This window comes from Meleagris gallopavo, chromosome 1, assembly GCF_905368555.1.
Source record: "Meleagris gallopavo chromosome 1, MGAL_WU_HG_1.1, whole genome shotgun sequence".
Classification (NCBI taxonomy): Eukaryota; Metazoa; Chordata; class Aves; order Galliformes; family Phasianidae; genus Meleagris; species Meleagris gallopavo.
Window position 1 is genome coordinate 11,023,308 of NC_139404.1, and position 144,179 is coordinate 11,167,486.

Genomic DNA, 144,179 nt, shown 5'->3' on the forward strand with positions numbered 1-144,179 from the left:
AGAAGTCCAGCCACCCCACTACATAGAGATAACTATGTCTTCATTTGTGAATACTTTGATGTACAATTTGCAGTGTAATTTGGCATCAAGACAGTAATTTCATTGTCGTTACCAGTTTAAAAAACTTCTCTCCAGTCAGTAGGAACTTCATATTTATCATCAATTTGCTAGTGAGATACAAATGAAACATTATTAATGGCATCATTAAAAAAGTAAAAATCTCAGTGAATGGTAGAATTAATCATAGAATCATAGAATGGCCTGGGTTGAAATGATCATCTAGTTTCTGCTAGATGCAACCTGCTGTGAGCAGGGTTGCCAACCACTAGACCAGGCTAGCCAGGGGGATATCCAGCCTGGGATATCCCTTAATTTCCTGCATTGCTGTGCCTCCTGGTTGACCACATCAAGCAACAGATAGAAAAATATAACTCAAAAGTACTTGAATTCTGATATTATCTGTACTCAGCTAGTTACTTTTAGGAAACTTGTGGAAACACCTGAAAACCCTCTTATTCCTATTAATTTGGTTAATAGGAGATCCAGAGTGATTAGAAAGAAAGGGGAAAAAGTAGATCATACAAACTGATTCTTCACACAGTGTTGACTAATTAGAAAAGCAAATTGAAAACATAATCCCAGGGTCTTAGTCCTCGTCTCACCTCTGTTGTTGACTGCTCTGTTTTCAAATACTTGCTAATAAGAACAGGATTTATAGTCCTCAGGAGGTTATTTAGCATTTCCTAAACTTTGCTAAATCTGTCTTCTTATTGCAGAATTTTGTTCAATACAATGTTTTCTAAGCTTTCTAACACTTTGAAAAGATTCCTAATTCCTCTAACAGTACTGAGTAATCTCTTCCGCTGCCATGCATGCTCTTCTAATCATCAAGTGGGGAAAAAATACAGAATGAGACAAGAAAAGGGGAAAATGAAATACAGGTTGGAAATAAAAATACTGGTAAGAAGAATGGGGTGAAAAAGTGCAGAGAGCAGTTACAGTATCTGGACTGTGACAGAACTATCAAAAAAAAAAAAAAAAGGAGGTAGCAGGAAAAATCAAGTAATTTCTAAGCATATGCATCTTTGAAAGTGGGGAATTAATATAAAAATTAAAAATTCTCACTGTCTGGGGGCTTAGGTCTTCAGTACTCATGTTTCCTACAGAGCAATTTCTAATAGACCACGAATAAGTGATATGCTTCTGTTAAATATATATTGTGTGCCTCGTATTTCTTTGAGAAGCAGTAACAGAACATGAGGAGATTGAATGGCTGCGATACAGGCATAGTATGTTGGGTTCAACAGTCAAAGCAGAGACAGAACGTCTGTAAATCTGTTTTAGATCGTTTGTTCGCTTTGTTAGAGATGTTCTGTGAATCTTCAGCAATTCATTAGCAGCACTGGTTTTAATTAAAATGCTAATAGAATTAAGGAAACTATTTTGTACACGTAAAATCTAATGTTATTATTAGATGAGTGGTCACATCTGTATTGATTTGTGCTGGGACAGTCCATCTGTAAGCTCCCCAAGTCATAGATCAATGAGGCACTATACTTACAGCTCATGTAAGAACTAAACAAGGATATGTATTTACAGGCAACGCTCCAGAACATGACTATTTCAGATCATTGCCGTGTTGTTATGTCATCATGTGACACTTAAGGCTGCTTTGAAAATAGCCAATCTTTTAATGAGGTAGCTATAGCAAGCAATTTGTAACACATAGGAGATTTGAAATTTTCTTAATATAATTTTTTTCAGTTTCACTTGTACCCACCAAATGTCAACTACATTCTGATTTAAGGACCATAAAATACAGACAGCAGCAGTTTGAAAAGACTGCATGTTTATGTCAGATGTATTACAGACAAATGTGTGTGCTGCTAAATTTCAACTCGGCCTCCACAGAGAGCACTGTACTATTTTGTGACCATGATGCACAGGGACTAGATGGACTGAAACATCAAGACTGTAACTATTTCAGAATATGAGATGAAATTCTAAGCAGAGGGACTAATATGATGTCCAAGAACCTTATCCTACTTAAGATTATCCAGGTACACTCTACTTTTAAACCATTAATCTTTGTTTTTACTCATAGCCAAAAAAAAAAATAGACAATCAGCTTACAGAAGACTGCTTGTCACTATGACCAGAATCGATCTGGCTAAAAATCTCGTAAATATATCCAATTTCTAACTTTAAGATCTTAGAGAAATCCCAAATAAATAAAAATAACATATGGAAAACTGTATTTGTCTAGCACCACCAGTCTTCTTTTTGTATTTTACTATCCCTAACAAGTAAATATCTACTCAGTTATTTCAGCAAGTACACAGTGTTCTACCAAGAGACACTGGCATCTTAGAAGTATTAAGGTAACCTAACCACAAAGCATATGTTAATGGGATATATTTCTATGTTTGGATACCAGCAAGAGTATCTCTCTCCTTTTCTGTGAAAAATACCTTGGTTGAAAGAATGTGTTTGCATAGGCTCACATTATTATAACCCTAGTGACTGTGTAAATACACAAGTGACCAGTTGGTACCATAAAGAAAGTCTACTTGGGAAAGATACTGGAGCACCACTGGTGTATCTGGGGAGGCTTGGAGGGGTTGCGAATGGAGAAAGGAGGATTTAGGCTTTCACAGAAGTACTAACTCGCTTTGAAGTGCTGATCTCTGTCCTCTGGTCAACAGGACCAAGAAAATATCATGGGAGGGTTGGGAGTGGTAGGAAAAGGTTCTGCATCAGAAAGTGTTGGGCATGGAACAGTGCCAATACAGAATCTAAGCATGAACTTGAGTAACATATTCCAACTACTCTATATCTTTAACTCAAAATCATGAGCAATATTCCAGGAAATTCATAGGTCTTTAACAATTTATGTATGTCAAAATACTGGTTGTTGAGCCTCAGGTCTCCTTTTGGTGGATATCAACATATTCTAATATTTCCTAAAATTAATTGTTCCCATTTTGTATCCTGCCATTTTTATACCACTTGCACCAATTATTTTCCCATTTTACACCTTTCTTGCATAGTGGAGGCCTAGTGATTTTGTAGGAAAGAAACAAGAGACATTTCTTTGATTTTTTTCCTATATTACAATAGTGAAATTTGTAAATGTAAAAAGAGTTCAAGTCCTACTCCAGCATCCAGCTGCCAACTGGGAAATTTGTTGGCACTAGGAGCTTATATTTACCAAGGAGAGTAACTATGGGCCTCCTGGAACTTCAAAACCAATCAGTTCCATTTCAGAAAGAAATTGCACAAGCAACCACTTCCCACATAAAAATCCCTACACAGAAATATTATTGGTTAATTGGAAAAATAAATATAATAGTTTCTTAAAAATCTGTTTTACAAAAAAGTAAAAAATTAAAATCAATAATAATATCTAATTCAGAAAGCTTTTCTTTCTTTTTTTTTTTTCTTACGTCTCTACTGAAAGCAAAATTCAGTTATTGAACATAGTTATTTATTTTATGTTCCATTTATTCCCATGCAGTTTTAAAACTACCATCAAAAATAAACTATCCATTTCCATTCTGCTTCCCAACACCCACCTGAAGTTGGCACACAGGGTGAAAGGAGCTTCTTAATTGTTGTTGATTATCAAACAATTAATGACCAAATAAATCAGTAGGCAGTGCCAATTTAATAACCTACTGAGAGGTGAAAGTACACAAAGGTTTGTAGAGTTAAGCTCATACCTGGGAGTGATCAGTGACATTTTAAATTAAATATTTCTCTCTTGAGAACTTCTTTAGGCCAACTAAAAGCCTAAGGAAAGGATTTATTAACACACTTGTCATTAAAACCAGCGTTTTCTCAATGCACTAGAATTACTGGAAAGTTCATGTGGCAAAACGTGAAAGAGGTCAAAGTCTTCCTGTCCTGTCAGCAAGGTTAGGACTCTCCTCTTTTTCTAGACAAATGCCCTAAGAATTAGGTTTCCAGTGATGTTTTCTGCTTTCTCAGCCTTACAAACTCTTATAAATGATTGCAAAAATACTATTGAAATGATGGCAGAATTCATCACCGGCACAACAGAACTATTTGTCATTACAAGAAGACAGATATGTACATTCCCAAATTGTGAGCATTTGGGGAATAGAGCAGTCTGACACAGCTTCCATTACAGTGAACGGCAATAGCTTTAATAACTAACCACACAAGGGGAAAAAATGAAGCTGTCTGATGAGATGATGTAGTATTTGACAATATTTCCATTTTTAGGTTGTGACAAAGCATGAAAATGCCAAGTTCAAGGACAAAATGATACAGATGATCATAACTCTTAGTATACTAAACCTCAAACTGATGCAAACCGCATATTTCTGGATTTCTCCATTGTAAAATTATTGCACATTTCATTATCTCAGGATATTCACTATTGCCATCATTCTTAGTGAAATCTATTGTGCTACTGTAGCTCCTTAATTGTGAAAATGGGCAATAGATTTGAGCGGAGCTGCTTGTACGTATGATAGTTTTTAGCTCTGCCCTATGGAAAAAAAATGCAGGCACTTTCTGGAAACGCCCTTGGCAGAAGTTTGGCTCCTCTGTTCCAACATTTCCAGAAAGTGCCTCGAAGTAAAATATCAGCTTTGGAATTGTTTTCTCTCATATAGTGCTTTAGGAAGGGTTTAGGAAGCCACAGGGTCCCAGAGATGGGATTTTAAAGTGCTGAAGGTAGCTGGAGGCTATGCAGAAAGCACAGGGCTGGGCTGGAGCAGGGGAATTGCTGCTGGACTGCCCTTGGATGATGCAGGTTGAGTCCAACACCGCAGAGGGTGAATTCCTGTAAGTTCTCAGCCAGAAAATGTAGCTGAGATGCGTCTGTAGCATGATCTAAAGCCAAGTGAAAACTGAGACTTTCAAGCAGGTCATGTTTTGAAATATAAGAACATATCACGCAATTTTAACCAAATTTCCTCTGTTATGTGTATAAACAACAGCTGCTGAACAAACAGAGCCTTCTAAGAATTATTTGTTTCTTAATCCCTCAGTTTAGAATTAATTCTTCTGGGAAAAAAATGTCACAGCCAACACATTTTTACCCTATGATACTTATTTTGCAAAATGAAGATCAACAGTTACAGCTCCCAGAAGCAATGAGCACAGCAACTACTTAACAATTTGTTCTTGGCAGGATCTGACCATGTACCAATACCCTGCAGATTAATGTTTTTATAAAGGAAAAAAATGCAACATTCAGCAGGGAAAGAGATTACTGCTGGCTGGAGTGCAAAGCAGAACATTGCTTCCTCTGTTCACTTCCAGCATAGCATCTCTCACCAAGGCTCAGCTACCCCTCCTCTTCCAGAAACCTGCATGACCAAACACTCTTTGAGCATCCCAGCTGCTGTCTTGGAAAGCACTCTGAGGGAGAACTTGTTTTACTTGCAAACAGGATAAACGTGTAGGACTGCGAAGACAAAGATATGCAACCTCCCATTACCTCAGCTTACTCTACCATTCCTTTGAGGACTTTGGCCTCAATTTCAATTTGCTGATGTCAGATGCAAAACAAGCACATACCAGAGAGATTTTTGCATTCCACCTGTTTTGATGATGCATTTTATCTCCATATTCACAGAACAGATGAATGGAGATACGTAAGAAGGCAAACATTGGGTCTGATCCAAAGTGTCGGTTCTGTAGGACAACCCATGGCAGTAGCTCTCTGGCTTTAGTTCCTTCCCACTGGGCAGCAGCAAGACCCAGTGCAAACCCCATTGCACATCAGAAGGATGTACAAAGTGTGAGTGACTTTGTCTCTGCACCAAGTCATGAGGCACAAGACAGAAAATAACGAGGTTTAATTCATCACTCTGCAGTACAGGCTGTCAACAAGCATTAGCTCTAATAATTACTTCAACCCAGGGTTTTCATGTGGGAAACACTATTTAAAATAGTAAGCTATGAAATAGTAGGTTGAAAAAATCTAATTCTGCATGTATTATGATACAGCATCACCTCCTACTGCAGTGCTGCCTCAGTGAATAGCACCAAGCCTATGGATCGTCTGAGGAAATGAAATCAATTTATTCATATATACTCAGCAAGGTTGAGAATTTCATAAAGGTTTTTCATTAGTTTATATTTATACAAAGATTAAAAGTCCTTTTCCAGCCTTACTTCAACTACACAGAGAGGATAGTGCAGACATTTTTATGTTTTTCCGAGTTTATTTTCATTTTAAACTTCACCCAGAGAGGTTTCCACGACCCTGCTGAGGGTCATCCCTCCCTAAGGGACGCTCCATTGGGCACGAACTCCTGCAATGGAACTCTGGTTTCGTGGAGATGACCCAAAGCAGTGTTAACCCCACGCTGACCAGTGAACCGAAGAGATGCACCTGAGGCTGAGTAGTGTGGATGGATAAAGAACCCAGCAGGGAATTCATAGAGAGACTGAAGGAGTTTAGGAAGAGAGGCTTAAAGTGCATGAGAGGGTAAATAAACCATAGCCAAGGCTTTCAGACTGTTCACAGCCATCAGGTGTTTACTGTTGGTTACAGGGAAATCAGGCTGGACCTTGGACTCACTGATGGTGAGAAGAACAAGGGGCAGCTATTTCTGCCAGCTGCTGTTTAGCACACACAGACTGGTTACTGCTTGTTTTTCAAATGATGGGGTTTTCTCTGCTGAATGTGCTTGATATGGATTACCACAGAGGTAGTATCAGGAATAAAAGCCACCAAGAGTACAACTGAGGATAGCTAACCTTGAAGGTGGTTGTCCTTGCAGAGTGAAAAATTTATGACAGCATCTTCAAGAGATTTTTTATAAATATATCGAACATGATCACAACTGAAACTATGTTGAATGGTAATAAGCCTCACTTTCAAAAGAGTGACAGCATCATTTTTTTTAAGCAGAGATTTATGTGAGTTCTGTTCATTCTGTGCAAGGACTCTTAGTGGGCTTGTTAGATGGGTTGATGGTTGAGTAGATGGTCCTTGTGGTCTCTTCCAGCCTTAATGATTCTATGATTCTATGATGGCAAAGCTGTATTTGCAACCTCAGACCTAGTCCATGCTGTAGTTTATGTCACCCAGCAGTAAGAAATACCGAGAGGATTCAGTAATAAAGTAAAGTTCTGTGGATGCCATCGGGCCTTCCTGAAAAGTTCTCAGGAGCATTTGCATTGAAGCTCTCAGTATATTTTGGATTAACACTGTGAAAACTCTACTGGTCCATATCAAAGTGACAACAGTGCTTCTTGTTTCATTTTGGGCCAGCCAGTCCCTACATAAGATGTCCAAAAGGCATGGTTCTGCATAGCAGAATGATGTCACATCTAAAGACCCCTTCTGATTTCTAATGGTTTCCACCCTTCATAGTGCCTGAAATTCCCTGGCAGACTTCGTCCTTTAGGAATATTAATGTTTCTGGCTCTACACAGCAGTCAGAAACCCCACAGCCCTTGGAAAGAGTAAAGGGAGATCTCTGCATATCTGTGGTAGTGACACTGAAATCAGTTTGTGTTTTCCTTTTGCTTTATAGTATCACTAATTAAAAACTTGTGGCTACGCTTAATGGATCTCTTTTTTTTTTCACCTGAAAATGCAAGGTTTAACTCTCTTAACAGAAAAAAGTGTCATGAAGAATTCTGTTTTACAATAGCATATTTAATACTTCTCTAATGAGCAAATTTCTTGCAGTTCGTGGTTTTCATTTCCTCTCTAATGCCTCAGCAGAACAGATCTTCTCAATCAAATGAATTTTTATCCCTGCTCCACCCTCCTATTAATTACAAATCATAACTGAGCACTGAAAAAGAAACCCGATTTGCTCTAATTAGAAAGAGGAGAGAAAATCAAAGCAGCTGGAATGTTTCAGGTGCTGAAAAAAAAGGCTGCAAGGCAGAATTTTAATCCTGAGGAAGTGATCTGGAGCACAGCTTGTCCATGTTCCTGAGAACTGGGGGTCTTGCTGAGTAAAGGCATTTTGCTCCTGGCTTAGTGCATGTGACAGCCCTCCTGGGTCCCTAATGCTGTGCTTTGGATGTGGTGCTCCATACAGATTGAAGAAAGATGCCATCCCCCTAATACTTTTATTATAGAGTGAAGGAGTTAATTGTTTCCAGCTTCCTGTTATTATCTAATGCATTACAAATACAGCTATAATTGAAGTATTCATGACTATTGAACAAATAGCCACCTATCCCAAATTCTGGGCAAGCTCTGAGTGTACCATAAAGTACAAATGTAATGCATTATATAAGGACCACAAGCAAACAGCTGCTAACTTCTTAATGAGCCAAACAGCCATAAGAATGGCAAACCGTATTTTGCACAGGGAATGGAGGAGGAATATTTAAGTACTTAAGAGCTTTGGGCAGTGGTGGCCAGCCAGCCACTTCCCTACCAGTATGACATAAACAGTAAGGGAAGCAACTTGGGCATTAGGAAAAACTGCAGAGGAGCTTATGTTTATATTCTAGATAGACACAACATGCTACATGCTGAAATAGTCTCATGTTTGTGAATATTGAAGAGACATGTCTAAGGCACACCTCTGAGATGCTGGGTGTATCACATTGACCATGGCACAGGTGTGAAACTTGGTTGAAGGACGTTGCTAACCAAGGAGAGCAGGTAAAGCTGCCTCCATGCATAACTTCATCTTAAAAGAGTGCCTTTCCTCTCTGCTCCCCTGACACCACTGCAGTCACTGTAGGAGTTCCTGTTAATGGAAACAGGAGATAAATGAATCTTCTGAGCCACTTCACAGACATAGACAGATGGGCTTTGTTTAGGATTTTAAAGTCCCAAAATGAACATCCAACTCAAAGGCAGCCAGTGCAGACAGTAGAGGAGGAGGTCATTCACTCAGACTAGCGCAGCTGAGGGATAATGCTGCCACAGCTGTAGCTCCAAAATGGGTTTTATCCAAACATTACAAGGCTGGGCTCATCCCCATGCAGGCAGTGCTTTTGAGGAGTGGCTGTTACTACAGCTTTCAGTTTTCCATGAGACACACCATAGATGCAGAAGCATAAAGGACCATGTTGTGCATCCTTACACATTATTGTAAAGCCCACTGAAGTCAAATGAAAGGAAAGAGAAATCCAGGTACTTCTGTCCCACAGATCTGGGTATTTCCATCCCACAGATCTCAACTCTCCTCAGCTCCAGCACAGCTGGCATAACATGTGCAATAGTATCACAATCTGAACCACTGGAAATTTCTGTGTTTTTCTGGTTCTTCTTATTATCTTGTGGCTCATCTCATCTACCTAAATAGCAGTAAGTTTCAACCTGAGACAGAACAACAAGCAAAATTTAAGAGGAAAAGACATAAATGTAGCAATAAAAAGACAATAATTGTGTCTTAAATCTGTGATGCAGCCTTTGTTACATCCAGTACTTCTCTCAGTGTTTTGCAGCAATACAACAGATTTGGTTATCTATTGGTTGAAAAAAAAGTTTTTAAAAGTCCCTTCCTAATGCAGATAGAATTGCAATCTGTCTGTGCAAATTGAGTGAACAATTGAAGAGTCTTCAGTTGATATTTGTAATAGGTATGCTCATAGGGAAAAATCAACACAATTTTAAATGGAAAAATGAGTCACTCGTGGTAGCCTGAGGGCAGGAGGCATGGACACCATGTTAGTGCACACTTTATGCCCATGCAATATTAATGCGATTGCCATGACAACCGTGACATCCTCTGAAATTATACACCTTTACAATTACAGAATGTCTTCTGAAGGAAAAACACATCTATAGCTAGCAGGAAAGCTGCTGTTCTCCAAAGTCCATTTTTATAAACATTCATACATTTCCTCAACTATTCTTCCCTTTAAAAGCTATCAGGATAAATTAAGTTCTAGTTTGTGTCTGACCAAAGCTTAACCCTGGCTGTCCTTTTTTCCATAGTAAAACATAAATGTATGCTTTAAATTTACACGATAATTATTCGACAGCAAAAAGTTGTAGTAGAAAAACAAAGGAAAAGAAAGCAACAAAAATAGTAAGTTTGGTCTTCCAAATGGAGCACAGTATTCAGCTCAAAATAGACTGTAGCAAACTGGAGAAGAAACTGCTGCCCGAATTGTGTCTTATACAAACTGACTGGTTGGCGTGTCAAAACCAGTCATGGCTGCATACCCCCCACCTTTGCTCTGTCAGGGCTAAGGCAGGATGCATCCTCTACGCGTCTGTAGTGTGAGAATGTTTTTCAGTGAAAAAATAATATGAATCACACTGAGAATAATATCGGAAACTGTGTATGGGCCTGAATAGCAGCCACAGAGTAATCACTCAGTAAAGTAATATAAAGGCTACCAGACACCAAGTCATGAGAATGTTATCCTTTCCATAATGTATTTAATAAGATCAGAATGACATAAGCATGCTTTAGCAACCACGTCTCACTTCTAGCAAAATGCCTCATGTGGATTACATACACTGCAGGCCTCTTTTTATAGTCTCATTACAATTCCTTTCCAATTGAAACCAGGCTATAACTCAAACACCCATTCCTCTGCTCACTTCACTATGAAGTAAAAGCATACAATACCTTAGGTTTATCAGAAAGAAAGAAAAAATCTGTAAAGCAGGAAACAGTGAAAATAAACTGTGTGTCTTAAGTTCTCAGCAGAACCAGGGGTAGAAATATAGGAGATTTATTTTAGCAAAAAAGTTGCAGATTAATTTTAAACAAAAAAAAAAAAAAGAAGAAAAAAAAAGAAAAAAAGAACATAAAGAACAGAGGGCTCTTTGAACCATTCTACCCACTTAAAGCCATGTGAGGAAATCCAAATCCTTTCACAGGGTGAGAGATTGGTTAGAGACTTTTCACTACTATCTATCTACACCACGCCATGGTGGGACATACCCGTGGATGCCTTTATTCCCTTTATTCTCATCTGCCTAGCCCATTTTATACTGTTACTGCATATTCAGAATGATATTTACAGATGTGAATCAAGATTCCCACTCTAATACACTGGCAGAGCGTTCCTGCACCTATATACTTCCTTACAGACCAAGCAGACTGCGGGAGGACCAGTGATCCAGGGATGCTCTCCCTCCAGAGCAGAAGGGTCTGGCTACAGCACAGAAAGAGCTGGCAGGTCCTGATGGGCAATAAAAAGTAAGGACACTGATGTCAGTAACAGCCTCAGCATGATGGGGTAACCCTAGTTACTAATGAGAACCACCTAGCATCCTTATGTTACACTCAAGTGAAACAGTCTCTGTCATGTGTCTGTCTTGTGAGCCAAGTTAAAACTGTAGGAGATGGGCTCAGTGCAACTATGTGACCCCAGCTGGAGGAATATAGAAAACACTGCCTTTCAATTCATTCCTGATGTCATCAAACTTACAGCAGATGTGAATTTGGCACAGTGACACAAATTCCTGAATGTAACTGGGATATCCTTCTGACAGTGTCTGACTATTGCACTGACTATTGGGCTAAATGATGCTGAGGAGAGAAGGGGAGTTTTGGGGAGAGACACTCAGTGAATGCTCAGACCTCTGCCTGGTAAGAATGGCAGCGCTGTGTGAGTGATAGAATGTGCTCTGAGTATAAGGATCTTCATCACTTTTAAGCTTTCTGATAACAAATTATAAAAATAAACATACATGGAAGGTACAACAGACTAAAGGTCTCTCTCTGCAGACCTCCTTCCCCTGGTCAAAATAATGAAATAAATATGTCAGTATAACTATATCTGAAAATCCTTAGGGCAGATTTTATCCTGCACCTGGTTAAAACCTATTATGTATATACGTGTATTAAAAGGACCTGCAAAGCATGTAAGGCAATTTTCTTTGGAAAGTACTACAATTTGTTAAACAGGTCAGACTTCTTAGGAGCACTGTGATTTTATTTGTCACGCTGACTCCTATGACTGTGGGTAACCATCCTTGACCCAACCATGGTAACAAACATTGGACCATCTTGTTTCATAGCTGTCTCTTGAATATACATTTATATACATTCATGAAATGACTTCTGAAGTAGAGAAGAACAAACAATATTTTTAGGGCAAATTTCAGCCAAATCTTCTCAAACTGGCAGCAACACCTAAGGCAAACATCACAAAACCTTTAATTCCAGATGGATCAAACCAGTCGGGAGGACCGAGTGATTACAGAGGGCACCTCCCCAACTCCCAGCTCCCAGCCAAGCTTCAGCCACAGAATTATTCCTCTCCAATTTACCCTGGGAATTTGCTGTTGCTGATGCTGCTAATGATAATGATTATCACACCAAGAAATACTGCAAAGAACAAGATTGAGAGTACTTTGAAATCATGCAACAAGCCGCACCATCACCCTGAAGAAGTCCCATGGTCTAATCAGAAAGCAAGTATCAGGAGATCACAAACACACTGTTGTATGTGAGCAGTACAGCAATACAGGTCAGTGTGATTAGCAAGGATCCCAGCACACCAGCATGCCATCTATTATAAATTAAACCAATGGAATTCCTCTGATGTTCTGGAAAAAAAAAGCCAACATCCGGTTGGGTTTGTATTATTCTGAACTGCTGTTTCATATTTAATTATAAAAATCCTAAAGCAACACAAAAGCTTGAAGCAACAAAGGCAGTGCCTGCTGTGCGCCAGCTGTCTGCAGTGACAGAGCATGACGGATAGTGCCGGCCTCTGGGGGGTCTACAGACTAAAGCAGTCACTGAGCAACCAAAAATATCGCCTTCTTCACGCATTACAATCTTTGTTGCATGTATACTGTCCCACTGTGCCCATTTCCATCACTGGGAAATAATTATCATGGTGGGGACTGATCCCGCGTTCAATGACTCTAGTGGGAGGAAGAAGAGGTTGCTCACCATGAGAAAGACATGACAGGGTTGGAATTTTAATGCAAATGCATCTTTGGGAAAGGCTGAAAAGTGAACTGCACCGAGCTTGCCGCGCTCCTCCTTTGCTGGGCAGCACTGCAGCCCGGAGACTGATCTGCAGTGGACGATTTTGCTCAGGATTCAAATTCATCCCTGGATTTGTGTTTTGGGGGCACAGAAGAAACGTATCTAAAATGATATTTTTTGTCTTCTTCTGGACAAAGTGAGTTTATTCCAACAAATTATCACCATTAAATGCGTATGAAGGGAGATGGAAGTAGAGGAAAAAAACTGAAGAAAGTAGTACGCAGAAGCACACTGCTAGAACCCCGGCAGCAGTAGTTAATATTTTAGAGGAAGATGAAAGAAATGTGTAATAATGTGGACTTACCCAATACCCAACTCAGGGGGGATTTTTGTTTCTGCCTTTCACTGCTGAAGATGAATTCCTCAGATATATGTCTCTATGTTCATTCCCTCCCCCTCTTCAACTCATATCCCCCCACGAAACACACACATTTCTGCCTTTGAGTTTCCTGTGCAGAAAGAGTCTGAGTGCAAAGGAGATGAAGAAGGGGGTCCAGCACAGAATATCAGAATATCACCCAGACCTTATCCATTTCATTTCCAGGCTCCCCTTCAGCTGTTTATCACATTTTCCATCTGTTTCAAGAGAGGCTCTCTCTTATTTTGGAAAATCAGACGTGCTAAAATCATGCTAAAAATATTTCAATTGCAAAATATGATGCTTCATAAAGCATCAGAAGGCCAGAAATAATTCACAGGGAAGCTTTCAAACTGCTCAGAGAGCACTTCTGTATAAAACTACATGCTGAATCATAAAAACACGAGGAGAGAGAGGACTTCCCAAAGATATTTACACCATACTGAAACTTTCTGTATGTATATTTAGAAATTTGGAGAAAAAGGAGAAATAGAGTTTTTAAAACACGCTTTCCTAATTCATACAGATTCCTGAGTGGATGTTTGTATGTTTGACTCATATTTTTATTTATAAGTTTTCATGTAAAAGCAAGAAATTTCAGGTAGTTTTAAAAGGAACTTTGATGCCAGAGCAAACAGGTGACAATGGCACACTGCTATGTCACTGTGTGTCTGTACTGTGCCAGCACCACTGCTCCCTTCCATTACCATCATCAAGGTGCCACGGGGACATGCAAAAGGGCCCTTTCTGCTCTGCCCTGCCAGCCTGACTCACTGCTGCTTTGTAAAAACCCAGCACTTGAGTTTGTGAGTAATGCACTAAATCATAATTTCTCTATATGCTTTAACGTGATAATTTCTCCACGTTCTTAGAGTAGGATGCCATTTTCATCTGATACAAAATCTGGAAACAGACTGTAGCTACCGACAGCCACACGTATGCTGTAGCATCACTTCTCAAAGGCAGGAATAGTGTTGCTTCTCCTGAAGCAGGATAGTGTGAGGGTTTACAAAGGCATGGTAAATGGCAGGAGCTGAAAAATGGGGCTATGGGCAACCTGATCTTGTGCCTGATTTAGTGGTTGACAACCCATCCATAGCAGGGGGCTGGAACTAGATGATCTTTGAGGTCTTTTCTAACTCAACCTGTTCTGTGATTCTATGATTTTTGACCATTATTTCATGATTCAGTGACAATGCCTCTCCACTGCCTACTTTACACTGTATGTTATTTCAAATGACAGCTCATGGACAATGTTGCATTGCAAGAATCAGCTCAATAAAGCATTTTCAGCCAGTTTCTCAGCTGACAGGATGCAATAAATAAGCAATTACTATAATGCAACCTGACCAAACTACCTACCTGAGCAACTTGGCTCATCACGTATTTCAGAGACCCAAAATGATGAGCTTAAGGTTTAAATTTGTAATTTTAAACCCTTAGAACCATACAACCATTAAGATTGGAAAAGATGACTAAGATCACTTAGCCCAAGTATCAACCCATCTCCACCTAACTAACTGCCTACTAACTCACACCCCTCAGTGCCACATCTATCTTCTTGTCAAACACCTCCAGGGACAGTGACTCCACCACCTCCCTGGACAGCCTGTTCCAATGCATCACCTTGCTACAACATTCACCAGTAATGCCACAAAGTTGTATATACCGCCCCAGGAAGCGAGTTGCCATCATGGCAACCACATCTAAACTGAGAGCAAATGGGTTAAAACCAACGAGAAATAAAGCAGCCCACTGGCCCTTGCTACCTGCATTAGGACTGTGCAGTAATTTTTTTTCATTCAGCATGGTTTGCCTTCCTAGGGGAGAAGCTCCAAAATTTCCCTTCCAGACTTCCCACACACGATCTGTACTCAGTTTTACAATTCCAGGCAGGTGCACAGAGCCAAGAGTCTCAGTGTTTGTTACTGGTAGCTGCTGCACTCCGTGCTGTAATTCAGCTCAAGCAGCCACACTAGGCTTCTGCAATTCATAATAAATTATAACAATGAAGTGCTTGTTTATGGATAATCATCTGTAAGAACTGCTGACAGTGGCATGAAAAAAGCCTCTGTTGTGTCCTCCCAGAGTGGAGGAGCTCAGAAGGAGCTGCAGACACAGCCCCAGGTGCTGGCATCTCATCATGCTCTGAGCCCTGGCTGCCCCAGCAGGGCCAAAGCAACCTGTTGTCACACAGCTCAACATGTATTGGGAATTCTCTGTCTGATGGGCTGGATCAAACCCACGGATCCACCACACTTTCCCCTCAACAAAACAGTGGATAAGGACAGAAAATATTTCCTCTGTAATGTGCCACTCATGTCATGGAAGCAGTTGCTTTGCAATGATCGGTGATTTTCCAAGAACACAGACAACAGCAATATGATCAGACCTACAGGGCAAAACCTGTTACTTGTGACTCTTAAACTCATTTTCAGTGCCGGTTCTCTAATCTCCATCAAGGAGAGCAGCTCTATTCCACACTGCAGCCTTGAATAATGGCTTTAAATATCCTTTGTTCTAAAGGTGTGCAAAGAACTCAAAGCAGAAAGGAAGTCTGCTGAATGAAGAAGTAGAACAGATAAGAAAAAGAAAGCCTCCTCAATTTCCTTTATTGCATTCAGTGGTGCAGAAGTTGTGTTGTCTTGCTTCTGCCATGCATTTGTGGTTGCTGTGAAATAAATATTGATTGGAGAATCATTCATAAAAGCCCAAAATGTGCAAATTGGTAGATATGCCCATTTCAGGAAATGTCTGATATAGAATACTCCAAAGAGCTCTTGATCTTTGCTTCTTGTCTCCCTTCGCCCACAGGCATAAGCAGCTGTAAATCACACTCTAAGGAAACAAGAGATCAATGGTGCAAAGAGATGTTAACTTTAAAAGCTGTTCCATGTTTCTTGTTGTCCGTTGTCAAGCACAGCAAATATTTGTCTAGAGTATTGGCTTTTAGCTGGTTAAAGTATAGAGCCAGATCCAACAACATACCCTACCTCCTTTGTGCCACCCCCAAGATGAAAAGCAGCCATAAACTGCTGAAATGAAAAACTTGCTCTGAAAAAATGCTTACCCTGTATCAGCAGAATGATGTAAACCAGCACGAACATACCAGTCCATGTAGCCATAAAAGTCTGTCTCTGCCAGTAATAGACAGTTGTTTTCCTCAGTGTTAAGCTTTAAATGGAAAATGTGTTGTTTGGCTAATAATGAAATTTCCATTTTTCATAAAATATTGAGGTATGTCTTTAAGATTGCATATTTTAGTAGTTGTTCATGCTTTCCAAAGGTCACATATCACATTTCCTAATCTGTTATGATTGAGCTTAAACACTGGGGGAATCATTCCTGAAATGGTTCTATCTGTGTCTCTCTACTTCCTGAAGCAAATCAAATCCCAAGTAGAACTGAACTCCGTGGCCACATACATTAATGTTTCAAAAACGACTTCTGTGCTTATTTTCCTAATAGAACGTAAATAATTACTCTGTTGTCAAATGTTACATTCAAAGCATACAAAAGTCAATTCAAGTCTTATGAATAATGTTAATGTTTAAAAACAAATTGCTTATTGGAGAACAAAGGTGTTGCCATATGTCTGTGTTTTTTGATGCAGCCATTGAACTCTTACTACAAATAATATTATTTAATGTGGCAAACATTTTTTTGCTTTTGACTTTACTTTCAACTACAAATACATGTCACAGAGATTGTGGAAGGCTATTTACGCATTTTATCCTGTCACCTCTCTTACTGCTACACAGTATATCCCCTAGCACACACTCAACAAATCTAGGAAGTGCACACAGAATTTGGGTGCTCCTCAGATGTTTTCATTATGGCTCTTTGCACTTCACCTGAGATTACACCTACTCAGACAAACCCAAAAGCATTGGTAGGTAGAAGAGCTGCCTAATGCCTTCCCTTGCTTCTAGGAAACAAACAGTTCTCAAAATTGTGATTTCATACAATGGCTCAGGTTGGAAAAGACATTAAAGATCATCAAGTCCAACAACAATCTAACCATACTACATGAACTCTAACAACCCACCACTAAATCATGTCCCTGACCACCACAACCGAATGGTTTTTAAACACATCCAGGGATGGTGACTCAACCACCTCACTGGGGAGCCTATTCCAGTGCTTAACAACCCTTCCTGTAAAGAAGTTTTTCCTGATATTATGAAGCAAACAGAAAGGGAAGTCTCTAGCAGTCTTTCTGAGATGTGCAGCATGTTCTTGCCTGGTGATGCTGGAAACTGATTTAATACACTCAGCTTTAAAAATACAACACCTCATGGAGTTATGTTGCAGTTAATGGAATTTTGAGGTTGTTTATCTGAAATAAAAGATACAGATATAAGTTGTCCTAAAGGTGGAGTCACACAGATATTGGAAACTTCAGGTTTGAGCTTTCTGCTCTGTAAATTGGCTGTTTTCAATAGGATTTTTTTATTTTGAGTAGGACAGTGAAAGTCCTCCCTATCTGAACATATTGTTTTTGCCTATGGATGTTGGATTCATTCTAGATGGTACGTTCACGTGACACCTGTGTGGATGGTATAAGATACACTGAAACAAGACAACCTTTCTGATTTGAATAGACAGTGATGTGTTGCCATAGTGACTCTTCTCACTCTTCAGTTTCCCGCTTGTAGAAAAGTAGTAACTTTATTGATGTCTTTTAATGAAGCACTTTAGATACATGGATACATTCTGTATAACAGACTTGTAACACATTTATTTATAAAGAATTTAAGGACAACATTCCATTGAGTCTTGATTACATACTTTCACTAAGGTAAAACATAGGAACTTTATAGGAAAAGATCTGCACCAGTATGTGAAGGAACTTCTTCATAGTAAGGGTGATGGAGCACTGGAACAGGCTGCCCAGGGAAGCTGCGGATTCTCCTTCTCTGGAGATATTCAAGACCCATCTGCACACCTAACTGTGCAGCCTGCTGTAGGGGGCCTGCTTTGCAGGGGGTTGGACTCCACGATCTCTAGAGGTCCCTTCCAGCCCCTACAATTCTGTGATTCTGTGAAAGCACTTCACAGATGTGTTAAAAAGCAGAATGCAAAAAATCTGGCTGAATATTATTAATGAAATGAGAGCAATTCTTCCTTTTAATGGCAGTACTAAGGTCCACAAGTCCATGGGACCTGATGGGGTGCATCCACGGGTGCTGAGGGAGCTGGCGGAGGTCATTGCCGAACCGCTCTCCATCATTTTTGAGAGGTCTTGGATAACAGGAGAGGTCCCTGGAGGATAGCCAATGTCACTCCGGTCTTCAAAAAGGGCAAGAAGGAAGATCCGGGTAATTATGGGCCTGTCAGCCTCACCTCCGTCCCTGGAAAGGTGATGGAACAGCTTGTGCTGGATACCATCTCCAGACAACTGGGAGAAAAGGAGGTTATCAGGAGTAGTCAGCATGGGTTCACCAAGGGAAGGTCGTGCTCGACCAACTTGGTGGCCTTCTACGATGTTGTCACATGCTGGGTGGATGGGGGAAGAGCGGTAGATGTAATTTACCTTGATTTTAGAAAGGCATTTGATACTGTCTCCCACGACATCCTTATAACAAAGCTGAGGAAGTGTGGGATAGACAAGTGGACAGTGAGGTGGGTTGAGAACTGGCTGACTGCCAGAGCGCAGAGGGTCGTCGTTGGTGGTGCAGAGTCTGGCTGGAGACCTGTAACCAGTGGTGTCCCCCAGGGGTCTGTGCTGGGTCCGGTCTTGTTCAACATCTTCATCAATGACCTTGATGAGGGGATAGCGGCCACCCTCAGCAAGTTTGCTGATGATATGGAGTTGGGAGGATTGGCTGACACGCCTGAAGGCTGTGCTGCCATTCAGCGAGACCTGGACAGGCTGGAGAGCTGGGCAGTAAGAAACCGGATGAGATTCAACAAAAGCAAGTATAGGGTCTTACACCTAGGGAGGAATAATTGCATGCACCAATACAGGCTGGGGGATGAGCTGCTGGAGAGGAGCTCTGCAGAGAGGGACCTGGGCGTCCTGGTGGACGACAGGTTGGCCATGAGCCAGCAGTGTGCCCTCGTGGCCAAAAAGGCCAATGGCATTCTGGGGTGCATTAAGAAGAGCGTGTCCAGCAGGTCAAGGGAGGTGATCCTCCCCCTCTACTCTGCCCTGGTAAGGCCTCATCTGGAGTACTGTGTCCAGTTCTGGGCTCCCCAGTACAAAAAAGACAGGGATCTCTTGGAAAGAGTCCAGCAGAGGGCCACAAAGATGGTGAAGGGCCTGGAGCATCTCCCCTATGAAGAAAGGCTAAGTAAACTGGGTCTGTTTAGCCTTGAGAAATGACGACTGAGAGGGGACCTGATCCAGGTTTATAAATATCTGAGGTGTGGTGGCCATACCGGTGAGGCCAGTCTCTTTTCAGTGGTACGTGGAGACAGGACGAGGGGAAACGGACATAAGCTGCAGCATAGGAAGTTTCACACGAATGTGCGTAAGAACTTCTTTACGGTGAGGGTGACGGAGCACTGGAACAGGCTGCCCAGGGAGGTTGTGGAGTCTCGTTCTCTGAAGATATTCAAGTCTCGCCTGGACGCCTACCTGTGCGACCTGGTGTAGGGAACCTGCTTTGGCAGGGAGGTTGGTCTCGATGATCTCTAGAGGTCCCTTCCAACCCCTACAATTCTGTGATTCTGTGATTATTGCCTCCTCTTAAATGTACGTATTGTCAAAGTACTTGAACATCATTTTTTAGATAGTAAATAGATATATCAGTTGAAAAAGTAAACATGAAAAACTATGTGATTCTTTAGCACTGAAATTTAATCTCTTTTGTTAGGAGTCAGTGTGCCATTAGTCAATCCAGTATGCAATCATGAACACACTTAAACAGATCTAACCAAGAAAATGAAAAAACAACTGAAATTTGGAATATAAGTTTTAACTGAAAATCCTTCTCCTAATATAAAAATGCCCCTGGCTGCTAATGTAACCTATTTAATAGTCCCTCTGAAGCAAAAAGTTTGCTGCTAAAACCGTTATAGTTATTTTCTAATAGACAGGATCCTGAGCAACTTGAACTGAACAGATGCCACACTTCCTTTATTAGGAAAATAGTGCTTTTTTTTTCTGTGCTCTCTCTCTGCTGTTCCTACATAGTAAATAAGAATTCCAAAAGCCCAAATCAAGTACAAATGTGCGTAACTTACATTATCATTAAGCCTCATTAAATTAACTGAATAAATGAATGGAATAAGGATGTGCAAAACCATCATTTTATTAGCTGTATTGGCATAAGGAACACGATGTTGAATGCATGTATTTTATCACTTACTTCATCACTTCAGGGAAAAGAGCATACGAATATATATATGCTTTTTGCCAAGATGACAGCAGCTGCCTGAGAAAAAAGCACAGACAGCCCTGCCTTCCTAACTGCTCAGCCTGACAGCTAACTGAGGTCATTTCATTCAAAAATAGGACTGTGAAGCAAGAAAATGACTGCTTTTATTCCGAGGACCTATACCGTGGTTTATAAAGGTGACATCATTTAGCAACTAAGACTGAAGTGCTTTCCTGTTACGTAGCACACTTCCCTTAGAGATGTATTTATACAGTCCATCTTCCCAGCCTTGCAGGAAGAGGATGTTTATTTTTAGCAACATCCTTGTATGTTTTTACCAGTGAACAGGTCTATAAGAAAACAGTACAACTGCTAAATCTCACTGATCCAACTGTTTTTTGAAACAGAAAAACAAAGTTAAATAGACTAAAGGGATGGATTTATGTAATGCAATCAAGCACCAAAGACTTGAAAGAGCAATATAATCATCTTATGCTCTTTTCTTAATTACTTTAAAAAAAAAAAAAATGCAAAGAATATAAAGTTTTTCTAAACAGAATGATTCAAACTGAGAGTTACAAAAGCACTACAAAATATAGGCCATGCATTAAACTCCTGTGGTAGAAACCTACTGCACAAAGTCTGTCTTCAGAAACCTCTTTGCATTCTTCTGTTCTATAATTTTATAAAGACAGGTTAGGCTCAGCAACATTCCAAACCATAGGGATAGTTAAGCACTAAATATGTTGTCTATATTACAGGTCAGAGAACCAGACCTTAGAAATTACTGAGCAATAACAATGCAATTCTGGAGAGTACAGCTGAAATATTATCTCATACTCACTTGTTCTACCACAGATTCTGCATGCAAATTGAAGTCAAAAATTATTATAATGAATTATACGAGGAAATGGTTATTGAGAGATTCCACTGAAGTCAGTTTCAATCTTTGTTTTCAGTAGCAGATTAATAACCCTACGTGATTTCCACTAGTAGAAAAGAACTTCTAGTTCTTCTTCTAGAAAATGTTCTGACCACAAGACAGTAAGTTACAATACTGCAGGATATACCATGATGAATGCCTGCTTTTCTAAAGGGCATTCACATTCCTCTCAAGATCAGCCTAATCCCTCAAACTTATTTCCTACAGGAAAATCTTGTCTGAGTGGTAAATCATGATGTCACTGAAAGAACTGCACACGCTGCCGACTCTCAGTTGTCACCCTTTTTGAGGAATGACTTCTTACACGTTGTGAGTAACCGTGGAACTGGATTTTACTCACGTATTGTCTCTCCACAACGCTCTTCCAAGTCGTTCACCTCAAATGATTATCTATGGAAACAAAGCCAAGAGAATTTTATATTCTTGGTTAGAGTGGACAAGTTGTCTTGGAAATGAGGCAACTCCAATTCAGGATGAGTTTGCCTGCTTTAGGATAAACGTGAAAGACTGTAATACAAACAGTCCAATACTGGTACTTCTCTAAATATTCTCATAAAGCCAATGCTGCATGGTTTCATACTTTGTACCCCACTGCCTAGAGGTGCGACCATTAAAGCATCAGCAGGGCAATAGTGACTGAGAACTGCACTTTTAAAAGTGTCAGAACTGTAAACCTATGATACAGATGATAGTTGAGCACAAAACACTTTAAACACAACCTAGCAAGTGCTTAAAAGTGTGTCAAAATCTTATTTGATCAGACATGCAGCAAGGAACTCAGGAGATGCACAGCCAGCCAGAGACCGCCTGTATGCCCATGTGATAATCATATTGAGACTGCTATCGAAGAGAGACGTACTAGTAAGGATTATATATTGCTTTTGAAGGGTTTATTCTTTATCTTTCCTTGTTACAAAGAACTGACAGTCTCCTTCCATCTGCTTCCTCTCCAGAACATTAAAAAAAGCATTCACAACAGAGACGTTAAAGTCTTATTTTTCAGCTACGACAAATCCCATAGCCACTGGCATCCCCAGCTGCTTCCTCTTCCCCAAGATCTACTTACTGCCTTTCCTGTTACTTACCTCTGCTAATAAAAAATATTATTAAAAAAACAAACAAAAAAAACTCCACAAAATCAAATGCATTACTTGGCAAGTATATTTATTGTGGCAGTACATAAATAACTAGAGGGGAAAAAATAAGCAAATGGAAAACATACAGTGGCTCACAGTTTCATTAATCTACTCAGCTTTTACCAAAATCTGTGTTTCATGAGCTAATAGCCCAAGATGAGAAATTTCAGACAGCCTATGTTTAAAAATAATCTAAAAAAGCCCCCACACCCTCAAGGAGTCCCAAAACAGAAAAAGAAAACATGAATGACATTTCTAAACTCTGAAGGAAACATTTAATTACTGTGGTCCAAAATAACCACTGTATTACCAAGACTGTAAGTACCTGTGCTTTTTTTCTTCCTGATATATTGAACATAATTGTAGTGCCATAGACGACAGAAAAGAGAGCAACAAAAAATAATAACAGGAAGAAAACACAAACGACAAACAAACATCTGTAAATGTGACCAATGAAATGCTTATATCTAGAATACGGACATGAGAACATACCAATACAAGGAAGGATATTTGCAGCATTTTCTATCTATCAGAGATCACAGCTCTGGAAAAGAGGCAGAGTTATGATGGAGTTTGTAACAAAGACAGTATGATTTTTTGTCGAAGTATTACAGAATAGCATGGCCACAAAACTACCTGCGCTTTGAGCTGAAAAACCTCCATTGTGCAGCAGCCATTCATGGCCAGCTGAGATCTGAAGCAAAAATCCATTAAGCAAAACCAATCAAATGCCCCACAGAAGCGTCGAGTACAATTTTTTGGCTTTTACTGCTCCATTATCTGTACCTTTTGGTGTAAGAACCAAATTCACCTTTGTGATTTAAATTGCATGTTGATTATGCTGTTGCACGAGTATGTTGCCCTCCGTGCTGTCTGACAACAACAAGAAAATCAGATTTAAAAGACTAACAGATACAGGAAGGTTAATGATGGCAGATGGTTAGCTTCTCACCACACTTCTTTCACCTCCCTCTTTCAAAGAATTCAGCATAGAGGGGCAAAACAATGGCTGCGCCATTAGAGACCTGCTTAGAATACAAGTAAGGAGACAGGCCAATATAATGGCTAACTATGTACCTTATTTAGGCATAATGAAATGGCAGTATTTCTACCAAGTTGTTCTGTTTAAAGCTTAAAAGCTTTATGCTTTGTATTAACTACAGCATTTTACCTCCAGAAAACTATTCTTAAGAAAATCTGCATCAGAAGTCCAGTTTACTCCTCCTGGGCCCACCTAAGAACATGGAAGTGCCCTGAGGAGCTATGAAAGTTAGGTAAGAAGAGCCCTGATTTCCTAAGGACCCCCTTCTGAACTCAGTAGTAAAAACTCCTGGCTCCGGAGCTGAATCCCAGTACAAATGGTTGTCAATTAGGCAAATAAAACTGTTAGTGGGGACCTTTAATTAAAATCAGATCAGGCAAGGGACTTGTGGAGACGCAGCACTGCTTTCCCGCAGAAATGCAGAGTTCTGCTAAGTAAAATCTTGCTCTTCTGTTTTATTGATGGTCTTTCCTCCATATTAATGAATTACTCTAGAATGAGTGCTATAATTCTGATTTTCATTTATCTTTCTCTGGTCTCATAGCATGGAGTTTTCCTGTCTTTCAATCTGTGTTATTTTTAAAAAAGCATATATAAAATTGCTCAGAAACCTACAGTCCACTCTAGCAATATTTATACTTGAGGAATGGAAAATTTTGAAGCTTGCTGAGATGACTCTAACTGGTATTTTTTGGTAGGACACTCATTTTGTATTCTTCTCCCATCCATACTAAAAAAAAGAAAAGTTTTTTTTTTAAAAAGTAAAAAACAGCTTTCCACTTCTAAATTCTTTTCACTAATAAATAGCACAGCAATTTGAGATACACAAGGAGAACTGGAAACTGATACAGGAAAGAACTGCACAAACTGTTCAAGGACTAAGAACACACATTGTAAAGAAAGTCTCATATGCTGAATCCACACAGCTCAACAGAGAAACTTCTAAAGGATGAGATTAGTCTTTAAGCAAGCTCTGTATGTAACCTCCCTGTTTGCTGGTAATTTCAAAAATAGTTCATAAATTAATTTCAAAATAACGTTATAGATTGTTGTAAATAAGGCAATATTTGGAAAATAAAATGTCTAAAAGGATGATTCTGTTACTATTTAAAGGTGATGAGAGAGGACATAGCTGTAAACTTATGCAACCTAATACAGCTGGCTAGGATGATCAGGACATAGGCAAGTAAGTTCAGCATCGGCTTTGATTCAGAGCTCGGAGCTAAACAAATGTTTTACTCTGAGATCTCCTATGGAAATTGCTTGACTTTGTACAAAAACTTGTTGCAAAAAAAGATTAGGTTTGGTAACTGATACATACAGATTCTAATCCTTGTGGAGATGAGAAGTCATTATCAAGCAAAATAAAATAAATGTAACAAGGAAAAGTGGAGGTCATTATTTCAAGAGTATTTACTGGCCCAGTCATTAGGACATTTCTCTTATTCAAACGCACTTCAGAAATCAGACTACGTAAAGCTCAGTATCCCAGCTGCCAGCTGAATAGCCTTGCAGCTGGATTACAGAAACACACAGGTGGATGAGCCATCATCTCCTCAGTTGTGTAAAGTACAATGAGAAGTGCTACCACCAAAACTCCAGCAAAGATCCAGTTCATAGTTTCTGAAAATGCAGGCATAATGTGATCATGCATGCAGGTGTTACTGGAAGCATACAGAAACCTGTAACCTAATCTTCAAAATCTAAATTTTGCAAATTACTTCTTTAGTGATCATGCCTTCCTTAGTTCTTACAAGTTCCACTGTTTAAAACACAATGAACTACCCTGCATTTGTTAAAGGCTGAGAGCGCCCGTATGCCAGCAGACAAGTCACCACAGATTGCAACAAAGGGCCATAAAGTTCCTCAAGAACTGCAACTTCACAGAAAACATAAATTCTTCACCACCCTCCATTACAGCCCATGGTAGCACTATATTTCAGCATTGGTCTCAGGAAGGCTCACACTGAGGCCTCTGACTGCTCCACTAACCCTCCTTTCACAGAATTGGTGGGGGAAAAATGAGGGATAGGATACTGTATTTCACTTATCTCCACGCTTTAAATATTAGAATGTTATACAACTCATTTAATAGCCTTTGGATTTATCATTTAGATCATCTTTGTAATTCTATACCACTAAAAATTCTAGTTGTGAAAAAAACTTGTATAAGACTAGCACACAATACAGCATTAGCAATTTACTTTCTGGCATGGCTTTTAGCTAGAAGAAAACCTATCTTCAAGGGCTAAGAATCTGGATAGGACACAATGTTCCAAGATACAGCGTATAAAACACCAACTTTCTCCTGCTGCCATCACTTCCTGTAAAATTGCATTAAGCCTTGAAAGCATTCAAAGACCCATCAAGAATCAGAAGAGCAGCTCCCCCCACAATCTCCACTCACTTATCAGGGGAGCATCCTCTCACTTCCCCTGCAGCAGATGAAGGGGCCTCTTATGCACTTTGTGTACTGCCTGTTTGCTGAGTTGCTTTTTGTTCCTGACTGCACAGTTCTGGCAAGCTGGAGAGAAGCCCTAAACAAGTATCAGTGCCAGCAGTGACACGTCCCTCACATGTAGCAGGCAGCTCAAAACTTTTCAGGCTCAAAAATACCCTGAACATTAGACTGCAATGCAGAAAGGGGCATTTCTTCAATATTTGTAAGATCAGTTTCCTTGGCTTTAAAGCACGTGCATCTGACAACCTCATCTGGGAAACAGGTACGTAGCTGAGAAACTCTACATACCTCAGCCTATCCCCTCACACTCAGAAGTTCACCCAACAAAAGCAGATGCAACTTTATGTCACATCACTCTCCCAAAGCTGCTTTCTTCAAATATTAGATGCAGCTGTGAAGTTCATTGCAGAGTACTTTCCTTACAGTTCCCCCAGAACTTCAGTCTCCTATGCCTCAATGATTACATCTTGAAAATGTTCTCTTAGTCTCAGCAGACGATATAGTTTATGACTTTCTTCCATCCTTTAGAGTCAGGAATCCAAAGACTGATAATTTCATAGAGAATTAAGCTGAAGACATTTAAGCCAAAGCAACGTAACTCAGCTAGGAAAGATACTGGCAGAATCTAAAAGCCACTTTAGAATTCAACCAAATGCACTCACATTTCGATGCATAGTATCTAACAAATTATGTATTTTCATTACCATTAACACGTTTACTAGAATGGAGAATTAAAACTGTATTGTTATAAAGACACTTATTTGTAAAAGGTATGGGCTGTGTCACACTGCACAATCATCTGATCTGGCTGCGTCTGACTTCAGAAACTAAACTACACTCATAAATCCTTGTCTTGCTCAGGTTTGTTTCCAAGACTTTTGTTCATGCTTTTGAAAATACACATATGTGCAGTTTTAAGCACACTGATCATTCATTGGACTCCTTCAGTACTATTGCAGACATTCCACAGTCATTATGCAGAGTCTTCACACGACCAATGCATGAGCATGAAAGCATACAGGCAAAATTCCTTCCCAAAATTCTCTATTAATGGACAGAAAGAGAAGGAAGGAGAATAAAGAAGTGAGCTGGAAACAGCTAGTTTTGTGGGGCTGCAGTGACTTCTGCTGACAACATACTTGGTCTTAACCACCTTTTGTTCTGCCTGTCAAAGAAGCTTCTTTTCAAGTACCCTGTAGATGCAGAACTGGAAATATTGTTTTCCACTTCTGCAACTTGATTTCTGTTTTTCAGAGCCCATAACATCAACTAAGTTTTTTGCGAAAAATGCAGACACACTCTGATATAGGTAATGTCTGGTAAAGAAGTTGCTCAACATCCAGTCTCATCCTCCTTGTGAGTGCACTCTCACAAGCTCTGAGCTATCCAAGGATGAGCTTTTTAAAACTTCTTGTTGTACCTGCTATTTTTTCGAAATGAGAGGTATGGAATTGAAATTTTCAACCTTATTATTACTCTTTGACTCAGAGGCTATTAGTTATTCATATGAGATATGATAGCTTCAAGAGACTTCCACACAGTAGGACAGTCAGTGTCTTGGTAGGGTTTCCTTTTTGCTTGATTTGGAAAATAAACTTTTTTCACTCTTCCCAATTCTGAATGCTTACCAGCTGAATCATGTTGTTCAGCAGGTTGCAGATTGATCTCTTTTCCCCCCTGAGGTTTTATGTAGAATTTAAATAATGAAGATGTTAATTGTGTGCGTGGAAACAGGAACTGAAATTCAGCAAACACTACTCTGCTTCCATGCTGACCCTGAACCCTGTTTTGGTTACCAAAGTTACTATATTTGCTGACAAACTTATTCCAAATTCAGTAGGTATCATAATAAAACCATATACCAAATACTCCAAAACCCATTCCCTCACAAATGATCTTCTGAAAAAGAAAATTTAATCATGCCTGTGTTTTACTGAGACTTCAACAATTCACAATATGATCACAAGATCCTGGCATTAAAGAACACTCCATCAGGCTGTAATTCCCTATACATATTAAGAACAATTTAAGACAATTTTAAGAAATATTCTCAGATAGTAGAAGAAGGTTCCCTGGGTACTGCTAGAAAAAGCAGTTTGTCAGGATACTTTGAATGGAAAAAATGCAAGGAATGAAGAACTGGAAGAGAACAGAGGCTCAGACCTGCTGAAGCATAAGACTGTCCTCAGACTAGCAGGATTTCCTCATCTTTGGTTATTTATAACTGAGAAGGAGCCTCTTGATCAAGCAGAGATAGATTGGAGCCCTGTAACAATATGCACGCATGTAGCTCCCACCACTGCATTTTAGCCTTCTTGTAGCTTTGCCTAGACGAATAGGTTAGGATGACAAAACTTCCATCCCAGGACAAAAAAGAATGATCAACTTTGTTATACAAGATCCTCAGAAACTTTTGTCCAAGGTAGATATGTCCACTGCAGCATGCACTTATATTAAAGAAGTATATAACTAAAATTCATGAAGTTCAGGCAAAGTCATTCATATGAAAGTAAGTCTGTAAACATTCATATTGGAATTATTTATTTATCATCTAATTACAACCTAAAAAGAAGAAGGGATTTATATCAACAGTCTTATTAGGTAACAAAATTAGCAAAACTCATTTCGCTCAAAGATGAAGCTATTCAAATTCAGAAGAAAATCAAAGTGCTTGCTATCAGTATAGATAATTCTTAGAGTATTAAAAAAAATTAAACTTCTTTAGCAAAGTATTTCCAACATATAAAGGAATTCTCAACTGAAGTATAACAAATTAATTTTTATCAATAACCCAGTTTTGGAAAGTTTGAACAGATGCGGTCATGATTTATTGGGCTTTAATATGAGAAGTTTTTATACAGGCAATTTATAAACCTAAACAAAGGACCACTACAGAGCATCTATAAGGAAACATACCAGGCGTCAACTCATCAAGTCATAAAAGACAAGCTCATATTCCTGGACTTAAAACAAAACTATTTCACAATTTTGTTCTGGGTTAAGACATTAATATTAAAGAAATCAACAGTTATAAAATTCTAAAAAATCTGAAATTGAAGATGTTAGGATTGGTGGTCGAGAAAAATATTTAGGCATTAACTAACAGTTTTAAGTTTATGCTCATTTTTGTTTCTGGAATAAAACATTTGAATTGGCTCTTTTTATCTTCTCTGTTTTACTACACAGTTGTGTCTACAGGATGGATGCAGCACATCTAAGGAAGAAAATTTCTTTCAAGCAAGGCACAAAATTTAAATTTATTTATGTAATTTGATTAATCCCAATTTCTCTTTTACATCGAGTACAAAAACCAACTTTAATGTAGGTGTAAATACAATTTCCACAAAGTTATTCAATGAAATTTAAAATCAGTTATGTATCCAGAACTGTAAAGCACAATTAAAAGCAGCCCAGGATATACAGATTGTTTACTACAACTGCTGAAAGAGCTCATAATGTATGAATATATTTAACAATCTCCAGTAATAAATTAGAAACTCCTTTCTAAACTTTCATTTGAAACACATTTAAGTAATTCTGTACCTAACAAAGGAAACATTGAAGTTTTACTCAAGCTAAGGCCTAATGAAACATTCACGCAATAAAAAATGAAATAAAAGAACAATGATTTGAATATCTTGGTTGAACGCTTCTAAGAACAGTAAGCTAGGATAATATAGAAAAATAGCAACAGATTCAAAGAATCATTCTCAAAAAACTTACAGTGTACTGTAGCTGCCTGGAATATTCTAACAATTATAGAAAATCATACTTCCAAGTTTGGTACGTCTGTATTATGTAGAAGACATACATTTAAGACAACCATCCAGGAACTTATTTACAAATAGAAGCTTATTCGTTTTAAAATAGGTATAAAAATCAGTTTTGGCACTAACCATAAGGCAATGGATGATATATACCTAAAATTGCAAATCACATAATGAAAGCATAACCAGAAGAAAATCATATTCTTTAACTTATTTTTAAATGAAAGTATGAGACTTTAAACATAACTAAATCAGCATCTTCCAAGTCACTAAGTCACCCTACCCAATATACTGAAGATTCTTTTTAATAAGCAACAGCAAATTGCTTTAAACTATGAAAACACTGGGCCATGTCTTGTGGGAGAACCTAATACTTTTATGGTTATTAAATTAGCAAATTAGTTTTAGCTTTATTACCACAAGATAGCAAAGAGTTAAAGGATAACATCATTTCAATTATTAAGCAGAAAGAAATCACATTAATCGGAAGTCCAGCCTTTGTTAAGGGTCTAAAAAAAACTGCCATTCACTCCAGTGAGTAAAGATTAGCTTCAAACTTTTTTTTTATTTCTACAAGCATGTTTTTAACAACTTCCTTTTTGCATTTCCATGAGCTTCAATGATATTTCAACCTTCAAATTCAGTTTTTCAATATAGTCACATTTGCACTGCAAAGACTGAAAATCCAGATTTCATAAGCTGTGGATTTCACTTAACTTTTAAAAATAATTTTTGTATTCAACCTAAATTTAAAAAACTCTTTTTTTCCCAAAACTTAAGGCAAAAAAAACAAGTTTTATTAGTTATGTTTCTTTAAATCTGAGCAAGTGTATGAAGCTGTTTAAATATCAAAAAAGCTAGTGCCATATACAGTATTACCAACAAAAAGTAAAGAATAAAGTAGCATGCACCCTCTAGATGAAAAGGAAATTCAATTTTACAAGATGTTTAAATAACCAAAAGGCAAAAAGTCTCTTCTAAGAGTATCTTCATAAACCACAGAAATTTTAGAGGACAAGTTACCAAAGTATTCCGTTCAACGTTTATACAAATACATTACTACAAGTTTACATACAGTCAAGACATCTCAGTGTTACCTAGTTACTTAAATTTACAAGACAAACATAAATAAAGCTGTTAAAACAGGCAAGTACAGTACTGATCTATCATTCAGCACAACATATTTTGTATATCTTTCATCTTGAAATCAATCAGATTAGAATTGTGTGAAGTCATTCTTCAAACCTAAAAATAAAATAAAGAGAATTAAGTATACCTATGCAAGTTTCACACAACATGGGCTTATTCCAAATGCCTAAGTCCTTTTTTCAGGCACATAATTTACCATTTAACAATGTTTTGTCTGTTCTCAGAAGAGGCCACAGTCTTTAAGGTTATTTTTAATAATGACATCAGTTACAGCATCAAAAACAAACTGCACATTTTTCGTATCTGTGGCACATGTGAAGTGAGTGTAGATTTCTTTTGTGTCTTTTCTCTTGTTAAGATCTTCAAACTGACACTGAATGTAAGCAGCTGCTTCTTCGTAAGTGTTTGAACCTAGAAGGAGAAAATTGCTCAGTAAGCAGATTTCAAAAAGGAAGAACTAAATGTACATTGTATCTTAGAAGGAAGTACTTACTCTGCAACAATCACTAAAACCTAAAAAGGAGTATGTTGATTTAAATAATTTCACAGACACTACTTTACAATACAACATGTGTATCCTGTTGAAGGAAACCTGGACAGATTTTTAATAATAAAAAGCGCTCCATGAAGAGTATTTATAAGAGTAGTAGATGGAGCAACTTATTAACTGATCACTATTACATAGACTATATTTGATTCCTTCATTCAAGTTACTCACTTTCACTTCTCATGTTTTTGACAGTTTTTCTTTTCCTCAGACAAAGAACAGTCTGAAATCACAATGAAAATGACACATAAAAGGCCTAAACCTTGTTAAATAAAATGTTATATATTTCCTGAACAAGTCACCTCTTCTAACATCTATGAGTATATGCTCCCTTCAAATAAACTCTCAGGGATTCCTGCTAGTGCAAAAAACAAAACAAAACAAACAAACAAACAAAAACATCTGAGTAAAAAAGAATAGAATACAGAATAAAGAACATGCTAACCACAGTAGGTTGACAAGCACTATGATAGTAACATCTAAATGCTATCAGTGGATCACCATCATTTAATCTCCTTAAGATTAATCTGACTTCAGCACTCCTGCATTCGTAATTCCTAAGAACTTCCTGGCAAATTAAACTTTATCTAAATATTTTGTACACCTACAGTTATCAAATTCCTCCGAATCTGTTCATCAAAAATAAGATAATTTAACCCCAAATTACTTGACACCTGTCCAATACCTGCATATTCAGGATAGCAAATAGTGAGAGGACTCCTCTTGATTTTTTCTTCAAAAAGATCTTTCTTGTTCAGGAAGAGAATTATAGAAGTGTCTGTGAACCATTTGTTGTTGCAGATGCTGTCAAACAATTTCATGCTTTCATGCATCCGATTCTGTAATTTGGGGGAAAAACAAACAAACAAACAAATACTTTATTGTATTTTATCAGAGTTTAGAAGTAAAACCACAATATATATATTTGATTAGTTACAACTAGAAAAGTTTAAAAACTTAAGTTGCCAGTATGCAGAATCACACATTACCACAGAGATATACACAGTGGCCAAATAAAATTTAATGGTCTTGATGACCTTGAAGGCCATTTCTCCATTTCCAGGCTTAAGTCTTTTTTAGTTTGTTAGGAATTTTTGATGCATTTTCACATTTTGCAATAATGATATTCTAGAAAACTGAGTGACCAGAAATTGCCTGATATTTATCAGATATTCAGAAAACTGAGAATTAACTTCAGTACAGAGTCAAGATTCCAATATAATGAAAAAATAGTAGTTCTATAGAACTAGAGAATTAAATGAAAAAGCTGTTGGGTTTCATTTAAAAAAAAAAAAAAAAAAAAAAGTTACCCTAATTTTAACACTGTAGAAAAATTATCCAACATATCAGTACTCTGACACTACTTCCAGACATTTAAGTAGATGGCAGGTATGATCTATTTTGACTAGATTTAACTCTAAAGTGTTTTTCTTTCCTGTTTTTGTTTTTCTTTCCTTCCAACTATTTTACACGAAGCTGCAGAACATGAGGAATAACAGAGAAGCTTGTTAACAATTTATACAACAGATCAGCATCGCTTTAGACTACCCAGATAATGAAAAGCACACACACTGTACATATTGACGTGGGAGGAGTCACATCTTGAAAGAAGAGAAAGGATGGAAAGGGATTTGAAGAGAGAGAAAATAAAGATTTCTGCAACTATGGAAAGCGGTCGGAGTAAAACATTTATAAAGAAACAAAAACTGAAGGCTGAGGAAGGGTAACAAAACACAGCAGGGACAGATAAGCAAACCAACTTCTTTGATATTTTGAGTATCCATAGAGACAAGCACGTGTATTATTGACATTCTCAGTAGCTTATGTGTAACTTGAAATATATGAAAGAATACATCTGAAGAGTACTCATCTCAAAGTACTCGCAAGAATAAAGAAATTATTTTTGAAATTTGAAGACATGAAATCTATCACCAGTTCTCTGAAAACCTTTACAAAAAGCCCATGTATCCTACAAAAAAAGCATTTAGCTTCTTATTCCAAAAGAGGTATTTAGCTTCCCTTTGAAAATGCTTAGTTTCTAACAACTATTCCTTTCTTCAACATTAAGGTACTTGCCATTTCCTCATCTTCAGCCAAGACCAAGTCATAATCACTTAATGCCACACAGAAAATAATTGCTGTAACACCCTCAAAACAATGAATCCACTTCTTTCGCTCTGATCTTTGGCCTCCAACATCAAACATTCTGCAAAACAGAAATACAAAGCAGGAAATGAACTTTGGATTTTCCAGCTTTCTGAATATTGAGTGATAAAATCTGAGCATATCAACTGTGCAAGCCTGATCACAGAACTTTGAAAAACAGCATAAAATCTGCAACATTTATTACAATTTCATTTCTTAGTGTAAGAAATAACTTCAAGTTATTTAGGACTTAGAAGTCTTCCTATACATTTCACAAAACATGAGAAAGTGATATGAAAGCAATATAAATCTACTTATTAAAAAAAAAAAATCTATTATTACAAATAATTCCATTAACAAAGTTAAGTATAACCTATAAAAGTACAGTTAACTTAACCAAATGCAAGCTTTCATGAAGTTCTTCAATATTTTTCCCAAATGAATAGTCTTAAGTAATAAAAAGTCAATACAAAATTCTTTAAATGTAAGAGCAGAATTCGCTATATTTTAGTACTAGAATGCTACTCTGTGAAACTTGTACACAAATATTTTTTGTTGTCTGTGTTCTGAATCCAAATCCAAATATATAAAATATAATTCTCAGTTTTTCAAGTTTAGCCACCTCTAAATTGTTGTGAGCTTCAGCTTATCTATGTTAAACAAAATCACAGTTTGATCAGCTTTTCAGCTGACTATGTTTAAAAATAATCTGTATTTTTTTAAGTGACATTAAATATTATTTTCAACATTCTCTTCTTAAAAGACAAAACAGGCATCATACAAGACTAGTAATTTCCCCTCTAATAAAGGAACTCTTTGGAAATGCAGTTGAATGAGACAACTAAACTATAAAGATATTTCTTTTCAATTCCCAGCTGATCAGAAACAACACGATAGGAAAAGACCACATACAAGAACTTAACAGCAGAGGATCAGCAAGTTAGCGTAGTTCACATGAATTTGCTTTTCTCTTTTATCTAAATGCTTTAAGGACTATTTCCTAACATCTGAGCTACAGTGAATCTGAAAGACTGAATGTTTTATTAGACATCTTAATTAACTGAACTTCAAGTATTTTGCAAGACAGAAAAATAGTATTCTGGATTTAATGAACTAACTCATGAAAAAAAGAACAAAACAACCAAGCAACAAAACCAGCAGCAGCAAAATGTAACGAAATAAGGGGACAGTAGTGCTACCCTAAAATGGATGCAAATTGCTGAATTTTCTCAACAAAACAGAATGCAGCCCTTTTCCATCTGTCTCCTTTCTACCACACAAAGAAGAGTCTTGTCTCAAATTCTTGTGATTACTTTCAGCTTAAAAACAATGTGAAAAGGTCACCATATGCCTTCCTTAGCTATGGTAGCCAGTATTTTACCATGTAAATATTGGATTTTTCCTTGTCGTTACAAGGAAATGCAATTATTCCTTTTAAGAGACGCCTGACTTTTGTCTTCAGCAATTCTTCCACGTAACTTTAACTTTTTTAGGCGTTACCATGAAAAAGCTTAAAATTCAGTAAGTATAAAGACATGGGAAGGAGAAGACAGACGAGAAAGAACAGAGGACAGAGCTTTTCCATCCACTTTGGTCAGCAACTACCATGAAAGCCTTATTTGTATACACAGAGATCTGATAGGTCACAGTCTCAGCACACTAAGACACTTACAGAAGCTGCCTGATACACAGATAAATTTCAGAGTTTTGAAAGAATGAGAATCTTGGATGCTTTACAGATTCCTCCTCACAATCTGGGAGTATGGCGTGCAACCTTGTCCTTTGCCTTAATACGAAAAATCACAGTGCAATTTGGCTACTAAAAAAAATGTGTTTTGCTTATGCGCAGTAAGTTACTGTCTACAGTGAACTACAAAAAAATACAAGGCAGTATTGAAAAAATTAAAGTTTATAAGAGCTGAATCTACATGCCCTATCTAAAGGATGATGTCATTAAATAAATGCTTTAAAGAACTTTCATTTCATTTGCTTAAATAACACAGACTTTTCTGGTAAGATCGCATAGTGACTGTCAATATATTAAGACAAATTACTTCACTGAACTAAGTTTAAAGCACTGCAGACGGTTCTTCAAGTCACCATGCTTATCTTTGTTACTTAGCTGTATGGGTCAGTTTCTGAATGGTTTATCAGCAATTGTGCAAATTTAAGGAGTTGTGCAAGCACAAGTTAGCACTTAATGTTTTGTAAAGCTAGTGTTGCAAGGCTTGACACGTTCTGCTTCTTTCTATTATTTAAGCTGAGAACATAGCTCCAGCACACATTAAAAAAATGTGATATAGGCCAAAAGGACAGTAGGTACTGCAGGTACTTTTTGATATTTCTTTCACTGTTTCTTTTTTTTTTTTTCTCATGTTGCTATTGTTTTCTTCTTGTTACACTTTTTCTTTTAAGGTTATACAAATTGACTGCTTCCCTACTCCCCAAGCCCCAAACTTGAGGAAGGCTTATTTGACAAATATTTTTTGTAAACTCTTTCACCGTATCTCAAAAGATAAGAGGCTCTGAAAGTCTCATATTTATTAAAACTGACTTTTATCTTTGATTATCTGTTTTCCTCAGGTTGTAAGAGGAGGAAGGCTGGGGGGTGATGTAAATGGGTAGACAGAAAACCTACTGATTTGGTGCATCAGATAAGTAAGATAAATTGATGAGATTCAATTAGTTATTTTTAGAAATCAGAATGTGTATAGATGTGCTGACAACTATCTCCACACAACCTAAAGCATACGCAATGAGAATTTTACTGAGCTTCCATTTCATTTTCCTAGTTAAGAACAGATGCAATAGTGTCACATTTATACTATCCTACAGTTTCACGATTAATGCCTTTGGACACAAAATGGTTAGAATGCTAGCGTTATCTGGTAAAAAACTGCCAGAAAAAACTTTATTCACATCAGGAAATAAAGTATTACCTTAAAAAAACCTAAAGTACAGTTTTCAATTCAGCTCTTCAGGAAAAAAGGATTTGCTGTTTCATAACCAGAGCAACAAATATTTTTAAATCTCCAGCTCTCCAATTGAATTTAAAGGAAAAAATCTGATAGAACAGCTACACGTTAACACAGTACAAAATTGAATATTTCAAAATTTGATTTACACAGAAAATAAATTTTCCAAAAAGTTTCAAATAAAAACAAAAGCATTTATTACTTAATATTGCTGCATTTATTCTGAGTTGTTATAGAAATTCAAACAATTCCCATATGCTTTCAGAAAACTAATCCAAGCAGCAAGGAATTTTCCAGTAAAAAAAAAATAATAAAATAATTAGTTATGATTACACAAATTTGTTAAATTGAATCACTAACTGCATCGCTAAAAGTCCATCCATGAGAACTTTACAAAAGCTACTAACAGACAGATGAACATGCAGAACAATTTACATACTTAAAATGAAGATCTTTGAAAGTAAAGTGAGTTTCCACTATTCCTGTGGTTTTCACTCTAGTCCTGAGAACATCCTGTTGAGTTGGAATGTAGCTTGTTTGTGCTATCCTGTCCAAATCATTCAAGTAACTGGAGGTAAAAATAAATACTGCATTCAGTTATTCATAAAATAGTAATGAGATAATTGCAAAAAGTTACACAAGTTCTAGGTCCATTCATTACACAACACATGACTTCTATATGAACAATTTTCTCTGAGATAAAAGATTAAGAGGAAAATACTGTAATTTTCCACTTCTTTTTTTAAAATGAAGTTTTAGAGAGACTTTTGTTCTAGAAGAAAACTCATATGATTGATTCTACTACAAAGAATTAGTATTCTGAAATCCCAGAAAGCAAACATGGTTCTATACTTAAACATGGTTCTACATTTACCAGTGTTTGCATTAACACTTTCACCCTTGTATAGCTCTGTAGGAAGTTAATGTACATTGTACTACAACTAAAACCCAAGTTACTCTGAAAACAGTTGTAAAGAGAACAACTCAGTATTTTAGTTCCATCTAACATTCTGATCCAAGTATACAATATCTTTGGCTAAATATTTCTAGGTTTTCCATCTAAATAGGAGCAGAATTACTTAAAAGGTTAAATTTCTCTTATGTTCTTTTAGTTGCTACTTAGAAAACAAAAGAGAGCCTTGTATGTCACATAGTACTTACTAGGCAGCAGAGTCATTAAGCTGGTATTCTCTAGATCTGTTGAAACAAGCTTGTACTCCACTGTCTTTCCATAGTCTTTTGATAACACCAGCAAGCTCTGCAGTCATAAATCCTTCCTCTGCTGCTCCAGCTAACACAAAGAGTTGACGAGCATCATCCTTTAGGATGTAAACAGAAGGTGGAGAGATAAACATTGAGAAAAACAACAAAAGGTATATTAAATTCCCCTATCATCTAAGAATAAAAACTACATTCAGCAAAGGAATGAGTTACATAACCTGGTATACATGATTATAACCAAACAAAAATGTGAAGGCAAGCAATTAGTACCCTGTATAGGGTATTATTTTCCACTCTTTCCAACAACAGAAAAAGATAAGTTCAGTGAATTTTGCATCAGCTGATAAAAATTCTATCAGTTTATCACTTGAACTGAGTATCTATAAATGGAAATATTTTATACATTTTGTGCCGAAGTCTAATATTAACCTTATTTTACTGTCATACCCCTCAAATTAAATAGAACAGTTACAATACATATTAGAACCTTCAGATATGCAGATGTATACTGACTGACTGCAAAATACATATTAATCACTTAAACTTCAAAAAACAATTTGACTGTGACAAACAATCATTCATTAGCAAAGAAAAATAACTCTTCAACTTTTCCAGATAAAATAGTTAAAATATTCATTACTTTAATTACTGAGACCAAGTTTTCTTGATAACTTCACGTCTAGGAATAATCAAGGTGTTGTTTTATTTGTTTTGTTCTTAAGAACAACAGCAAACAGCGCATTTATATAATGACTGCCTGTGAAAGCGAGACATCCTGTAGGATGTCAATCCACCAGCCAGTTTCAGCTTTAACAGAACTTGAACAGTTGTCCAATTTTAACTCAGATAAGAGACTAAAAATGTTAAATCTGTAAGGTATTGGAAAAAGAACATAGCAGCTGGACAGAGGAAACATATTTGCAAGCTGGTACTCCCCAGAAGGCAGCTGACTGACAGTAGTTACCAGTTCTATGTGATCTACTCACAAGTATGTCAGTCAGAAATATCAGCATACTTGTGGCTTGTAACTACTACCCACAACATGTCCTCTTTGTTCACTAAATGAAAGAAAGGGGAGATGATATTAGAACGGAGCACGGGGGAAAGAGAGGTGCTTAGGTACACCAACTAGGAACTGAAAATATTTCAAGAATGAAGAGGATTGAAACTGCATGTTGTAAAGTTATTCTCACAGAACAGTAAATGAAGATATGACGCAAATCTGCAGGAAAAAAGGTTCTATCACTTTTCCCGTTATATGAAGATAACATTTTAGGATAAGCATGGAAAGAAATGATTGTTCTGAAGAGACTGCGCACTTTAGGCTTAAATATTCTCAACCTGGAAACAGAAAGTACGCTTTATAGTCAACTCAAGGCAGATTTGAAGATATTTATCTGTATCTGTGTGTACACGTCATCGTTTCAGTAGAAACAGAGTTGGTTTTCCTCATAGAGTCTGGTGCTGTATTTTGGCTTTAGGAAGAAAATGCTGATAACACACCAATGTTTTAGCTGCTGCTGAGCAGTGCAGCACAGAGCCAAGGACCTTTAGGCCTCTCATAAAGCCCTGCAAAAGAGCCAGGAGGGGACTAAAATGGCCAAATGGATATTCCATACCATATGACAAAATGCAAAAAAACCAACATAACTGTGAGCACCTGGCCTGGCCTGGGGAGACAGCCTTTACTTGTGGACCACCTGGACACTGATCTGCGGATAATTAGCAACTGCACTGCGCATGACTTGTTTTGTAAATACATGTGTGCGTGTGTATATAAATAATTTCTCATCCTTTTCTGTCTCAGGTTTCATCTGAACCCAAGGGTTCCATTTTGTGTTGTTTTCGTTTTTTTTTAATTCTATACTTCATCTCACAGGAGGTGGGGGACTGAGTGAATGGTTTGGTGTTTGGTGATTAGCATCTGGGTTAAACCATAACAGTACACATGTAGCCATACATATGAACAAACAGGTAAGTGATATATCATCTATTGAAAGCTACAAATCTAAAAATGGATATTTATCAAACATAAGAATAGTATGCTGATTACAACATATACATCGGGCAAAACATGGGTAGCTAGTAAAAGTTGAGTGGATTGCACTAATAATTACATGAAAAACAGAGCAGTGAAGATCAAAAAGCAGGATAATTAGATCTCCCTGACTGTAGCTAAAGCAATATGCTTACACAGAAGAAACCTGAATGGCAACTGAATGTTGTTTCTGGATGAAAACGCCAATATACAATTGACAGAAGCAGCAGATACATACCAGAAACTGTGAGTCTGTCTTGTCATGAACTCTCAAAATGTCATTTCACGTCTGCTATAGTCTGACTTTCAAATATACAAAACTCATTCTTTTTGAAATAGCTCTAACCTCTGTGTGTCCTAAGATTGCGTTTGTTTTTACTGGGAGAGTGTAAGAGGCAGTAACTAGAAGGGGCAGGAAGTGAATTAAGTTCTGTTAGGTGGCATCTGTTAACCCCCATATCGCTTTTCTACAGAAGGAAAGTACACAGATGCCACAAATGAGGTAGCACATAATAATTGAGTCCTATTTTCATTATTAACAAATGCCAGATGCTTTCCTTTAATCACACTGCAATACGGTTGCTTCCTCTCAAGGACTCACTGTTTTTATGTAAGATTCCACAAATGAGCTATCTTATAGAAACTCATTTAGCCTTTTCTGAAGATAACTGCAGCAAATCTCAATGGCCTGAAGGTCCATTCTCATTTAAAGCATATTCACTAAATGCCTCTCAAAATATGGATTCTGTTCCAGCATGGAAATATCCCAGAGGATAAAGAAAAGTATGCTAATCCTAGGATGGAGGTCCTGTTAGAACTTGTGCTTCCCTGATTCAGTAGTTTCACAAAAGAAAAACATTCAACTTGTTATTTTGCTATTATTCTGACAAGAGAAGAGCAGTCATTTTTCCAAACATATTTATTTTATTCAGAGTAAAATCTCCAAAAATTCAATTCAAAAAACTAAGGAAGAATCTGTATAACAGCTTTTCTCACAACATTGCAATTTTGCATTTTTTCTTCTGTAGAAATGATAATAAAATAAAATAAAATTTAAAAGCCTACATTTAATACAACGAAGAACATCCATATATCTTCTAGAAAGGCAGACTTGTAATTCACAAGCTCTGGATTCCTTTTTTGATTTCTCATTTTGAAATTATTTCAAGTCTAATAATTACTTTCAATAGCAATGTTGCTCTGCAAAAAGAATTCAGATCACCAAGATCTGATTAAATACTAGGGAAGAGACAATTATTTCATTATCCCTGACTGAAGTTTGCATTCAGTTATATAGTTCTCTGAAGTTGAAAAATTCCAATCAGTTTGAATTCATATCACACATAAAACATTTTCACAATCTTCTTGTCAGTCCTTTTATCTGATAAAATCTACACTTACTCTCTCCTCCATTTTCTTTTACTTTGTATTTAGTAACAGAAATACACCATCTACTTTTTTCCAACATTAACTGTCAGACATCAAAGAGGAATTCACTGTACAAATGAACTAATATGCATTCACATACTGCTCCTGCCCTGAACATCTTTAGTCTGATGGTAAGACAACAGAAAGCATGAAAACAAAGCGAGAAGATTGCTCCAGAAGTAATGCCTCCTAGTTTACTATATTGGCCCACTATCAAAGAGGCGGACAGTGATGGTATGGCAGTAGAGGTTGAACCTTCCGCACCCATATCTCGCTACATTTTGTTGCCATGAGACAGATGGTAGCGGAGAGGAAGTCTGACATGGAAGTGTGTATGAAGAAAAAGTGTGTGACTAAATGCCTCCATGTGGAAAAACTGCACTCACTGACATTCATCGATGCTTGCTGAACATCTATGGAGACCAAAAGTGGATTTGAGTACAGTAGGGCAGGCAGTGGGTGGCGCATTTCAGCAGTGGTGACAGTAACATGAAAGGCAATTCATGTTACGAACAACCATGCAGATTTTTACAAGTGTGGAATGCAGCCTCTTGTTCACTGCTGACAAAAAAGTACAGCTCATGGTGGTGACTGTTGAAAAACACTGTTTAGTAAATGAGAATTTGCCCTATCAAATAACGTTATTGTGCTCTTTGTGTCTGTTGTAGTTTCCATGGAAATAAGTAGGAGGCATTACTTTCAGAGCGATCTACATAGCTGATTTACAATTAAGCAGAATTCAGACAGAATTAACATATGTACATAAACATATCTACATTTTACAAGCAGCATCTATCCTCCTGATCTGATAGGGGACAGGTTCACCACAAGTAAGAGTATATAGGGTTAGGAATTGTGAAGTGATAAGCAAAAAGTTCTGCAGACTAGCTCCAATAAGTAGATGAAAGGAGATGAAAAACGTGCAAGAAAGCCTGGAAATGGGTAACTATTTTCTTGGGAAAAATCCTTAATTCATGTGCTATCGTGAAAAAAATTGAGTACCAGCAGCAGCACTGTGCCTGTGCCTTAGCGTACAGTAAAGTCATCAACACTGAAAGTCAGTATGAAACTGGATCTGGCCTGCAGGTGAGAACATTTTAGGCACTACTGTGTCTGTGACACAATTGCGAAGCGCGGAGAACAGTTAGATGCCTACCTGTTTAATCTGTGTTTTGTTAAGGAAAGCGAAGATGTCCATCTTGAAGGACTTATAGCAGCCCACAAGTAAAAATTAGGAAGTATGACTACAAAGCTTAGTATTATTTTTCAAAAAAATCCCTAAGACTTGGATGTATATAGAATTTGGAGGACTGTATCTAAACAAAATAGTTGTCATGAATCAACCCAGAGTTAACTGCTCAACAGAGCACTTCTACTTCACGTAGAAAACTAAACGAAATTTCTTCTTTATCAAACCTTCTAGCCTACAATGACTGTTGGATATGAAGAGATTTTCCAGGAAATAACAATGGACAGAAATTGAAAAAGAATGGATATTTCAGCTGTACAAGTGCATGTTTACTTCAATACTCACAGCCCTGGTTGGATCACCAAAGTCTATCTTCAACCTCCCCATTGCTCTAATGATAGCAATAATTGATTGAATGGTGTTACTGTAGACAACAGCTTTGTACTGTTTACATTCTTCTTCTGAATAACCAGCTTCATGGATAATCCTACGGAAGGAAAAAAAATAAATTCTCTATTCAAATTTAAAAAATATCTCTCTATGATTGTATTTTACTATACTTACTTCATTTGTTTGACAATTGTGCTTTTCCCTGATTCACCAGCCCCTGAAAAATAAATGGAAATTCATTACATTTTTGGTCATCTTTGAGAACACATGTAATTTTTGTTTCTACACTTCAAATACCTAACCAATACAAGGAACTTCAATTGTTCCAAACACATTACAAATTATTTTTAATATAAAAACCTAAATGCTTCTAGCTAAGTTTCAAAATTGAGGTATTTTGACAAGAAATCACTCAACTCTGCAAAGCTCTGTTCTTTTTATGCATGAGAACAATAAACTTCAGACAACCTGCTGGCGTTTCTAAAAGCATAAAGATTGCCAGTTGTCCAATTCCAATATGACCAAAGAAAACTCTCTAACACTGGAGAGGTCACTGTGACCATAAGAAAATACTGCTAAATACTGTATTCATCTTTAAAAAAATATAGGAGCTGTCAACTTCACCTTGTTCCTCAGACTAATTGATAGAGTAAATATTTCTGGAAGCCATTTCCAGGTCCTTGAAGGACAAGAATGTGACTGGCAAAAACAAGGAAGGATTTACCAACTCTAAGTTACTTGGTAATACTTTAATGGGAAAACAGCTGGCTCTGTGGATGTAGAACACCAATTGTATCATTTACTGTATCATTTAGTCTTGCAGATCTTCAAGATGCAACCAGATAAGGCTCACATAATTTTGATGCTTGCTTGATTTTGAGCCAAGGACTGAAAGTGATGACTTGTAAAGGTGTGTTCCAACTTAAATAGAAAGCTAATAAAATATTTTGTACTTTCATTACTGTATAATGAATCCATTTGAAATGTTCTGCCTAGTAGGTTAAATGAAATATGTAACATCATAATAGGCTGAATCCAGCTTTGAACTATTTGTCAGACAAGAGTTGTCCCACAGCTTCCCCAGTGCCGCAATTGATGTGACAGATTTCCTTTCTTCCAATACACAGCACAATGACTTATCACCAACAGAAGCTCCTGCACTGTACAGTTACACTGCTATGGAACAAAGCAACTGCCAACTTCAGCCTATGACTGGTTTATGCTCTTTCCTAATGTCCGAGTAAAAGGCATGGTTTTGATAAATATATAATTACAGAGAAGCAACAGCTCTCAGATTCTGAGCTGCCACAGAAGTTCAAGGAAAGTATGTTAATATAACATTTTACTTTACATTTTACTTTACATTTTACACAAATGTAAAGTACACAAAAACAGCAATCACTAACCTCTAAGAGCTGCTAATAAGTACTACACATTTTCACAATATGACAGATTAAGGAACAACAGTCTTACTGGAGTAGACAAGATCTATGCATCACTTCCAAGAATCATGGAACACCATGACAACATCAACATTTGCCATAATGAGCTAGAAGACTAAAAGCCTTGTAGTCAACATTACACACACAGAGACAACATTATGAAAATTATTTATTACTGTGACATCTGAAATGGTTATACAGTAAATTAATATTTAATCTGTAAATTTTTAATTGCACACATAAGCATAAATGTGTCAAAGGTTTAAATTAATTTCATGAATAAAACAATCTTTATTCTCATGTAATATTTTTATTCAAATCATTTTTTAAAAAAGCACATCACCCTATTCCTTCTACTCAGGAAGAATTTTGGAGATAAGTATTATCATTACAGGATATGAATCACAGAATTGCAGGGGTTAGAAGGGACCTCAAGAGATCATCAAGTCTGATCACCCTACTAAAGCAGGTACCCTACAATAGGCCACACAGGTGGGCATCCAGACTGGTCCTGAATATCTCCATAGATGGAGACTCCACAATCTCTCTGTGCAACCTGCTCCAGTGCTCTGTCACCCCTTACATACAGAAGTTCTTCCGCATGCTTGTAAGGATTTTCCTTTGTTCAAGTTTTAGGCCACTGCTCTTTGTCATACCACTACAAACCACAGAGAAGAGTCTGGCCTCATCCATTTGCCTCCCACTTCCCTTTAGATAAGCATTTATCAGATCCCATCTCTGTCGTCTTCTCCCCAGGCTGAACAGATCCATGTTATTCAGTGTATCCTCATATAAGAGATCCCTATCTTTTTTGAACTGCAAAGCCCAGAACTGGGCACGGTAATCTAACTGTGGCCTCACCAGGGCAGAGTACAGCGGGAGGATCACCTCCCTCATCCTCCTGGCCCTGCTCTTTTTAATGCTCTCCAGGATACCATTGGCATTCTTGGTCACAATGCTGGATCATGGCCAACTTGTTGTCCACCAGAACATCCACATCATTCTCCAGAGCTCCTCTCCAGCAATCAGCCCATAACCTATACTGATGTACGTAGTTATTCCTCCCCAGATGCAAGACTCTACTCTTGCTGCTGTTAAACCTCATCAGATTCCTCCCTGCCCAACTCTTCAGTTCGTCCAGGTCTTGCTGAATGGTAGCACAGCCTTCTGGTGTGTCAGTCACTCCTCCAAGCTTCGTATCATCAGCAAACATGCTGAGGTGGACACTCCCTCTTCATTCAGGTCATTGATGAAGATGTTGAACAAGACCAGACCCAGCACTGACCCCTGGGAACACTGCTAGTTACAGGTCTCCAACCAGGCTCTGCACTGCTGATGACAACCCTGAGCTCTGCCAGTCAGCCAGTTCTCAATCCACCTACCATCCACCCATCTATCCCACTTTCTAAGTTTCATAACAAGGATGTTGTGGAGACACTGTGTCAAATGCCTTGCTACCAGGTTGGTCAAGCATGATCTCCCCTTGGTGAATCCACGTTAACTACTCCTGACAAACTGCCCTTCCAATTGCTTGGAGAAGATATCCAGAACAAGCTGTTTCATCACCTTTCCACAGACAGAGGTAATTGCATCACCTTTTTAAACATTTAACATGTTTGATTAACAGAGCGGGTCAGTGTCAGGTCTGGTTATTAGATCAAATTATTTATTATGTAATATATAACTGACTCAGTTTTTCCTGAGTTGGGTGTCCATTTTCCACTACGGTGTTAGTATGAAATCACAGCAAACACCTAGAATTCTCATAAAAGTTCTTTTAGTAACACAACCATAAGCATTCATAACACATACAAAAAAAAAAAAAACCCACAAGCAATTAATTGCAGTGTACCATTAACAGTGAGCTTCTGGAAGATGCAGTCTCCTATTTTACCTACCTTATCAACTGCAAAATAAAAACAGTTTTTTCTTTGCTGCTGTTGTTTCCTTTATTTTTCTGTTCTTTTTATTGGGAAGAGTGTTTTGATGTTTTGGTGTTCTTTTTGTACATCTGCTTTTACTTCATACTAAAATGTCTTGATAATAATCCTTCAAAATAAGTCTGAAAGACACCTTACTCACTGTCCCATATTGAAAAGAAATTGACAATTTTTGTATTCCAGAATGCAGAGCTCAGACAAGTTTTCTTACAGTTGGAAAGCTGCACTGATAAAAAAGTCCTTTCCTTTGCACGAGAGTGTGAATAAGTTCTTAACAGCAAAATGAGAACCATATTAGAAAATATTACTCAATGCAAGCTGCATTAAGTATTTTATGTGACAGATGCATAAAACATGTCAAAGATTGCCATACTGCCACAACCAAACCCTGCCCAAATTCAGACAGACAATGTGTATTCCTCTATCATTTGATTAAGACTACTTATTGTTTCTGGTACTACATCAGTGCAATATTTGATTGCAACTTCACTACTGCCAATAAATTTAATGCTGAGTGCCTTACTGGCTCAGATAGTAATATAAAAATGAATATGAACAATACAAAAATGGAATAATTACGAATGATATAAAAAATAGATGGCAGAGTTGCTCTAACCAGAAAAGTAGCAGTGTATCACTTCCAGACTTGAAAGAATGGTAGGGATTTTTTTGACTGCTTAGTTTTAAATGAAAGTTAGTTAACTATTAAGTCATTCCGCTTCAGTAGAATAAGGCTTGAATAACTGATGAGTATTTTCATCTCTCTTGGCACTTGGTGCCCTCTGTGATACCTCTGGAGCTCCCTATTGAGAAAAATCAGAGGACAACATATCTGATGAAAATGCCATTTAAAGCATAGCATTTTCTTAAAAACTTTCATTTGATGTAAGTCAGTGTAACATCACCTAAGTCTAATACTCTTATTACAACTGCTTGCCAGAAAGGTAGATCCTTATGCTTCATTTTACAAACCAACAAAGTGTGAAAGCAAAAGATGTCCAATTTATTCAGCACAACTTAACAAGGAGACAGAAGAACTAGGTTTCCCCTACAGACTGTACAAAGATCTGAAAAGTCCTCTCTCTCAAAGTAATTAGGCTTTATCTTCACATCTCAACACTTTGACAGCTATTAGTGGTATCCAAAGAAGTTATTTACTTCAATCCAGCATGAATTATGACAGCACTCTGGGAGTTCAGTGAACTCAGTTCAGGCACAAAACTAACCTAAACTAAAAATTAAGTTCACGGCACAAACTGTAACTTATTAAGAAACACTAAACTGTACTGCTGTTTTTCTTTGAAGACAACTTTCAACTTTGGAAACAGAGACAACTTGTTGCTTCTACATGTCCAAATGTCTTCAAAAAACCCCAAGTGCTTAACAGATCAATTGCATGTATCGTACTTTGAAGAAACTGAATAGGGGTATCAAAGTTCTAATGAATATAAGAACGAGCTAAAACAATGTTTGGTTCTGCAAGTGCTTTCATTTACTTTTCAAATGAAGCACATCCATGTTGAAAAACAATTAAAATAAGTGTTTCCATAATTTGAAAAAATGTCATCAAAAACCTTACATTAGTCTCACAATTTACTATCCCACATGCTGCCTACATAGCAAGCACTCCAGAACAAAAGATTTCACAAGCAAGTGTTCTATGAAACCAAGCACAAAAACTGCTGCTTGTACATTCTTATACCTTAATAGGTATAACATTTCTAATTTGTGAAAGACTCAATAATTGCTTACTGAATAAACTACTCATACATCAAATAAAAAGCAGACCAAACAACTTCACAATTTCACATATGTAGCATCTCTCTTTGGAGGAAACCAACTGTTATGTTCAACAATTTCTAATTGTGCAAAGATATTTCTGGCAATACTAACACAGAAATAAATGTAGTCTAAATCTGGGGCACAGAACTAGTTGAAGAGTTACATAAAAGCTGAAGAGTAGAACAGGGCTGGCTTTGAACCACCAGATCATTCTCAAAAGGAACAGAACCTACAGACACATGAAAGTCTTGTATGGTGTCAGAGCAGAGGTCAAGTATAGACAAGAGTAATTAATATAAAACTGGCCGCTTTTCAGACTGCAAAGCAGATTGGTATCAGATCAACTTAAAAAAAAAAAAAAAAAAACAACTCTCCAACTCAGTCTCCTGTCAGATGTCAGCATTTTCTGGTTGGAGGACAAGACAAATAGTTCGGGGTCTTCAGCTATCACTGAGGACAGACAGCACAAGCAAAGTGCTGTTTCTGCTATGGGGCCAGTAAGCTCTTACAAATGCGTCAGGGCTCATAAAACAGCTTGCAAATACAATCTCCTTACATTTATTACCTCATGACACATTACCAGAAATGAGACTTATTTTAGCTATTATTCAAGTTATTAATCATTGTTACCATACTCACAAACACATCCACAGTAGTATAAAAAATCCACAGTGAAAACCTTTTGCCACCCATCCCAGATGACCATCAAATGGAATATTCTTCAGCACCAGTCTCTACACAAGAATATCTGCCCCTACAAAGTTTTCTTTTTTGTCTTCTGCTGTCTTTTAGAAACCTCATGACAGTTATACTTCTTATCTACTACCATCTTGCTTTCTTCTTAATTCTATGGCAGCTACTACTGCTGACATTTTATCTTCCTTTTCTCCCATCCCAAATGTTTTCATATAGTCAAGCAGAAGTTTTCTCTTACAAGAATACTCATTATATATTTAGTGATATTAGTTTTGGAATTTCTGCAACTAGCAGAATTTGAATATGTCAGAAAATTCTGAATGACTTAAAAAAGAAACCGCGGTTAGTGCTGTCTGGAAGGAAACATTTCAGTAACTTCAACATGCAGTAATGGAGTGTAAATCCCTGATTACATCATTTCCTGAAACCACAAGAGTGACAGATTCTAAAATTGTGACGCTGACTCAGATGAAAGAACTGAGATAATTTTCAAAGTTTCAGCAGCCACATGCTGGTTTATTTCTAGAGCAAATGCACTAAGCAAACCTATAATTCACCTTCTCTGTTAAGAACTAATTTTAAGCTACTATTTTTTCCCCAAGCCTTCAGTATCACCCTTACCAGATCTTTGAAATCAATGGCAGACAACTAACCGCTATTTTTAATAAAATGTTTTTAAATAAGCAACTACAGAGTAACTCAAATTAGTGTCCTGTGTGCTTAGCCAGGTCTATACAACCTAAGACTATAAACTTAGCCTACATAAGAGACTTAAAATTATTACTAATATAAAAATATAAAGTGGTTATTAAAACCATATTCATTAGTTTAGTACTGAAGTAGCAAAGAATGTGAATTTTTATATTCATTATAACCTCTGGAACTCTCTAAAGAACACTGTTTGTAGTAAGTGTGCACAAGACATTCCACTGTGCAGACTTTAAGGTAACTTCCTACTCATGTTCATGTTTCCATTTATCTTTAGAAGTACAAATTGAGTTTCCAGTTATTCAAATTCTCTAATAGTGTTTAATATCTTATTATGACAAAGATGTTATGAAACAATGTTTTTTCTTAGAATTTGATGGGTGTGGTAAGAAGGGTAATCTAGTAGACAACTTTAGTTATGTGTATAGCTTTTGAAGATAAAGTACACCTAGCTCTTCAAAACTACTCTTATATCCACATTCCTCCATTGTTTTAAGTCATTGGCTGCACAGCTACCGTCATCTAGTAGGAACCCTTCTAACATCATCTGCATCACTTTTACTGTAATCGCATAGTGGACCAATTGTCCCACCAAAGAAGAGAGCTCCAGTATAATCCCAGGCATATTTCAGAAACACTGTGAAATATTCTGAAGGAAATGCAGTACTTTAGAATTGAAGCTACTTTTAAGGGAGATTTCTGTTAAGAATATACAAGACATCTCTTGAAAGAAAGTAGAACCACTGCATTACAAGACAAGGGACAGTGTTACCATACTTTTAATTCTGAAGCATTTTCTTCAATTAATACCGATGCAAGACTTCACACAAAAAGTATGAGGTGCCCAAACCACAAGGACAGCAAAAAACTTGAGACTAAAATTTTTGAAATAAACTTTAATTATGTCAAAAATTAGGGGAATAGGTGCACGCTTAGAGATGAAAATAATAGCTATTAAAAAACAGCATGCATGATTACTAAATATCAAAGCACCCTCAGTAAGTTTATCTGCTGATTACTTAAATGAATCAAAGGTGAGCCTCTGAATCTCACAAAAATTCCAAGTCCAGAAATCTGTTGGTGTTTCTAATAGAACAGTAAATAATTGACCTACTCCTCAGAACTAAAGACTTCAATTTGTTAGCTAAAAAACACAAGTAGTTATCCTCTTCTAAGATAAGCATTCATGTAGAATGCTCAGAAACAATAATCACTGTATAATTTGAAGTCATGCTATGAAAGGATATGACTAAAGTCCTTCTAGAGAACAAGTCTGAGAGGACATTATATATAACCATCCAGATAAATGCTTTACAGTCCACCGGAAAGAATCACCCCCTTTGGTCTTACAACGTTTACCACAACAGCTACAGTCAATCTCTGCCAACAGTATACAACATACCTAACGATTAAATATCTAGACTTTCAAATTGTCCTTTTTCTCTTGAGTGTGGTGGCCTTCATAGCCTTTTACTGTTCTTTGAATAATAGATATGTTGTGAGAAGATGGCAGGTTCAGTGACTGAGATAGCAGAGGGATAAGCAGACCACCAGTAATCACAATCAAAGAAACTTCACAAAAAATTCATAGTTGCAGTAGAGGCATACAATATCATTCTGGTAAAAACATACAACAAAGTAACTTAAAATTCACAGCATATTTTCACTTTATACTCCCCACAATTCAGAACAACAGTACTATCCTATCCTCTACAGTAGTTAGTCTGTAACTATACAAAAAATTGGGAAAAATCAGAAAGCAAGGTGGATGCATCCCTCCCAAAACAGAAGGTGGTCTCATGTAAATCTTAATGGTTTTTCTTTTAGTTTTTTAAAACTCTACTTGTCATGTAACATCAAGGTATCATTTGCAAATAAGATAAATGGGTATCATCAAAGTTTATACAAGGACAAATGCAGTTATACTGAACTTAGTCCATATTGTAAAAGTAGTGCAATAAACCTTGGTTCACACAAATTTAGTCTTCACCCACATCTAGCACGTCTAGCGTTTCTCACCTTGTACAGCATGAGGACTGTGAGTTCCAGAAAAACAAGAATAAGCACACGGGCAGTCAAAATAAATACACTTTAAAAATATCTCCATCAAAAGTGTGTGGATTTACAAACTGACACAGTCTGAAATGCTGAAAAGGTCTTGCTACCCAAGCTTTTCAAAAAAGTTTGTAGTTTCAAAAAGTTCTTTTTCAAAAAAGAAATCTTTTTCAGAACTCATATTTTTTATTTTAATTGAAAGAAGAAAACTTGTGTGCATATTCAATCACACTCTGTTGTGTACACATGTATTTTTCCCACAAAGCTTCCTACAAGTACACACAATTATCTGTGTTTAATAGCACTGAATCAATTTTCTTTTTTAAATAGACTTCAAGATAAATAGCTGGTCTCAAAGTGTTGAAGCTTTAAGGTTTATCAGATTTCAATCCATTCAAACAGGCAGTCACACCCAACAAGACCAGAAGTGAGGAGGAATAAGACAGAAACACGCAGAGCAGTTTGATAGCCTCAAACAAGTATGTTGTCATGGTTTGATCTGACACCAAAAGGCACTATGTTCCAACAGCACGTAGGAAATAATCTAAATAGATTCTCATCTAGGAATTAAACAACAACCTTTGCTAGCAAACACTGAGGCACTAAAGCATATTAGAAGGAATCCCTGTCAATGTCATTAAGAGCTTCAGAAGGTATATAATGGTTTACTGGATTTGTTAAGGATTAGTAACTGAAACAGCACAGAGCTGATAAATCCATTTTCAAAATGCTTGAAGAAATATTTAAAGCATCAAGAATACAGGCAGCACTTAAATGAGACTAAGCAGCTTATTTTCGGTCCACTCTTGTTCATCATGGTAGATTCAGAAATCAATGAGAATTCAAAATGATATTTAACTGAACAGAACCTACAACTAATTGAGACAATTATATCATTTATTCTCAATTCTTTTACTGCAAGCCGTTCACCTTCAATCACAGCAAGTTTTAAAACTTCATTCTAATACTCCACTCATTTTGTTCCCATATTACAGTACTGGTAACTGAAACTAACATCTCTACTCTTCTGAGCACTCTACTGTTTGGACACTGAGCTGGTCATTATCTTTTTCTCACTACCATATGGCATTCTTCACAAAGCACCAGATAGAAAAGGATTTTTCCCCACTTGAGAGTATAACCTATATGTTAAAAGTGCATTCAGAAGAATATGGAAACAGGTTTGACTCTCCTTGTACTTGGAATGAAACCAAAGCTCACACCACTTTTCTCCAATCAAGTGCTCTTATCTGTACACTTCTTGAAAAGTATTTCCTACAATAGCAATATTTTAAAATAATGAGTTTTGAATAAGTTTAACAACTCTACCAATTGGATTTTGCAGGCAAACAACTTCACATTATTGCTACTCCAATCGTATAGTAAATTCTAACAGAGAAATGCAGAAACTGAAAAAATGTCATTCAGCACCCATTCACCTTCCATCTGCTGCTGCACTTCTAGCAATCCATGTGCATCAGACACATATCTCTGCTGCTCACTACGCAGTTACTCAGGTGCTCACCAGACCATTAAAAAATAACAGTTAAAGTTGACCACTCTAGCAGCAAAACTAAGTCAAAACAGAATAGCTAATTTGACTATTAAACTAGCACAAAACTGAGCAAACATTTTAAAGTACCAGGGAGAGTGCAAAATCATTCAGCCAGATGTGGCAACAGCTCTCTCTTTTTAGAAACAGAGTTCCCATAATGGAATAACTATTTATGTCACTACACTATTGAACAATGGAGACTACTTATTCCTGGCATTCCAACATATATTTACAAAGCAGGCAAGATTCTTTTAAGTTTTCCTGGAAAGTATTTCCTTACCATTGTAATCTGTTTAGCTCGTAACACGAGTTGTTATGTATTACATCAGCTTCAAGAAAAAAAGATAGGCAGATAGATGTATGAGAGAAATTATTTTAATAACTTTGTGAGAGAAGTGATATAGATTGCCATTTGATTCCAAGCTGTGCATTCAATCAGTGTTTTCCTTTCAAAAAACAGGCCACATGAAATTCACAGAATGACAGAATTGTTTGGATTGGAAGGGACCTTAAAGATCACCTAGTTCCAACCCTCCTGCTCACTAGAACAGGCAGCCCAGGCCCCATGCAGCCTGGCCTTGAACGTCTCCAGGAATGGGGCATACACAACTTCACTGAACAAACCTCATTCACCCTCTGAGTAAAAAGTTTCCACCTCACATCTAGTCCAAATCTTCCCTTTTAGTTTAAAATGATTCCCCCTTATCCTATCACTATTTGCATATGTAAAAAGTCAGTCCCACTTTTGTTTATAAGCTCCCTTCCATTACTGGAAGGTCACAACAAGATCTCGCACCAGTAGCCTTCTCTTTTCCAGTCTGAACACGCCCAATTCTCCTTGACCTTCCTTCATGGAAGAGGCCCATGAGTCCTCTGCTGCAAAGTGGGCTGAGATTCTCATGTTGGTGCTTCCTTCCCCATGTTAGAACTGGAATTTACATTACAATATATTGATTTCTTCTTTAAAAGCAATCAGTTCAGAGCAATGATTGTAGAAACTTCCTGTCCAATTTGGTTGCCTAGATACAGTTACATTTCACTAAAGATGTAGTCAGGTACCTTTGCTAAATATATTACACGTTTCAAATGCAATAACGCATTTCTAAAAAGCATGTATGAAAAAGTAATGATATACAGTTTATTTCATAAACTGCAACACTATATAGTCAAGCACTGATTCCTTTAAATAAAATAGATGCATGAAAAGTACTAATTTCATTATCAATTTATATAGGTATATGTAATATTGCAGTTTACACACATCTCTCAATATAAATGTATAGTTTACATAAAAGGACAGATGCATATATCAACATCTCTACTTATTTATCAGGTTAATGCTTAAATGCATAAGAAACTGTGTTATCTGAAGGTTTACTAACCCTTCAATTACTAAAGCCAGGAAAGGAAAGCAATTCATGTATATTAATAAATGTTTACATTAAACCTCTTAACAAGTCACTTTAAAGAAAAAGTTTTCATACACTGTAAGGCAGAGTACCCCAACAATTGAGATCCTGAAAGAATGACATTGAGATAAATTGTTTAAAGATTACACAGAAATGTTACTTTAAAGGAAAGGCCCAGCCATAACTAAACCTATCCTTTGTTTCATTTTTTCCCCCAAAGAGTAAAGGGCTGGCACTCAAAAACCAAAATGAATTGATTGTTGACCTCAACTTACAACACTTTCAGATCACAGATTGGTGAGGTTGGCAGGGAGCTGTAGAAGCCATCCCCTCAAGCAGGGATACCCAGAGAAGGATGCCCAGGACCACATGCAAGCAGCTTCTGAAAATCTCCAGGGAAGAGACTCCACAGCCTCTCCAAGCAGCTTGCTTCAGTACTGAAGAGGCTGAGAAAGCTGGGAGTGTTCAGTCTGCAGGACGCTCAAAGGATCACATCAATGTGTCTAAATACCTGAAGGCAAGGGACAAAAAGGATGGAGCCAGGCATTTTTTTTCACTGGAGCTCTGTGGTTGGACAAGATGCAATGGCACAAATTGAACAAGAGATTCTACCTGAATATCACAAAAACACCTCTTACTGCTTGAGTGGCTGAGTAATGGCACAGTTCACCCAGACAGAATGAGGAGTTTCTCCTAGGAGATCTTCAGAAGCCACCTGGATGTAATTCTGGACACTCTGATCTGGCTGCCCTTACCTGAGCAGGGTTTGGACCAAATGGAGCCAGAGTCCCTGCCAACCTCAGCCATTCTGTGATATTATGAGTCTTTTATTTCAAAAGCATCTATTCCTAGTACACAAAGTTGTCTCAGTAAAAAGTATATGCTCTTGTGTCTTACTTTTCTAAAAGATTTCAGCATCTTAACATCGTTCAGCTCAGAAATGTCACCAAGTTAAGCAACTTCAAAAAATGCATTTTTCCAAGCAGCAAACTCAAAACTTCTCGCTCTCACATGTTTAAAAGTACCAAATTTTCCAAGTGCTCATAAAATCCCTTACCAGTTTAAGGTATTTCTTTCCGGATACAGAATCTCTCAGGTGAAGCCAACCAATTTCCATTTACAGAATAGCAAAACAGTAATTTACACAAAGCCTGAGACAACACTAGGACACTGAACAAACAAGGACAATAAATAGAACAGCTGAGCTCAGTAAAGCTGGTCAGTGACTAAGAGACAAGCTCAGAATAGCAAGTTTTCCATCAATACAGGCTTTCCTATACACATTTCTAATAGCTGATTATCAAGTCAGTTTAGATCTTTATTGCAGCGTTTCCATGGCAGAAAAATCTTCGCACTTAACATTTCTAATCTGTCTTCTCTACTTTCAGTTTTCTACCTTGACATTTGCCAGACAGCACATTACAGGAAACACTGCAGATATCTATCAAACTCACAGCAGCAAAACTCACTTTAGAATTTCACGACCTCTGAAGCAAATTGATGGCTTGGTTTCAAAATACCTGGTATTTATAGAATACCAAGACAATTAGAGGGTAAAATATGGCAACAATAGTACGAGCTACCTCAGAAGTGATTATATATATATTTATTTTTATTTATTTATATATATATAAATCAACACGGACTAACTTTATAGCACAAAGCTTGAGTTCAAGTTGTGTCAACACAACTAGGCAAGGAACTGTACTGTAAACTGCAGTCTGAAGTTAACTAAGAATAACTCCTTACAGAAGTGGGGTTAGCTTCACTACAAGATCATTCAGTAACATAATTTATAGAACTGTAGCAAGCTATCATATTAGCCCAATGATGATACAATAAACTGTACTGCCAGAAAAAAATAACAAGAAACCAAATAAGTTGGTGTATTACTGTAATGGATGTACTGTCCTGAGGCAGTGTTAATGCTGGAAATGAACTGCTTACTAAAAATTATTTACTGGAGTTTTTTTTTTTTTTGGTCTCTGATTCAAGAGGGGGAAAAAAAAAATAAATAGCACAGCATTAGAACACAACTTGAAGGAAATCTCTCTTTAAAGATAAACATTTGAAATCTATTGCATAACTCTCAAAATCCAGAAATGTCTGATATAAAAGCAAAAAGATATAAATACATAACTACACCTTTTAAACTAGAGAGAAAAAAAGGACAGCAACCATTGTCTCACAGTACAGTACAAAATGCATGGTTTTTCTCTAGCCCCATCTTAAAGCACACATACTAAAGCAAACTGTTCAGAAGAATGCTGAAGAAAGAAAACCACAATACAATCCTAGTGATTTTATAAACTTTCACTAAGATAATTTGTATTGTACTTAAGAAGTCTATACACACTAATGACCAACGTTATAAATAAGTACACCAAAATTCGAAGAGAAAGAAACAAGCACAAAAACCCAAACTGCAATTATACAAACACACAACTGAGTGGCTCGGTCTTCTGTATATGCATGAGTCTCCTTATAAAAAAGGAAGAAATGGTATGCAATGGGAAATCTAGCAATTCTGACTTTGTCCTTAGAAATTATTGTCATATTTAGTGCTAAGGTTGAGGATTGCATGAACTAAATTACAAGTCATGCACAGAAGTTCACACAAATAACATCCTGATACCAGCATTCAGCTGTACCATGTTAAAATACAAGACAGTTTCTGTTTCAGAACTACTAAGAAGTATCTAAATTTAAACAGATCATGCAGCAGAACATTTGGGGGAAAAAAAATGACAAAGAAGAAAAGGATGTGTAGTGGGCACACCTTGTTAGTTCAACTTCAGTACCTAGAAAAGTTATAGAGAGGATTGTCCTAGAGGAGCATTTAAACAACAAAGCTACTATCAGGCATCATCAACATAGTTTCATGATGGGAAAGTCCATCCAGTCTGACTAATCTGATGTCTATCTACAGTAAAGTCATCCGCTTAAGGGATGAAGAGAAAGCAGTGGATGTAGTTTTTCTGGATTTCAGTAAGACCTTTGATACCATCCCTCACAGTACCCTTCTGGATAAACTGTCCAACTGTGAGATGAACTGGTTCACACGATGCTGGGTGATGAACTGACTGAATGGCAGAGCTCAAAGGATTGTCATGAATGGGGTTACACCTGGCTGGAAGCGAGCCACTACTGGTGCTCCCCAGGGTTCAATCCTAGGAACAGCCCTATTCATTTTTAATCAGAAAACTGGATACAGAAGTTGAATTTATCCTTAACAAATCCACTGATGGTACTTGGAAGAATCCACACAGGCTGGAGTATTGAGCAATCAGCAATGGCATAAAGTTCAATAAAGACAAATGCTGGGTGCTGCACCTGGGACAGAGCAATGTCAGACACAGACTGGGAGATGAATGGCTCAGCAGAACGGGATCTGTGGGCGCTGGTGACAGCAGCTCACTATGAGCCACCAGCTCAATAGTTAAAATGATAACCCACATTTTGGGCTGCATTAAACACCCTACTCAGCCAGTCCAAAGAGGTAACTGTCCCACTACTTTTAGCACTGCTGTGGTTTCAGTTCAAATACTGCATGCCTACACGGGCTATATAATACACAAAAAGTATGTTATGGTCCTCAAATGTCTGTGGAGCAGGGGGCAACAAAGCTGGTTAAATGGGGTGGAAGGCATTCTCCATGAGGAGAGGCTGAGGATGCTTAAGTTGCCCAGTTTGGAGAAAAGAAGGAGAAGCAACAATGTCATTGTTCTGTGCAATTGGCTTCTCCTTTTCTCCTCCTCAGCAATTCTTTCCTCCCCAGTAAACACATGGAAACTGCACAAAGTTGCACACAGGGAGATTCAGACTGGTCATGAGGAAAAAAAAATTACTGTGACAGTGGTCAAATACGAGAACAGGCTTCCTAGCAAGATGGTTGTTGCCTCAGTCAAGAAGCATTTGGATAATGCCCTTAATAATATATTTTATCTTGTGGATGGCATTGAAATAGTTGGGCAACTGGAGTTGATCCCTGTAGGTCACTTCCAAATGAAATATTCTATACTAAACCAAAAGTAGAATTAAACACTTCTTAGTTATCCCGTGACAAAGCCTTAAATAACATATGAACTTAAATTTCTACAGATAGTTGTGACTGAAAGTCAGGCAGGAAACATTGCCAGGAATGTTTTGGACCACCACAACAGAGTTTGGCATAACTTACAAGAAAAAGGTAAAAATCCATGAAAGGTGCAATATATGTTTGTAAGAAAAAGGCTTTTTTGAGAGCTCCAGTAACTGAGACAGCTATCTTATTTGAGTATGGAGAAAGAAAACACTGGAGGAAAGGCAAGAAAATTAATGGTACATAATGCACACACACTATATATATATTTTTTCACTCCATTGTGCAGTCAGGTCTGGAGGAAAGTGTGTATTGCCAAGGACTGTGAAGATGATGCTGCGGAAAAGATGAGTATGCAGTGGGAGTCAATTGAGCAGAAATATGAAGGTCTGGAACAAAAGAACAGCAGTTAGAAAAAATTGTTTGAGAAGGGAAAATTTAGAACTGAATATAATTTTAGTTAGTGCCTTCAGCAGCAGGGAGAACTGCAATTAAAAAAAAAAAAAAAAAAAGAATACTCTGCCTTAAACTGAAAAATAAGTTTTTTAAGAACATGGCAACAGTGTTTGAGCATGAACGGTAAGAATCTGATAAGGAACATAAAAGCTCTGCTGGTCATGACTACAAAGTCCCTGGAAGCCTGACTATCCAGAAAGAAGACAACTTCACTTGTCACACATGATCAATGGCCTCATGAACCCCAGACTCCTCTCCTAAAAGAATAGGCCTATTGCCTTCTCCAGTGATACTGAGAACACCAGCACTTAATTTATTGTATTAGATGAAAAATGCTATGATCCACAAGACAAATGTTAATCCTGTAAACTCATGCCGCCAGTTTGAATGTATTCATAAAACCCAATGAGTTAACCTCATACCAGAAGGCTTTCTACTAAATGAGGTACTGTCTGTTCTCCTGCTGTTGGCATTGAATTCAGTCTTATGTGCTTTGGCTAATTCAACTGAAACGTACTTGCAAATCCACACCTGATCTGGATCACATGTATATTAATGCAGCACACAGACCAGTCACAAAGAGCCACTACCTCCTGAAATGAGTAGAATTACACTCGTTCTGTAAGCATCACAGTATTTTCTTCACACCCTCCCCCATTCCGAACACAGAAAGTTTAAAAAAAAAAAAAAAAAAAAAAGAACCATGGAAGAGAAGAACTTGGTTCCTTTGCTTCCTTTTCTTGGAAGGCAGTCAAGATAGAAGATACAGTTTTTCAGAAATATAGTTTACTCTGTAGATATATGAGCCTATCTTTGAGAAGGAACAATGATAAAACAAAGCATTACCTCAAGTAATCATGAAACAGGTTTAAGAAATACCAATGATACAAACTTTAAGGGCTTAAGGAAAAGTACTTGGAATGTTAAATTTTTCAGCACTGGACATCATACTGGACTGCAATTATATTTCATGGAAACAAAAAAAACCTTCATCACAAACAGGAGACATGGATAAAAGCCATTTAAATGAAAGAAGCTTATTTAATAATTTACAACTAAAAAAAAAAAAAAAAAAAAAAACCATCACCAAGCTCCATATACAAACATGTTCCAGCTGGCTCATGAGCTATGTGAAGTTCAGCTTATTTCTAATAACGAAGATGGTTTTCAAATTTTCCAGAGAAGGTTCTCCTGCTGTTAGCATGTAACATTGAAGTGAATTACAAGGTTAAAATATTTTTCACAGATATTGGTCCAAATCCAATAGTTTTATTCCAAGAACAGAAGCATGATCTACAGTCAAACCCGTACAAAATACAGTACCAATTTACAGTTGGTATGTTTTTAAAAAGTTAGACAACTCAAACCAACAGTGTTTAGAACAGCTTGAATCTGACTGCTTCTTCCTAGATAGAACAACAAAACATGAATCTAACACAGATCAGTGATATTATTCACAAAGTCATGGTTTACACACAGCAGTATCACAACTCCCTCAAATCAATGATATTTCCTGGTTTAGAAAAACCTTCAGAAAAGCTTTTTAATTTAATTCCATTGTAAGCCAGAAACAGACTAATTTTATAAACATATCTTCCAGTTGAACACACTAACTCAAGTTTCACTAGGATTCTCTAATCACCATACAAAAATAGTTTTTACAGATCATGAAGTACAATCACCTTACTGAGTTCTAAGCACAGAGCTACACACTCTTCTTCTACATAAGCAAGGTACTTCAGATGCCTCTCACATGGCATATCTTCCTGTCAGCAGACCACAACTTGTTCTTTTCCTTTTATTTCAGCATCTTTTTAGTAGAACAAGCCCATAAATAGATGCAGGAATACAAGCGAGTTGATGATAAACTACGACATATGGGCAGAAAAAGCAATTGGGAAAATAAGTGGCGAGAAGAAAATGACTCTAGTGGAAGTAACTTAAAATAGTTTTTCCATCGGATAAAGCATTCATATAACATTTAGGACAGCTAGCACAGGAAATTGAACAGAAAAGCTTCCATTAGGATCTGAAATACATAAATGTATCCATAGATGTATACATAAAGCCTTACTCTGAGCTCTGGCCTAAAAGTTCTTAATCTGTTCATTTTCACTTTTTAATAGTTGAAGGGGAAATGCTACACTGAGTCGTAATGTGAGGAAATGCATGTATGCAATCATTAGCTTCATTTCCTAAGATTTCAGGAGACTGTAGCAGAAAACAAATCCCTGAAAAGCTTATCAGAAAGAATTCATATAAAAAGATACTAACATATAAATTTGTACACAAGCCTATTAAGCCACTGAAAACAGCTCATTCTCAAGTTAAATGCAAATTTTATAGGACTTTATCCACGTCCACAGAATAACATAACTACTACCTAACTATGTGCATTTAAAGTTCTGTACAGAACAGCAAAACTCTGAAAAATTATTTCTAGTGCCTTGTCAGAGCATATACAAAGCACTACTCTGTGACTCTTGAAGAAGGACATTTTCTGCAGTGCATTACTATCGATCAGAGGATAACCTTCCCACGCAACAGACTACAGGCTTACAAAGTTGCACAGGTCTAAGCACAGTACCAATCAACAGCCCAACACTTTCTGGAAAGCAAACAGAAGAGAAAAGCTTTCTTCCCCTCACACGTAGAATTTTACATCTATACATACATTTTCAGAAGTTTGCTTTAGCCATACTAGGCTTGTTTTGTTTCTTCATATAAACACAGAAGAAAGTGCTTCAGTTCCCTGTACCTGTTCGGAGCTATTTTACAAGTTTGCAACAGACAGAAGTTACTGAGTTCTACTACAGCAAGATTTTTACTAAACAGAATCCTGTAGACGAGCACTCAAGGAAAACAAATATATGGAGTAGAGAAAATTGGGCAGTATTTTAAAATCCAGAAACCATACTTGGAACTGTAGCTTCGGGAAGGGCAGCACAAGGAAAACTGAAACTCCAGATTTTTTTTTTTTATATACATATTTTTTAAATATGGGTTAGAAAGATCCAGTGCAGTTAAGCTATAAAGCATAACACAAAACTCTCCATAACATGAATATGACACACGTCTTGCAGGATTCAGATGCCCATAACATGTACAACAGTTTTAGATCTGCACAAAGGCATTTCTAATTAAATATTGCTTCCTCTTTAGTAGTGATTTTTAGCAGTAATTTTACTTCATCTATCTTTATGCACAAACATATCACTTAAAATACACAAAGCTGCTACCTCCAAGAACTTGTGAGCAAAATCAGGAAGACTTGATAGCACAGAACCATAGAATGACTTGGATTGGAAGGGACCTAAAAGGCCATCCAGTGCCAACCCACTGCCTTGCGTGGGGCTGATGATCACCAGATCGGTACCAGGGCCCCATCCAATCCTACCCTGAGCACCTCCTGAAATTGGGCATCCACAGCTTCTCTTTGCAGCTCCTCATCACCCTATTCCAGGGATCCTCTGTATTACACACTTTATAACCCATCAAGGTTTGACCTTATGTTGTAAAAGTTCAGCAGCATAACCAACTTCCAAAACAAAACAATGCAAGAAGTCAGAAGGCGCTTCGTGTTCGTTTGACGCTTTTTCCACTTAACTCTTACACCAACTCTTCAGAAGAGGACGTTCTATACGAAACAAACATCCCCCAACCTGAAATTCCCTTAAACCCTTCCTCGGAACCGAAGTACCCAGAACCCACATCAGAAGTTCAAGATCTCACCCCCTTCAGGCGGAGCCGGGGCCTTTTCTAAACAAAGCCCCAGCCGCTCGGAACCGCTCCCCGGCCCGGCCTGCAGCCCCGCCGCGCCCACCTGCGCTCCCCCCTCCGCCCCCAACGCTTCCGAGGAGCCACGCGCGCCCTTCCCGCGCCCCGCCGCCGCCACTCCCTGAGAAGCGATGCTGGGGACTTCCACCGCCCCCACCCTCCGTTCGGGTCTCACAGCTCCGGAGCTCGGCCCGGCCGGGGGCCACCCTTACCGAGCAGGAGCAGCTTCACCTCCCTGGCCGCCTTCTCGCCGTCTTCCCGCAGGTTCCTGTCGATCATCTTGCTCCTCTCCACCGCCGCCTTGTCCTCGGCGCTCAGCGTGCAGCCCATCTCGGCAGGGGCCGCGTACCTCGCCGCGGGGAGAAGCGGGGCGCGGAGGGCTCCGGAGAGACGCTGAGGAGCGGGGTAAAGCAGAGCCCGCCCGCTTTCTTTCTCCCTCCTTCCCCACCTGAAGAGCAGGCGGCGCGCACCACGTTTACCTCACACGCAAGTAAACGGAGAGCGGAGCAAAAAAAAAAAAAATCAACAAAAAAACACCAAAATCGTAAAAAACACCACAACGAAGGGAGGGGAAGGCTTCCCTCGATCCGTCCCCGGGGACACGCTGCCGGCGGAAGCGACGGCTCCGCGCTCCCCTTCCTCGAGGCTGCTATCGCCGCCCCCGCCCCTCCAGAGCTCTCGGCGGCGCGCACAGCCCACAGCGCCGTGGGAGGGAGACGAAGGGGGCGTGCGCGTGCACGCGGGGGAGGGCGGGGCGGGCGCGAGCGCGCCTGCGTACAGCATCGAGCGGCTGGAGAAAGAGAAGGAAATGCGGGCGCGGACCTCAGTCCGTTCTGCGTGTGCGTGACGTCAGCGCACAGCTCTACACACCTGGCTGTGGGGGGGGGGCGCTGAGGATTCTAATTTAAATGGCTCTGCGCGAGAGGTTCCATTGCGTTGAGCAGGGAACGCCCTGGGAAGGCTGTGCTGATGCTTATAGGTTTACTCCGGAGACAGAGTCGCCCGTGGTGGGGTGTTCGACTTCCTTAGGTATGGCCTCGGTAGCTCGTGGCCGCGAACGTCTGCATCCGCCGTGCTTCGCCTCCTATTGCCTCACTGCTAAGAGCCATTCGAGACCCGTTCTCGGAGCTGTGTGCTGACGGAGGGGCGGCTGTGTGCAGCGATGGGGCCCTTGGGGGCGGCTGGCACTGGTGCGATGTAGGGAGGCTGCCCGGCTTTGGGCACAGGAGCGATCCCTGTTCCTCCTTGCTGCCCCGCCGCAAAACGTCGCCGCGTAAACCCAGTACAGCACCACAGAATCTGTATGAGGCGAAACTTTCTGAATTTTAGGATATTTTTCAGTCAGAACGTCACGTGCAAGAGCCTACAAGGCAAGCATGTTAAATTCAGGTTTGTCTTCTCCAGTGAGCCTTTAGGGTTTGTGAAAGTAGGGAAGCCATACAGAGAGACCAGGACAGGCTTGAAAAGTGTGGCCACGTGAACCTCTTCTGTGAAGAAAGCTTGGGGGAGCTGGGCTTGTTCAGTCTGGGAACTTCAGCTCTGGGGAGACCGTGGCATTCCGTTGGGAATGGGAACCTACAAATGGGCATAATTTTTTTTTTTTTTTTAACTCAGTCTGATAGTGATAGAACAAAAGGGAAAGGTTTAAAAAGGGAGAAATTTAGGGTAGATGTTAGGAAGAAATTATTTACTCAGAGGGTGGTAAGGTGCTGGCACAGCTGCCCAGTGAAGCTGTGGATGCTACGTGCCTGGAAGCATTCAAGTCCAGGATGGATGGGGCCCAGGGCAGCCTGATCTGGTGGGTGGCAACCCTGTCCAAGCAGAGGGTTGGAACAAGGTGATCGTTAAGGTCCCTTCCGAGTTATGCCATTCAATGATTTTATTATTTTCTTCTTTATATAGATCTTTGAAAGCTAGACAGAATAAGCCATAAGTAATGACATAAAATCAAATACATTTAAACCATGAATTAAATATTTTGACTCTTTCTTATTAAAAGCATTTGTGCAACCCTCTCTTAAAAAAAACTCTGAGAAACATTAGCTTGCAAGACTTTATTAGGCCTCTGAAACATTTTGTCTGGCTGTTCTTCATTGTGCTACCTCCAGAAAGAATGTCTGGGCAGCTGAGAGGTATTAATTGCTTCTCTGCCACCAGTCCTGTGCCCTCCTGAAGAGTTCCTGCATGCTACTGAACAGTCAGGCACAGTCAGGAAAAAAATGAAGTTGAGGCAGGAAAATTAATAAGTTTTGGGATAGTTTTCTGATTTAGAAATAAGGGATAAAGAATGATTTGTGAAGTAAACAACGTGTGGTTTGGATACTAGCAAGTGAAAGTGTACAGGTTAATGAATAAGAAAGCAGTAAACAGAGATTTTGGTAAGTGGAAATATATAAGAGTGGAAGAGGTAGGTGTTATATGGATTGAGATATTACAAGAGGGACATCCCAACTTTGTATGGTTTTTATTTCATGTAATTATTTACCCAGTGTGCATATTTTTGTACTTTTGACTATGAGTGTCTGTCTTGAATCTCTCTATTCCCTTCTTGATTATTTAATGCTTTCACTACATCCATACTCATACAGGATGAAGTAGGCCTACGTTTTTATCACCCTTTTGAAGAAGAACATAACTTTTTTCGTTGCAGCCAGTTTCTGTGGATTTTTAATTTCAGAGGAGCAGAAGAAATACTCTTTACATGTTACTTATGATTCAACAATACTATTTGTTTGTTTAAAACTGTTTGCATGGTTTTAAACTAATACAAGGCAGATTTAGGTTAGATATTAGGAGCAGTTTTTCACACAGAGGGTGGTGACACACTGGAATAGGTTGCCCAAGGAGGTTGTGGATGCCCCATCCCTGGAGGCATTCAGGGCCAGGCTGGATGTGGCTCTGGGCAGCCTGGTCTGGTGGTTGGCGACCCTGCACATAGCAGAGGAGTTGAAACTAGATGAGATGGTTTGCAACCCAAGACATTCTGTGATTCTTTGATTCTATTTCTTCATGCAGTATTCTTTGAAAGAAAGATCTTTTCAGCTATATTCATCAATCTCATTTGTTTACTTCTACATACTAAGTAATTCCTCAGTTGATACTCGATTGTATTGCAGAGTTGCTTTCCATCAGTAGAAGCCTTCAGGGCCCTAGAATAATGTATACTCTTTTACAGAGCCCAGAAAGGTTGAATAATTATTGTGCTAATTATTCTTGCCAATATTGAGAAAAAAGTTTGTCCATACAGTGCTTTCCACAAATAATACCTTACATAATGTTAAATTGTAGAGCAGTGGAGGTCTGAATCTACACTTGGAGCCAGCAGAGATCTTTATGTGGTGGCAGAGGTTCACTTCTGATGTACTTAAGTATTTTCTTTTAATGTGAAATACTCTAGTGTAAAAAAAAAAAAAAAAAAAACCACTATAATTAAATATTTAAATATTGTCTGTATTTGAGCAATACACCATCTATGTTTTATTCCAAAATGTCAGGAAACTATTTGCTCTAGTATATTGTTTGGAATTGCTGTTCAGCAGTGTAGTTACATGAAATAGCATCCCTGAAGTTAGAGCTATACAGCTTTGTCCCTTCATCTGACAAGTTGGTGGAATGGTCAGAAGCTATGTGTGTGTTTTGCAGCTGCATTTCTGAGAGAGGAGTGATTTTGTTACTTTGCTTGCTTTAGTGACAAATAGCAGTGGTTTGTTATGGCCACCATCTGAGTCCCCATCACCTGCTCTTAGGTTCAATTTTAGTAAGATTATCTTCAGCTGCTACTGCATGAGCTTGATAGATAGAATTTCTTATGTTTGATACAATAGTGTATAGTGGGGGTGACATTTCAGAAACCTTCAAACTTGCTGTTTTTCAGATTTAAATTAAAATCAGCCAATTTACACCTTTACGCTCTTTTGTTTTTAATCAGATAATGTATGCAAAATCACATCTGAGAAACCAAATACACAATTGTTATGGAAGCAGAGGAAGATAGACAAGAATTTGAATTGTTACCATCTTTGTAAAAGGGAAAAGACCAATTTAAGGTCTTTTGGGGGAAAGAAAAAAAAAAAAACACAAATAACATTTTATATAATTTACTTATTTTTGTGCTAAGAAAACAAAATGTTACTGAATTCCAGTGCAAGATACCCTCTTCCATACTACTGTTTCACTTTTAAAGTGTGTATATTAAAGTTTTGTTTTTAGACAGTTTCTTGACTTTTTTTTAACAGTTCTACTACCCTCCCTTTTTTCTAGGTTACTATAGGGGCATCCTCGGTGGTGCTGTGATCCCATGTGGCTGCAAATCATTATCAATGGTAGGAAATTACATTGCACTATTTGAAATTTAGAAAGATGAGTAAACTGTCAAGTAGACACGAAAGGTAAGCTGCAAATACAAATCTATAGTAGGTAGTGGAGACTTTAGGTATTAATTAGCAATGTCCCTGCTCAGCTGTGTTACTAGTGACAGGACAGTCTTCTGATGCAATGTGCAATACCTCTGTGAATGACCTTACAAAGATTTTGGACACTTTAATTCAAAATGAGATTTTTTTTTGGAACAGTGAAGAAATTTTTTTTTTAAATTTTGTAAAGCCATGGCTGAACAATGATTAACTGATCACTAACTCAATTGATTAATCTGCAGTTTGTCAGCACGCTAATACAGAAGCTGCTGTTAATATGGAGGCAATGGATGGAAATAATTATAGTCAGTGCCTTGGGAGATTGCAAGGAAATTCAAACACGTATATTGTGTGAGGGTGGTGCTGCTAGAACGGAGACGAAATGTATGCCATGTAAGTTAGCAGATACTACATGTGACCTAGTAATCACTGCTACCCTGAAATATACAGTAAGTCTTCTGTTAATTTTAATGAAGTCAATACTAATTATACTAATCTGAGAGGAGAATCAGCTTTGTGTACGCATGCAGTGTAATCCAGAGGTGTTTGAAAGTGGACTACATGTGTTTTACATGAAAACTCATCAGTGGGGCAGAGGAGTATTTGACACTTAATTGAAGTTTTGTAACCTGTCCAAAAGATCAGGCTTCCAATAACTTGTGTGAGTTACCTATAAGCTGACGATTTGAACATTCGAGATACTTCAGATAGGTCCTTTAATATGTTTTTAAATGTGTTAGAGCCAGGAGAAAATGTTTAGTAAGGTGGATTTCTTTTTGTTCCATCTGCATAGTCTCGAAAGATTATCTTGTTTGATTTAATTCTCAATATTTCTAGCAAAATAAACTGCATAAACCCTGTCCATTCAAACTCTGAGCTGCAAATTAACTAATCATGATAAGGAATTCATGGTATAAATAAATAAAATAACTCACTGAACAATTGAGTGTTATTAATAAATACTGTATTAGCTTGTAAAAGAGCGACACATACAAAGATGCACACTTATTTCCATAGTGCTGATGCCTGCACAAGAACTCTAGTACTTTAGAGTTTTGTTCCTTTAGTATACACATAGCAGAAACAAATTATACATAAATTAAAACAGGAAAAAAAATCAGCTAATACTGCGAAATACGTGTCCCTTTGGGATTTGTTTATTCTTTGTTCCACGTAGGTAGAAAAAACTTTAAATTCTTTCACAGTAATTGAAAGAGCACTTTGAACCATTGTTTTGTTTATTAACAGTGTTGTCCATGAGTAAGAATTAGATCCATGCCTTAAATTGGAATGTGTATATTCATATGTAGTTGCTACATCAGCAACAATTATAGATTATATAACACTCTGCTTGTGCAAAGTTTTTGTTAATCTTTTATTTTGGAGTGACTACTTTGAATTGCAGGAAGTAAACTTTAGTGTTAATGCAAAAATACTGATCCCTATAAAGATGATTCTTAAGTCGTAAAGGGTTGATGTGTTTTTAACGACTTTAAGATAAATGAATTTATTCAAGGTTTGTGAGAATATAGTGAGTGAAACAACTATGTAGATATTCCGTTTCTTTCCTATACAAGTGCTGAGTCCAAGAAAATAGAACAGCTTTTTGGTTGCAGTATGTAATGTCTTCAGATGTACTATAAAAGGCAGCTCTTGTGAGTAGGTAGGTAGCTTGAATAATCCGTTTGCTTTCCCCACATTTGAAAATTACCTATTACATCACTTATTCTGATGAATAGATTCTATAAATATTATTGCAAGATTCTAGTTTCTAGTTAGAAATATACAATAAATTCAGCAGCCATTTTGTTGACAAAGCATATAAACACCAAAATGAAAAACAGGAATGATGACTTGTGGCGATTCAGTGCCTTTGACATTAACTAGTGATTTTAAATAAATACCTTGTAAAACTTAATGATTGAAGGAGTGGCTTATGACCAATTTATCAAATAAATATGATTTTACTTCTTTTACATTAAATGTACGTGACATTAGCATGTAAATGGTAATTTTTTACTAAATGTTCTTTTTTATTTTTCCAAACTTTTTACTGCTGCTTATGGTGATAGTCTTTCCATGTAAGAATATTGCTTGTGAGTATTGATCAATGTGTAAAATTTTAACTTTGGAACATTTATCAAAGTGGGTTTGTCCTTCTCCTCTACAGGCACAATGACATTCTGTGACAGGCTACAACCTGACATTTTATTGCTGTGACTCTATAGGATTCTCTTGATTACTAACAATAGAAAAGGAACAAAGTCTTAGAACTGCCCATCTCCTTTGATTATTTCTAATGTGCAGCAATATCAGGTATGTCAGAAGGAAGACATGATTTCATGCTTACGTGTACACTCAATCTTCAGAATAGTCCTAATCATTTTGTACAAGATCCCAGATTCAATCAACAAACAAAAACAAAAAACAGAAACAAAAAGAATTGTATTGTTATCTCTGCTTACTTTTACTCTTAGCTTGTGCTTAGCTTTCAACTCTGCTCCTTTTGAAAAACTGTGCCGTAAAGCTTTGTTTTTTTTTTTTTTTCAGCTGCACCAATTGATCTAAATAAAAATTGTTACCTCTACCAACAAATTTTAGGATTAAGCAGTGTTTTTTATTTTTTTTTTTTTATTTTTTTACTAACAACAAAGTTCATGGTTCAGATGTTGACTCCACTGAAGTCGATAGAAATGTTATCTTCAGCTTATTGTACTGTTCATCAGTACAGCCAGAATTTCCCAGTTGGAACTCAAATGCTTGAAGTTATGCATGTATCTAAGTTTATGCTTGATCTACAGCCAAAGTGCTTGACATCTTGCAAAATTAAGACTTGCTTATCTAAACAGATTATACTGACACTCATTATATTATTTTTTTAGTGTGAAAACACTTGTTTTGTTGCATAAATGAAGAAAGTCCTTATAACTTTTTGTTTAAAATCTTCTTCTGCATGTCTTTGGAGAAAAGATATTCTCTGATTTAGGACTCAAAATCAGAACATGAGTTAATTTCCATCTCTTTAAAATTTTGATCTAAGTAATTTTTTCATTTCTGTTTTTCTTCAATGGCCTAAAGAAATAAAAAGCAGATTATCATCACAGAGATGCAAATAAATATGCAGGATAGTCTCTGATGCATTGGTAAAATAGGTTGCATTTTGTTGATTCAAAGGGAATTCATTATTATTCAGAGCAAATGAGGTATTTGCTGTATTAGTGGAACTAATGGTTTCTAATTCTTCTTCCTTCACCTTCTGAACAGGAACAAGCAGACACGCCTGGCACTGGGTTACATTTCACTTTGTTTGTCTTGGCAGTTACTCCACTTTTATATTAATATCGTATTAGTCCAAGTTGCCTAAGTTACACTATTAATTCTCTTCTTTGTTTACATGTTTAATGTCCTTAAAGCTTTTAGAAATAATGGACTGCTACTTCTTTAAAAATAACTAGATCTTTTTTTTTTTAATCTGTGCAGAACGCAAAAAAATGAATGGTTACAAAGTTATTAATTTTTAACTATCATTGTGAATTGAATACCATTATGTTCAGCTGAATAATACATTATATCTAATGGTGTCTGGTAGTATGAGTTATATTTTGAATGTCATCTTCCATTTGAAAGCTAAATTTTGCCTAGGAGCGTTCTGTTGATCCATTGTTTTTTTCCATCATTTAAATTCCACAAAATAAGTAAATGATTCTGACATTTTTTTTCCTTATTTTCAAGAATAAAATTTGTGGAATCAGTTGTGTTAGCAGAATAAAATCAAGTAACACAAATATAAAAGTATAACTATGAAACAGGCATAAATTCTATTTGTAAAATGAGAAAATATTTTCAGTAATATTTTGTTTTAAAAATACTGTGGCTAGCTGTGAACTTTATATATATTAGCTAAGCTCTGCCAGCATTACTAATAATTCAGAATCAACTGTACTCAAAAGAATGCTGTTGTATGTTTAAAATGCTGTTGTTAACTTTTTGGTTAACTGAAAAGTGGTTAAAATATATATATATATGGATAAGTAAAAACCTTACTTAAGAAAATTATCTCTTCTCTTTCCTAGTATTCTCTGTGTCATGAGATCACCTGTCGGAAAAATCTGGCAAGCTGTTCCATGCAATTTATCTCACCATGCTGAGTTTTGGCCAGGATCTAGGCTTTATTCCCAAGAAAGTAGATGCTGTTTTCAGCCTCTCTCATGAGAGGCATTTGGAATATCCAGCTATTTTCTTAATTGAAAAACTATAAAACTGAGTTGTGAGCCATTGCTGAAAGAATGTGAGGAACCCAGTTTAAGAAAACTGTATAATGATAAAAGTGTCCAAGGGGAAAAAAAACAGGAAATGTTTTTAGATGAGAAAGAGCTATCAGGAATTTAAACAGGAAAGACTGAGTACTGTTTGTTGCTGCAGAAGCTAATGCTGTATGCAGAATGACCATTGCCCTGAAGATCTGTGCTTTTGACAGAAAGTCAATCTGAGGTCAGGCAAACCAGGTCAGCAGCGCAGACTAGGCCACAAGGCACCTAGCTGGTTAAAGAAACAGAAAATGGAACTAGAGACAAGGGAGTCAGATTGCAAACCAGAATTATGTTCAGACGATCTAGGTCACTGTAAAGAGTGCAAAATGTGAGAGCCAGAGGAGACAAGCTACCAAGCCAAGGCAAGTAATGAGTTGCAGCTGGAAAAGAGGGTGAGTCCTCAGGAGTGATGGGGAACTGAGGCACAAGCAGGCATATCCCATCTTACTAAATGGGTCATCATCTGCAAGACAGAAGGCACTGAGAAAGATGTGTCAATTGGAGCTAAGGCTTACCTGCCGTCCTGCTAATGTGCTGTTTGCTGTGACTAAGCAGCTATGCTTCCCATGGGTGGGGTAGGGCAGTACTACAGGCACTTGCTTTGATTTACAGTGCTTGTTATCATGGGAAAACTGAGGTTTGCAGGGCACACAGCCCATGGTTTCAGCTGAGAAACATTTATGCTTGCTAACAGCTTGTTTGCTAATAGATACGAATGACTATCCTGAAGAATAACTTCGAAAGGTCCTCCACCACTCCATTCAAGTTTCCATCTTTGAAACATAGCAGTTCCTTGTCTCCCAAGCTTGGTCTGAGCTGTAGCCTTGTGTCTGTGCTTCCAAAATAGACCTACCAGCAATGGGCAGCTTTCCACCAGAGTTGTCTTGGACCAAAACCATATACACGGTATGCAAAGTGGTTTGTAACCCACAAACCGTATTTTTCAGACATGCATACACCAAAATAAAAACAACCAAACAAACTTAACATATTCTTATAGTTTTAGATTCTGAACTAACCTATTTGGTAGGTTTCATTCAGTATAAGGAGGCCTTCTCTTTCATTTTTACGTGCCTACCTTTAGTATTGAAACAAAGAGAGTAAGTCCCATCACAGCACTTGTTTTTGATAGAATAGGTGTACATTTCATCTATATTTTGTTTTTATACTTCATGTGAGATTCCGAACCATGTTGAATTAATACATATGCAGTTCATTTCTACAGGTTTCTGTTCCTACGGAACTCGATCTGGTATTACTGTATTTAGAAAGTGACAATGTGTTGATACACACGGAAATACTGTAAGAAATAAACCTGATGTTAACAATGAATGAGTGCTGCCCAGATAGCCCATACTACGGTAGGCCAATTAGCCTGAAAACATCCTGGACAAACAGGTGCACAATTCACTTTCTTATGAACTAACAATTAGGAATAAAATTAATTCAAATCAACATTTTTCTGGATTTTATTTTCTGGAAAAATATAGAGAAAATCTGTACAATTTTTGACTAAGTATTTCATGACATTCAAATAGGAATCGCAGCAATATGCTTTATCTGTGATACTTAAGAGATATTGAAGGTGAGATGACAGATTTTTTTAGATGTACATATTTTTTCTTTATATGGATGTGTAATTTTGTCATTCATGACATTATTTAAATATGATGTCCAGATTCTAACTAACTGTTATGGAAATGTTCTACAGAATACAGGACTAATTTCTGTTCTGTTCACATGCTGTTTGATATCTTTGAAGTAAATATCATACCATAGCTGATAATGCTTGTGCACAGAATTGTAGGGGTTGTAGGTGACCTCTGAAGACATCTAGTCCACCCCCACTCCATTAATGCATGTTCCCTACAATAAGTTACACAGGAAAGCATTCAAGTGGGTTTTGAATATCTCCAGAGAAGACTCCACAGCCTTTCTGGGCAGCCTCTTCCAGTGCTCAGCAACCCTCAAAGAAGTTTGTTTTCATGTTTTGACAGAAATTCCTGTGTTCCAGTTTGTGCCCCTTACCCCTTGTTCTGTTGCTGGCAGTGTTGAAAAGAGCCTAGCCTCATCTACTTGACTGCTGCCCATTAGATATTTGTAAGCATTGATAAGATCTTTGCTCAATGTCCGCTGAGCTGAGCAGTCCCAGGTATCTCAACTTTTCCTCATAAGGGAAATGTTCCAGTCACCATCAGCATGACACACGGGCTGGCAAATTATTATAATAACTAATATAATAACTATAATAACTAATTATGGGTCTAGCACATTTGTACAGAACGACCTAGAACAATTATAATGCTGGACCATTGCTGAGAAGATGTTTTATTTCAGCCATACACAAAACTCTATGCTTAAGAATAGAGAGTTATTTATTGTGTTGTAGTATGTAATGACTCCAGAAATGGCTGTATTCAGAAACGAATGAAAATATGTAATGTAATGCTGAGGAAAAAGATTACGTACTTATTACATATAATTACACGTGTGTGATATTTATGTAGGTAAGCAAAGAATAAGTTCACGAACAGATATTTATTTCTTCTTGAAGTTTTGATTAAACTAAGATTGAAATACTATTTAAAGAGCTAGTGTGGAACTACCATAAAAGGAAATTGAAAATCTACCGTCAGAGTAAAACTAGTCAAATGTAAAAACAGTCATAAAAATGACTGGGGAGAATTCTCTAATAAAAATGGTAAGGAATGTGAGAGCCAACAGAAGGAGCTGGCTGCAGTGTGCCTAACTTCACCTTGGACAGCCTCTTCAGAAGGCACTGCATAGCTGGGATTCAGAGCAATCCTCGCATACCACGCACTGAGAAGACTGTTGGAACTTACTTATCTCAGATGACAAGTTTTATATGGAAAATCAAACTAGGTAATCCATTTTTTATAATCCCTTCACGTCAGCATATCCATCATAAAGAAATTTAGAAATGAACTGTAACAAATCTCTTGTAATTAGACTGTAAATGGCCTCGATGTGATCTTGTCAAAGAGCCATGGAAGGAAAGCTTTGCGCTGCCTTGCTTCAATGAGGGCTTATGGGCAGTGCCATGCTTGGATGGCAGAGCTGAGTCTCCAGCTCCTATGGCACCTCAGCACAGCTTGGAAGGTCTGCATCTGTGTATCTGCCTCTATAATGTTCACCCTACAAAACAGTTACAAGCATACATAGCTGATTATGCTCTATTTAAGGCCCCAGTAAGACACCCAAAAACCTAGATTTCAGGGATGAAGAACAATAAAGATATTGTACAAGTCTTCTCTGGAATAAGAATTGTGCTATGGTCACATCAGCATAGATTGTTTGAATATAAATATTATTTTTCATACTGAACCTTTTCATTTTAACTTTATATGTGTGTGTGTGTGCATATATATATGTATGTGTGTAGTTTATTCACAAGAATGCAACAGCTTCTAGTGGGTTGAAGCAGGCAGTGGGGTATTCTCTCTATTCATACATTTCTGCTTTTTAATAGGGTCTTTTCAGAGCAATACAAAAGCCTGATTGAATGCTGGGAGAAATTTTGTATCATAGAGTCATTTAAATGTGGACTAAGGCATTCTGTGGACAGTTACATAAAAATGACAAGTGACCCTCTATACAATAGTTGCTTTCAACATGATCCAAGGCCAAGGCAGGCTTTTGACAGTTATATAATGCAGATGGGTCATGATCAGCCAACACTAAAATGTTCAGCATTGCACAAAATGAGAATCACATTTATCTAAAAACTGAAACAAACAAACAAACAAAAAGCAGACGAAAAAGTTTTCATCTTCAGAATGCCAATTATTTCTCCATGTAATTAAATCCAAATTTAGAAATCTTTATTTCAATCTGAAAGCTAAATGCTAATCAGGAGATTGGGAAAGGCTTAAGTATGAGTCTGGGAGTTCTTCGAACTTTGATGCCTGTTTGAATACATTTGCTGTGACTGTATATGTTTTATGAAATGGTAGATATATCTGGAATATACATCTAGCATATATATGTATGTGGCATTTTTCTGTATTTAATATGTGTATTTTTAATTAAGAAATATTCTACTATGTCTTTAAAATAACTGTGGAATATTTTGGGTACCAAATTCACTAATCTAAGTAATATAGCTTTTTTACTGGCATGCTGCCACCTATCTTTTTCTTCTTTTTTCCGTTGCAAAAATCATTGCTTGGTGCTTTGTGTTAATGCTTATTTGCAATTCCTTAGGCCAAAACAATAATTTCACTGAAAAAAAAAACCATCAAGAATCTATCTGTAAAAATAAAATACACATGCATCAGTAACGTTGCTGCAGCATGAATTTTCTTTACTCCAAATGGTAATAAAGTCTTAAACTACATGGAATTGTGGCATTTCACTGAACTGAATTTATACTTCCAAAGCCAAAGGCTTTACAAACATATTTTTAATATGCTGCAGGGGAGCTATATTACAGGCTTGCTATCTCTACTATCATTTTTTCACTGTAACCCAAAGTGAAACCTGTTCCTATTGAGGATAATTTATGGTCATCCTTTACATTCTTTATTTCACTTGCAAGCTGAAAACAACAATGTTAATGAAATTAATGATTGTTTTCTGGTGTCCTTTTTTTGAGAATAATTGACCCTTTCTGTTTCCCAATAGATATTACACAATATTGTAGACAATTGTGTTCATATACATCAATAAGTAAACTTTTATACAAATCACCATTGCAAATATTAATATCTTAATTTTGCGTGATTGAAGACAGTATTTTGTTATTCATTCTGATTTTTTTTTCCTCAACATGTTTATCGATACAAACACTTCATAGTAGTGTTATTAAGAAGTGAATTATAAGTTGTATTAAAATAGGATTTCCATATTTGCCTTCAGGTTCCTGTATTTAATATGTATAGACTGAATTACGGTGGAGAATTTTATCATAAAAGGGTTTTTTTTAATGCTTGAATAATAAAAAGAAAAAAGACAGGCAGTCTGTTCTGCTTTGAGGATAGCCAGTTTTGGTTACTACTTCTTTTTTTTTTTGCCAAGATTTATACCATCAATCTGTGTGTTCAAAATATTCAAAAGACTCAGTCTGAAAATAATAGAAATTAAATTTGATTCAAAAGATTGAACAACTATTAGTTAATAAGAAATGATTTATAAATTAAATTGTCCATTGTTGTCTGTTACCAACCTGGTTTTCCTGAATTTGAAACTAATTAATCTCTTGAGGCTGTTATTTGTTAGAACTTTATTATTTTTGAAAGCCTTGCTAAAGTAGGCTGGAAATTATCCCCCAAATACTTCCATCTCTTAACACAGTAAATTCGTGAGAGATTTAAGCTTTAACCCTACTATGGAGCCTTTCTTACTGTTAAATAACAGAAAAGATGAACTGTAGTTAAATCTTTTTATCAGAAGTAGTTTCTTTCTAAACATTCTCCTCCACTAAGCATATTCCCCCCCCTTATGGCACTTGTGTGGACACACTGCTAGGGAGAGAAGAGAAATAAATGAGCTCCATCTTTTTGCAGAACTCTGATATCTGATCCTTAACTGAAGAAGCTTACTCTCTCCTTGTATAAGTGGTCCTCTATAGTAGGAAATGTGTAAATTCTGAAAGTATTATTGACTTGGTTCATTGCCAAAAAGATGCAAAGAAAGCATAAAGCAACCATGGCTCTTTGACAGAAAGATGAACAGACAAGAGCCCGACAGATGAACTGTTCCTTCTTTAAATTTGCTTAATGCACTCACTGGTTAATAAAGACCTTTTGAATCATAAGATACCAGTCCCTTCATCACCTCATCCTTATTTTCTCTGTGCCCTAGGGCCTTCAGGAGGATCTGCTCCATGATCTTGTCAGGCACAGAGGTGAGACTGACTGCCTTGTAGTTCCCTGGATCTTATTTTTTTTCTTTCTTGAAAATGGGAGTTATGTTTCCCCTTTTCCAGTCAGTGGGAATTTCATCAGACTGCCATGACCTTCCAAATACGATGGATAGCGGCTTGGCAGCTTTGTCCACCATCCCTCAGAATGGATGGATCTCATCGGGTCCCATGGACTTTTGCACCTTCAGATTCTTTAGATGGTGTCAGATCTGACCTTCACTTATAGCAGGCAGGTCTTCGTTCTCCCAGTTCTTACCTTTGCTTTCTGCAACCTGAACAGATATATCTGATAATTGACTTTACCTCAGAGCATGAAAAAAGTGCAGGCTTACAAATATACTTTTTCTATAGTTTGATTGTATGAAACTTTATAGAACTTGAGAAATAACTATAGTGTTTAGTGATAGAACACTTAGTTGTGCATTTCAAAAGTAGATCATATGATGCAGATTGAATTTAATTTTGGGTCATGGTCTCTAGTTAATTTTCACCTGTGGTTCTTTTTTTGTTGTAAAATGTTATACTGCTGGTTGTTTTTTTTTTTGTTTTTGTTTGTTTGTTTTGATTTGGTTTGTTTTTAGTTTTTGGGTGGGAGATGGGGCATAGATTGCTTTTTCCTTATTTAAGTAATTATGTTTTCTATCAAACTTCTCCCATGCTTAGTCACTCCTTACGACTATTATGTATAAACCTGTCTGCCCCTGCTGCCATGTTTCTACACATAAGTGTTTTGTTAAGGCTCACTCCAGACTACAAGCTATTGAAGGCACAACCTAAAACTCATTGTGTTTTTGAGTTATCCACACTTAATTCACTCTACAAAAAAGACTTCACAGTGGCATAATGTCATCACTGTATTTCAGTTGCTCTCTAGCAGCAGTGGTACATGTCTACAATACTCAGTTTTCTCTGTTATAATAAGCTCTAAATGTAGTGTGTCATTTTTGTCACTATACAAAGCCTGTTTGAACATGGAAGCAGAATCTATTGGTTGATGTTCTTACCACACAAACACAAAAAAAAAAAAAAGATTTTTTTTCTCCTAAATATGAGGTTAGTTTTGAATCATTGGAGGAAAAAAGACACATACTGTTGTTGGTTCTTGAAAGAAAATTTCTAAGTGGGCCTCTTATCTTAACAATACTGGGTTTGTAAAAAAGCTAAAATGATAGAAAAGACATGGCAAATGTTTTGAGGAGGAAAAGTCCTTTTCATTTGTTATCTTGGGAGTTTAAGCAAGTGATTTTCCCTCTCACATTTAGGAAGGGTAATTCATAAAGTCTTCTAAAGATTTACAGTGTAAATGCAAAATTGCATAAGGAAAGCAGCCTGAAGAGAGGAATACTGTATTATTAAGTTTTTAAAGTTCATTTTTATTAAAAGTGAGCATAACCAATGTTAAATTGAACCAAGTAAAATGAGAATTCGCAAATGGTTGATGAAATATGAATATGGAAAAAAGAAATCACGCAGTGATGTTATCGTAAAGTGTCAGAAATGCCGTATCCCCTGCTGTTTGCACTCCTGAAAACATTCAAATGGCACCTTGCATCTAAAATCGTAATTATCAAGCATCTTCTTTTGCTTCTGTACTGGAGAGAAAAGAGGGATTGCTATGGAGACAATATATAGCAAATAGCTGGAGGGTAGGTGGAATAAATTCAGTAAATAAACAGACACAGATGAAAAGTAGGAATGAGGAGTGACAACCAAATCTGACAAAAAGCTTCTGATTTTATATTGAAACTTTAAAAAGGACATAGAAATCAAATGTCGCTAAAAACTGATAAAGCTACAGAATTAATCATAAAGGAAACATCAGGAAATGATTTATTGCTCAAAATGAGACAGACAATCATGAGACCTTTCACTAACCTACAGCTGCTTCTATGGGTTTGAATTGGTCATTTATGTTATTGCACTCTCTGAGAATCAGTTTATCACGAAATCCCTCTAGGTTTACTGCCTGTGCATTGTAGGAACACTTAACCTCTCCGTTTACCCAGTTTGTTTCCTCCTATGCTACTGAAAACAACAAAATCTAGGCTGGTGTGACAAGCCAGCTCCTAGGGATACAATCAAACAATATTACAAATCACCTGCTGATTTTGGAAAGCAATTATATGTTGGAGAAAGATCATTCAATAATACATAATAGGGCAAGTGACATGGGGTTTATTAACAGAAGCACTTGATGCAGTTACTGTCATAAGGGATACGTGCCGCAAATGGGCCGGTACTGGTAAGTGCCAATATTGATTCTGGAGAGTCTCATTAGTTCTGTTTCTCAAAAAATTACAAAATCCTGGAGAAATGGCTATCGTTGTTCTGCTGTCAATTAGAATAGAGTGTAACAAAAGTATAATCTGCATTTTTTCAATGTTCCTGTATAGTTATACAGCTCCTTCCCACAGTGGATTGATACGGAACAGCAGAAACAATGTGAAGATGGGTAAGGTACTTTCCAGTTGTATTTCAGCAGCTTGACATCTTTCACTACATAGGCATGAGACTTTTCCTTTAGTGACTTTTCTCTTTTTGATCAGATGGCTTTAATTTATGAACTTGAGCAGTTTTATGCCAACTTCCCTAGGATTTGTAACCCGGCTCTGATTCAGTCACTGGCCATGTCTCATGTCCCAGGATAATAAGAGGGTCTTCTTGGCAGGGTGGGAGGGGGAGAAAGATGAGAATGTTGAAGGGTTTATGAGTGTTGAGGGAGCCCCAGATTCCTCCCATCTCTTCTGTCCTACTCACTCACTCAAACTGTAGGTAATCAACATGGCATCTTTGTCAATTTATGCTGTTATTTGCAAGAAATTGTATTGTCCTTTCCATTAGTTTATAGCCTGAGTTCTCATAGTACATTTGAATTCCTTGTCACTCTTCTGTAAAATAATACCATTAATTCAATTAATTGGAAACACAACTGGCAGACCTATGGTGAAAAATTTGCCTCCAGTCCATTTTTCTCCCTGTTGTTTCCTAGTGTCCTTCTGATCAGAGGATGTTGGCTATGGCAGCAGAGAAGCTGACAAACATTAATTTTTCCTACTGCAAATGCAATAACCTACTGCAAATAAACTGTAGTGACTGTTGTGTTCAGTAATACACTGAAATGCCTGGATCCAACAGATACTGTTTACCCGAGAAATTTGGTGGAAGACACAGAAGTGGATGTGATAGATTATGAAGTAAGAAATAGGAAATATTATAACTGCTCATGTCTGCATTTTAACACTGGAAGTATCAAGAGGAGATACATGACTTGAAGTTTCTCATATTGACATGTAGCTGATGTGAGCATTGTAGAATTCTGTTCCTACAGAAAAAATAATCAAATTCCCCCAGGACCCTAAGAGCTAGAGTTACACAGTTCAGTGAAACCTGGTGTATCCCAGCGCAGACTTTTGCACTTTCCTTCCCTCTGTCCCAATCCCTTTGTGGCCCACTAGAAGTTGCAGCAGCACACTGCTGGTGCTGAGTTATGTGAGCTGTTCCTGGGACTGCTGGAGTCCGGAGGGCACCACATGGCAACAGTCTCCCCACCAAGGGCGAGTTTCCAGTTCAGACTGGCATCTCTGCTGCCTCAGAGATCGATTGCTTTCAAACTGTGCTCTCGTTGCTAATGAAGAATTTCTTCTGCTTTTAACTACCTAGACATTAGGTATCCAATCTAAGGAAATTACTGGATCGGTGTTACCTCCTTAACAAGCGATGGAAAAGATAAGCACTTCCAAAAGGCAATTTATCTCCTGCTGTGTTCAACCATTTTAGGATTAGATGAGTCACCCTCTACATTTATCAGTCTGTTTGCACTGATTACAAAGGAAACCAGGCATGGCTCTCCCAGCTTGTTCCACTTGCAGGTGATAAGGGCTAGGTGAGATGAGTCCTACTTAACCCAAATGAAAGCGAAAGTGGTTGAAAAAATGAAGCTGAAATATAGGTCTGTGTAGAATCCAACAAGTAAAGCAGTGGAAGTAGTGAATTTGTAGCTTGATGCAGCTCTGTTACAAAATACCACAATACACCCCAGAAGCAGAGTTATTTCTCATTGAAATATGTGTTTCCACTGGAGAAAAACAAAAACAAACAAAAAAATAACCTAATGTCAAGGTGTTTTATAATTTTTTTTATGTGCATGGGCAGTGTTCTAGAATGTTTTAATGACATCGAGTTATGATGGATACCATTGTCTAGGCACAGTTACTGTGAGCAAATTACCAACTGTACAAATAAACTAAATTCCACTGGTATAAATACAGCAGTACAGATTTATTCCAACTGTGTTTTTGGTGCTGTGTACTTTGACGGCAAACTTTGAGGTGAATAATTCTATACTATAAAAAGTGCAAAGGGAAAACTGAAAACAGGAATAATTTATTCCATTTAACTGTGTGAGTTGAAACACAATAGCATCTTTACTTCCCTTGTTCATTCTTATTGAACACAGTAAACTGTCGAATGGAAACAACTGGCATATTGTGCAGCTTCCAACAGTGGCTGACAGTAGTTCAAATGGATGATTTGACAGCATGCCCAAAGAAATGTTTCAGCTTTACAGTTTAGAAAATGTTATTTCTTCTGTGAACTAAGTGTGTACAAGGAAGAACAGAACTGAGAACATTGTCTTTACTTCATTACAGATACAGAGGAAGAGCAAGCTAATATTTTTTTACACCTGGCGTTGTTCAAGCTTCCAGTCCCAGGGGAAGAAAAAGGAGTTATCTGGGAAACGAATGGAGTGCTGATTGCACCTCGCTGCCCATCTGCAAGTATGAAAGCTACTAATACAGCTGGAATAGCTGACTCTATCACGTCTTTTCAAATATCCTCTAAGGTAGGAGGATAGTTAAGATATAAGATAGGAGAATAGTTAAGGTAGGTGAGATAGCTGGTTGTGCTTAGAGAAAGAGGTGCATGGAATGCTGAGCCATCCCAGTTGAGGCTGTGTGAGCTCTGTAGGTCTGCAGCTGATCTCTGGCAGTGCACAGCCTGCAGCTGCAGGGTGGTCAGGGACTGCGCTGCTGTGTTTTGTATGAGTGCGTGTGAATGCATGTGTCTGTAATTTCAGGGAGTATCGACCCCACAGGCAAACTATGGAAATAAAATAAATTCAAGATGCCTGTTCTGTCAGGCAATGAATGTTTTAAAGTTTGTAACTGATTTATATGTTTGTATGAAAAGCATGACATGTGCCTCGTCTGGAATGCTACCAGCAGTAGGATGGAAAATTCAAGGCTGCTAGACTTCTCTTCTAGGGCATTATATTTATAGGTCATTGCCTTTCTCTATAAATGTAAAGTAGTTTTGTCAAACAATGTTTGGCAAGCTCTATGAGAAAAATCTAAATCGTTCAAAGCAATTCTAATTAGTACAGAAATATGCAGACAGATGAAATTCTTCTGATAATTTTCACTCCAAGTATCTGAGCTAATATTATATATATATATATATATATATTTAAAATGGTCCCCTTCAGCCACAGTGCCAAAGAATCCAGAGATCCTGTCCTGATAAGATACAACAGCTTTGCAGCCCAAATGCTTTCACAAGGTGAGGCCTGTGGGGTGTGTTTGGTTTACAGTAAACTGACATGGTCAGCTTAAGGCTCTGCATGTGACCATGATGTTTGGCAGAAGCCAGCAGCTGGCATTACTTATGACTGCTATCAGTTTTGTAAAAAATACTGTGTCTATGATATATCTAAGCATCAACTCGACTTATTTTTAATAAATAAATGTTAACTCCTGTAGAAATGCTTACTCCTGAATAACTATGAAAAGTGCATTATTCTGTGTTCTATCATTTCAGTTAATGAAAGCATTCCACTTCTAAGGAGCACTATTTTGTCTCTGCATGCAGCATTACATTAGCCATAGAGTTGCATAGAGTTATAAGCACAAATATGTCTATTAAAACAATTTGGTGTGATTATTCAGAGTAGGAATAACTTTCACACAGCTGTAGTTGAGAAGCCTGCAGCAGTTGATGTGTCAGAGAGGTGACCACTCCTGTGCTAAAGTGAGATTCGTTATGGCACACACAGCAGCACAGGTAAGGGAAGCTTTTAGCTGCTGGATCTCAGCTTGGCTGCTCACCACATTTATGACTTCAGGATTCTTTCTTGATCTTTCTGACCAACACTGTACTAATTGATTTTACTCAAAGCTGCTTACGGTTGACGTCAGGCCAACAGCTCCAGTTTTGGTAATCAATACGAGCTGTAACCTCATTGCCTCCGAGGCTCAGACAACCACCCACAGTTTAATCATTGCTAGGTTCCATAGGCTCATTGATGGAGCACTGAAACGCAGACAGCTTCTACACAAATCACCTAATGATAATGATGCATTATATCAGACAGTGAAATGCCAAGAGTATATCACAACCACCATTCTCTGCCATTAACATAATTTCAGTTCAGTGCATCCTTGTTCTGCTGGTGAGCTGATTTTGTGCTAGATGTCAAGTCAGAATACAATCTGCGTTTTCAGTCTGCAGCCTTTATAAGGATATTGCCCTACTGGGAGTAGAAGAAAATTTTTTGAGGAAAATATCAGGCTCAGTCACCATGCTGTGAATATTATTTCTAGACAGGTCTGTTCTTTATTTCATTTATATTTTATTCTTCCTATTATTCAGTATGCCTGCTCAAAGTAGAACACTCTCCAATAGTATATCCTCATGAGGAGGGCTCCGCTGGATTTAAATGTGACTTTTCAACCTATGTATAATAATATTGACTGATTTAACTCCGTATCTGTCAGTGCAGTCTTTACTGCATTCTCACTCCCATCATTTTCTGTAATGTCAGGACTCCACGAATAGCATCAATTTCTCTGTTCCTGGGACTCAGCCTGGGGATAGCTAAGTTTTATCAGTGTTTGGGTTGTTTTCCCACTTGTTTCTTGGAAACATATTGGCAGGAATATATAACAATTGTAGAAAATATGCCGAAAACAATTTACATACCATGCCATAATCATGTAAACTGTTTTCTCAGAAACAATTGTAGCTGTATGTCAGATTTCAACCATGAACTCTATAACAATACAAGCATGTATTTCTGTTACATGAACATATATTTAAGCTTTGGAATCAAGTTCAGAAATATAAGGAAAAAAATAAAAAAGAGGATGCCCTTTGGATGCATTGATGTTTCCTTCAAAATGATCTGTTAAAGAGAATTTGCCTCAAAATCAGAACAATGTGCAGGGACTCATACCTGCTGGTCAGTACCAGGATGTACAGCCTCAGGCTGTTCCCACTGCACTGCTGAATGATCTTATAATATAAATATAAAGTGAATTTTCCTCAAAGACTGAAGTTATAAAATTGAATATGAATTAAATTGTTTACTACAGAAGATTCATAGTACAAACCGACAGATGTCAAGCAACAAATAAATTTTGATATTTTTGATTGAATTTGCAGAATTAACAGCCAGTTTAAATTGAGTACAGAAGAATTATTTATAGTAGTGGAGTTTATTTTTTCTTTTTCCAGCCAGTTCACTCTGACTTCTTATTCCTGGTTTTCAGCATTTACATTTCATTACATCACACTTCGGCATTTACAGTTCATCTGTCAGTGATCTTATTTCATGACAAATGTGGGGTATAGCCCTCGATGTGTGTACATCAGACCCATAAGTAATCACTGGAAAGATTGCATTGAAGAGCTGAGGGGGTATGTCCCTTGGGATACCCATTGGGACCATGATACATTTAAAACATTTTATTGTCTTCTTTGAGCATTCTGATGATTTAACGGAATGGAAATCATTTGGACAAGATGTCAGAGGGTTTTGGGACCAAAGCTCTTTGAGTCAGCGTCTGGTTGGTACTGGTTGCCATGTGTCTGGCATCTCACTGGCAGGCAGGGTGCATCCTGTGAAGAGGACCAAGCTCAATCCTGCTCTTTGCTTTAAATGATAACCTAGTGAATGGACAAAGGTTCAGAAGCAAAGCAAGCTGAGTTTGGCCTTTGGTGATTTGTGCCAGGTGTAGTGCAGTTCTCCTTTTGCAGGTTGATCTGTAATTTGTAGGTTTACTAAATTCTGGTATTTCTCTAGAAAGCCAAGTGCTCTGCAGCTAAAGGCAGGCTTATAATGGAGAATATAGTGGGTGGAATGGATACCAGAAAGGTCCAAGACTGATAGAAACTATGAAGAAGGGAACAGAGAAATGTGGACAGGCAGGCTGGAAAGGAATGGGTGGGAACAGAGCAGTGTTGGCAGAACAATGTCGACAGAAAAGTCACCATTGTCAGAGCAGCTAAAAGCCAAGAGAACAGAGTAAGTCCCAGGTCCTTAACATTATTCACAGATGCCACATAATGCCTTTTTTGTTCAAGATCCAGGTTAGATATTAACTGCAGCTGTTTTATCACTTTCCTGCAGCATGGTGCTTGCATGTTACAGGCCTGACTCCAGGACTCTTCGTAGTGCAGGGAGGTGATGCTGCTCAGCCACACAAAGTGCAGGATTGCATCCAAGTTTGTAGAGGAAATCTTCATTGTATATCCTGTAGTACCAAACATTTTTGTATTTCATTTCATGGCATTTTTAAAATATTACATAAGCTCTATCTAGTATCTATCTAAGTAATTTGACGGTTCTATCTCATCTGTTTCATACGTGTCTAGTTATTCTGAGCTCAGACTAGTTTCCATTTTATACTCCGTGACATGGGGCAAAGTGTAAGAAGGCTTGTAGTCTGCAAGTATTTGTTTGTAAGTGATTAGTGCCAGCTGTCTCATCAAGCTCATGATGTCAGAAGGAAATAAATGGAAAGCTGTGCAAATATGCAGGTATTGTCTAATGACTTCTGCTAAAGACTAGTGAGAGAACAGGGATCTCTTGGAAAGAGTCCAGCGGAGGGCCACAAAGATGGTGAAGGGCCTGGAGCATCTCCCCTATGAAGAAAGGCTGAGTGAACTGGGTCTGTTTAGCCTTGAGAAAAGACGACCGAGAGGGGACCTGATCCAGGTCTATAAATATCTGAGGTGTGCGGCACAGAGTGGTGAGGCCAGACTGTTTTCAGCGGTGTGTGGAGACAGGACGAGGGGAAACGGCCATCAGCTGCAGCATAGGAAGTTTCGCACAAATGTGCATAAGAACTTCTTCATGGTGTGGGTGACGGAGCACTGGAACAGGCTGCCCAGGGAGGTTGTGGAGTCTCCTTCTCTGGAGATATTCAAGTCTCGCCTGGACGCCTACCTGTGCGACCTGGTGTAGGGAACCTGCTTTGGCAGGGGGGTTGGTCTCGATGATCTCTGGAGGTCCCTTCCAACCCCTACAATTCTATGATTCTGTGAATAAGAGAAATCCTATCAGTAACAGTGCGAAGTAAGTCAGCAGACCCATAGTCTGGTGGTTTTCCCACAAATGGAATCACACTTCAAGGTTACAAAGCATTATTTACTTCTAACTACCCTGGTTTAGCAAACACCATTTCTAAAACGTGTCAGTGAACCTCGGTGCCAGGGTTACAACATTGGAAACACTGTTTTGCCACCTAGTGGTGCATTGTGTCTTCAGTTTATTTTACTTCTCAAACTTGCGAGTTTTACCGTGCATCCTACTGTGTATTGCTCAACCACACACTTTTTCTAGAAGGCAGTTAGTGATTTTCTGGAAAATAGTCTTTTAGCCCTGTTGAAGGTTTTAAATATACAGCATCTTCTAAAGTTTTATTCCATTATGATTTTCAGAGTAGATGGAGGTGGTACCATACGACCAAGCAGAGCTCCTTTAGCCCATAGCTGAGATGCAGGACCAAGATTGGAAGAGCATGGGTGCATTGGTGCTTTACATCTGAACGGGGGGCAGGTTGGAACTGGTGTGCAGCCATTTCAGATCCCCCCTGAAACCAGCTATCTCTAAAAGATATACTAGCCTTTAAAATCCGTGCACCAAATGTAGGGTTTTGTTCACGCAGACACTCCCATCTGGGATATATTTAGTTAAAACAAAGCTGGCTATTGTTTAGCATCTCAGAAGTAGCTGTGTTTTGTCCATAAGGCAGAGAATGAAACAACAACAACAACAACAACAACAACAACAACAACAACAACAAAAAGGGTATTGTTTTGTTCTATGTAGTTTTGTTTTGATGTTCTCTGATTGTAGGGTAGCTTAGAATGAATGGTATTCCGTACTGTTTTGCCAAAGGTACTATTTTGTTTAGAAGTCCAACCCAAAACTCGGGGGGCCTTTCTTACTATAATTGCTCTTGTCTTACTGTGCAGGGCTAAGTTTTGCTGGTGAAATCTTATTTCTTTGCAGGAAAATTATTACACTACTAAAACTAGAAAAGAATCAGAAAGAAAAAACATTAAAGAACTAAGAACTTAGAGTAATTTTCTCATCTTTTTGTTTGTTTGTTTGTTTGTTTTTCTTCTCCCAGGTATTATCCAAACACAATATTAGGGACAGTCTCACCCTGTGTGTTATCACATCAAGTTCACTAGGGAGAGGTTAATAGCGACCTCAGCGAAAGTGAGTTCAGTGACGCCGAGGCCATCTAGTGAGCAATGACAGAAATACAAGTAATCAGTACTCATTTTTTGTTGGCCTGGTTATTCATTTACAGTTGTTCATATTACTGTAAGGACAAACTGACTTTGGGATTTTCACATGAAAGCAAATGAATGGTCATCAACTCCCATAAAAACCCATTTAAAAGTATAACTCTTTCTCCATAGAGATTACACTGAATTTTGTCAACTACCTGGACGTAGTTCAAAGTTGTATATCAAAAAGATCCTCAGAAAACTATTTACTGACACATCTGAATCCTAAAGAGGATTTATTCTTCAACCTTTCTCATCTCTCTTCTATCCCTAAAATTAAAAAACTGAATTTATAGGTAAAGTCAAAGTTAGACCCGTCTTTATTAAAAGCAGACCTCGTACAAAAATAGTTTATCTCGTAGATGTTTTAACTTTGATAAGACTAATGAAGATTTGTGAAATTTCCAGACAGAGGTATTTCTTCTACTGAATTCTTTCATGACATCTGAAGTCTATTAAACAATGGTTTCTTCTTTGTCTATATGTCAAATCATATACCAGTTGATTAGTGAGTTTTGATTTGTATTTGAAGCAAACAGCCATGGCATAGAAAAGTAAAACTGTGACTGTTATTTTCAGTAGCTTCACCTCTTTGGTAAGCATGTGGTATTTGGTTTAGCTGAGTAAACAGATTTATTTCTGAACTGACTTTAAAGATCTATATTTGTCCAGCATGTTTTTCAACAAGTTATAGGATCATTGGATAATTCAAGGTGGAAGAAACCTTTGGAATTCTCTAGTTTAACCTATTCCAAGCATAGTCAGCCATGGGTTCAGAATAGATTGCTCAGGTCTTTATCCAGTTTATCCAGTATTGGAATCCTCCTAAGAATGGAAACTGAAACAACTCTGTGCAACTTGTTTTACTGCTTGACAGTTCTTCTTGAACCCTTCGACTAAGCACAGTGGCCTGACTCTGACAGAGAGTTCTGAAGCAGAGAAAATATAAATACCTCAGGCTTACTAATTTCTGCTTTCACTAAATCTCTTTCCCATTGTGGAAAATGGTCCCATATTTCCCTTCTTCAGCCATTTGCTGCTAATGTACTGGTAGCCATTGATGCTCTTGATACCCTTTGCAAGTCTCAGTTCCATCTCTGCTTTAGCTTTTCCAACACCATATATGTATGCCTGAATTGTTTCTTGTACCTCCGTAGGCTATCTTTTTGTACTGAAGCTCCATCACAGATTTCCCTGATCAGCCAAACTAGTTTCCTGCTGTCTCTGTTTGTTTTCCTGAGTGCTGGGGTGAAGGATGGTGTCTTTAAAGATCTACCAATTTTCTGAGGTTTGCACTTTGGGTCTTCTTCCCATAGGATCTCACTTGCCTGATCTTGAGCTCCATGATTTCGTGTTTGCTACAGACAACGCTCACAAAAAGTATCCAGAGATGTTTGGATAATCCCTCACTGGTTCTTCCTGTGACTTGCAAATCCACCTGTGCATCAACCCTGCTATTTCCATCCAGCCTGTATTTCCTGAGAGACACCAGAATTCTCTTTAACTAGGTCCTGATGTGTTGTCATTCCAGCAGATGTCAGGAGGGTTAAAATCCCCCACAAGAGCAGTGTCTCTGTGACCAGAAAGATCGTTGAGTTTTTCTGAGTCTCTGTTTCCCACCTGGGGTCTCTGTAACAGTAGCCCACAACAAAGACTCCCTTACAGACCTATCTTTTGATCCAGACCTACAGGCTCTCTGCCATCCATCCATAGGAGACCATATATCCAAGCTGCTCCATCCCGTAAAAGACAGTCTTTCCTCCTTGTTTTCCCCAGGCTGTTGTTCTTGAAGAGCTTGTATCCATTTGTTGCTCACTCCAATGGTAGAACCTGTCCTAAAACATTTCAGTTATTCCAAAGATGATGTATTTTTATGACTGGTTCCTCCTGCTTATTTTCAGGCTACAGGTATTTGCAAACTCTTAAAGTGGGTGAATATTTATTCCATTTTATTGATTCTGAGGTCCCTCTTTTCCCTGAGATTCTCAGAATAATAAAATTATTAGAACTTTAGGACTTTAAATATCTTCTATATTTTCTATCCAAATTTGATCAAATGTTGAACATCAGAAAATAAATTATTTAGAAGTAGATGCAATCGTATAAAGCCTTTGAACTTAGATCACTAAGTGCACCTTTAATCACCAGTATTTCTTTGTAAATTTCCTTTTCTTTTGGATCTCATAGGCAAGAATTGTAGTTCGTCTGTCTCTGTAGATTATACTCTGGAAAAATCTGTTTGTATAGTACTGTCTCTTGATTTTGTTTTCACGCAGCAGACAAAATTGAACGTCTTTTTCATAAGAAATGACTTTTCTGTTACTGCAGTATTTGTTCCTTCAGCAATCTAGGAAAAATCATCTGCTTTGGTGAAGGCCATTCAGAAGGAAAAATAAATGTTTCCATTGTAGCTTGCATTTCAGAACTTGGATCTTGAGCTTCAGCTTGCTTGCAATGCAAATTAGATCTCAAAGGAATCTTCAACTTCTCCTGACTTAACACTTCATGGTTTTTGTCTTAAAATACAGTTTCCAGTGGAAATGATTTCTTACAAATTAATTCTATGATTTCACAACACCCCTGCAGTACCATTTAGTAGTGTCTTTCAATTGACTGCAGCAGCGAGTGGGCTTTTTTTGCAACAGTATTTGTTCTCTGTGTTTTAACTCTTTTTTCTAATTACCTCTCATGTTAGAATGGATGCATTGTCGAGACTGGCAAATAAATAAATAAATAAATTGAGAACATTCATTGTTTCACAAACAAAGTGTATTATCTCAGCTGTAAAATGCCAGCTGATTATACAGCCCTGTATGAAACTTCTTATTTTACATTATTGGCATCATTTTCTTTTGTGTTATGTTCTTAAATATGCAGAAGTATTTTTTTGTTTCAGTATTTGTACAGTATATTTGATGGAATTTCAGAGTTATGAAGTGAACATTTATCTTTGCAGCTTATAAGTTTAGAAGACCCTATGGCAAAAAGTTAACAAATCAGCAAGAGTGTCTAGCAAAGAACAAAATTTATATTCTTAATTTCATTTTAATATGCAGTGGATATGAGACACATAGTGTATGAGGAATAACAAGAACATTTTGCATATACAATCTCATCACACAAAAATACCCATTGATCCAGGCAGCATAACAAGTGAATAACGTCCCTAATTTCTCGCTGTTAAATCTCTGCATGTGTCAGTCTACGAACATATTTCACAACTAATTAATATATCCAGTCTGAGTTGTGTAAGGGTATAGAGGGATACTCTCTACTCAGGAACAGCACATAAGCTTACCTATGATTGTGTGTTATACCTACAAGTAGAAACAAAATGTGTGTCTTGCTAACCCCCTTTGCAAACAAGCACAAATAAAGCAGCAATGGGAAAACCGAATTCAGTCCCAGCTATTTTTTCTTTCACATCTGTTAAACTAAGGCAAAAATGTGATTCCTCATGATCTTCAGATCATGGTACTCGTGTACTGAGTCCTCGGGTTCAATCACCTACAGCTTGCCACCACGCCTTCTGCAGCCTCCCTGCGGTTACACCAGGGTCTGCACCTTCCAGCTCTTGGGTAGAATTGTGCTGCTCATTCAGGAACAGTTCAAGCTTAGGTTTGCATGTGTGATGTTGCCTGCCTCAGGTCTTTCAGTTTCATGATGATTTAACAAATGTAAATGATTTCAATTACAATTACAGTAAAATACAAAGGTAAAAAGGATGTTTGTCTTCTCACTGGTTCTTGTATTATCTCTCTCTGCTGTATCTTATTGCTCTGGACTGCAGATTCTGATTGTCTTTCCTTTCACTTATATTGTATTAACCTACCTGTATTTTTTTTCTTTTTTTTTGGTTTAGGTCTCAGTCACATAACTCGTAATTCTGGTAAGAGTAGTAGTTTTAAAGGATTATTTCTATTTTAAAAAGCAGTTTATTGCAGGATTGTTTTATTTTAATGGCCGTCTTTCTAATAGCCAGCAACCTTAGAAAAATCTGCTTTAGCTTTCTGTGCTTTAAAAAGAATAATTTTTCATGAGTATGATTGCCTATGAATTCTTAATATGTAAACTTTACAAAAAGCCAACTTAAAATGCTGAGCAGCAGAGAATACTAAGAAAGAGTGGATTATGCAACACAACGAAAAGCAGTCAAACAAGAATTTATTAGCCCAATGGAAATTCCAAGCTGTGACAAAGTTAGGCATTATATTTCCATGGCTTAGGAATTAAAGGACATTTCTATCCAAACTGCCATGGAGAGGCTAGCTACACTGCAGTTATTATTTCTATTACTCTTATGGTATGCATTTTTGTAACATTTGCCAACACAGGAATAGAGTAACATGCAGTGTGTCATTATTTTAGGAGGAAAGCATCCAAAGTTAAATGAGATGTGTGAAGTACGCATACATATATGTATAGAAACACATAAGATATCTACGTTTATACGTATAAACACACATATGTACACACATGCATTAAAAGACTATGATTAAATATATACAAATCCAAATAGCTTTGTGGTTTGTCAAAACAGTAAGACATAAACACAACTTCATGTTTTCTGCAAGAATAAATTGGAATATTGCTTCTGGATTTCTTTGCCAACATAATTCCTCAGTCTGTTTATTCACCTCTGTACCATTCTTTTCCAAACCTCACATCTGCAGTTCCCGGTTCACCAACAATTGCTAGAGACAGCGCAGGGCTGCTATGGATAGGCCTAGAGACACAGAAGAACATGTTTGGGATGTAGCAGCTACTTTTGTATGAATGAGAAAGCACCAAGCCTAAGCCTTTATCTTGGTACTTAGTGTACACCAAATCCCACCTCCCAAGAGAAAGAAAGAAAATAAAAATTTCCTTATCTAGCTGTTTGCAAGTAGGCATCTGCAGCAGGTTGTGTGGTTAAACCCTTGCAATGTCTCCTGCTTGTTCACACCATAGGGGAATGAGCTGATGGTGCTGTGACAATGCCTCTGAGCTTTGTTACCTACCTAACAGCCATATAGATGATGAAATAAAATAAGTTTGACCACACATATGTTACATAGTTAAATAACTCCATAATTACTTGCTTGTAAGCCAGCTCTCCTAATAAACTGTTTAATAGGCAATTCAAGAGAAATACTAGCACAGAGGAAACATGCAATTACTAACGTTTTTTCTGAAGTGTTTGTATATGCATGCAAGAATATCAGCTTATGTGGCACTTCTGGCTTTCTTTCCTCATTTGATCTCCATAGCTTTGAAATTCCATAGTAAAACAGTAACAAGAACATTTTGGAGTTATATGAAACAAACAAACAGAGCAGGCAAGTTGATAATGTCTGAAACACTTCACCTTTTGTTGTTGTTGCTGTTTGTTTCTAAATGAATTTTGGGGAAAAAACCCAAACTGTTTTGCATGAATGAGATGTATCATGGGAAACTGATGGATCACTTTATTTTGGGGAGTAGATAAAGGGAAGTCTGAAAGTTCAGCTGAATTCCTCCTTAATTGCAGGGTACAAATCTTACTATAAATGATTGACTTTTTCTCTTGCCACATGTATTTATGTATATAACATCTCTTATTATTATACTCACATACGTGTTTTGAAAAACAATGCATCTTTTCATATGAGGGTTTCACAGATGCTCTACACTGAAGGATCTTGATCACACAAAGTACTCCTTTCCTTTCAGTATGTCACATGAATAAAATGCCATTATTTTATTTGTAAAATCAAGCACAAAACCAAGCAACCAAATGAAAAAGCAACCCCCAAAATCAAAACAGTATTCTTTTAGAATACCTCAGCATTCACAAGAAATGAGACGTGCTGTGGAAGTGTCATTTTAATTGAAGGAAAACTTAATGCATTGTTAATAATGCTTAAAAATAAATGCAGAATTAAGTTTTTTATTCAATGCAAAAAAAAAACAAAAACAAACAAACAAACAAACAAACAAAAACAACAAAAAACCGATGCTGTTGGAAAAGTGATCTCAAGAGGGAGAGCCATATCAACAGAAGAAACACCCAGTAAGATTTTAACATCCTTTATTATTTTACATTGTTTACTTTGAGCCTGAGCCACACAGTACAACTCTTTTGGGACTCATTCTCTGCCAAGTGTTTGGTTTGGCAACAGTCCTACTTGTAGGAAAAATATTTTTCTCTCAAATTGTCCTTAACTGACGGCTGGAGAGGCATATAAAGATTGGTATCTGTCTGAAATTGCAGATTAAGAAGAAATCAGAAACTAGGACCCCCATAGGTCCTTAAGACAGGAAATGCCCCACAGAGCTCTCCTTCAGGGCACTCTGTAGCTACAGACCCAGCCCTGGGGACAGACAGCATCTAGTTCTGTTCCTGTCACGTGTGGCTTACATTGTCTGTGCTCTTCCAAAGCATCCTCAAAATGACAAATTGCAAAGGCTTGTTTTTACCTCCTGTCCTCAGCTGCACACAGCCCCCATTGGCCGTGGCTGATAATCTGTCTCAGAACTGACGTCACAAGAGAGCATTTTTCATTATTGCTTGCAAAAGGAGTTTATTTCTAAATAAAATAGAATGCATCTGTGCCAGCACAATAGGGAAGCTTCCTCTGAGTAGTCTGAGTGTGTGAACTGAAATTTTCTATGATATATTTGGCGACGGCTGGTTTTGCCCTTTCGTTTGTTTATTTCTGTTATTTGCTGTTATCTTAACTCTGGATCCCCGAGCTGCAACGGATGGGTGTGCTGATGGGACAACTGGGCTGTGCTTGCCATGGGGCACAGCCAAGTCTTTGGGCTCCCTGACGTGGCATTCCTGACATTCAGACAAAACTGTACCTCCCAATACTTCTGATTTTTGCAGACCCATGTTTCTACTCTGATAAATTAAAACTGTCTCCTTGTGATTCACAAGGGATACAAGAGTGTTGACATAATTATTCCGTATACACTACACTGGAGCACGCAGATGAGATTTGTGGATTTCAAGTACCTTAGAGTATTTGTTCAGCAGCACAAACATTAGCAGCCGTTATGAAGTTCTGCCTCAGGATTGATTGCTGAATGTCATAGCTGGCTCAGACATGCAGGAGTGTAATGGCATGCTGTAAAACAGAAAATTCTAACCATCATCTTGTTTGCATATTTAGAAAATACTGCTCTTAATTCCTTTTAATGGCTATTGAGACACCAAGGTGAGTATTTAAAGTGCTATTTTCTGTGGAAACACATTCAAAATTAAACTTTGGACTCAGTAAACTGCAAATCAAAGCTTTAAACTCAGAACTGTTTAGTTTAAGATCAATAAGCATTTGATGTCTTTAAGGTATGCATGCTTGTTTCCTCTAAATGTCTGAAAAATTCTGGTTATTCAGAGGTATTTTCAGGCTTAGCTGTTGCGAACTCTTTTATAAAACAGAGATATAAATGTAGACCAACAACAATGAAATCAATCTAAAAAAAAATCTGATATTTTTATCTATTTTCACAGTTATAGAATCTGCTCTTGCATGCACTGTGTGATAAGCAGACCCCTTCCAATTGCACTTCAAGCAGCCAGGCTCAACATTTGCCAAGTACACCTGGAACACCTCACACAGAAACCCCATTCCACAGGACAGGTATCATAGAGAGATGTAATTAAAAGAGCATCCTCCTTCCTGAAATCTTGCAGCAAAGACTCATTGAAAATCTCAATGAAATGAGAATTGAAAATCAATTCAATTCTCCTGTAGTCACAGTGAGGCTACACTTTGCTGCAGCAACTGCTGAGCGCTGACATCTGAGCAGTTGTCCTGAAATCAGGCCCTGCTTCCAACTCCATGCTTTTCTCTCTCTCCTGTTGGCACAGGTGGACTGTGGTGATCCAGCTTATGCCGGAATTCGGGTTGAAACCAGCTTTTGTTTTTGGACAGTTCTGACCCTGATCATTTCTTTTATGGCCAAAACAAGGTGAGGAGTAGAGGGGAAAGGAAATAGGGCAATGGTGACAAATTACAAGTGGTTCAAGAAAGCCTTGAGCACCTCTTCCTGGGAGAGATGGATGCTTCCAGAGCAGAGCTTTGAGATACGTGAACAGGCATCTACTCATGCCTGTCCACTTTGAAGGTTCCTGTATCTCCCCAGTGACTAAAGAAGCAGCATAGACAAATAATTTAGAATATACACTTAATTTATACACTGCTGAAGCAGGTGACATGAAGTTCCCTGCAGGACTCTGTTGTGAACAGCGGTGCTTTGATTTCTTTACACTATTTGTGCACAATATTCATCCATGGCCATTTGTGTAGGAGTTTATTTTCCTGCCATTTGTGTCACAGTCTCTAATCCTCTTTGATTATGTGTAACACAAGGATTCAGATTTGGGAAATTATTTCTACATCTATTTCATTTGCTATGCGCCTACTTTTCAATGTTAACTTATTACTGCATTTTGATCTTTGAAGTCTTGATAATTTATTTTGTGAGTAACTGTTGCAAGGACAAAGAGAGTAAAAGTAGCTTAAAAAAATGGATCTCTGTGCTGCTTTTAAGCTGCTGTCATTTATTTATGGAGATTTCTGCCTACAAAACTTGATAAACTGCTTCACTGCTTGGATCATATGCAGTTCCATTATACAAGTGCACAAATGATATCCGGAGAGCTCAGCCACGGTTTGTGCCTTCTGATGTCCATATTCTGAGGAGCGAATCACCTGACAGTATTGCCACCAAGCAGTATCTCTCTTGCAGCCTGGAAGGCCAACAGAATCCCGGGCTGCATCAACAGAAGGACGGGCAGCAGGGTGAGGAGGTGATTGTCTCGCCCTGCTCTGCCTTTGTGAGGTCCCATCTACAGCACTGCATCCAAGCCTGAGGCCCTCAGCACAGGAGGGTTGTGGAATTGTTGGAGCAGGTCCAGAGGAGGGCCATGAAGATGATCAGAGGACTGGGGCACCTCTCCTTCTGGAATGACTTCCCTTTCTTGCTCAGAAAGACTGAGGGAGCTGGGCTTGTTCAGCCTGGAGAACAGAAGGCTCAGGGAAGACCTCATTGCAGCCTTTCAGTACTTGAAGGGATCTTACGAACAGGAGGGAAATCAAATTTTCAGATGGGTAGATAGTGATAGGACAAGGGGGAACAGTTTTAAACTATAAGAAGGGAGATTTAGATTAGATATTAAGGGGAAATTTTCACACAGAGGATGGTGAGGGTGTGGAACTGGTTGCCCAGAGAAGCTGTGGATGCCCCATATCTGGGGGTGCTCAAGATTAGGGTGGATTGCAATCAGGGCAGTCTGATCTAGCCCACGGCAGGGAGTTGGATCTTGATGACCTTTAAGGTGCCTTCCAACCTAAGCTACTCTATGACTCTATGATTCTCTTGCATCACCAGTTGCCTTCTGCTTTTGTACAGTAAGGCCTGCAGGGTTCCAGCTGCTCTGTCTCGGTGGATGTTTGAGGGAATGTCTCTGTTTGGCAACCAAGATCTCAAATATGGTGATCATTTTTCTCAGCATTGCAGACCTCAGCATGTTTCCTTTGGGCAAGCCTCATCTCTAACTTAGCTACAGCTGATCTCGCCTGGTCCCTCTGTGAGCACTGCAGAGGAACAGGCATTTGTGGCTGTGATTCATCCCACCCCAGAGCAGTTACAATTCAGATGAATTTCTGCCTCTTCCTTCCTACTGGGGATCATAAATTTATCTTCATTGACTATAAAGGGAAATAGGAGTTAGTGCCTGGTGACCAATCCTTAATTAGTTCCCTCCAGACACAGCTTCATTTCAGGACCATGCATAACGAGATCAGTATAACTTCATTTAAACTGGCTTTCAGTACAGGGCTTGTTGCCCATAGGTTACACAATGTGAAGGTTTTATCTTCTATAATCCATATAATAAAATGAATTTTGCAAACTGCCAAAGCTATTCATCAAACAGCAGTGGTTATCACATCCGGAGAGCTTCTTTAGGAAACACTGGAGAGATTAACTGCAGGATACCTTCAGCTGATGATTCCAGACACAGACATCAGATAAATAGTATGGCTTCTCATTGCAAGCAGCAGGATGAATAGGTTGGAGCACAAACCCGGGCTCTTTTTGTCGGTCCTTCTCACAAGTATCCCCTCTGATAAGGCAGAGAATAACAAACTAACATACCAGTTGCTGGAGAGTTAGGATTAACCACTGCTCCTCAGACATCTGGCTGAATTAGGAAGTGAACAATTTCTTTAGCCACTTTCTTTAGTCCTGAAGACAACTTACAATATCCTTTTACAAGTCGACCGCTGAAGTGCTCTCAAAATTTATTGTCAGAAACAATTTCAAAGTGTGGCAAAACATTTAACTGACCTAAAACTTTACAAAATCAAACTGAATCAATTGCACAGTGTTAATTAAACAACTTCTGAAAAATATAAAATGAAGTGTGGTTTTAGAACTTTCTGTTAACTTTGTCTCAGGTTTCTGTGTTTCTAATTAAACTGATTATATATTTATTTATTTTCCCTCATATTTTGTAAAAGTGTTTCAGCCTTTAAAATATTATAATCAAATTTTTCACAGTAAGAATCAGAAAAACAATTAAAATACAGAGCCTCTTCCCAGTTATGCACATTGGCTACTGTTGAATGAAAACAGACACTCTGAAGGCAGAATTGTGCTTTATTGCTATTTTCTACTTAAAAAGCATGAACAAATAAAAAGAAATTGTAATATTTTATACTGTGGATTGTCATGGGTTTCTATAGAACCGTTTATTAAGACTTCTCGTTGTTGCCACTAGAGAGCAGTGTATGTCTTCTGAGTTCAGAATACAGATTTCTTAGCCAGGTAACCTCCAGACCTCACTCCCTATATTGCATTATTTTCTTAAATTCCTCCCGAAAAGCGATGCAGAATTTGTGGAAAGAGCTGTAGAATAGCATATGCTAAATATATAAAGTAGTAGTAGCTGCTATTTGGTAATTTGTGTTGAAAATGATGAACTGCAAAACAGAAAGTATGCAGAAGGTGTTGATTTCATGATGTTCTGCTCCTGCAGACTCACTGGAAATCAATCAGTTAAAATGATGTTCCCGAGATTTATATAGTGGGAGCAAAATGTGTCCCACAGTCTATGATCCTCCTGAGCCTCCTAAGGAGGTAGAAAGGGAAAAAATGCACCTATCATAGATCGAAGGGACAGCAAGGTTGTCTGTACTTGACTGCTGAATTTACTGCTATATTCCTTTGTAAAACATACTGCTTTAGTCAGCACTATTGTAGTCAAAGGACATAAGAACACTGTGCTTAAAAGGAGTCACTGTCAGTCCATTATGACACATTAAACAAACTGATTTCATTGACTTCTGCAGTTCACTCTCTCTGTTCTTAGAATTATTTTGAAGTCAGCCTTTTCTTGTTTAATGCATGTGGAAGTAAAGAACACAGTCAGATAAGAGGTGACTCAGGTCTTCTTTTCTACTGCCCATCTCTGCTGAAATAAAGCTGAAAGTGCCAGTTAATGCAAAATTAAGGTGCTCTGCCTTCCAGAACTTTACTCAAACAAGTTATCTCTCAGATGTGAAGTGGGCTGTGATTCAAACATTGCACATTTCTGATGAACATCATTAAAAAAAAAAAAAAAAGCTGCAGTAAAAAAAAACGAGTGCCAACATCATTATAAGGAGACATTGCTGAACAGATGGGTAAGCTTCTGGCAGGGGGACTTCAAAAACTAGCATCAGTGACTTGGCTGCAGGGTGGGAGAGTGAGGGAGGAAGGGGGGGAAAAGGAGAAGAAAAGAAGGTGAACAGATGCCCAAACTTCAGCAGCATCCTAAGCAACTCAGAGCACCAAAGAAAACTGCCTTCTCTTTTACTTTAGAGAAAAAACATGGAGTTTATTTTCAGGTGCCTCCTCTTGTTAAGAACTTAGGACCTGCTCCTTAGGGAATCATACAGTCATCAAGATTGGAAAAGACCTCTAAGATCATCTCATCCAAATATCAACCCATCCCTACCATGCCCACTAACCCACGTCCCTCAGTACCATACCCACATGATTCTTCACACCCAGGTGTCGTGACTCCATCACCTTCCTGGGCAGCCTGTTCCAATGCATTACCAGTCTTTCTGAGAATATTTTTTTCTTAGTATCCTGAACCTCCGCAAGCACAACTTGATGCAATTTCCTGTTGTCTTATCAGTGTTACATGTGAGCAGAGGCCGACCTCCACCTCACCAGAACCTCCTTTCAGACAGTTGTAGAGAGAGATAAGGTTTCCCCTGAGCCTCCTCTTCTCCAGAGTGAGAAATCCCAGTTCCCTCAGCCGCTCCTCATCAGACCATTCACAGCTTCGTTGCCCTTCTCTGGATGTGCTCCAGGGCCTCCATGTCTTTCCTGTAGTGAGGTGCTCAAAACAGGCACTTCAAGTGCAGCCTCATTGGCGCTGAGGGGATGGCGGATAGCATGAGCATGAGGCCAGTGCTTGATTGTATCATAGGAGTGAATGACTCTGATGTAAGGGATTCTGCTTTATAGACAGAAGAATTTAAAAAAATGTACAGTTGAAAGCTTTCAGAAGATAGAAACCGAACAAAACAAAACAGAACAAAAGAACCCCACAGAAACAGTGCTGCCATTGCTCTTATGCTTTTTTAGGATAAATGGCATCTTGCAAGGGCAGAATTGTGGCCTTTTCTGTATGTTACCATGAGCTTGCTGAGGATTCTTCTGGTTGAAGGATTCCCCTCCAGGTATTTTCTATAGCTTTTGTTTGTCACTGCATGTGTAGACTGTGTATATTCCCCTCAGTTGCCCATGAGATCAACTGGAGGATGTGCACGGGGCCAGAACCTGCAGCCACCACAGTGGATTGAAATGTCCCATTTGTATGGAGAAAAAAGCTGCCAAAGGCTATTGAAATACATATTTCTGAAAGTGGTATTGAGAATTTGGCTAAGGCAATACAAATGAGAGATCCAGGCACCTTCATTTCTTATTATTTCAGAATAAGAGGAGCCAATTGATGCCAAATTTTCATTTTTTGTCTGGTGGTGACCTTGTGCTATTGGAATGAGGCTGATATAAGTGAAATGAGAAGCAGGAGTACAGCTCCATTGCTGACCGCAGTGCTTCTATCCACATCTTAATCATATGCTTTCTGAAATGTTTCTCTTAATTTCCCTAGTGACCAGCTCTTTTGAAGTTTTAATATGTGACCCATTACTATCTGCGTGAATAGATTTTTTTTTCCTATTTTCTCTTTTGCTATGCTCTTTGGAATGTTACATTTCTGAGCTCCAGCCCTTTTAATCTCTTGATATACTAATGAAAAAGTATTCTCATAAATCTGTTCTTTCATCATACCTAAGTTATGCCACAAACCTCTATAGTTTATCTAGGTCGGATAATCTACTTAAATAGCACTGCAATACATGAACAGATAAATGTGAACTTCGCTCAGGTCATTTTTATCACATCTACTACCCACTATTTTCTGAACTATAGCTAGAGCTGATCAAAAAGACTGAAAATGGTCAAATGACCATTGTTTTCATTTTTAAAGAATTTTGACTTTCACAGGCTTTTTTCTTCTGATTGTCAGTAGGAAAACTTTATAGTTTGTGTCCATTTTCAAAGACAAACGTGTAAAGAAAGAGGAAAAAATTAAGAAAACACATCTTTTACAGTCATTTCTGAGACTATAGTCCTGTTTCAGCAGAATTGTCCCTGGCTGAGGTGAAGTCACTTCTAGCAGCAGATGATCCTTGGCATGAGGTTGAGCCATTTCAGTTCTGGACACCCGAAATTAGTTGAGTGCAGATTCACACTAGTCACCAAGGCTGAACAAAAGAACACAGAAATCACCTCTAAGAGAGACAGAAGAAATTGGAGAATGAGGCCTGAGCACTGTCCATCTTGTTTCCATTTAGAAAGCTTCAACTTAATAAGTTTTTTATCGACCAGTAGGTCTTTAACATAACAACAATAGCTCTGAGATACTGGGTAAAAGAAGGTCAATTTGTATGTTCATGTTCCTATCTGAATGTATTGATGGATTTATTGTACAGCGCCACCAAACTCAATAGGCAGCAAAGTGAGCCTTGGGAGTGAGAGTGATGAAATGAAGACTAGAAAGGCTTCGTATTCCAGACTGGGTCTGAAACTGTTTTCTAGTTATAAACAACCAAACAACAGTCAGTAGAAAATAATGACTACAGCTGGTACTGCTGAAAAGACATTGTCATGGAAACCCAAAAGTGTGTAATTTGAGGCTGAACTTATGTTGACATGGAACGTAAGAAATCAAATTGTCATACATTCAAACCACTCCAAACCACATTGTTGAGATTTTGGAGAGGTTAGGGATATATAGCACACAGGTTGTTATGTTTTCATCAGTCTCCTCGACCAAAGTTTCCCTTCAGTCATTTTGCATCCAGAAGTGTGGCAGTGCTACAGAGAAGCAGAAGCTCTGTGGGCCTCCACCTAACCCTGCGGAAATGAAGCATTCTGGGTCTATGGGCACTGCAATAGCACTTATCCTGGGGAAGGAACAAAGGTGCTCACCTCTCACATACCCTTAATACCATCTTCTGCAGCACTCAGGTTCACAACTTGTAAAAAGCTGTCATGATCAGGCAGGTGCTTCTATTCACAGACATTATCAAGGTCAGTGGATCAGACCTTGCTAACACAGACACATTTAAAATGTTGACAGTATTTTAGGCATTTCTAAGCAATAATTGTCTCTAAAAGAGTCGAAGGAAAATTTTCTGCCTGGAATTGGTATTTCCTTTTGAGGGCATGTTGTCTGGTTTGAGCCAGAGCCTTGGAGTGTTTCTAGACATGTAGCAAAAGTTTTCTATAACAATCATATCCTGAATCACAGTTTGAAACACGTAGATACATCACACCATGCTCTGTAAACCCAGGAGGGGTAAGTGGGTGGAATGGTATGGAACTGAAAGATGATCTTCATATTTCCTAGTGCTCTCTTGTTCCTGGTAAAGGATCTAAATGATCAGAGGATAATAAACCTCACATCATCTAAACTTTTCCCAGTTATTTAACAAATTACTTGATATGAGAAAGAATCTGACCTTGGTATGAGTTACTTAATGGGAAATCAAGCTAATATCATTTTCAGTTGAGAAGCTGGAACACATTAGAACGTTGAAATGAAAACACATATGAAACTGAGGTGTTTTTCATTTATGGGCTCAGAACACACTTTTTTTTTTTTTTTTTTTTTTTAATTCTTCAAATTAGCAAACTTTGGGTTTGGAAACAGTATCTTTTTGGAAGTCTTTCAGGATTTTCTTTCCTTTTTATTCTTGTCTCTTTTCTCTTTTCCCTACCCATTCCTTCCCTAGAACAGGAAATAGTCAGAGGAGAGAAAAGATACAACGAGAAAGGAGTAAACAATTGTTATTCATTTTCTCATTCCATCAAAACAAATGTATTTCTTTTGTTTGTTTCTGAAAGATAATGTGTTGGTTTTCCTTGTTGTTTTTTTTTTTCTTTTTTTTCTTTTCTTTTTCATACTATAAAGAATCGAAACTACTTATTGAGTCTGGCTCAGATCTTTTGTTACATGTTATTTTTTGTGCTTTCTTAATTGCATGTCAACTTTATAAATACAATGTTTATAGATTTAGCACAACGTTATTAAATAGCCATGTCATATTGGCTGTTATGAATTTCTGTGTGAAAAGCAAGTGATGCTGGAATATTAAGTTTAATATCATTATTTATCACTGAATCTGATAAATGGCTCTGATAAAAATTTTAGTCACTTTAATTCATTTAAGATTAAGATAACCAGTTCACTATAGTGAATTACAAAATAAATCAAACTGTAGCTCACTCGCAGAAAATACCCCAAATTTTCTCTTTTTCAGCACATCATTAATAGTTTCAGCTTATAACTTTAAGAAGCAAATTAGTATTGACTGACTGACAAAGCAAGAGACCATAAAAATTCTATGCTTTTTACTAGAACTCTTGGAGAAAATTTGTTGATAAAACTTTTTCATAAAGGAATTGCTTGACCAAAACAGGATCTGTAAATTCTTATATTCCAGTTTCATCATACATGGTTTTCTTTTTCAAAACAAAACAAAATGCCACTCCAAAGAAGGCAAGGAGAGGAAAAGTAAGAAATAGCTAAAGAAGCTAAACCCACTCAAGAAAGAGTAGTTCATGAAAGCAAATGAAGATGCAAGCAGGACCCTATTCTGGTCAAAGTAATCTGGCAAAAGCAGCCTGAACTATCCAGCAGAAGCTGAAAAGTGATTCATCTCATGGGTAATGGAGAAGGAGTTTCCACAATCTCTCTGGACAGCTTGTTCCAGTGCTCTGTAACTGTCAAGGTAAAGAAGTTTTCCTCATGTTTTTATGCAACTTCCCATGTTCCAGTTTGTGCTCATTGCCTCTTGTTCTGCAGCATTAAAAAGAACTTGGCTTCATCCACTTGACTCCTGCCCATATGTATTTATAAGCATTGGTAAGATCACAGAATCAAAGAATCACAGAATTGTAGGGGTTGGAAAGGACGTCTAGAAACCATTGAATCCAACCCCCCTGCTAAAAGAAATTCCCTACAGTAGGTTACACAGGTAGACATCCAGAGAGGTCTCGAATATCTCCAGAGAAGGATACTCCATAACCTCTATGGACATCCTGTTCCAGTGCTCTGTTACTGACAGTCAGTTCTTTCTCATGTTAATATGGAATTTTCTGTCTTCCAGTTTCCAGTTGCCCCTTGCTCTATTGCTGCACACCACCAAAAAGCATCCGCTTCCATCAACCTGTCTCTTGCATTTTAGGTATATATAAACAGTTATGAAATTCCCCTCAGCCTTTTCTTCTGACTGAACAGTCCCTGGTAGGGTCTCTCCCTTGTACAGGGGATGCTCCAGGCCATTTATGATTGCTATCAACCTCCACTGGACTCTTTCTAGGAGATCCCTGTCTTTTATAACCAAGGAGCCCAGAACAGGGCACAGTAATTCCCATGTGGCCTCACCAGGGCAGAGCAGAGGGAGGACGATCACCTCCCTTGATCTGCTGGACATGCATTTTTCAATCCTTTCCAGGATACCACTGGCTTTCTTGGCCACAAGGGCACAAGAGCACAATGCTGGCTCATGACCAACATGTTGTCCACCTGAACACCCATGTCCTTCTCTGCAGAACTTCTCCTCAGCATGTCATCCTCTAACCTGTACTGATGCATGCAGTTATTCCTCCCCAAGTGCAAGATTACACTTGCTCTTGTTGAAGCTCTCCATCCAGCTCTCCAGTCTGTCCTAGTCTTGCTGAATGAATGGAAGCACCTGCTGGTATGTCAACCACACCTCCCAGCTTTGTACCATTAGCAAACTTGCTGAGGATGGACTCTATCTCTTCACTTAGGTCACTGATGAACAAGACCAGATCCAGTACTGACCAATGGGGAACACCACTAGCTACAGGTCTCCAACCAAACTCTGTGCACTGATCGCAACCCTCCGAGCTCTGCAAGTCAATCCAGTTCTCAGTCCACTTCACTGTTCACTCATCTATCCCACATTCCTAAGCTTATCTACAAGGATGTAGTTGGAGGCAATGTCAATAACCTTGCTATGAAAGTACACAAAATCCACTGATCTCTGCCTATAAACCCATAAAATCATAAAAGGCTACCATATTGGTCTAGCATGATTTCCCCTTTGAGAATCCATGCTAACTATGCCTGATAACCTTCTTCTCTTCCATTTGTTTGGAGATAACATCCAGAGTAAGCTGTTCCATCAGCAGTACATCAAAGTGCAGAACTGATCTATTCTAACTATATCTAAGCTTGAATAATATTCCCAATTATGCTTCCTATTGAAATTACTGATTTTTTTTAAAGTTCCAACCCCTCACATACTTACAAGATTCAATGTATATAGCAGGTTTGGGAATTTAGTAAGCAAGTTTCAAAAATTTTGCTTCTCTACATTCCAAGATAATTGTGAAGAATTTTACTTTGAGGTCTACTGAAATTCTATCATCCTGTACTTGAGGAGAGTATGGAAATAAGCAAGAAGGTGCTCTAAAAATATTAGCAGTTATATAGTACTGATTTCTGCAGTACACTGTGAGCATACTTAGAAACAATACAACTTGGATGCCCTGAAGGAACAGGAACCTTGCTCTCATCCATACTTGATTTTATAAAAGCAGACAAATGCTCTTACTACACCACAGAATATGTTTCTCTACTCCATCAGCAAAATCATTCATTTTTGTCTCCCAAAAATTTGTCTCCCCACTTTTAAAAGTGAACTTAATTCAGTATAGAAATAAAGGTTGCAAATGGCTTTGTTTCTTTAGAGCATTTGCAGAATAAGAAAATGCAGTCTTTTTGTCATTAAGAATCCACAAGTTAAAGGACTCAGATCAGTGCAGTTTTATAATTACATCTAGAGGAGACTGCTGAGGTCACTGATATTATTTTTAGTTACCAACACATTTGTTTCAACTGCAGAAGCCGCTCCTCAAAAGAACCTGGAGAACAAACATCCTTATTCATTGCTTTCTTTTTAAAAATGAAACCAGAAAGCCTTGAAGATTAAACTACTTATCAACACTTTCAGTGAATGTTCTCTCTCTCTCTTTTTTTTTCTTTTTCTTTTTTTTTTTTTAACATGGCCTATCTAGCTGCAGCCTCAAAATCAATTAACTAAAAGGTTTCCATCACCTCTGGAATTTCACTCATTCACATCAGTAATTACAGAAGGTCTCCAGGAAGCAGCAGGCTTCTCAAAGAGTTAATTGAAATGCAGGAGCAGCTTAATACTGATTCAGCGGACTTAGCTGTAAACTTCAAAGGAATTGTGATTTACCATTTGGTTCTTTATTTGTCTATTTAAATTAATCATGTCGCTCATAGGCAAGAGAAATGAAATGTAGGAAATTCATTCCAGCATAAATGCTAAGACACATTAGTCTTGTGAGATACAAACTCTGAATTTATATTTTATTTTTATTTCTTTCATAAAATATTTATATCAAAAAATATTTATTTCATTTATTCTTCTTTGCAAACACAGAATTTACCTCCAGGCCTATGAACTGTACACCACATTATTGATCTTATATACACTATTGTAAGAAAACACTCCTAGGGCCTGATTCAAGTTTTACAAAGGTAATACAAAGCTTATCAGAACCATGGTTTGCTTACTAGGAATCTCAGTATGATACATCTGACTTTAAATAGATAGCTCCTACTGCAGGCAGCAGGACTGTGCTCCTTGCTGGGCAGAAGAGGGTGGGCTTCAGCAGAGGTCATCTGCAGGGACACACCTCAGCTCTCTCCAGCTCTTGAAGCTGTAATCTGCAATAAGGCCTCATTCTGTGGACTACTTCACTCACTTTGCCCCATGCCATGTGCTCCTCTGTGGCTCTTTGACCTGGTCCAGACATAAAAAAATTCCTCTGCTTGTTTCTGTGAGCTTTTAATAGGGTAACTGCTGCTACTTCAGAGACACACATAGCTTTGCATCCTTTCCTTCTCTGATGCTGCTCCTATGGTCCTGCTACTGGGGAAGCTCTGCATGCTACTTGTCCTGCAATATCAAATACAACAAATATCTCTTCCATTGTGCCTGCCTGGCAATGTCTGAGAAAGAAGAGATTGCTGGCAGCCAGTCAGCTAGGGCCATCCCAGGCACACAAAGACATCTATCACACATTTGTCTGGCGATGGTTCTTCAGGACAAGCCAGCTAATACATACTATGAGTCACTTGCTTCCTCTTTGCTGTAGCTCGTGAAAGTTGAATTGCAACTCTGCCTTCTCTGCCTTGTGGAGTCATTCATGTAATGGGAGGAGAGGAGCTGGTGGTACAGAAAACTCCATATACCTCCCTGGCACCAATGTGCCATGCATTCTTGTTGCACCACTGAGGAAACCTTCAGCATTTTCCCTACATGTCATCAGTCTGAAGTGATGGGAGCGTTATGAGAATGGCACAGCTGTCTTTCCTCTCCTAGAGCCCGCTTCAACCTGCTGCGCACTGCAGTGACTCACTTGGGTCAGGTGAGACAGTGTGACTTTCCACTGAAAACTGCATTGTTCCATTCACAACAAGATGAAGGATATCAGGAGGCTGTCCTTGGTACCTCTACATCTTCCTGGGGTCCTCTACAAAACCATAGCATCATAGAATCATTAAGGTTGGAAAAGGCCACGCTAATAGAATCTAGTCCAACCACCAACCCACCCCCACCATGCCCACTAAACGAGCTCAGTGCCTTATCTACTTGTTTCTTGAAAGCCTCCAGGTGTGGTGACTCCACCACCCCCCTGGTCAGCCTGCTCCAATGCCTCACCACTTCTGAGAAGAAATTCTTCCTAGCATCCAAGCTGAACCTCCCTGGCGCAGCTTTGGCCAAAATGACAAAATGATTCTCTGTGCCTCAGTAAAGACAGTCCTCTGAAAGTCTTACCCACAGGGAAAGCAAAGACAGGAAGTCCTCACATTTTCATGAATTAAACTGAACTGTTTCCTATGGAAACCATCAAGAAGCATAGTTGCTTAGATTTTCCATTTAGATGCAGATCTAGAAATCTGCAATTAGATATTAAAACTGGTGTGAGTGCAAAGTTTGCTGCACCTTTTTTCGAAGTGAGAATGGTCAGTTGTTAGCACTGTTCCCATTGTCATCATTTTTGTACTTATGTTTTCTGTAAATACAAGTTCAATTACAGTCTCATTATTGTTAAATTATTGTCATTACAGGATAATTCTATTATGAAAAAAAAAAAAAGCTGTGGTAAAATAGATCCTTTACTCAACAGCAACACCCTCCTTGATTTTTCACAGGAGTATTCTTATTTCAAAGATTAAGGCTGAGATTTTCAAAGTAGCTCCATCCTCTTCTTGGAATTAAATGTTATATCAGCACCTAACCCCCTTAAGATTCTTTGAAGCTCTGAGCTGGGAAGTGTTTTTTCAATGAACCAGCACAGTTAACAACAGTTATCCTTGCCTTTCTCTGAGGATATACCATTTGCGTATTCATTTCTGACCAGTAATAACTGCGTGGTTCTAGAAATCTTGTGAGAACCATGAAAATGTACAGATGTGTACATATATGTTGGTGTGATATGAAGAGACAGGGCTGACAGCTGCCACTTGTGGTGTTTGTATACTGAGGGACACTCTCACAATGAGCAGTCTGGGAGCAGGGATTAGAACCAGGTGGCTCTCAGGACATTTGGCTGTGCCTTTCCCTGAATCTCATTTACTACAAAACTGAATGTAAAAGTGCTACCAGGCTCCTGTTTTGTCAGGGTGCATTGTTTTAACAAGGTATAAAATGCAGCACATGAGGTCCTTCATTGGGAATCAATGAGGAAAGTCAGGATATTGGGAAGCACCACATAATGAGTGGAACATTTACTGCGGTTATCGGAGACATACAGTGCTGATTGCAGAACACTGAAGAAGCATTTCATAGTCTGGTCCTGAGAAACACAGACCTCTATTAGAAAGGTCTGATGGCTGCAGCTTCCCTTGTGGTCAGTGCCAGAAGTGTCATCTGAGTCCAGGTGTGAGCCCCATCCCTCCTTCCCATCAGAATCTGCTCTGCTTTAGGTTGACTGCAGGTCTCCAGTTTACAGACAGTTCTAGAGACTTCCTTCCAGAATACAACTCACTGCAGGTTGTTGCTTGACTGAGCAGGCTATGGATGTGTTTATCTCCGTGCATCTACACATCTATGTGAATGTGTCTGTACCCCTACCCATGCACCTGTACATCTTGTCTAAGTAATCTTCTATAGCTGAAACTGTTTTCTGCAACTTCTTGTTTGATTTCTGGTTTAAGTACTTCTCTGCTTTTATTGCAGTTCAAATGCCACCTATCACAAGCACTTAAGGACTAAACTGTGTGTTTAAAAACAATTTTATGTGCAGCAAGTCATCAGACATCAGTAATTTTAGGAGGTTTGGAAAAACTCATGAAGTGTAATTTCTTCCTGTTTTCTTCCCATTTCTCCCATAAAATAGAAATAGGGTGCTGCTGTGGGAATGGAAAAGAGGGATAGAAAATTAGTTGGAAGGATCCTCAGAACTCCAGTGATGGAGTGCAGAACCCTCAACCTAAAGTATGAGGTGGAGAAAGGGAGCCCTGGAGCAGGTTGCCCGGAGAGGTGGTGGTTGCCCCATCCTTGGAGACATTCAAGGTCAGGCTGGACGGGGCTCTGAGCACCCTGGTCTAGCTGTAGGTGTCCCTGTTCATTCCAAGGGAGTAAGATTAGATGGCCCTTCCTACTCAAACAATTCTACTGTTCTGTGACATCAGAGGGATAGTGCCATCCATGGCAGCTCTCTGCCTACAGGGTCTAGGAGGAGAGGATGTCCCTCACCTAAATGTCCTCAGAGACCTGAGGCATGGATTATATGCTGTGTCTGCTACTGCTTCACATCAGCCATAGATACCTGCTCATGTGGCTCTGAACTGTAACATGCTTCTTGCTTTCTGGCTGGTTTTGTTTGGTTGGTTTCTTTTTCCTCCATAAAGTGTTTTTAAAAGTCAAGAACATTTTCTCCTTGTATTTAAAATATGGTGTATTTCTATTGACGTGAATTCTGACATTGTTAACTAGGCAAAATTTTATTTTCCTTGTATTACTAGTGGAGAGGAAAAAAATAAAAAAAAACAAAACAAAACAAAACAACAAAAAAAACAAAAAACTGGCCACAAATACTATTTTGTACAGTTCATCCTACCTTGTAAGCATATCTATTCTCCAGCCTAGGGCAGTGCTGAACATCCAAAGCTGCTGAAGCCATTGTGAGTGAAAGCAATGAAAAGCGAAGCCGGCTTTGAGGACTTCACTACTTTTCCAATAGTTACACAACCCTGAGAGCTCAACCTGTGTGCTGGATTTCACAAACTATTCCAGAAGGTAACAGACACTTTCTTGATTCATTAGATCTTATGAATTCCCTGGTTTATTTTTTTTCATTTGAGTGTTCTTTGTCCCTAGGACTTGGAATAGATTATAACTGTAGGTCAAAGAGGAAAAAATATTTATCAGTGTGATGAATGGCACAGACCCTTTGAGCTGCTCTGCGGTTCTGCCCAAATGCACAATTACTGCAGAGCAGAGGACATACCAATTGGTAGGAACTGTCAGTATGACTTCAACTTGAGGATTTTTCATAGCACCATCCACCTTTTCTCAAAACCTAAGCAGATGGAGAAGTAACTAAGATGTATCTAGCTTCAGTGCTGTGAATTTATTTAAGCTACACATGCTGTAGCTTTGTTAGCAAAGATTAACATCAGCATAGTCTCTCCTGCATATGTGTGTGTGGGGGAGTGGATGGTTTTAGCTCAATTAACCTGTCAGATAAAATGGTGACTATATAGCATGGCACATCTGCCTTTGCGCTAAATTCTATTATATGTGCCTCTGTAAAGATGAGAGCCAAATCATTCTATTAAGCTGCATATGTAGCAGCCTGAGGCAACAGAGGAGGGAGTTCTGCAACAAAATGCATAAATGCTGGAGGCATGTTTATCTGTAGCGGATGTAATTTAGAGCATCCTGTTTAATTACTTCTGAAGAGAAGCACCTGCCCCATTCCCAGGCCCTGTGAGCAGTGCTGGCACCTCCCCCCTCCTCCTTGCTATGGGATCAGTCATCCGTATTGTGTTTCTGTGCTGGTCTGCAGTGGGTTCCACAACTATTCTCATGGGTACTGTCTTCTACTGCTGTATCACCTTGTTCTTAATAACATTTGTCACAGGAGAGAGTAATATGTTCATTTTATGTTTTAATACTCCTATTTGATGTGGAGAACCCTTGGCTATGGGTGATCTTAATGGTGATGGCAGGAAAATGCTTTGGATGTTTTCTTTGAAGTGTCTGTGGCTGGGAAAACCTGTTCTGGATTTTCTCTATCTGGTCAAAGGTCTAGGTCAGAATGGAGTAATGAAACATTCCTTAAATCAGCTAGAGGCATTTCTGCCTTTGCAATTATAAGTCCTCATGAAGTGGCTGGTACCTTGGTACCCAAACCCAACATCCTCACAGTATCTGTTGGAGGTCATAGAACCATAGAATCAAAGCTGGAAAAGACCAGATGGTACTCCAATCATCATCATATCCCCAATGTGCCCATTAACCCATGTCCCTTAGTGACCCATCTACCCTTTTCTTGAACACTTCCAGGTGTGCCCATCTCCCTGGGCAGCCTGTGCCAATACCTCACCACTCTTTCTGAGAGGAAATTTTTCCTAATATCCAATCTGAGATTTGGCACTTGGTAGATTTTAGTTGTTAAAGGAAATTTTCCAGGCTAGACAAATTCTGAGTATGGGATTTCAAGGGTAAGCTGGTAGATTAACACCTACTAGCTACAGAAGAGATAGGCAGCATATAATGATAGATCTGCAGAAGTGACAAAAACCACTTCTTTGACACTTCTCAGTCTGAGCAGTGTCCCCAAGGTAGGGAGCTAGACACTGTCTTGGGAATGTTGAGCTTGGAGAAGGCTCAGGGGAGCCCTCATTGCAGCCTTCCAGTACTTGAAGGGAACTTATAAGCGGGAAGAGGAGTGACTTTTTACACAGACAGATAGTGATAAGACAAGGGGGAATGGTTTTAAAATAGAAGAGGGGAGATTTACGTAAGATGTTAGGAAGAAATTCTTTATTCAGAAGGTGGTGAGGCACTGGAACAGGTTGCCCAGAGTAAGAAATGTCCCATCCTTGGAGGCATTAAAGGCCAGGGTGGATGGGCTCTGGGCAGCTTGATCTAGTGGTTGGGAGCCATACCCACAGCAAGAGATTGGAATTGGATTGGCTTTAAGGTCTCTTCCAGCCAAAGCCATTGTTTGATTCTATGCAAGCAGCTGCTCAGCAGAGCCTTCCATATCTTGTAATGCCTCTTGGAAGCCATCTGTATTACTCCTGCAAGTGACAACTCAGTCATGATGCCCACATATGCCTTCTGCCGTGTGGCTGTACCCAGGTGTGTGCAAGACAAACATCATCCTGCTCTGTCCTATGCCTTCCTGCAGGAAGGAGAGTTGGTGCATGGGCTGGAGGGGAGCTCTGTGTCACACAGCAGCAGCTATCTTCCTAACAATTTTTACATAGCCTTAAACTATAAATCCCTTCATCCATTAAACCTGTTTTTGTCTGGTCAAAATATGTTTATTTTCCTTTCAGGAGGAGCTTAGTGTACTTAAAGCAGCCCATAGAGCTTTTCTCTTTCTATTGGTCCTTAAGAAATCCTCCCTCCAAGGAAAAAAACAGAAGTAGTTTCTGGCTATTACAGTAACTTAGAAGGGAAGGAAAAACACAGAATGATACTTCATGGGCTGTCAGCTTGGTGACCCCATCATCTTCATATCTATCTGCCTGACGAAGCTAAGGCACAGACTAACAAATTCTTTTTGGTGCATGATGTATAGATCAAGTCTGAGGAAAGAGGCTGCTGGATGTTTTTTGGTCACTTTGGGAAACCTCAAACTATGAGGAAAAGTCTCTTCTCCCTTCCTGTCAGCACCTTGCAGCAGGGTCTTTCGGGCATCACCGTGATGAATTTCTTTGCAGGAATGACTACAGATGTAGAAGGTCTTTCTGTGTCTCCTCCAGTGCATCTCATGCTTGTTCCTACACCTCTGCCCAGAGGGGACCCCTCAGGACCTGCTAGCCTCCTGCTCTTTACTGAATTGCTGATTTCTAAAAGGTGCTGAACACATCAGACAGTCAAAGGCCAACTAAAAGCATTTCCCAGCTCCAGTTGAGTTACTGAAAAGAGTTTTCTATCTGTGGCTGTCCTAGGTTCTGCATTTGTCACATTTGGATAAACTCTTTTGTAGTGTTGATAGATTTTAGAGATAGCTGCTCGCAACAAATTAATGAGACTCTTTGAAACAGAATTCTTCCCAGCTAATTAAATCACCTGCCTAGCTTACTGGCATCAGTCAGTCCACTTTCAATACACCTGTGCTAACAGCCAGATCTTCATGTAAATTCACTGATGTTTGAAATGGGTGAACACCTTTGAATCTCTGTTGTCTGGTGACTCTAACACTTTATTGTTAATACACACACACACACAAAAGAAAAACAAAAACAAACAAAAAACAACAACAAGAACACTGCAAAACATGAAAGGTCATTCTTGATTACTGCTTCTACAGAACTAAGGTTAATCACTGAAACATAAGAGCAGTTTACCAGTTTTTCCAGCCATGCATTACAGAACTAACTTGCTCCTCCACAGAAAGAGGACATATTGTAAAATCTTACTTCCAGCATCTCATAGTTAGGCATAAGAGCAGCTGCAGATGTTACATTTCTAAGCTATGGAGAACAAACAAGCAAGCAATATTATAAGGCCTCTGTTGGAGGTCTGTATTTCTCCAAATGATTATTACAATAGCAGAAAAGAAAAAAATGTATTTTATTGTTATATTTTAGGCCTAAGCAGCAGATGGCCAAAACATTTTTTCTCCAGAAAGGTAGTTATGATTTTTTTTTTTTAATTCTGATCCAATTGCTGCTTCCAGCGGTGTCCATTCCTCTAGTGGAGGAAGCAAAGATTTAAAGATTCACTTCTGAGAGATACTGGAATAGGAATGAAGAAAACTTTTCTCTTTGCAACCTATGTGTGCCACTCTGTATTTCAGTGCCAAAGTTTCCTGTTACCATATTTTTCCTGCCAGCTATGAGCTTCGTGTGCCACAAATGCTCTTGTATCCCCTTGAGCACAAAGGTGCCAACACAAATGCAGTAAAATAAGATGGTTTGGGTTTTATTATACTTCTATTTTATTATACTTCTATTTTATTATAATGTTTATCAACATAATATAACATTTATTTATTGTATTATAATATTTCTATTTTCACATATAGCAGTATTTTATATTAAAATATTTAAATTTCAGTAAGAGAAAAGTAGGAGTCGCAGTGATTTGTAGCATTTATAGCCCAGTGATTATGGGACACTACAGAGGAAAGAGCTGAATTAGAAGTTCTCATTGTTCCTTTAATAGAGAAAGTTTTTCTTTTTAGACTCTGGTGATCAAATTCCAAATTGCAGGTCATGATGTTTGTTTCCTTATGAGCAGTCTTCCATTGGAAAGACCGGATAAGTGAGCATTATCAAAGACTTTACAAAGCCTTATTTTTTTAATTATTTTTTTGCAAACAATGCATAGGGAAGGAATTTATTATCATCTCTTTAATTTTTTCCATAGACCTTAAGATCCACATCTGTAAGTTTTGTTTTTGCAGCTGTAATGACACTGAAAGTTTCAGCAATGGATAAAGCTAATGAAATTTCATTTTTTTTTCCAGCTAACGCAGGAAATCTGTGCACTGAAGTCTCAGTGTAAGGCTGATCTGCCAGGTTCCAGATTAAGGAACCAAAATTCAGGTGAACAGCATTCCTAGAACCTGAATGTATGTTCTGCTACTGGCAGTCAGTTCTACTGCTTGGCACATTTTGCGGATCAGTGTTATTACAGGTAGGGAAGGAATTCAGCCGAGAATGATAGAATGATTAAACTATTGATTCCCTCTTCATGTGAAATATGCCATCAATCTTAAATATTTGTTCAATTGCAAGGTTTGCTGCATTTCTATTTTCCAGAAAGTCTCTGCACAGGCAAGATCAAAGATTATGCATAAGCATAAATGATTTCCATTCCAGAACATCATTTCTAACATTTTCTGAGGAAATTCTGAGGTGTACTTAAATCATTTTACTTTTGTTGTTGTCTTCTTTTCAAAGATTCACGTGCAAAGTTTGTACTTCCCTCCCAGGCTCATGAACTCTGATACTATTTCTGAATATATTTCTATGGATTTGCAAGGCCAATTTTTAACATAAAAAATTCATAAAGAAGTTTATAAGTTCTTTCAAAGAATGTAGTTTAAAAAATTGTGAAATATATGGATGCAAATCCAAAAGACTCGTATAAACATCGATGACTGCAAATACCCTGGTATACTCACTGTCCTTTTGGTGTAGATATAAGAGCTGCTAAGCACTCAGCAGCCTGTAGTGAACTCAGGCAAGAATCCTTTTAATTCCTTGCTGTTGCTCTAATCAGGGCTACAAGTCATTCAGCAATGTTTCTCTGAAATGCAAACATTTCCTTCAAGAGAAAACCATATTTACTCTTTCTTTGGAGAGTAGTTAAAATATTCCGTGCTTCTTGGTATTTATGTTCAGGTCTGTGATGGCACCAGAAGGACATCTGCAGCACAGCGTGTCAATCTCCTGTTGTCACAGGGCAGCACAGCATCCAAATCTGCCTGCTGGGTGGCTGAGATTATCCAGGCTTTGTTGGAAGGGACCCCTGGGCCACATAATAGGATATATCAGATATAACGGTCATGCCAATGGAGGGCGCCTAATCCAATTCGTCTGTGTTCTTTGGCTCACACAAAGAAATGAAAGAAATTGTTTCATTAAATAGGCTATTTCTATTATCTACATGTGTTCAATTAGGCATTGATCTGCCACAGTACAGTGATGTATGTACCACTATGGTCTTGCACCATGGAGGAAAAGAAGAAGGGAGCTTTCAACTTCTGCTCATGGTCGGTCCACAACAACCTTGGAGTAACACAGCCCTTCATCTCTGCTTGTAAAGCACCCTTGGGCCTGATGTCTCTTATAGAATAAAGGGGACAGTAATCAGAGGGGACCTTTTTTTCCATTTCCTTAGAACTCCTGTTGGACAAATAATTTTATTCTATTTAAGAGTGAAGATAGGTGATCAATATAAAATTTTCAGCTTAGATACTCCGGCAAATAATGGTCTGTGCTTAGCTTCATAAAGATTTCAGGTTCACAAGTATTTCTACAGATAGACTTTGAGATACTTCAGCATGATATATAATGAAGAGGACATGCTTTGGCCAGAAGCCTGACAATGTTTTTTCCTTTTATTTGTACAAGTTTATAGAGTGTTTTCATAGTCTTTGTCTAACCCGACATTTTACAGTGATGCTATCTGTTTTGTAGTGAGTGACAACATGTAGATAATATAAAAATACTATTCTGATTATTTAGCTAGATGCTGTTCTATGATTTCTCCTTCAGTAGAATTATCTGAGCACAATTATGTTGGAGGATCTGAAATCTTCTATCATTTTAGTCCAATGTAAGCAATAGGTTTCTGCACACAGTAGGGAATTTCAAGACCAATGAATGCTAACTTGTATATTGCAGAGACTGTCCATAACAGTAGTTGTTGGTTTTAGAAAGCTTTTCTGTGTAAATTAACATGACTAATTTCAGCCCTATCATCATAAAAGGCAAGTAGATTTTCCATTCTGCCATTTCCAGAGTAAATTGCTGACAAAACTTCTTAATAGACTTCTGAAGCAGTAAGACACTGAATTTGAATGATGTACTTTAATAATAAATCTGCTTACAAAAAATTTAAACATTTTTATTGAAAATGGGCTTGATTAATCTGGGAGTTAAAATTTAAAAGATTTGTATTCTTCCTATGCCAGCTCTTGGATCTGGAAGAAAAATGATGCAAAGAGGAATTGCTCGTGATGCTGTCTGCATGCAACTTGGTTCACTGTCCAGGAACGCCGGAGTAGTCCAGGCAGTTTGCCTGCTTGGTTTTCAGGTGACTGCTAGGCAATAATTTCATCAGAAGTATTTGGTTTGTTTATTTTCTGCTAGAGAATACAATCTGGAATATCCCATCTCATCCAGATTTACTGGGATGGTGGTGATGGGTGGATGGTTGAACTAGATGATCTTAGTGGTCTTTCCATCCTTAATGATTCTATGATTCTATAATTCAAAGCCCTACACTAATATTCCAAGAGAGCTGCCTCTGTTTTATAGCTGAAATCTATCATCTTTCTCTTCTGTATTTATTTGTAGAATATTTACTGAACAAAATCATGCTTCACAGATATTTTTTTTCCTTAAGATTAGCAAAGAATTGCCTTTAGACCTACTTTTAAAAAACACATGTACCACCATTCTGATCTCCCTAGCAGCATTTTGCTGCATCTTTCTCAAAAGTGAGGATTTTTTGTGTCAAATTTATCCAATCCATTTTTTTACAAGACTTCAGATAAAGTGTTTGTAGTGTTCTGAATGTTGTTGTCATCAGTACTTTCTTGTCTCCACTTAAACATCTTGCTTGATACAACCTGGGTTCACATTTACTGTTTGCATGGCCTCTTTCTTGTGTGACAGTTCCTTAATTATGCTGTCAGGAGATATTTGTTCTGTTTGCTTGTATGTTATTTAATTTCCTTTTATGTTATTTCAGTTCGGTTAATTACTGAGCCTTTCTAGCACTTTGCTGAAATAAAATGAGACCTTAAATACCGCACAGTGTTCACAACAAAAAAACCCTCCTCAGCCAGACACAAAAGTCTCCATGCAGATTCCTTAATAAAGCAATATTATTCTTAGCCAGGTTTAAGGAGAATGGGGTGAACTGTAATTAAATTGCTGTAATATTCTGAGGAATTAGAGTAGGGTCTAATGTATTGCTTGCACTGTCTGCTAAGGCTACTTAGACATCTTAATTAAGCTGTGATTCAAAAGACTACAAGAGCGTGATTCAAAAGGCTGTTCTCTGTGAAAGGGAACAAATAAGCACTTGTGTAAGCACAAAGTTAGGCGTGCTGGTGCCTCCAGTAGCCTAAGCTCAAGTCCCCTCCCTGGTGCCCACCACTGAACAGCATGGGCTTCAGGAGACTCCAAGTTCATCCTTGTTGAAAATCAAGGAAGTTTTCCACAGCAAGTGCACAGCAGCTTATGAGGCAAGTGTTGAAAGTGATCAGGTAGAAAAAATCATTATAATGACCAATAATTTCTTCCATCAGTAATCTGTTGACTGTATGCTTTAGAAGATCTGTTCACTTTAATCTTTTTGATATTTTTTTTGCCAAACCATCTGCTGCCTTTGGTTTACTTCTTAGCAATAAATTTGACTTTTTTTTCTCCCTGCTCTCAGTAAGGTCAGTCTCTTTGTTTGTCTGACACAGGTTATAAGTTCTCCTATAGCCCTTTTCATCATGATGCCAGGATTATTGACAAACTGTCAAAACATGTGTTATCACTAGTACTTTTCTGAGCTTCAACATCGACTGTATGCTCCAACAATAAAGAAGCGGCATCATAATAATTTCAGTTCCCAAACCAACTGGTTGCAGGGTTCCAACCAGTTACACATTGCCAGACTTCGAGCAGAATAGCAGAAATGCAACAAAACAGCAATAAAAGTAATAATGTTTGTGAACAATTATGTTTCAAAGAGGAATTTTAGAAGAATGTAGTTCATAAAAGTGTCTGAAATATGGCACTGAGATGTTTCAATTACAAACCTTTTAAAATAAATGAGCTTAATAATTCTTAACCCTTTTCTGCTCTGCAGAAAAGACAATATTCATTTCAGTTTTGTAAACTGATACTTGGTTTTCAGTTTTGTAACTTAGATACTTGGTACTGAAAAACTAGTTGTCACAAATCAACACAGTGCCTTTATATTGTGTCTACTAATATTTGTTAACACTCACCAATAATAAAAAGATGGAGCCTAGATGGATGACTAACGTAAATATCATGGAAAGTGGAGTCCTTGAATCCTGGATGCATCCAAAGATTGACTGACCATTTCCAGCCTTAGTTCCAGTTCACAGGCAGTTGATAAAGTTTGAATCATCCACTCCTTGCCCACCTCTCTCCCAGCGTGCAGAGAGAAAGAAGGATATCATGCTCTCTTCTATCAAAAACCCCATACTATGCCTTTTTGGTAAATATAAATACAGGAGAAGGCCATCCATTCCTGTACTGGAAATATCCAACAGCAATTGTCAGGATCTTGATGCTGTGAAATGCTTAGGCTTAGTTATGCAGGTATCCAAGGCCCAGGTTCAGACAATGCCAGCTACACCATAAATAAATTTCTATACGTGCTTGCTACTGATATTCAGGCTCATTTGAAGCTGTAACCTTTATTAATTGCTCAGCTCATCTTTAATCTCTGTGTTTTAAAACAAAAATCACATTTTCTGTAATGTTATTTTGGAACAAACTTATACTGCCCAAAGTGATTTATGTTCTTTGCTAAATCAGATCCCACATACTATTTTACAGCCAGTGCAGTGCATTTCCAGGCTGCATATCCTCTCAAAATACCAAAGTATTTTTCAGACAGTGAAGTTGAACTAGGAAAGTCACTCGTCTTACAGCTATGCCTGACCTCTTGTGCCTATGTTAAGAATACAACTAGATGCACTGAATTTTGACTGACTCCAATCATTTTTCCTTATGAGACACTAAATTTCCTCTCTGTTTCAGAAGCATTTCTGAAGCATTTCTTCAGGTACTAAATTAGGATAAACTCTTTTTGCTGGTTCATAAAATTCCCAGGAGAATTAATAGATCACCTTTGCCAATTCTATTATTCCCCAGCATCCAACACAAAAACAGCATAAACATGATAGTCCGTGATGTGACTTCCTTACCAGAAACATGGCTCTGTCTTTATGCCTAAGCCAAAGCAAATTTAGACTCCTGTGAGATACAAAGTGCATCAGACTTGTATTAAAAAAATACAGAGCAGTGGGGAAAGGAATACAAAAAATGTTCTTTCACGAGGTAGAGGTGAACACTGGATAAGGACCAAAGGCAGCAGAGCTCAGACTGAAGAGGAATGTTCCAAAGTGAAATATCTTAAACTTTGCTTTTAGCTTTTCAAAATTTGATACTTTTACCTTTCAAATATCCAGGGCCAACAGCCCAATAAAAACTGCACTTCAAATTCATGTAGATCAGCGTCTGCATATATTCTTGTCATTAAAAAAGCTTTAACAAACCTACGGAAAAGACCCATATGTCTTCATAGCTCTTTATTCCTCAGCTGGGTGAGGCTCGGTTTACAAATGTATGTTTGAACCTCAGAGGCACAAGGAAATTTCGTGAGAGTAAACACTTGTAAGTGGTTTTCATTCATCAAAAGCAAAGACAGCAGTAGAAGGGTTAACTTCTGAAAAAATATGGTTTTCTTAAATTTATTTGTATTCAGTGTTATAGCAGTAATAGAAAAAAAAAAAGAAAAGATGGGGAGACTCAAAGAATTCTTCAGATTTGGTAATGTGTGTGTCTACTGTGCAGTACAAATAAGCACCAATAAACGTTGCTGAATTTGTACATAAGAAAGTAGCAAGGTGCTAAATAAAATGAATTACATAAGCCATGCCTGGAAGATAAAATGCCATGTATATCCCAGCACACCTCTTTCCAGACCTCTTCTCACTTCTTTCCTAATCAGCCTGAACTGTGACCTGGTGAGCTGAGTACTCTGGGGTGAGGCTAGTTCTTTAATCTGTATGCTGAAGCTATCATTAGCAGTTTCATAGAGATTTAGGTCTGATTCCCTGTTGCAGAGAATGCTGCACCTCCATCACTAGGGACTGGTTGGATGATGGTACAATCATCAGAAGTGACCTGAAGATCAATTCTGTTTTTCCCTCCCTCCCATAAATTTCTTCAAAGATGAGATTCTGACAGTAGATGGAATTTTTTTATGTAAAATTTTGGCAGATTTATTCTGCTCTCTCATTAGATCTGAGTGTTGCATGTAAAGTATGAACCTGAGTTGCCAACTGAGCTTTGTTAGTTTATGCAGTAACTGCTGTAACCCAGAGGCAATAACAAGTCTAAGAGATAAGAACAACTTATTCAGCATTCCTGAAAGGCTTGAGAGGAGGTACAGGATGCTGACCCTAAATGCTTTAAGAATACTCCTCCTAGCAGCAATGCACTAAAGTAAACACTGAGGGGATAATTCTATGAAGTGGTTTTGTTCTGCACTGCTCAAGTGAGGGCAAATTTTTTAGCTATTGCGGGGATGCAATCTCCAGCTGTGTGCAAGCCGCAATAACAAACTTTCCTTAGGGTGCAGATTCTTTCTTCATTCTTTCGCTTTACCCAGCTTAAATTTTATTCTTGCTTATGACAGCCTCATCAGGAAGTTGGCTTCAGAAATGCTTGCCTGGCTGCAACAGTGATGGAAGAAAGCAAATAAGGTGAATTAGATAAAGAATCCAATGTCCTTGAGAGCAGTGGAGTTTTGGGGTGAGGTGAGGAAGAGGGAGAGATGTTCCTGGTACCAGTTTTTCTATGGGCTTCTAACTCCTTTACTCCTTCAACTGTATTAAACCTGAATTTGTGGATCCAGACATTTCTCCCTTCTTCGTGTAAATAATTGTTATTTGTTTGTATACTACTTCGAATATTGGTATTTTCATAAATGGATACAAAACATGTGTTTTCTCTTTAGGTGCCTGGCTGGTAGCTTTAAGATAGTGTGAAAATGTTCGTACAATTTTCCTGCTCTTTGGAGCTCACTTTTTAGAAATAAAATGTAATACAAAGATTATTTACAAAGGTCTCACTGTATCCTTTAACAACGGCAAGAAATTTTCATAGAGTATTAAACTTGACAGTATCTGAACTATGAACTGAAGAAGAGTTACACAAAAGCATACATAAACGTATTGGATTTATGTAGGTTGCTCCAAAAGTAATGCTTCCAATTTACTTCCACAGAAACTACTACCGATGCAAAGAGCACAATAGCATTACTGGATAGAGAAAGTTCTCAGTTACAAAACACTATTTTTCAACAGTCACCACCTTTGGCTATGATCTTTTGCCAGTGATGAGCAAGAGTCTGCATGCTACACTTGTAAAAAACCTGCATGGCTGTCTGGGACGTATCTTATCTTTCACGTTCTGTTACTACTGCTGGAACACACAACCCACTGCCTTACTGTGCTCACATTCACTGGTTGGTCTCCATAAATATTCAGCAGAGGTCAATGAATGTCAATTAGTGCCAGTTTTTCCAAATGGAGGAATTCACTGACACATCTTTGCTCCATATGCACTCCCATGTCAGATACCATTCTGTCAGACAGCCCTTCTGCTGCCATCTGTCACACAGAAACAAAATGCAGTGGAATGTTGATGGGAAGGTTCAAACTCTGCTGCCATACCACCACTATCTTCCTCTGACATCATGGGCCAACATAATAAAATAGGTGCCATTACTTTCAGAGCAGCCCTCGAAGTTCCTGATTTTAATCACTAAGCAATGACACTTGATAAGCGAGTATAGAACAGAGAGCTGGCTGTACTTTCTAAATGATACAGGTGGTTACAAGTTTTCGCTCATCATGATGACTAAAAGCTTTAGTGGTAATCTTTATCTACCTGCTACCCAGCCAGAGAAAAGTCAGTACAACTCCGCGAGATATGACCAACAGCAACCCTGATTGAATATGTGCATATCATAGAATCACAGAACACGACTGGCAGCAACCTGTAACTTTGTACTTACACTCCACGAACTAACGCTGCTGCAATGATAGTTTTAAATGATGTTTATTGGAGATATCAAGAGGAACAGAGTTGGAAAGATCAAAGGATCATGGTACTTAATACAGAAGCACTGATCTAGCTTTTCTACCTTACTCCATTCTGTAGTTTTCAATTAAATTGACCAGTGGCCTATATTAGATATGAAATGCAGAGAACTTTATCTTCTTCCTTCAGCTGCAATGAAAAAAAAAAATTAATAGCATGAGCAAATGTCAGCGAAGAGCTAAGCAAAGAATTTACAGCAAATATGTTATTAAGGCTTAGTTTCTCTTGTTGGTCTTGGAACTACGCAAGTGTAAGCTGTGAGTCAGCATCCACTGTATTCCCCGCTGTGTTTCACCCACAGACCATACTTAACTCCTCCAAGCTGTGGCTGTGAAGGCTGGGTTTTTAGCTCTGCCTGGAATCACCCAAGGTGCAAGTTCCGGAGATGTTCCTGTTTCAGCCTTTAGTGTGTTGTGCTCCACACAGAAGTATCCTGAAAATTTACATTAACTAATTACTCTGCCTAGGAAGGTCCTAAAGTGAACGCAAACTAAGTAGTGGTTTTACTGGAGGATTTTTATAGATGTTGCGGTTATTAATTGTTCAGCTTTGGGTTATTATCCCTCTCCTGTCCAGGCTGGATGTGGCTCTGAGCAGCCTGGACTAGTGGTTGATGACCCTGCACATAACAGGGGGTTGAAACTAGATGATCACTGTGGTCCTTTTCAACTCAGGCTATTCCATGATTCTATGACTCTGCGATTCCTGTGTATTGCTTTCCTTTCTTTTTTTTTTTTCTAAGATTTTCATGTGCAATGCAGGTGGCATTCAATAAAATAAAAACAAAACGAACCACAATGACAAACAACAACAAAGCCAACAACCTCTGTTGTATATTTTGTGGAGTTTCCTCCCTGTTCCTGGGCATGTGTGCTTGTCATCCCTCCCCCATTTCTATCTCTGCTTCAAAATATATGACTTTGCTCTACAATGTTGTCAGGAGCCCAGAAATCTTGGTAAATGCTTCTGTATCTGGTTAGCTACACAGAGCTACAGCTAGTTGCTTGTTGTTTGGTTGTGAGATTAGAAAATGGTAAACATTTCCCAGAAATTTAGGACAAGTGGATGCTTGCCTTGAGAAGTTTTCATTTCAACAACAAATGTGTAGACAGAGGTAGAGGAAGGGTGAAAAAGTAGCAGAGATCTTGGACACTTCTCTGAGACTCGGGAGAGAATATATCAGAGATCACAGAAAAACAGAATCACGGAAATACAGAGTGGTTGAGGTTGGAAGAGACCTCTGGAGGTGACCTGGTCTAAGCCCCTGCTCAAGCAGGGGCACCTAAAGATCAGTTTGGTTATAAAGAGGATAGGGAACTTTCTGGATAATCTCAAGAATTCATTTCTGAGAAGAAGGCATGGACACTTTTATCCATGAAGGTGACAAAAATATGAGAGGAAAAAGGATGTGAAGTTCAAGATGAGTCAGCCCCAGTGCTATTCGAGGTGTGTTCTAAGACTGAGAGACTGTGTGGATCTGATGAAAGGAAACCATAGCTTTGAGTCAGCTCGTCCCAGGCAAGACAACGGCTTTAATGTGGGGACCCCAGCTTTCCTCAGCCACCAGTGAAGCCATCCTTTCCCCAGTGGATGGAAGTGTTTTGAAAGGGACTAGCTGATCCCTGACAACTGCTTGGAAAACTAAAAGTTGAAGTGGATATGTGAAAAAGCAATTCCTTCCACTTGCCTTCTTGTTCCATAAATGCATTGTCATGACAGTTGAAAGATGTTGCAGACCAATCCAGATGTAAGCAAGCACTTTGGATACTTTTACTAGTGTTTTATCAATTAATAAAATCCAGAGTCCACAGAGGAAAACAAGTGACAATTATTCCATATTCATAACTTCTGATGAATAAAACAAATACAGATAATTTCTTGACTAAATAAAAGACTAAGCCCTCCTACTTTTGTTGCTTAACTGCATGCAGCTGTTCGTAGGTATTGCACGTCATTGTAGTCATAGAACTTGTTTATTCACTTTTGACAGTACAGTGAACTTTATCTACAGACAGATCTTTCTTGTTTAAACCTCTGTGCCTCAGTCTCAACTGGATAAGAAATATATTCTGAATACGATGATTAAAAACAAGTATATCTTCATTAACATCAATGTTTTAGCTGTACAATGTGTAAATGTTAGATGGTTCTGAAATTCAAAATTGCATATATATTTAAAATTGAACTATTTTTTTTGAAAGATGATAAAATGTAATTCGGCCAACTCTGTATCATAAACACTGGATTTTCTTCTGAGATCTCCAGTTTTTCCTCACAAATATATTTGTCAAGTGTTGTAAGAGCTACTGGTGAAAAGTGCACTAATGGATCTGGGAACTTCACCTCAATTCCAGTTTATATGGGAGTTTTCTTGTGGTAAATGAATATGTGCATGCTCACTCATTCATTACAAAAATAATAATAATGCATTTTCAGGAAGGAGATACACATAACTAAACACATTCCTTTCTGAAAAATTAAGTAGCGCCAAAAGTTACGGAAATACAGAATTTATTTTAACTGCAAAGATCTAGTAATGGCTTCATAAGAACTGCAAAGATGGCAAAACTAATGAGACAGGTATTCATGTTTCTGTAGTACATAAGGAGCAAATATGGAGCTGTTAAGTCATGAAATACAGAAAGTACTAATAAGGAGGCTCAAAAAATTGAACCATTTCGCCCTTGTGCTGCAAAAATCTTTTCATCATTTCTAACATCCCCCAAGCCCATTCAATATACAGTAACAATGTCATCAAGACCTGGGGAAAGGTTTAACTTCAAATGCCCATACGATCATCATTTGGGTCTTGGGAGCTACCCATTTAAGGGTTGAACAAAGCTACCAGCTTCTCCACTGCTTGCTACCATTACTTTTTGATGAGTGGTTGATTTTCAGCAACTCTGACAGGCCCTGCAAATCTTCAAGGTTTCACATTGGGAATGCTGGGCTGATTTGAGGAGCTCCACCCAGAACAGCTTTATATCTAGAGAGAAACTGGAATGTAAGTGTAAGTGAAAATGGAAAAATAAGCATGATAAAAATTGCCAATTTTCATTGACCAAGTTCTCTGTCTCCTAGAAGGCTCAAGATTAAATTACAGGTCTTTGCTCCATATTTTTATCTCACAAATTTTGCATCAGCTCCTTTTGAAACAGTGAAGAGCTCCTAACATAAGGATCCATGAAACATTACGACCCTTCACAAGAAGCATGCAGCACCATGCATCCTTTCTGCTGCAGAAGAAATAAACAGTTGGCTAATTGCATCCCTCAGTTCTACAGCTACAAATTAGATGATTTTTTTTCTCCTCTTTTCCAAGCCGCCCCACTTATCATCATACAGTTGGAAAATTCTTCTAAGATGAATATGCAGACAATTCCTCCTTGCCCACAGTCAAACCTAGTGAGACAATCTGGGGCTGGAATGGGATAAGCCTTATAATAGACTTGAGGCATTTCAAGCAGGACATCTTTGACTCATTATCTTTTATTCTTCACTGAAGTACTAAACTTTTCTACATACAAGATATCTCTTAGGTGCCAATCACATTGACATCTAAGTGTTGACTTTTCAGTGTTCATGGCTTATGTAACAGACAGCTTATCATTGGCATACAGTAAAGAATGACTTTATAATGTTGTTGATTCTTTGCACTATGTAGGAACTATTTTCTTCACTGTAAGTAGATAATAGATAGGAGAAGTATAATGCTCAGTGCAGTCAGTCCTGTTTAGATAACTTCCCCACACTACTTTGGTATAAGAGAAAGAAATTCATTTTCAGACAATCAAATGTCATAGACAACTGAGCTCCAACTGTTCTTCCTCTGTGCTATTCTGGATTTCTTTAACATGAGCATTTCACCTGTAAGATGTATGGGGTTAATCTTTTGCTGTATGCCTCATTAGTAAAGCCTTGTGTGAAATATGGTGTGTGCCTCAGGTACTGCGTTTCAAGAAAGATCTGAGTACCTATGAGTAAGTTCACATGAAACGGAAAACAATAAGCAGAGAAAGCACTGAAGGACTGGGGAATCTTTAAAAAAAAATAAGATGGAGAAAGGCAAAGATAATGTGTTACAGATGAACGCAGACATGTTGAATAATTAAAGGTAATTATTGAATTTTCTAGCTTTAAAGAAAAATACATAGAAAGAAAAATTCTTGGGAGGCTAAAAAATCAAAGCAGCACTCCTGGTTTAGGAAGTCCAAAGCTAGAGCAAGGTGAGAAAAGAGAAGTTTTGGGGAACTACTTCTGTGCTTACCTGTCTCTTACCCTTCTCTAAGCATTTCCTATTGAGTCTACAGGAGCAGGTACTAGATGACCTTTCTTTTTGACCTGAATGGTTCTTACTTTCTTATTTTCACTTATTACCATTGTGTGAAATAAGACTTTGTGATAACAAATGCAATTAAACAGCTCACTGCTTCATCTGTCACTGACGCAGTCAATAAATTATTTTACAATAATGAGTGGTTTGTGATCTCACAATCTATTTTCCTTTGCTCCAAGGTCTATGAGAAGTGCTGTACACTTTATTTTCCCTTTTGTGGCTTGCCTGGCATTCTCCTACACGTATCACATCTACTCACCAGATTTTAGAGATCATCAGGGCTGTCTGCTGATGCGCAGGAATGGTCTCATATTCTGAAGAATTTCTTTTTTTTTTCAGTACATTGTAGTTTGACTGTAATTTGCAGTTTAATGTCATGTTGGATACTCACTGCAGTCTTTCTGGCACACTTCAGAAGGAGTTGGAGGTTCTTACTTCGGGATCAAACAGCCTAAGGGAAACTGCTATGAAGATTTGTAAACATTTGTGTTTTATATGATTTTCTCCATACCGTTTCTTAAAAAAGACATGAAATCACATTGTCCAATGGTTTTAGTGTTTTCAGTGTTTCTTTTTTGTAATATTTCTGCAAAGGTTACAATTTCCTATTCTTATTCACTTATCTTCCCTTTAATGCTACAATTCATCCTTGGATAAGCTGTCAGTAATTTTAGTCTCTTTCTTGCAGCATACATCTAAAATAATAGTGACTCTCAGAGCGTGGGCTGAAAGCATTTTGGAGCAGCTTGTAGTGGCTTTTAAGAAATGCCCTCCAGCAATCTACAGACATATTCTACTTGGCTACCTCCTTCTGAAAGAGCTGGTTGAACTTTCCGTGTAAAAACATCACTGCAAGACTTTCAATTTGGATCTACCTTTATTCTGTCACTGTTAGTTTCACCAAGGCAAAAGCTGTAGGCTGTCCCCTTCTAAGGAAAGTGTCTCACCTCTTTCCTCTGTATCATCATTTTTATCTCTAATTTTTCATTCACATCTTAAGTAGTCACTAGTTCGCTAATGTGGAAAAAATATATGACACTGAAGAAAACATGGCTGTTTGATTCTTTGGTCAATCAATGCCTCTGGATTTGCAAATATCTGCAAAATATGGAATATATTTTGAGATTTTGAGATTTGTTATGGTGCTTTTTTATCTTTATTATTTTATTTATTGTGGTTTATTTTCTTTACTAAGGTTTTCTAGTGATTATATCTGTATCCCAGAGTCTGTATCCCAATGTTTCCACAAATTAGCAAAATTACTCAGTACCAGCATACTATTTCTGGCTGTTCAAAGGGTCAGTGATGCAAAAAGGACCCTGTTTACTTCTACCTGTGCCCTAGTGTGTCACTGACTGCTGAGTGGATCCATTCAAGTCCTGTCTTGCTGATCATATGTTCCCCCTTCCAGCAGCCAAGAACTGCTGTTGGCCATTCTCACCTGATTGCTGCACCCATGATGCAAGAATGGAAAGAAGGATTTTTTCAAAAACATCTCTTGCTAATGCCCCTCAATAACCTTTAACAGATGTGGTGCTTGGAATTTTTTGGTCTTTCTTAGACTGGCAATAGTGCTTATATTTTTTATTTTATTTATCTCCTGTATTTGTATTTCTGCATTTGCTTATGTACCAATTTAATATAATTTTCTCACCATTTTCTATTTCTATATACCATCTGATGACCCGTTTCTATGCTTGCCTCAAATGCTACATTTGAAGCTGAGTTTATATACTTGCTCTGCATATAGCTCTTCGTCGACTTACTATGGGCTGTCAGAGCATTCCCATTTGATCTCCTTCATATTTCATGGCCATGATTAATCTATCACAACATTTATTCACCTTTTAAGATTTGTCCCTAGCATTAGTCAGCCATTTTCACAGTGGCTGACAATATAGTTATTCGACATTTTTTTAATGGAATTTCAAACATCGTCTTTAGGTATCCTTTGTTCAGACTGAAAGAACTTTTGAACCAATCTTTTACAGAGATACTTCTGCTCTATTATCAAGACGCTCAGGGTGTGCTAAAGCATAAGGCAGCTTTGCTTGTCAACAATAATAATATAGATGTCCTTGTTTTTTTCCATTTCTATCTTCATTTAAATTTCAGTTTTCATTTTGTGGTGTGAAATTTTCCATTTGAAAAACACTTTCTTTTCATAGCTAGATGCTTTGAGGTATACTTCTAATACAACGCCACTGGTTTTACATGCTAATTATATTGTTATATTGTTAAAAATGTGGAATCCAAGAAAAGTCAACATTAAGGTTTTAATTCTTCTGTCATATGTAGTGCTGTACACAGTATTCATTTTAAGCCAGGATTTGCTGGAGGTAAATATTGTAGATTTCCAGCTTTATCTTACTTATTAACCTAATGCTATACAATATAATGATTTTTTACAAGTAATATATCTTTTACAACTTGATTTAGTTGGATTCAGTTGTAATCGATGAAAACTGGCAGCTTGATTTTTCCACAAAATGACCTCCATCTCTCCAATATGACGGCCATGTTTTCTTGCATATCTATTTAATCTTCTTCCTTTCTATTGCTCTCATGCAAAGATAAACTTTTAGTCAATTTCAAATCATTGGATTTTTTTCCTCCTTCTGTTAACACCTCTATTTCCCTCTTCTGGATAGTTTGAGGTAATAAAACTCATCAGATATTAGAATTAGAGGTCCAGGAAAAGAGACGAAGTGATATCTCTCTAGTTCAGTAAATGGAGATACGGAGAAGGAAGTCAGTACCAGGTGAAGATTACAAGCAGTCCAATAAATTCCAATACTGAAAAATAAATGTTCATTTTAATAACTGATTATTGATAGCAACAAATCTGACAAACAAAACTGACTTCCATCGGGATTCCAAACTGCTCAATTGCATGTTCCACTCTTTAAGATGGCATTACCAGCCTTGCAGTGACAGTCTGTTTGTTTGTTTGTTTGTTTGTTTTTAGTGTTTTTAATAGCACAAACCATTAGCTAGAATGACACGAAACTCTTTTGTATTTTTTTGTTTCTAATATTGAAGACCATACTTTTGGATTATTTTCATACAAGGCTAGCTGTCATTCTTATTTCTTATACACATCAGTCTCTTTTGAGATCTGTAACTGTAGACCACTGATTCCACTGACTCAAGTTAAAGAGCATTTATAACAACAACAACAAAAAGAGAATACAAAAAAGTTGGCTCAACGTCTTCTTTTTTTACTCAAACTAATTTCATGCATACATGGCAACTTTGACAAGTTAATTTTTGTTTATTTTAATTGGAGTTTTATGTTATAGAGGAACTTATGATTAATCTGTCACTCTGGACACATAAATTACACAAATTTAGAATTTATAGCACTCACTTTAGCTATAATTTCATCAAACTTCTCAAAGAATCTCTCTTGCAAAAAAACACAGCGTGTACTTTTACAGTTATTTCTAATATACATCCCTATTAATAGGCAGTGCTGCAAAAATAAATTGAGGCCATGCTGAGCTGTAAGACAACATTTAGATGACAGAGAATTGATTTTCTATAAAGCTGAGGGATTTTATAAAAACATAAATAAAATCTAAGTGAACAATTTACAAATGAAATATGTGAAATTGGATGACTCTAAGTCATATATCAGTTTGATTTTCATAAGCACGTTTCTTGTCGATACTGTAAGTGATCATTGCTCAATCTTCTTGAAAACATCAAATAGGGTAACACACAATTATAACAACAATATGATAAGGGCTGGACATCCTGGAAAACTTGGGCTGAGAAAGTCCATTTCTCCTGTTGGGGTTTACTTTACATATCCATGAAAAACAAATGCAGTTTGTTCTGTCCAGTGGTTACTAACACAAGGCTGATTAGGGAGCCTTGTGCTGCTGGACTGTGATGATGATGAGGCTCTTCGTGTGTTTCCAGGCCCAGAAGAATGCGACAGCTACTTTCCATTATATACATTTTCCTGTCATGAAGACAAGCCAAGTTGTAGCACAAGTTGTACCAAGAGTACCCCGAGAGGAGTGCTAAGAAGTGGGAAGTAATCCTATTCTGCCCTCTCTGTCTTTCTTATCAGGAGTAAACAACAATAAGGAAAAGTCTGTACATTTGACTCAGCCACAGTGACCTATACACAGTATACAGTGTACTTTTCTGTAGTAATTAACAAATCTATTCAAAGCTTGGCATGAAATACGAACAGTCTATTCATTTTGTTGTAAGAGAAGAACTACAAGAACTACAATTATCAGAAACAGAGTCCTCAGCCCAAATTTTCAAATCATCTCCATTAAACAGTTCAAAAGCTATTCCACCTTACATTCCAGTCAGATTGAGTCTATTATTTTCAGCAGTATCACCACCTTGAAGAATATAAAGCAAGAGACAGGTCAGTATGGAACAGACACAGATATTAGCTGTAACAAAGTAATTTTCAGAACTCTAGCTGCAGCTAACAAATAATACATAAGTCATAAAGTGCAGTTATGTGATAAATCTATTTATCATGTACCTTAACCACTTCCCTCTCTGCTCATTAATCCTTCTGCCCAGGGAATTATTCTAATTTTAATCTGCTGAGCAGATCCATAGTACTACAAGGCCTAAGTAAGAATGAACCACTGTCTCTTGCAAATGTTTGATTTTCTCCCCCAGATTTACTTCAGTGTAAGGCACAGTGTGAATGTGGATCAGTTCAATTTGGCATTTCATAGCTGTGAGTGTATTCTTTTATTCCTCTATGATTGTACAAGCAGGGATCTGTATCTCTTCAGAACAAGCATTTTTTTTCAGTTTCTATCTTTGAGTCTCAGAAGCAATGTTCAAAATAGTAGTGGATATCAGGTAGCAATTCTACTCTGGTTTCTGAGCAAATAATAATAATAATATGGAATAAAAATAATAATAGTAATAGTTACAACCTACAAAGAGAGCCCTCTGTCTCATAAATCTCACCTAAAAAATAAAGAGAGGGATACTGTTTTCTTATTAAAGACATTTTCCTCCTCCATTTCTCCCATTAAAATATGCATCTCTTATATACAGTTAATGAAAGAACAATGCGTGGTAAGTAAGGCAAAGATTTACAGCAGATCTCAGGCAGAGGAAACTTTCCTTTCACAGCTTTAGCACTAAACCGCTCCTTCCTCATGATCATTTTATGAAGTACATGTATGCTGTCAGGTTAAGAATAACTTCAAGTAGATCAAAATCCTAAATAAATAAATAAATAAATAAATAATATCTCACCTGTGTCTTAGTTGTTGAGGTAGCTTACAGGCTGCATACAGACCCATTAAAAATATTGCCACAGGGCTTGCATTCCTACACATACATAACATGTTTGTCACTGAAATTCATATATATCGCTGTGTTGCCCCCCTAAGAAATGTGGAAATGTTGCAAATCACTTTGTCATGGGAAATCAATTGTATGATAGATCTTTGTGTGACTTATTTATTGCCATTCTGTACTCCATCTGAGCACAGTTACTAAGGGCATCTAGCCACACTTTTTTTCAGACATACTCTTGGCTGTCCAGTTCCAGGAAATGGTTCTGTACCAAGAGCTGGTCAGAGAATGTAATGAGAAGGGAAATTTCTTGCTGCTGACACATTGCTCCTGCTCAAAAAAGTCATCCCTGAGGTGTTGTTTACAGCTGTGTTAGCAGCTGAATTCTATCCCAGAATGGAGAAATGTGTTCTGGAATAGGGACTGGACTCTTCTATGTCAAGTGAGGTAAGAGCATGGTGTAATGCAAAAGCACCAGCACTTCTGTATAAGGTTTACTGATCCTGAAGGAAGGGCATAGAGGCAAAGTTAACTACCATCGGATTAATAGGTAGGTTCTCACGTTACTGGGGGCAGCCAGCTGGTCAGTCTCTGTCAAACACTTGGTGCTGCTGGTGTCCAACCAGTATAGTGTCCACCCTGGGATTACGCCCAGCGGATACTGGTGGCAGCTGGCTGGCAAGATGTCCACATAACCCCTTCAGTATTGTGGCCATATATGTAACAATGGAAGACAGTAAAGCACTGTGTATCAGGATAAGGAGACTTGTTTACAGATACAGAGCAGTTTCTCACGAATGATTTTCTTCTAGCTACGTGCAGAACGCTAGAGGCAGTTCACTTGCATTCCTAATCTAATACGAGCCCTTTCTTATGAGCTAGTCAACTGTTCAGGCCATGATCCATATTTTTCCACATGTGGCTGCCTCCTCTGGCCCAGGTTTGCTTCTGCCCAATGCCTGTGACCTGGGGTCTCTGGCCAGGCTGGAGGACATGGCTTCCACTTTCTCTTATGCAGGCTCAACCTGACCATAGTCCCTTCACCTGCTTCAAGAGTCACCTACTCATGGGCTGGGCCAGCACTGTATATGCATACATTCACACATTCATCCTGCATGCATACCACATTCACAAGTCTCCCTGAGCATGCCAGCATAAAGATGGATTCTCTGACCACACACTTCCAGATCCCAGTCGTGGTACTCCTGAGACACAGTTTCAGCAAGGTGTATCCTGAGTAATTGTTCTGGCCAAATGGAGGAGGAGGTACACTTAGAAAGAGATGGCAAGATTAAGAGGTGTGTAAAGTGAGATAATAAAAAGGTACAGGAAATTTGGAGGTTAATGGGAGGTAGAAGAGAGAGAAGTGTAGGTAGGAGCAGTAGTAGAAATTCCTCTCTGCTCTCCATCCTCTTCAGCCCGTTTCCTGAAGGCAATCCCATAGCCAGCAATTCTCCTGTAACTCCCCATCTGGTATAAACATAAGAATGTTCAGTCTGGCTTGTGACTGTAATCAGAATAATTTTTTCCCTGTTATCTTCAACAGCTTTGCTGCTGATTTACAACTCCAAGCCAGAGCTAACTGCCCCACAGACAGACCCACCGTAGTCCAAATCCCTCAGTGGTCCTTTCTGCAGAGCACAGTCTTGTGAATTTTATCTGTCAGACAATTTGTTCCATCTGCTGCAGGAGAATACAATACATTTGGATTTCAGCAGACAGTTGATGTGTTTTTTACTTCTCAGATCCTTCTCATTCATGTGGAAATTTTTTTGTTTGTCGAGACACAAGGAGAAAACACATCTGAATGCTTTTGTTTTCAACTGATTGTCACTGCAGTGAAGTACAACACAAAGGACAAACAGATGAATTTCCATTGTTAAGCACAATGTTGACGTTCCTTGTAGACCAGTTCCAACAAACCTGGGGAGAGCATATTTGTCCTTCAGTCAAACATAGAATTTAGGTATGAAAAATGAAAATATCACACATCTTCCACTAGTACAGAAGACACTTTTATGACTGTCATCTGGAGGAAAAATATAACTCTGTATCATAAATTCAGATAATAAGTTAAATTGCAAACCAGATGTTCATTAACCTTTGTTATCAATCAGTATGATCTTTCTTGCTTCTATTACCCACGTTTTCTTGCAGGTTCTAATCATTCATTCAAAGTCAAATTTCTTGGTGAGAAATATGCTGAGATATAAATCTATAGATTTCCTTTAATCAAAAGTTCCAGCTGTGGATTGCCAGAAACTTCTTAAAAAGATCCATCTTTATATTGCACACTAGATGCAGGGTAGTGGAAAATCAAATTATTAACCACAGTTTTATTAATTTTAATGTGATAAAGTCAAATTTATTATTCTAATTTGAAATCATTACAGTGATTCCCTCTGAATTCCCTCTGAATCTTCTTCATAAGACTCACTAACAAATGTGCCAAGCTCTTTCATTAGGACAAATTAGAGTAAATGCAAGGATTTGTACTTCAATACATTTTTACAGATGCATAAAATTGCATGGCCAATAATTGTAGCTAGCTCAGTTATTTCAGCGATTATACCGAGTGCAGAAGAAATTAAAGTATTGCAAACTCTGATCTTGACAGATTTCCACAAGCTAGGTAGGATCCAGCTATGCTCAACTGAGAACTCTCAGCAGAAAAACCTTGCTAGTTTTGTTTTTGTGGTCTGTGACCCAGGAGCCCATGAACCATGCTGGGGCAGCAGCTCAGTGCTGGAACAGATTTCCAGAAGGTACTGGCTCTAATTTATGTAAAAATATGGCTCGGTGAAAAGCCAGTAGAGGTCCTACAACAGTTTTCAGAGAGCTGGGATTCCTACAGCCTAAATTTTTATTCTGTTCTCCCAGTTTTTGAGCAGAGCATTGTTCACTCTGCATCATGGTTATGTACTGCTAGTACAAGTTCCTAAACAGCTGCTGCTTTCCACGAGGCAGCTTCTCTTTTATTACAATATGAAGAAACACAAATCCTTACAATCAGCAAACAAATCTGAATAACAAGGAACCAACAGATGAAAACACATAAATTAACCAAGAAAATAAGTTCAAGCTCAGCACTTTGCAAACTCAAGCTCAAGGAAGGGAAGATCCTATTTGTAAACTACTGGCTCTCTGGCAAATCGCAGCTTAGCCAGACATATTTGTGCTGCAGCACCACTCTGCCCTAGGTCATCAAACAACCAGTTAATTCATAATCTGGCTTCCTGCTAACCTGATAGCCAGGCAGCCTGTGCAGTGGCTGATGCCCACACACATCTCAGTGTCTTAGACCATTGGAAGTCCTCCCCTTGACTACAGACGAAGACATAATGCAACCTGGAACAGGCTTAAGTGCTCTTTAGTTTTTCTTCTTGCCTTCAGCTCAAAGTAGGGACATGGTAAGTAGGCACTAGTAATGAACTGGCAAGCCAAATCTCTGGTGTAAACTATCCCTAATGGATATGGAAAGAATGAGTATCGAGAAGAAAAAAGAATCTGGGGAGGGAGGGAGGGAGGCAGAGAGGGAGGAAGGGAGGAAAAAATTAAATGCATTACCTGGCCATGGGCTACATTTCACCTACTACCCCTAACTGGCCAGCAGGACAGCAAACTTAAGAAGATTGTACATGTTCTCAGTGATCTCAGTAATCCTTAGTTGTCCAGGTAGAGAATAAAATTGAAGGCCATGGTCTAAAAAGCTTGTGGAGGTGTGAGAAGAGTAGATAAATGCTAGTAAACATCTCCCTTTTCCCATACTCCAACCTTCTTTTTTCTGGGGCTGTAAGTAGCCCAGGAATAAGGAGAATTTTCTGTTTGTTCTCAGTGCTGTTCATTTTCTGCTCCATCCATCCAAAACTTAACTACTGGGGAGGCACCTCACCTGGGATCTGTTTGACTTCAGAAGGAATGCCTTGTCTATACTGTCACACTCTCACCTACTGTATGCTACATTTTGTATCTTCTGTCACCTTCCTTGCTGAAATACATCCAGATTTTTTTTTTTAAAAGTACATTTACTTCAAAAATCAGAAATGAATATAAATGGACATATATAAAAGCAGTATCTTGAAAAGGAACTATTTTGTGCAAACCTATTTTCACAAGTGCTTCTAAATCTATTTTCATTGCAATAACAGCATCTTCCTTGAAGAGGTTCTTTTACAACAACTCTACAAAGATAAATGAACCTTTCTTCTATCCATAAGTGATTTATTGTCTCCACACTCATGCTACATTTTATAATAGATAGAATTAGGGTTAAAAGAAGGTTATGTATAATTGCCAGTAGTGCTAGGCATCAGTACCAATTTGTCCCACCTCTGTACATCAAACCTAGTATTTTAAAATATGATTAATAGTTATCTCATTATAAACTGTAAACATTTATCTCAAAGGAAACAAACCCATAGTTAAGATCAAAAGATATTCTGCAGTGCTTTCTTACTGGTTTCTTTACTCTTTTTCTTTCCTTATAACAATTTCTAAAAGACTTTCTATATTTAAAGAGTACCTCACCAGAATACAATAGCAGAATACATGTTAACATTTGACCTTATGACAATATACTTCACAATTGCAAGTGATTAGGGATATAATTGAGAATTATTTTTCAGAAAGCAAAGTTACATTTACTGGGAGACCTGGTCTTCAGCAACATATACTTCAATTTTATTATGAGATTGCAAGCCATACTATGCTGATATGTAATCTTTTTCACATGTTATGGTAGAAATCAAAGAGCATAAAATCTCCAAAAGTGCTGAAACTTGTGGAGATCATTCAATCAACATCTTTTTAAGTCTGGCTCCTGCTCTGGATTTAATCTCCTCTACAACTCCCTAGAAGTGTAGTGCAGCATCCAGATGCAAGGTTAATGATGCTAACTTGAGTGGAAGAAGGTAACACACTACATTTAGTAGTATACATTTTCTGTTCAGATCATTTCTATAATGATAAGCACCTTAAGAGTCCTGAACCAGAATATAACTGGAAACTATTAAAAGCATGCTTTCAGAAAACCCCAAACAATGAGTGTGCTCCATCAGCATGTGTTTCAGTTCTCTTTTGATAGCAAATCATCTTTCATGTTAATTCAACAATCTTGCAGTTTTGACTTTTTGAAATTACATATTCCAAAATACCTCCTGTTACAAACTGCATATTTGTTCCCCACGTCTCCAGGAGATTTGTTCATGGAATGAGTGATAAACATGACAAAAAGGAGATATTCAGCACGGATTAAGAAAGATCATTTTCCTTTTAGATGACTTCTAGCAGAGCCTGGAATAACTCTAAGCCTTCTAGATAAGTTAACAAACATTTGAAATTAAGAGCAATGCATATCATGCTGCTGATGCTAAATGACAGAGAAGAAAGCAGCAACCGTAGTCTCTAATTCAGAAAAAAATTAATTCTCTATGCCAGCTGAAATTCTTCAACAATTTTAAGAAAAGAAGATATACAGGAGTAAGGAAATAACGCAAAAAGAAGCATATTAATTTGTCACAATATAAGGCCTGTAAATGTCACTAACAGAAGCGAACAAGTATATAATAGATGGGGTTGATTTGTCCTATTACAAGCAATTGGGTGTTGAATTCCATTTATGAACTCAGGTGTCTGCATTATGTGTGACAAACACTACAGCAACAGTTGCCTTAACATCTGGATTTGCTGATACCTGAGGTGCACAAGGGTAATCCACATCACTTCTTATAGAATCTCCAGAAGGACACTGGTTTTCTGTAAACTTCATATCCTCTTGTCAGTCATATATGGATGTTTTGGAGAGCACAGAACATCACAGAAAATAGCAGATACACAATTGCAGGCACCTGAATTTCACTTTAAATGTATCCATGCATTGTCAAATTTTCCATTACAGTCAATAAGGCTTACAAAACTATTTATACATCTGACCAAGAGATGTCTCTTCTGGCGTGATCAGAATCTCTCCTGTGACTCTACTAGTTGTATTGACTTCTTTGGACATTATATGGCTAGTTCACACGTAGACACTGACGTTGTAGACATCTTTACGTAGAAGTCTTAATGTGGAGGAAATTCTGATCTATATTCAAAGTGTTCACCATGAACCAAGGTCAGTTCAGCTACACCTGTCAGGTGAATTGCCCTCCAGAGTTTTTCAGAGACTAATTCAGATAACATGAATCTATTTACCTTCATGGTTTGGAAATCCAGGTGTCTACAAGGAGATTTTACAAGAGAACTCAGAAAAAAATAGAGGAATTGTTTTTCCCCCAGTTATTAAACTCATGGAATTGCAATATGGAGACAAACTATCTCTAAGGCAGAAATGACCAGTTGTAGTGGATGTAGCTTTGGTAGGCTCTGAAGGTCTTGTTAGCTGAGGGTAGAATCAAATTTATGGTCTATTTATCTCTGCTGTACAGTGTTCATGTTCATTTATGGTGCGGTAATAAACACATTGTACTCCTCTCATAAGACTTACCACAGTTGTTTGCAGACTGCTTTCCCAAGGTTACTCTTGTCTAAGTGATTTTAAACCATTTCTATTTGGGAGTGATTGTTGGACAAAATGATTTACAGCAGTCTTTACCTAGATCATAGCGCATTGCCACAGATCTTTTGCCGAGGCTTCTTGAACTCTTTTATTTACAATGACTAGGGTTGAAGGATTACTTATGTGTACATTTTGGTCATTTGAGATAAGGGCCCTGACAATTTATTTCACACACTACTAACTTTATTGAATTGTCCTCTGTGTCATGGTGAGCAGCATATGCTATGAGAAGGACATGGATTCTTGAAGGAGAAGAGCAGTTATTCTGCTTTACTTGAATTAAAAATTGCATGCTTCCAGATTCCTAAAGAAAACTCACCTTAAAATTTGTCATCCAGTTCAGTTTCTGGACTAGAAGGAGTAGACCCTCACTCAGCCTAAATCAGCTTGTCCTGCAGAAACCTCAGTTTATGTACAGATGTGGTTTTGTTAGCCTTCATACTCTTTGGCACCAGAATTCTGCCCTTCTCTCAGTCCTACTGCTACATGACTCTCCATAAAGTATAGAACAGGGCTTTTGCTGTCTTAAAAACACCAGCAATTTCAAAGCAAGTTAGAGGAACTATTTGTATAAGATCTTTCATGAGAAACAGATTGGGGTTTGGTTGAAAAGCATCAGTTATTGCCCCAGAATCTGAAGCAGAACCTAGGTTGATCTTCAAGGAGCATCCATGCTTTCATTTCCTCACTTTATTTTCACTCAGCATGTACTATTCACATCTTTGCTGCTTTTAATTCAATGATAGGCTGAAGAGGAAGAGTTTCTATATCTTGCTGCGTAGTGCAGGAACAAAAGTGTTCGGAACCACACAGCAGAATAAAGCATAGTTTTATTCAAAGTCAGTACAAAACTGTTTTGTCCAGAAACAAATGGGATCACAGTTCCTTCCCTTTGATGAAAAGGAAAAGGATTTATGACATGCTTTGAAACAATACTATGAACTATGTACAAAACTACTTCTCTTTTTTGAATTGATTTCTGCCCACTGCAGTGGATGTTGTTAAGCCATGTAAGGACTCAGTACATCACCTTCCATCCATTACATACTTTCTGCATCTAAATGAACCCAAGAGGGAAGCACAGCCAAAGCAAAGGAACGCAAAATCTTGCGCATATTGATTCAGTGATATTTGGTACAACTACTAGATACCACTTCACTGATACTTAGAAACACCTAAGCCAACAGATTTTCTCTGGGTAAGTTTAATCAGAGGAAATTTCACCCATTTTTTACTTATTGAACTACTTTTGCCTTTCTATGGTAGAATGAATCTCCACTCATGCTACCCATAGCCAGTTCCTGTTATTTCCTATTTAAAAGCTTGTGTAAATGCAAGAAGAAAATAAGTCATCTATAAAAGGATACAGATTTATATCATATTTTGAATAGGAGCCAAAGCCTATCGTATCAAAATAATAATCTATCACAATAATGCTGGCTGGAAGTAAGTGAGAGGAAAAGGACTGGACCAGGATGCTGACCTATACTAATAAGATGTTAGCTGCTAGCCTGTGAACACAGAAGTACCTATATGTATACAGTATAATCATCTTAATAGTATCTGTCATGCTATACTTTGGAAGGGCAGGGTATAAAGCATCTGTTTTGCTGGTGTGCAAAAAAAAAAAAAAAGAAGAAGAAGAAGAAAGAAAAATTCAATTCTTTATAGTCAGCAGAATTCTTTACTAAACTTCCCAAGGAGAAAGCAGATGCTGAGTAGCACAAAATTAATCTTGTAACATACTACCCATAAAGTACAGTAACGCAAATCAATATTTCAGCCCTTCACTATTGGCTGCTGAGCACAGAAATAGTCAGCTGCATTATGTAGGACATATGCTCTGCTGCTTGGTTTTTCACCACAGAATTCTTTTTAAGGTCCTGAGTCAGTGCTTATTGGAACCAAAGACAGAAGCATGGCTTTGGATCAAGTCCTCAACTGTAGATTTATACTGACCAGTAATCGAGAAATACTGCGGTTGAGGCAGTGCTGCAGTAGAGTGTTTCCGATTATGTTATCCTCTGCTGCAGCCAAATTGCTCTGTGTTAGAGGAAAGCCAATGGCTTTGGAACTGTGTAATTTTAACACAGTAAAATTTGACCCTGTAAGTGTGAAACTGTACATGGCAATTTTACAGTTCTGCAGGAAATGAACTTGCTGTGTACTTAACGCTTCTGTCCAACAGCAATTAGGTTACATTTACCGCTGAGTGTGTAGCTCCTAATGCAGCAAAACCACTGCATGGAACAGCTTCAGCTGCAGAAATACAGACTTTCTGGCTACATAGTCATCAACTGCTCTGCCACTGACTGCAATGGCAGCACACATTTTGCAGTAGCTCAATTCACTCAGACAAAACTCATGAAACTGGAATTTCTTGTATGAACATTCAATACCCCAGTCTTGCTTCTCATACTGATTTACAGACATCCTACCTTGGTTCCCATGGTTTAAGCAGGTGTTCAAACCAGGAGTTCAGCTCTGAAAATGAGACAGTCTAGATAGCAAAATCTCTTCCCTGAATTCTTCAACTTTGAAAGACAGCGTTTGCAATATGATTTGATTTTGCAGTGGATAAACATAGCTGTAAAATATTTCTATAAGTTAGTAGGATTCACCCAGGTAGGATTCTGTTTGGTCTTGGACACAAAGCCTGATGTGTTCAAAACCATCTTCCATTCTGCTTTCTCCGTGATCTACATTTGGTCAGGTCCTGCTCTACCTTTCAGTCCCAGACATGTTGCAGAGTGAAGCAGTTCTATGAAATCAAAGTAAAATTAATAGAAGCTGAGCATCTTTTCTGCTGATAGTACAGACAGAGAATGAGCCTGGCCACAGCACCTCACTACAATAAAAATGCTATTTGCATCACAGTAGGTCAAACCAAATATTCTTCTTTTGAGTCTTTGTTTCTCGTGAATTATGGTCTCATATAAAGGCCTTTCAAAGGATTTGTTTCCATCTATCTCCACAGATCCTGTGATCTCAGGTATCAGTTTTGCCATCTGCTTTCAATTTGAGTGGATATTGTTGTTGCTCCTCTGTGGGACCTGCAGCACATTGCAGATGAGCCTTCAGGGCTGGTGAGGTAAGAGCACTCACCAGAATCAATCTACTTGACCACTTATTTCTTCCAGTGCCCTACTCTCCATCCTCCATTACATATTTGCTGTGTCATATCTTGCCTATTTCAAGCATTTCCTAATAAACAAGAAAAGCTAAACTTTAAATGGAAAAGTATTTAAAGCTTATGTAATAATTCCCCTTAATCAGCACCTGCTGATTAGTTTTATATTTTATGACACTTTCTCAGTTTGTATTTACTTACCATATCTATAAAAATGGCAATAAATCCTATCAGTGTTCAGTGCTCAGATGAGACTTGCTGTGAATTCCAAAAGAGCTCCTGACTGCATCACACACAGAACAACGAAGGGCACATAAGTAACTCTCTGGGAAATGGAAGACTTCGGCACATATTTTTTATTTCTTGTATCAGTGATATGCAAAGGCAATTATGGTTATTGGTGCTTTATCAAGCACTCTGGCAGAAGGATGTAAAGATGCTGCAAGAGACATGATTCATTTACTTGCTAGTACCTGAATTTCAAGACATTGCATACACTAGGGGAACTTAAAAAATATTTTTTATTTTCCCTGTCCCCCATTGTAGCACTAGGAAATAATGAATTTTATGGTTCAATGGCTCAACCTGAGGAGGAATAGCTTAGGTTGGTACCATTTTTTTCCTAATGTTTCTTATCATTTTGGAGTCATGAACATGTAATTCTTTTTATCCTGAAAAAGCAAACAAACCAACCCATTCCTTATTTTGGGGGGAAAAAAAAAAAAAAAAAGTTTGAAAGCAAATTGGAAAACGAAAAACAGCAGTTTCTGAACTTTGTTTGGAATTAATATTAGACTTCTTGAGTCAATACCACTTCAGCAAAATGTATCTGCGCATGACAATGATTCATTATGTAACACATCAGCATTGCAACCACATAATACCAGGGCACACCATTCTTTTTGTGATGTTTTCAATTGCTTCTGTCCCTGTCTATTCAACATTGTGGCCACTCTGCCCTACTTCTGAAAGAACATTAGAAGAAGTGACCAAAATCACAAGTAGGACTCTGTTCTGTTTTTCTGCATATAGCTCCAAGGTTGAATAGAAGATGAGTAGATAGCATGGAATAATGATGGTGGTCTAATGTATAATTCTTACTGTGTTTGCAATAACATTTCCTTGTAGACATGCTGTTAGAGGCACACAGGTGCATATTGGTAATTTTGTTTAGCCTTCAGTATGTAATATTTGATTAACTTGTTCTTGGTTTTGAATAATTTATTCCACATGATATTTTACAACTTTAATGGATTTATTGTAAATCAAACACATCCAAAGACCACAA

General features: G+C 38.0%; 1 protein-coding gene and 1 long non-coding RNA gene across 3 annotated transcripts; one reads left to right on the top strand and one right to left on the bottom strand.

Annotated features, from left to right (window-relative positions):
• Positions 1-22,699: 22,699 nt before the first annotated feature.
• On the bottom strand, positions 22,700-63,638 carry GNAI1 (G protein subunit alpha i1). Its single transcript, XM_085216552.1, has 9 exons — positions 63,154-63,638; positions 43,215-43,257; positions 42,996-43,137; positions 37,936-38,093; positions 37,214-37,342; positions 33,731-33,860; positions 32,340-32,493; positions 31,304-31,518; positions 22,700-31,203 (listed from the first exon to the last, which is right to left on the bottom strand). The coding sequence occupies exons 1-8, from the start codon at positions 63,269-63,271 to the stop codon at positions 31,328-31,330; spliced, it is 1,065 nt and encodes a 354-aa protein (XP_085072678.1). The 5' UTR covers positions 63,272-63,638; the 3' UTR covers positions 22,700-31,203; positions 31,304-31,327.
• Positions 63,639-63,801: 163 nt separating this feature from the next.
• Positions 63,802-91,525, top strand: LOC104915751 (uncharacterized). Of its 2 annotated transcripts, XR_014881184.1 has the most exons (6): positions 63,802-63,970; positions 67,202-67,263; positions 77,487-77,529; positions 79,941-79,999; positions 80,537-80,741; positions 82,197-91,525. It is a non-coding gene; the product is annotated as an uncharacterized LOC104915751 (long non-coding RNA). The 2 variants fall into 2 exon arrangements; XR_014881182.1 differs by lacking the exon at positions 80,537-80,741.
• The last annotated feature ends 52,654 nt before the right edge of the window (positions 91,526-144,179 follow it).

Bases quoted from the DNA above. Each gene is read 5' to 3' on its own strand.
- GNAI1 (XM_085216552.1), bottom strand. From the start codon at position 63,271: ATGGGCTGCACGCTGAGCGCCGAGGACAAGGCGGCGGTGGAGAGGAGC. The intron at 43,258-63,153 runs GTAAGGGTGGCC...TTTATTTTTCAG, and splicing joins GGTGAAGCTGCTCCTGCTCG to GGGCTGGTGAATCAGGGAAA. The intron at 31,519-32,339 runs GTATTGGACAGG...TTCTCCTTCTAG, and splicing joins TTGCTATCCTGAATATGCAG to GTTCAAACACTTACGAAGAA.